The 121,591-nt window shown below is 33.2% G+C and overlaps 2 protein-coding genes across 2 annotated transcripts in view; one reads left to right on the top strand and one right to left on the bottom strand.

The window, feature by feature from the left end:
* Positions 1-474: 474 nt before the first annotated feature.
* LOC138316419 (neurogenic locus notch homolog protein 1-like) lies at positions 475-57,956 on the bottom strand. The gene is made up of 49 exons (XM_069258114.1): positions 57,845-57,956; positions 38,233-38,424; positions 36,461-36,556; positions 27,952-28,068; positions 27,438-27,554; positions 26,919-27,035; positions 26,403-26,519; positions 25,877-25,993; positions 25,358-25,474; positions 24,842-24,958; positions 24,319-24,435; positions 23,793-23,909; positions 23,273-23,389; positions 22,759-22,875; positions 22,245-22,361; positions 21,723-21,839; positions 21,206-21,322; positions 20,692-20,808; positions 20,181-20,297; positions 19,670-19,786; positions 19,153-19,269; positions 18,670-18,756; positions 18,128-18,244; positions 17,611-17,727; positions 17,103-17,219; positions 16,590-16,706; positions 16,074-16,190; positions 15,562-15,678; positions 15,049-15,165; positions 14,532-14,648; positions 14,015-14,131; positions 13,502-13,618; positions 12,977-13,093; positions 12,458-12,574; positions 11,944-12,060; positions 11,434-11,550; positions 10,921-11,037; positions 9,358-9,474; positions 8,883-8,942; positions 8,299-8,415; positions 5,946-6,062; positions 5,478-5,549; positions 4,919-5,035; positions 4,389-4,505; positions 3,920-3,991; positions 3,361-3,477; positions 2,848-2,964; positions 658-764; positions 475-501 (listed from the first exon to the last, which is right to left on the bottom strand). The coding sequence occupies exons 1-49, from the start codon at positions 57,954-57,956 to the stop codon at positions 475-477; spliced, it is 5,505 nt and encodes a 1,834-aa protein (XP_069114215.1).
* A 48,906-nt stretch (positions 57,957-106,862) lies between these two features.
* The window catches only part of LOC138314363 (corticotropin-releasing factor receptor 2-like), a 112,818-nt gene continuing 98,089 nt past the window's right edge, over positions 106,863-121,591 (top strand). Inside the window, exon 1 of the mRNA XM_069254665.1 lies at positions 106,863-107,199. The gene's annotated coding sequence lies outside the window, so the exon portion shown is untranslated. The remainder of the gene's footprint in view (positions 107,200-121,591) is intronic.

The following is a 121,591-nucleotide window of genomic DNA, read 5'->3' as shown; positions in this document are numbered from 1 at the left end:
CCGTCTTGGCATTTATCACTGCAGTCACATCTGATATTGTTTGGTGTTGAGATCTGAAATCAAACCAATACGTGCTGTATGACTGTTAATTTCCATTGAATAAGGGCGTGGATATAAAGATTAACGGAATCAATACCGTTACATGATATGTACATTCGTTGTGTTAAAACGATAGTTAGTACGAAACCTTTAAAGATCACCTATTGAATATTATTTTTAATTCTTATTTTGAGTGTGCATTTTTTTTACTATTATAAAATATCGCCATACTGAAATTCAGCAATAAACGTTGCTATAGTGAGAAACTCGACATCTAAGCACATATCAAAATGTTTCTAATGCACATTTATGAAATTCGTTGATGCGTTAAAACAATCTGATTATAATATTTATACTTTTCAAAGACAAACATATTAATAATAAGAAAATTCAAAATCAAATGTATACCTCAACTGCATCGAAGGTAAAATGGTACTACCAATCTCTTCTTTTCTTTCTCATCTGTTAGAATTAAAACAAAGGGTATCATATTTTAAGTATTGGACACAACGTGTTATAATGTACGACAATCAGGTAAATACATTACTTTTATTTCTATAGAAATTGCACTTTCAAAGTGGATGTTGCTTAATTAAACATTTCAAGATATATGCTTACCCCTACAAAACCTCCACTATCGTCGCTGCTATCGTCGCTGCTATCGTCGCCGCTATCGTCACTGCTATCATGTTCACTTGACGCCTGACTGGAGCTTGAATGATCGACTGAATCATACCCATTGAATATTTATAATTAATGAATATAGTCATACATTGCATAGTCATATGTTACATACAGCTTGGAAAAATAATATGAAAATAAGGAGATCTTGACCGCTTTACAATTAAAATGACATAAAATATTGTTTTAATTTCGTAAATGGATCTAATTGACTCCAGGTTCATTTGCTACACAAGTTAAGGAATGGTAATGGGAATAGACATGCGTATTTAGTATATCACTTCGCAAAATACTAACATCCGATTGGCTGCACATATATGCACTAGGCCACAATAATGTCCGTGTCCTCTGGCACTAATGAAGAGGTGCGATTTTGAAAATGCGAATCCACTGTAATGTCAGTATTACGAGATAACAGCATAACATTACACTGGATCACGACCGTAAAATGTCGAACAGGGTGATATACAGGGAAAATAAATAAGCTATATTTTTGGATAAGATGGATAACTAGTTATGCTGCCAATATCTATGTAATAGTGATAGTTAGCGACATTCCTTGGCAATAAATTTCAGCAACAGTGTCCTTTCATCCAGACCATAACACATGTATAGTACGTATCAGGTGAACTTGCTCTCATCCACTCTCGGAATGACGAATGTCACGAGAGTGTAGGGGATTAGTATAGCCAGTATTTAAACTCGGATGTTTAATCTGAACGCCACTCGGCAGGAGTTGACGTATGTATTTACCTGATTACCTCACCTGTACCATTAAAATTGGCCTACGGGGATGGGATACATAGATACAAAATTTTATATGAAAATATATTACAAATAATTTATCTTTATGTTAATAAATGTTATCGATAAACACCAAATTGTAAGATAGCAGAATATAATTACTTGAAGGGACGGCGTACGCAACAGGATCGATGACATTTTTTTCTAACATACTGGTGACACTAGTCTTTAATAATGCGAGAAAAGGAAAAAAAATATTATATCAAGCCGAATCAAAGACTTGTCGTGATTTTTTTTTTTTAAATATCGCCTATGAAAATATATATATTATGTTTAATATTTAGATAAGAACATTTCCAACTGATAAGATCAATCAACTTGACTGGTTGAGACATAATATATCACTTACTCGGGTAGCTGCAATATTGTAGCTCAAAAGACTTTTAGACAACATTGGTGTCGTCTTTAGAGCTTCAATTGGTGCCTATTACTGCTAATGGAGCAAAGTAATGATTATGCAAACCATTATTAAACGTTTGTGGGCATTTTATCGTATTTGTTTGACATCGCCAACCTACTAGGCAATAAAACTGAACCACATAAAATATCAAATTCTCATCGAGGCATTATTTTTTTACATAATACATATGAAAGTCTTTCTGAAGGGAATTTATACGGCAAGTCCACAAATTGTTTATTTTGGACAACAATATTATGTGCATTTGTAAATGCATGTATACGCATAAATTAATTGGAAACCTACAAAAACGTATAGAAAACTGTGTCCGAATGACAGAATTCAACTACGACAAATAGGGACCAATTCGTACCCGGCCGAAAGGGTACGTATATTCGTTCTACAAACAAACATGTGAACTCAGAAGAAGTCTTTGAAATGTTCGTCCTTTTAACCCAGGGGGTCAGCGATTGTAAAGAAATAATACCATCTATTGTTGTTGAATAGATGGAGTTATTGAAGAAATACTTATTTTGTTGACATGATACATATGGACATCTTTCTGAATGGTAATTATACGGCAAGTCCACAAATTGTGAATTTGACGTCTTGTGAGCGGTGCGGTAGATATTAAGAATGGTAGTAATGTTTGTTTTGGACAAAAATAATATGTAAATGCATGTATACGCATAAAATAATCGGACACCTATAAAAAAAATATAGAAAACTGTGTCCGAGTGATTTTCGGAGGCACATAGGGACCAATTCGTACCCGGCCGAAAGGTATAGTAGGCCGGGTATGTACATTCGTTCTATTGCTCGGGTTGATAACTCACCGTATAAACCTGAAAATAGGTCGGAAATTGTATTATATCTAAATATCATTGATGGATTATTTTAAATTACATCAAATACAGATGACTAACCAAAAGTGCCACACAAGATTCCGGTATAACCTGATGCACAGTTACAAGAATCAATTCCATTAGTAGTTTCGCACGTGCCACCATTTGAACAGAGGTCAGTACCACCCACATTGCAATCTGCAATTGAAAAGTATACACGATATTAAAGAATAGTGGTTAAACGAGTTTTAAAAACGACAAAATTGTGAATTCAAAGTATGCAACAATTAGCGACTTACCAACAACAATTCTAAAAATTCTCTGACAGGCATAACAATTCCATATTTGATTGATTTGTTCTCTTTTTACATCATTCTATAAAGCATTCATATTGGCATAGTAATGCTATGCTTATGTTTCATTTGGGTTTTTTTTTTGTGTAAACCTCAACTGAAAAAAAGTTATGTAATATTTTTACAGTTTGATATTTTACCCGCCAATAAGATCCGTTTATGAAACCGAAAAATATGAACCTTGAGAATTGAGAGTTCTATACAATCATAACTAAATACGTAAATGAGACAAATGCTTTACCAAAAGTGCTACACAAGATTCCGGTATAACCTGATGCACAGTTACAAGAATCAATTCCATTAGTAGTTTCGCACGTGCCACCATTTGAACAGAGGTCAGTACCACCCACATTGCAATCTGCAATTGAAAAGTATACACAATATTAAAGAATAGTGGTTAAACGAGTTTTAAAAAACGACAAAATTGTGAAATCAAAGTATGCGACAATTAGCGACTTACCAGAACAACAATTCTAAAAATGCTCTGACAGGCATAACAATATCACATTTAATTGATTTGTTCTCTTTTTACATCATTCTATAGAGCTTTCATATTGGCATAGTAATGCTATGTTCATGTTTTGTTTATTTTGTTTTTGTGCAAACCTCAACTGAAAAAAAGTTATGTAATATTTTTACGGTTTGATATTTTACCCGCCAATGAGATCCGTTTATGAAACCGAGGAATTTGAACCTCGAGAATTGAGAGTTCTATACAATCATAACCAAATACGTAAATGAGACAAATGCTTTACCAAAAGTGCCACACAAGATTCCGGTATAACCTTATGCACAGTTACAAGAATCAATTCCATTAGTAGTTTCGCACGTGCCACCATTTGAACAGAGGTCAGTACCACCTACATTGCAATCTGCAATTAATAAGTATACACAATATTAAAGAATAGTGGTTAAATGAGTTTTAAAATCGACAAAATTGTGAAATCAAAGTATGCAACAATTAGCGACTTACCAGAACAACAATTCTAAAAATTCTCTGACAGGCATAACAATTCTACATTTGATTGATTTGTTCACTTTTTACATCATTCTATAAAGCTTTCATATTGACATAGTAATGTTATGTTGATGTTTTGTTTTGGGTTTTTTTTTGTGCAAACCTCAAGTGAAAAAAGTTATGTAATATTTTTATGAATTGATATTTTACCCGCCAATAAGATCCGTTTATGAAACAGAGAAATATGAACCTCGAAAATTGAGAGTTTTATACAATCATAACTAAATACGTAAATGAGACAAATGCTTTACCAAAAGTGCCACACAAGATTCCGGTATAACCTGATGCACAGTTACAAGAATCAATACCATTAGTAGTTTCGCACGTGCCACCATTTGAACAGAGATCAGTACCACCCACATTGCAATCTGCAATTGAAAAGTACACACGATATTAAAGAATAGTGGTTAAACGAGTTTTAAAAACGACAAAATTGTGAAATCAAAGTATGCAACAATTAGCGACTTACCAGAACAACAATTCTAAAAATGCTCTGACAGGCATAACAATTCCACATTTGATTGATTTGTTCTCTTTTTACATCATTCTATAAAACATTCATATTGGCATAGTACTGCTATGTTGATGTTTTTTTTTTTTTTTTTTTTTTTTTTTTTTTTTTTGTGCAAACCTCAACTGAAAAAAAGTTATGTAATATTTTTACGGTTTGATATTTCAACCTGCCAATAAGATCCGTTGATGAAACCGAAAAATATGAACCTCGAGAATTGAGAGTTCTATACCGTCATAACTAAATACGTAAATGAGACAAATGCTTTACCAAAAGTGCCACACAAGATTCCGGTATAACCTGATGCACAGTTACAAGAATCAATTCCATTAGTAGTTTCGCACGTGCCACCATTTGAACAGAGGTCAGTACCACCCACATTGCAATCTGCAATTGAAAAGTATACACAATATTAAAGAATAGTGGTTAAGCGAGTTTTAAAAACGACAAAATTGTGAAATCAAAGTATGCGACAATTAGCGACTTACCAGAACAACAATTCTAAAAATGCTCTGACAGGCATAACAATTCCACATTTAATTGATTTGTTCTCTTTTTACATCATTCTATAGAGCTTTCATATTGGCATAGTAATGCTATGTTCATGTTTTGTTTGTTTTGTTTTTGTGCAAACCTCAACTGAAAAAAAGTTATGTAATATTTTTACGGTTTGATATTTTACCCGCCAATGAGATCCGTTTATGAAACCGAGAAATCTGAACCTCGAGAATTGAGAGTTCTATACAATCATAACTAAATACGTAAATGAGACAAATGCTTTACCAAAAGTGCCACACAAGATTCCGGTATAAACCTAATGCACAGTTACAAGAATCAATTCCATTAGTAGTTTCGCACGTGCCACCATTTGAACAGAGGTCAGTACCACCTACATTGCAATCTGCAATTAATAAGTACACACAATATTAAAGAATAGTGGTTAAACGAGTTTTAAAAACGACAAAATTGTGGACTCAAAGTATGCAACAATTAGCGACTTACCAGAACAACAACAATTCTAAAAATTCTCTGACAGGCATAACAATTCCACATTTGATTGATTTGTTCACTTTTTACATCATTCTATAAAGCTTTCATATTGCAAGGTAATGCTATGTTGGTGTTTTGTTTGGGTTTTTTGTGCAAATCTCAACTGAAAAAAAGTTATGTAATATTTTTATGAATTGATATTTTACCCGCCAATAAGATCCGTTTATGAAACAGAGAAATGTGATCCTCGAAAATTGAGAGTTCTATACCGTCATAACTAAATACGTAAATGAGACAAATGCTTTACCAAAAGTGCCACACAAGATTCCGGTATAACCTGATGCACAGTTACAAGAATCAATTCCATTAGTAGTTTCGCACGTGCCACCATTTGAACAGAGGTCAGTACCACCCACATTGCAATCTGCAATTGAAAAGTATACACGATATTAAAGAATAGTGGTTAAACGAGTTTTAAAAACGACAAAATTGTGAAATCAAAGTATGCGACAATTAGCGACTTACCAGAACAACAATTCTAAAAATGCTCTGACAGGCATAACAATTCCACATTTAATTGATTTGTTCTCTTTTTACATCATTCTATAAAGTTTGGCTAATGCTTTTTACATCATTCTTTATAAAGCCTCGATTCATGCCATTGGCACAGTTAGTAATGAGGTCTATGTCTGCAATGAAAAGTACAACACGATATTAAAGAATAGTGGTAAAACGAGTTTTAAAAACGACAAAATTGTGAAATCAAAGTATGCGACAATTAGCGACTTACCAGAACAACAATTCTAAAAATGCTCTGACAGGCATAACAATTCCACATTTGATTGATTTGTTCACTTTTACATCATTCTATAAAACTTTCATATTGGCATAGTAATGCTATGTTCATGTTTTGTTTTTTTTTTTTTTTTTTTTTTTTTTTGTGCAAACCTCAACTGAAAAAAAGTTATGTAATATTTTTACTGGTTTGATATTTTAACCGCAATGAGATCCGTTTATGAAACCGAGAAAAATTGAACCTCGAGAATTGAGAGTTCTATACAATCATAACTAAATACGTAAATGAGACAAATGCTTTACCAAAAGTGCACACAAGATTCCGGTATAACCTTAATGCACAGTTACAAGAATCAATTCCATTAGTAGTTTCGCACGTGCCACCATTTGAACAGAGGTCAGTACCACCTACATTGCAATCTGCAATTGAAAAGTATACACAATATTAAAGAATAGTGGTTAAACGAGTTTTAAAAACGACAAAATTGTGAAATCAAAGTATGCAACAATTAGCGACTTACCAGAACAACAATTCTAAAAATGCTCTGACAGGCATAAACAATATCACATTTGATTGATTTGTTCACTTTTTACATCATTCTATAGAGCTTTCATATTGGCATAGTAATGCTATGTTGGTGTGTTTTGTTTATTTTTTTTTTGTGCAAACCTCAACTGAAAAAAAGTTATGTAATATTTTTATGAATTGATATTTTACCCGCCAATGAGATCCGTTTATGAAACCGAGGAATTTGAACCTCGAGAATTGAGAGTTCTATATACAATCATAACCAAATACGTAAATGAGACAAATGCTTTACCAAAAGTGCCACACAAGATTCCGGTATAACCTGATGCACAGTTACAAGAATCAATTCCATTAGTAGTTTTCGCACGTGCCACCATTTGAAACAGAGGTCAGTACCACCCACATTGCAATCTGCAATTAAAAGTATACACGATATTAAAGAATAGTGGTTAAACGAGTTTTAAAAACGACAAAATTGTGAAATCAAAGTATGCAACAATTAGCGACTTACCAGAACAACAATTCTAAAAATGCTCTGACAGGCATAACAATTCCACATTTGATTGATTTGTTCTCTTTTTACATCATTCTATAAAGCTTTCATATTGGCATAGTAATGCTATTGTATGAATGTTTTTTTGGGTTTTTTGTGCAAACCTCAACTGAAAAAAAAGTTATGTAATATTTTTATGAACTTTGATATTTTACCCCGCCCAATAAGATCCGTTTATGAAACAGCGAAATATGAACCTCGAGAATTGAGAGTTCTATACAATCATAACTAAATACGTAAATGAGACAAATGCTTTACCAAAAGTGCCACACAAGATTCCGGTATAAACCTGATGCACAGTTACAAGAATCAATTCCATTAGTAGTTTCGCACGTGCCACCATTTGAACAGAGGTCAGTACCACCCCACATTGCAATCTGCAATTGAAAAGTATACACAATATTAAAGAATAGTGGTTAAAACGAGTTTTAAAAAACGACAAAATTGTGAAATCAAAGTATGCGACAATTAGCGACTTACCAGAACAACAATTCTAAAAATGCTCTGACAGGCATAACAATTCCACATTTGATTGATTTGTTCTCTTTTTACATCATTCTATAAAGCTTTCATATTGGCATAGTAATGCTATGTTGATGTTTTGTTTTATTTTTTTTTTTTGTTTTTTTCAAACCTCAATGAAAAAAAAGTTATGTAATATTTTACGGTTTGATATTTTACCCGCCAATAAGATCCGTTTATGAATACGGAAAAATATGAACTTCGAGAATTGAGAGTTCTATACAATCATAACTAAATACGTAAATGAGACAAATGCTTTACCAAAAGTGTCACACAAGATTCCGGTATAACCTGATGCACAGTTACAAGAATCAATTCCATTAGTAGTTTCGCACGTGCCACCATTTGAACAGAGGTCAGTACCACCCACATTGCAATCTGCAATTGAAAAGTATACACGATATTAAAGAATAGTGGTTAAACGAGTTTTAAAAAACGACAAAATTGTGAAATCAAAGTATGCAACAATTAGCGACTTACCAGAACAACAATTCTAAAAATGCTCTGACAGGCATAACAATTCTACATTTGATTGATTTGTTCTCACTTTTACATCATTCTATAAAGCTTTCATATTGGCATAGTAATGCTATGTTGATGTTTTGTTTTTTTTGGGGTTTTTTTTTTTGTGCAAACCTCAACTGAAAAAAAAGTTATGTAATATTTTTATGGTTTTGATATTTTACCCGCCAATAAGATCCGTTTATGAAACAGCGAAATATGAACCTCGAGAATTGAGAGTTCTATACAATCATAACTAAATACGTAAATGAGACAAATGCTTTACCAAAAGTGCCACACAAGATTCCGGTATAACCTGATGCCACAGTTACAAGAATCAATACCATTAGTAGTTTCGCACGTGCCACCATTTGAACAGAGATCAGTACCACCCACATTGCAATCTGCAATTGAAAAGTACACAACGATATTAAAGAATAGTGGTTAAACGAGTTTTAAAAAACGACAAAATTGTGAAATCAAAGTATGCAACAATTAGCGACTTACCAGAACAACAATTCTAAAAATGCTCTGACAGGCATAACAATTCACATTTGATTGATTTGTTCTCTTTTTACATCATTCTATAAAACATTCATATTGCAATAGTAATGCTATGTTGATGTTTTTTTTTTTTTTTTTTTGTTTTTTTTTTTTTGTGCAAACCTCAACTGAAAAAAAGTTATGTAATATTTTTACGGTTTGATATTTCAACCTGCCAATAAGATCCGTTTATAGAAACCGAAAAATCTATGAACCTCGAGAATTGAGAGTTCTATACCGTCATAACTAAATAACGTAATGAGACAAATGCTTTACCAAAAGTGCTACACAAGATTCCGGTATAACCTGATGCACAGTTACAAGAATCAATTCCATTAGTAGTTTTCGCACGTGCCACATTTGAACAGAGGTCAGTACCACCCACATTGCAATCTGCAATGAAAAGTATACACAATATTTTAAGAATAGTGGTTAAAACGAGTTTTTAAAAAATCGACAAAATTGTGAAATCAAAGTATGCGACAATTAGCGACTTACCCCGAACAACAATTCTAAAAAATGCTCTGACAGGCATAACATATCACATTTCATTGATTTGTTCTATCTTTTTACATCATTCTATCGAGCTTTCATATTGGCATAGTAATGCTATGTTCATGTTTTGTTTATTTTGTTTTTGTGCAAACCTCAACTGAAAAAAAAGTTATGGTAATATTTTTTTACGGCTTTGATATTTTACCCGCCTGAGATCCGTTTATGAAACCGAGGAATTTGAACCTCGAGAATTGAGAGTTCTATACAATCATAACCAAATACGTAAATGAGACAAATGCTTTACCAAAAGTGCCACACAAGATTCCGGTATAACCTTAATGCACAGTTACAAGAATCAATTCCATTAGTAGTTTCGCACGTGCCACCATTTGACAGAGGTCAGTACCACCTACATTGCAATCTGCAATTAATAAGTATACACAATATTAAAAGAATAGTGGTTAAATGAGTTTTAAAATCGACAAAATTGTGAAATCAAAGTATGCAACAATTAGCGACTTACCAGAACAACAATTCTAAAAATTCTCTGACAGGCATAAAAATTCTACATTTGATTGATTTGTTCACTTTTTACATCATTCTATAAAGCTTTCATATTGCAAGGTAATGCTATGTTGGTGTTTTGTTTGGGTTTTTTTGTGCAAACCTCAACTGAAAAAAAGTTATGTAATATTTCTATGAATTGATATTTTACCCGCCAATAAGATCCGTTTATGAAACAGAGAAATATGAACCTCGAAAATTGAGAGTTTTATACAATCATAACTAAATACGTAAATGAGACAAATGCTTTACCAAAAGTGCCACACAAGATTCCGGTATAAACCTGATGCACAGTTACAAGAATCAATTCCATTAGTAGTTTCGCACGTGCCACCATTTGAACAGAGGTCAGTACCACCCACATTGCAATCTGCAATTGAAAAGTATACACGATATTAAAGAATAGTGGTTAAAAACGAGTTTTAAAAAACGACAAAATTGTGAAATCAAAGTATGCAACAATTAGCGACTTACCAGAACAACAATTCTAAAAATGCTCTGACAGGCATAACAATTCCACATTTGATTGATTTGTTCTCTTTTTACATCATTCTATAAAACATTTATATTGGCACAGTAATGCTATGTTGATTTTTTGTTTTTTTTTTGTTTGTTTTTTTTGTGCAAACCTCAACTGAAAAAAAAGTTATGTAATATTTTTACGGTTTGATATTTCAACCTGCCAATAAGATCCGTTGATGAAACCGAAAAATATGAACCTCGAGAATTGAGAGTTCTATACCGTCATAACTAAATACGTAAATGAGACAAATGCTTTACCAAAAGTGCCACACAAGATTCCGGTATAACCTGATGCACAGTTACAAGAATCAATTCCATTAGTAGTTTCGCACGTGCCACCATTTGAACAGAGGTCAGTACCACCCACATTGCAATCTGCAATTGAAAAGTATACACAATATTAAAGAATAGTGGTTAAGCGAGTTTTAAAAACGACAAAATTGTGAAATCAAAGTATGCGACAATTAGCGACTTACCAGAACAACAATTCTAAAAATGCTCTGACAGGCATAACAATTCCACATTTAATTGATTTGTTCTCTTTTTACATCATTCTATAGAGCTTTCATATTGGCATAGTAATGCTATGTTCATGTTTTGTTTATTTTGTTTTTGTGCAAACCTCAACTGAAAAAAAGTTATGTAATATTTTTACGGTTTGATATTTTACCCGCCAATGAGATCCGTTTATGAAACCGAGAAATTTGAACCTCGAGAATTGAGAGTTCTATACAATCATAACTAAATACGTAAATGAGACAAATGCTTTACCAAAAGTGCCACACAAGATTCCGGTATAACCTAATGCACAGTTACAAGAATCAATTCCATTAGTAGTTTCGCACGTGCCACCATTTGAACAGAGGTCAGTACCACCTACATTGCAATCTGCAATTAATAAGTACACACAATATTAAAGAATAGTGGTTAAACGAGTTTTAAAAACGACAAAATTGTGGACTCAAAGTATGCAACAATTAGCGACTTACCAGAACAACAATTCTAAAAATTCTCTGACAGGCATAACAATTCCACATTTGATTGATTTGTTCACTTTTTACATCATTCTATAAAGCTTTCATATTGCAAGGTAATGCTATGTTGGTGTTTTGTTTGGGTTTTTTGTGCAAATCTCAACTGAAAAAAAGTTATGTAATATTTTTATGAATTGATATTTTACCCGCCAATAAGATCCGTTTATGAAACAGAGAAATGTGATCCTCGAAAATTGAGAGTTCTATACAATCATAACTAAATACGTAAATGAGACAAATGCTTTACCAAAAGTGCCACACAAGATTCCGGTATAACCTGATGCACAGTTACAAGAATCAATTCCATTAGTAGTTTCGCACGTGCCACCATTTGAACAGAGGTCAGTACCACCCACATTGCAATCTGCAATTGAAAAGTATACACGATATTAAAGAATAGTGGTTAAACGAGTTTTAAAAACGACAAAATTGTGAAATCAAAGTATGCGACAATTAGCGACTTACCAGAACAACAATTCTAAAAATGCTCTGACAGGCATAACAATATCACATTTAATTGATTTGTTCTCTTTTTACATCATTCTATAGAGCTTTCATATTGGCATAGTAATGCTATGTTGATGTTTTATTTGGTTTTTTTTTGTGCAAACTTCAACTGAAAAAAAAGTTATGTAATGTTTTTACTGTTTGACATTTTACCCGTCAATAAGATCCGTTTATAATACGGAAAAATATGAACTTCGAGAATTGAGAGTTCTATACAATCATAACTAAATACGTAAATGAGACAAATGCTTTACCAAAAGTGTCACACAAGATTCCGGTATAACCTGATGCACAGTTACAAGAATCAATTCCATTAGTAGTTTCGCACGTGCCACCATTTGAACAGAGGTCAGTACCACCCACATTGCAATCTGCAATTGAAAAGTATACACGATATTAAAGAATAGTGGTTAAACGAGTTTTAAAAAACGACAAAATTGTGAAATCAAAGTATGCAACAATTAGCGACTTACCAGAACAACAATTCTAAAAATGCTCTGACAGGCATAACAATTCTACATTTGATTGATTTGTTCATCTTTTTACATCATTCTATAAAGCTTTCATATTGGCATAGTAATGTTATGTTGATGTTTTGTTTTGGGTTTTTTTTTTGTGCAAACCTCAAGTGAAAAAAAAGTTATGTAATATTTTTATGAACTGATATTTTACCCGCCAATAAGATCCGTTTATGAAACAGAGAAATATGAACCTCGAGAATTGAGAGTTCTATACAATCATAACTAAATACGTAAATGAGACAAATGCTTTACCAAAAGTGCCACACAAGATTCCGGTATAACCTGATGCACAGTTACAAGAATCAATTCCATTAGTAGTTTCGCACGTGCCACCATTTGAACAGAGATCAGTACCACCCACATTGCAATCTGCAATTGAAAAGTACACACGATATTAAAGAATAGTGGTTAAACGAGTTTTAAAAACGACAAAATTGTGAAATCAAAGTATGCAATAATTAGCGACTTACCAGAACAACAATTCTAAAAATGCTCTGACAGGCATAACAATTCCACATTTGATTGATTTGTTCTCTTTTTACATCATTCTATAGAGCTTTCATATTGGCATAGTAATGCTATGTTGATGTTTTTTTTTTTTTTTTTTTTTTTTTTTTTGTGCAAACCTCAACTGAAAAAAAAGTTATGTAATATTTTTACGGTTTGATATTTCAACCTGCCAATAAGATCCGTTGATGAAACCGAAAAATATGAACCTCGAGAATTGAGAGTTCTATACCGTCATAACTAAATACGTAAATGAGACAAATGCTTTACCAAAAGTGCCACACAAGATTCCGGTATAACCTGATGCACAGTTACAAGAATCAATTCCATTAGTAGTTTCGCACGTGCCACCATTTGAACAGAGGTCAGTACCACCCACATTGCAATCTGCAATTGAAAAGTATACACAATATTAAAGAATAGTGGTTAAGCGAGTTTTAAAAACGACAAAATTGTGAAATCAAAGTATGCGACAATTAGCGACTTACCAGAACAACAATTCTAAAAATGCTCTGACAGGCATAACAATTCCACATTTAATTGATTTGTTCTCTTTTTACATCATTCTATAGAGCTTTCATATTGGCATAGTAATGCTATGTTCATGTTTTGTTTATTTTGTTTTTGTGCAAACCTCAACTGAAAAAAAGTTATGTAATATTTTTACGGTTTGATATTTTACCCGCCAATGAGATCCGTTTATGAAACCGAGAAATTTGAACCTCGAGAATTGAGAGTTCTATACAATCATAACTAAATACGTAAATGAGACAAATGCTTTACCAAAAGTGCCACACAAGATTCCGGTATAACCTAATGCACAGTTACAAGAATCAATTCCATTAGTAGTTTCGCACGTGCCACCATTTGAACAGAGGTCAGTACCACCCACATTGCAATCTGCAATTGAAAAGTATACACGATATTAAAGAATAGTGGTTAAACGAGTTTTAAAAAACGACAAAATTGTGAAATCAAAGTATGCAACAATTAGCGACTTACCAGAACAACAATTCTAAAAATTCTCTGACAGGCATAACAATTCCACATTTGATTGATTTGTTCTCTTTTTACATCATTCTATAAAGCATTTCATATTGGCATAGTAATGCTATGTTGATGTTTTGTTTGTTTTTTTTTTGTGCAAACCTCAACTGAAAAAAAAGTTATGTAATATTTTTTACTGTTTGATATTTTACCCGCCAATAAGATCCGTTTATGAAAACGAAAAATATGAACCTCGAGAATTGAGAGTTCTATACAATCATAACTAAATACGTAAATGAGACAAATGCTTTACCAAAAGTGCCACACAAGATTCCGGTATAACCTGATGCACAGTTACAAGAATCAATTCCATTAGTAGTTTCGCACGTGCCACCATTTGAACAGAGGTCAGTACCACCCACATTGCAATCTGCAATTGAAAAGTATACACGATATTAAAGAATAGTGGTTAAACGAGTTTTAAAAACGACAAAATTGTGAAATCAAAGTATGCAACAATTAGCGACTTACCAGAACAACAATTCTAAAAATGCTCTGACAGGCATAACAATTCTACATTTGATTGATTTGTTCACTTTTTACATCATTCTATAAAGCTTTCATATTGGCATAGTAATGTTATGTTGATGTTTTGTTTTGTTTTTTTTTTTGTGCAAACCTCAACTGAAAAAAAAGTTATGTAATATTTTTACGGTTTGATATTTCAACCTGCCAATAAGATCCGTTGATGAAACCGAAAAATATGAACCTCGAGAATTGAGAGTTCTATACCGTCATAACTAAATACGTAAATGAGACAAATGCTTTACCAAAAGTGCCACACAAGATTCCGGTATAACCTGATGCACAGTTACAAGAATCAATTCCATTAGTAGTTTCGCACGTGCCACCATTTGAACAGAGGTCAGTACCACCCACATTGCAATCTGCAATTGAAAAGTACACACGATATTAAAGAATAGTGGTTAAACGAGTTTTAAAAACGACAAAATTGTGAAATCAAAGTATGCAACAATTAGCGACTTACCAGAACAACAATTCTAAAAATGCTCTGACAGGCATAACAATTCCACATTTGATTGATTTGTTCTCTTTTTACATCATTCTATAGAGCTTTCATATTGGCATAGTAATGCTATGTTCATGTTTTGTTTATTTTTTTTTTGTGCAAACCTCAACTGAAAAAAAATTATGTAATATTTTTACGGTTTGATATTTTACCCGCCAATGAGATCCGTTTATGAAACCGAGAAATTTGAACCTCGAGAATTGAGAGTTCTATACAATCATAACTAAATACGTAAATGAGACAAATGCTTTACCAAAAGTGCCACACAAGATTCCGGTATAACCTAATGCACAGTTACAAGAATCAATTCCATTAGTAGTTTCGCACGTGCCACCATTTGAACAGAGGTCAGTACCACCCACATTGCAATCTGCAATTGAAAAGTATACACGATATTAAAGAATAGTGGTTAAACGAGTTTTAAAAACGACAAAATTGTGAAATCAAAGTATGCAACAATTAGCGACTTACCAGAACAACAATTCTAAAAATTCTCTGACAGGCATAACAATTCCACATTTGATTGATTTGTTCTCTTTTTACATCATTCTATAAAGCTTTCATATTGCATAGTAATGCTATGTTGGTGTTTTGTTTGGGTTTTTTTGTGCAAACCTCAACTGAAAAAAAAGTTATGTAATATTTTTATGAATTGATATTTTACCCGCCAATAAGATCCGTTTATGAAACAGAGAAATATGAACCTCGAGAATTGAGAGTTCTATACAATCATAACTAAATACGTAAATGAGACAAATGCTTTACCAAAAGTGCCACACAAGATTCCGGTATAACCTGATGCACAGTTACAAGAATCAATTCCATTAGTAGTTTCGCACGTGCCACCATTTGAACAGAGGTCAGTACCACCCACATTGCAATCTGCAATTGAAAAGTATACACGATATTAAAGAATAGTGGTTAAACGAGTTTTAAAAACGACAAAATTGTGAAATCAAAGTATGCGACAATTAGCGACTTACCAGAACAACAATTCTAAAAATGCTCTGACAGGCATAACAATTCCACATTTGATTGATTTGTTCTCTTTTTACATCATTCTATAAAGCATTCATATTGGCATAGTAATGCTATGTTGATGTTTTTGTTTGGGTTTTTTTGTGCAAACCTCAACTGAAAAAAAAGTTATGTAATATTTTTATGAATTTGATATTTTACCCGCCAATAAGATCCGTTTATGAAACGGAGAAAATATGAACTTCGAGAATTGAGAGTTCTATACAATCATAACTAAATACGTAAATGAGACAAATGCTTTACCAAAAGTGCCACACAATATTCCGGTATAACCTGATGCACAGTTACAAGAATCAATTCCATTAGTAGTTTCGCACGTGCCACCATTTGAACAGAGGTCAGTACCACCCACATTGCAATCTGCAATTGAAAAGTATACACGATATTAAAGAATAGTGGTTAAACGAGTTTTAAAAACGACAAAATTGTGAAATCAAAGTATGCAACAATTAGCGACTTACCAGAACAACAATTCTAAAAATGCTCTGACAGGCATAACAATTCCACATTTGATTGATTTGTTCTCTTTTTACATCATTCTATAAAGCATTCATATTGGCATAGTAATGCTATGTTGATGTTTTTTTTTGTTTTTTTTTGTGCAAACCTCAATGAAAAAAAAGTTATGTAATATTTTTACAGTTTGATATTTTACCCGCCAATAAGATCCGTTTATGAAACCGAGAAATATGAACCTCGAGAATTGAGAGTTCTATACAATCATAACTAAATACGTAAATGAGACAAATGCTTTACCAAAAGTGCCACACAAGATTCCGGTATAACCTGATGCACAGTTACAAGAATCAATTCCATTAGTAGTTTCGCACGTGCCACCATTTGAACAGAGGTCAGTACCACCCACATTGCAATCTGCAATTGAAAAGTATACACGATATTAAAGAATAGTGGTTAAACGAGTTTTAAAAACGACAAAATTGTGAAATCAAAGTATGCAATAATTAGCGACTTACCAGAACAACAATTCTAAAAATGCTCTGACAGGCATAACAATTCCACATTTGATTGATTTGTTCTCTTTTTACATCATTCTATAAAACATTCATATTGGCATAGTAATGCTATGTTGATGTTTTGTTTTTTTGTGCAAACCTCAACTGAAAAAAAAGTTATGTAATATTTTTACGGTTTGATATTTCCACCTGCCAATAAGATCCGTTTATGAAACCGAAAAATATGAACCTCGAGAATTGAGAGTTCTATACCGTCATAACTAAATACGTAAATGAGACAAATGCTTTACCAAAAGTGCCACACAAGATTCCGGTATAACCTGATGCACAGTTACAAGAATCAATTCCATTAGTAGTTTCGCACGTGCCACCATTTGAACAGAGGTCAGTACCACCCACATTGCAATCTGCAATTGAAAAGTATACACGATATTAAAGAATAGTGGTTAAACGAGTTTTAAAAAACGACAAAATTGTGAAATCAAAGTATGCAACAATTAGCGACTTACCAGAACAACAATTCTAAAAATGCTCTGACAGGCATAACAATTCTACATTTGATTGATTTGTTCACTTTTTACATCATTCTATAAAGCTTTCATATTGGCATAGTAATGTTATGTTGATGTTTTGTTTTGGGTTTTTTTTTGTGCAAACCTCAAGTGAAAAAAAAGTTATGTAATATTTTTATGAACTGATATTTTACCCGCCAATAAGATCCGTTTATGAAACAGAGAAATATGAACCTCGAGAATTGAGAGTTCTATACAATCATAACTAAATACGTAAATGAGACAAATGCTTTACCAAAAGTGCCACACAAGATTCCGGTATAACCTGATGCACAGTTACAAGAATCAATTCCATTAGTAGTTTCGCACGTGCCACCATTTGAACAGAGGTCAGTACCACCCACATTGCAATCTGCAATTGAAAAGTATACACGATATTAAAGAATAGTGGTTAAACGAGTTTTAAAAACGACAAAATTGTGAAATCAAAGTATGCAACAATTAGCGACTTATCAGAACAACAATTCTAAAAATGCTCTGACAGGCATAACAATTCCACATTTGATTGATTTGTTCTCTTTTTACATCATTCTATAAAGCATTCATATTGGCATAGTAATGCTATGTTGATGTTTTTTTTTTTTTTTTTTTTGTGCAAACCTCAATAGAAAAAAGTTATGTAATATTTTTACAGTTTGATATTTTACCCGCCAATAAGATCCGTTTATAAAACCGAGAAATATGAACCTCGAGAATTGAGAGTTCTATACAATCATAACTAAATACGTAAATGAGACAAATGATTTACCAAAGTGCCACACAAGATTCCGGTATAACCTGATGCACAGTTACAAGAATCAATTCCATTAGTAGTTTCGCACGTGCCACCATTTGAACAGAGGTCAGTACCACCCACATTGCAATCTGCAATTGAAAAGTATACACGATATTAAAGAATAGTGGTTAAACGAGTTTTAAAAACGACAAAATTGTGAAATCAAAGTATGCAATAATTAGCGACTTACCAGAACAACAATTCTAAAAATGCCCTGACAGGCATAACAATTCCACATTTGATTGATTTGTTCTCTTTTTACATCATTCTATAAAACATTCATATTGGCATAGTAATGCTATGTTGATGTTTTGTTTTTTTTTTTTGTGCAAACCTCAACTGAAAAAAAAGTTATGTAATATTTTTACGGTTTGATATTTCCACCTGCCAATAAGATCCGTTTATGAAACCGAAAAATATGAACCTCGAGAATTGAGAGTTCTACACCGTCATAACTAAATACGTAAATGAGACAAATGCTTTACCAAAAGTGCCACACAAGATTCCGGTATAACCTGATGCACAGTTACAAGAATCAATTCCATTAGTAGTTTCGCACGTGCCACCATTTGAACAGAGGTCAGTACCACCCACATTGCAATCTGCAATTGAAAAGTATACACGATATTAAAGAATAGTGGTTAAACGAGTTTTAAAAAACGACAAAATTGTGAAATCAAAGTATGCAACAATTAGCGACTTACCAGAACAACAATTCTAAAAATGCTCTGACAGGCATAACAATTCTACATTTGATTGATTTGTTCACTTTTTACATCATTCTATAAAGCTTTCATATTGGCATAGTAATGTTATGTTGATGTTTTGTTTTGGGTTTTTTTTTGTGCAAACCTCAAGTGAAAAAAAAGTTATGTAATATTTTTATGAACTGATATTTTACCCGCCAATAAGATCCGTTTATGAAACAGAGAAATATGAACCTCGAGAATTGAGAGTTCTATACAATCATAACTAAATACGTAAATGAGACAAATGCTTTACCAAAAGTGCCACACAAGATTCCGGTATAACCTGATGCACAGTTACAAGAATCAATTCCATTAGTAGTTTCGCACGTGCCACCATTTGAACAGAGGTCAGTACCACCCACATTGCAATCTGCAATTGAAAAGTATACACGATATTAAAGAATAGTGGTTAAACGAGTTTTAAAAACGACAAAATTGTGAAATCAAAGTATGCAACAATTAGCGACTTACCAGAACAACAATTCTAAAAATTCTCTGACAGGCATAACAATTCCACATTTGATTGATTTGTTCACTTTTTACATCATTCTATAAAGCTTTCATATTGCAAGGTAATGCTATGTTGGTGTTTTGTTTGGGTTTTTTTGTGCAAACCTCAACTGAAAAAAAGTTATGTAATATTTTTATGAATTGATATTTTACCCGCCAATAAGATCCGTTTATGAAACAGAGAAATATGATCCTCGAAAATTGAGAGTTCTATACAATCATAACTAAATACGTAAATGAGACAAATGCTTTACCAAAAGTGCCACACAAGATTCCGGTATAACCTGATGCACAGTTACAAGAATCAATTCCATTAGTAGTTTCGCACGTGCCACCATTTGAACAGAGGTCAGTACCACCCACATTGCAATCTGCAATTGAAAAGTATACACGATATTAAAGAATAGTGGTTAAACGAGTTTTAAAAACGACAAAATTGTGAAATCAAAGTATGCAACAATTAGCGACTTACCAGAACAACAATTCTAAAAATGCTCTGACAGGCATAACAATTCCACATTTGATTGATTTGTTCTCTTTTTACATCATTCTATAAAGCATTCATATTGGCATAGTAATGCTATGTTGATGTTTTGTTTGGGTTTTTTAGTGCAAACCTCAATAGAAAAAAGTTATGTAATATTTTTACAGTTTGATATTTTACCCGCCAATAAGATCCGTTTATAAAACCGAGAAATATGAACCTCGAGAATTGAGAGTTCTATACAATCATAACTAAATACGTAAATGAGACAAATGCTTTACCAAAAGTGCCACACAAGATTCCGGTATAACCTGATGCACAGTTACAAGAATCAATTCCATTAGTAGTTTCGCACGTGCCACCATTTGAACAGAGGTCAGTACCACCCACATTGCAATCTGCAATTGAAAAGTATACACGATATTAAAGAATAGTGGTTAAACGAGTTTTAAAAACGACAAAATTGTGAAATCAAAGTATGCAACAATTAGCGACTTACCAGAACAACAATTCTAAAAATTCTCTGACAGGCATAACAATTCCACATTTGATTGATTTGTTCTCTTTTTACATCATTCTATAAAGCATTCATATTGGCATAGTAATGCTATGTTTATGTTTTTTTTGGGTTTTTTTTTGTGCAAACCTCAACTGAAAAAAAGTTATGTAATATTTTTACAGTTTGATATTTTACCCGCCAATAAGATCCGTTTATGAAACCGAAAAATATGAACCTCGAGAATTGAGAGTTCTATACAATCATAACTAAATACGTAAATGAGACAAATGCTTTACCAAAAGTGCCACACAAGATTCCGGTATAACCTGATGCACAGTTACAAGAATCAATTCCATTAGTAGTTTCGCACGTGCCACCATTTGAACAGAGGTCAGTACCACCCACATTGCAATCTGCAATTGAAAAGTATACACGATATTAAAGAATAGTGGTTAAACGAGTTTTAAAAACGACAAAATTGTGAAATCAAAGTATGCAACAATTAGCGACTTACCAGAACAACAATTCTAAAAATGCTCTGACAGGCATAACAATTCTACATTTGATTGATTTGTTCACTTTTTACATCATTCTATAAAGCTTTCATATTGGCATAGTAATGTTATGTTGATGTTTTGTTTTGGGTTTTTTTTTGTGCAAACCTCAAGTGAAAAAAAAAGTTATGTAATATTTTTATGAATTGATATTTTACAAGCAAATAAGATCCGTTTATGAAACAGAGAAATATGAACCTCGAGAATTGAGAGTTCTATACAATCATAACTAAATACGTAAATGAGACAAATGCTTTACCAAAAGTGCCACACAAGATTCCGGTATAACCTGATGCACAGTTACAAGAATCAATTCCATTAGTAGTTTCGCACGTGCCACCATTTGAACAGAGGTCAGTACCACCCACATTGCAATCTGCAATTGAAAAGTATACACGATATTAAAGAATAGTGGTTAAACGAGTTTTAAAAACGACAAAATTGTGAAATCAAAGTATGCAACAATTAGCGACTTACCAGAACAACAATTCTAAAAATGCTCTGACAGGCATAACAATTCCACATTTGATTGATTTGTTCTCTTTTTACATCATTCTATAAAACATTTATATTGGCACAGTAATGCTATGTTGATGTTTTGTTTTTTTTTTGTTTGTTTTTTTTGTGCAAACCTCAACTGAAAAAAAGTTATGTAATATTTTTACGGTTTGATATTTTACCCGCCAATAAGATCCGTTTATGAAACGGAAAAATATGAACCTCGAGAATTGAGAGTTCTATACAATCATAACTAAATACGTAAATGAGACAAATGCTTTACCAAAAGTGCCACACAAGATTCCGGTATAACCTGATGCACAGTTACAAGAATCAATTCCATTAGTAGTTTCGCACGTGCCACCATTTGAACAGAGGTCAGTACCACCCACATTGCAATCTGCAATTGAAAAGTATACACGATATTAAAGAATAGTGGTTAAACGAGTTTTAAAAACGACAAAATTGTGAAATCAAAGTATGCAACAATTAGCGACTTACCAGAACAACAATTCTAAAAATGCTCTGACAGGCATAACAATTCCACATTTGATTGATTTGTTCTCTTTTTACATCATTCTATAAAGCATTCATATTGGCATAGTAATGCTATGTTGATGTTTTATTTGTTTTTTTTTTTGTGCAAACCTCAACTGAAAAAAAGTTATGTAATATTTTTACGGTTTGATATTTTACCCGCCAATAAGATCCGTTTATGAAACCGAGAAATATGAACCTCGAGAATTGAGAGTTCTATACAATCATAACTAAATACGTAAATGAGACAAATGCTTTACCAAAAGTGCCACACAAGATTCCGGTATAACCTGATGCACAGTTACAAGAATCAATTCCATTAGTAGTTTCGCACGTGCCACCATTTGAACAGAGGTCAGTACCACCCACATTGCAATCTGCAATTGAAAAGTATACACAATATTAAAGAATAGTGGTTAAACGAGTTTTAAAAACGACAAAATTGTGAAATCAAAGTATGCAACAATTAGCGACTTACCAGAACAACAATTCTAAAAATTCTCTGACAGGCATAACAATTCCACATTTGATTGATTTGTTCTCTTTTTACATCATTCTATAAAGCATTCATATTGGCATAGTAATGCTATGTTGATGTTTTATTTGTTGTTTTTTTGTGCAAACCTCAACTGAAAAAAAAGTTATGTAATATTTTTACGGTTTGATATTTTACCCGCCAATGAGATCCGTATATGAAACCGAGAAATATGAACCTCGAGAATTGAGAGTTCTATACAATCATAACTAAATACGTAAATGAGACAAATGCTTTACCAAAAGTGCCACACAAGATTCCGGTATAACCTGATGCACAGTTACAAGAATCAATTCCATTAGTAGTTTCGCACGTGCCACCATTTGAACAGAGATCAGTTCCACCTACATTGCAATCTGCAATTAATAAGTATACACAATATTAAAGAATAGTGGTGATACGAGTTTGAAAAACGACAAAATTGTGAAATCAAAGTATGCAACAATTAGCGACTTACCAGAACAACAATTCTAAAAATTCTCTGACAGGCATAACAATTCCACATTTGATTGATTTGTTCTCTTTTTACAACATTCTATAAAGCATTCAAATTGCCATAGTAATCCTATGTTGATGTTTTATTTGGGGATTTTTTTTGTGCAAAGACTTTAACTGAAAAAATAAAGTTATATAATATTTTCATGATTTGATAATTTACCGGCCAATTAGTTCCGTTTATGAAACGGAGAAATATGAACCTCGAGAATTGAGAGTTCTTTACAATCATAACTAAATACGTAAATGAAACAAATGCTTTACCAAAAGTGCCACACAAGATTCCGGTATAACCTGATGCACAGTTACAAGAATCAATTCCATTAGTAGTTTCGCACGTGCCACCATTTGAACAGAGGTCAGTACCACCCACATTGCAATCTGCAATTGAAAAGTATACACGATATTAAAGAATAGTGGTTAAAAGATTTTTAAAAACGACAAAATTGTGAATTCAAAGTATGCAACAATTAGCGACTTACCAGAACAACAATTCTAAAAATGCTCTGACAGGCATAACAATTCCACATTTGATTGATTTGTTCTCTTTTTACATCATTCTATAAAACATTCATATTGGCATAGTACTGCTATGTTGATTTTTTTTTTTTTTTTTTTTTTTTTTTTCTTTTGTGCAAACCTCAACTGAAAAAAAAGTTATGTAATATTTTTACGGTTTGATATTTTACCCGCCAATAAGATCCGTTTATGAAACGGATAAATATGAACCTCGAGAATTGAGAGTTCTATACAATCATAACTAAATACGTAAATGAGACAAATGATTTACCAAAAGTGCCACACAAGATTCCGGTATAACCTGATGCACAGTTACAAGAATCAATTCCATTAGTAGTTTCGCACGTGCCACCATTTGAACAGAGGTCAGTACCACCCACATTGCAATCTGCAATTGAAAAGTATACACGATATTAAAGAATAGTGGTTAAACGAGTTTTAAAAACGGCAAAATTTTGAAATCAAAGTATGCAACAATTAGTGACTTACCAGAACAACAATTCTAAAAATGCTCTTACAGGCATAACAATTCCACATTTGATTGATTTGTTCTCTTTTTACATCATTCTATAAAACATTCATATTGGCATAGTAATGCTATGTTGATGTTTTGTTTTTTTTTTGTTTGTTTTTTTTGTGCAAACCTCAACTGAAAAAAAGTTATGTAATATTTTTTACGGTTTGTTATTTTACCCACCAATAAGATCCGTTTATGAAACGGAGAAATATGAACCTCGAGAATTGAGAGTATTATACAATCATAACTAAATACGTAAATGAGACAAATGCTTTACCAAAAGTGCCACACAGGATTCCGGTATAACCTGATGCACAGTTACAAGAATCAATGCCATTAGTAGTTTCGCACGTGCCACCATTTGAACAGAGGTCAGTACCACCCACATTGCAATCTGCAATTGAAAAGTATAGACAATATTAAAGAATAGTGGTTAAACGAGTTTTAAAAACGACAAAATTGTGAATTCAAAGTATGCAATAATTAGCGACTTACCAGAACAACCATTCTAAAAATTCTTTGACAGGCATAACAATTCCACATTTGATTGATTTGTTCTCTTTTTACATCATTCTATAAAGCATTCATATTGGCATAGTAATGCTATGTTGATGTTTTATTTTTTGTTGTTTTTTTGTGCAAACCTCAACTGAAAAAAAGTTATGTAATATTTTTACGGTTTGTTATTTTACCCGCCAATAAGATCCGTTTATGAAACCGAGAACTATGAACCTCGAGAATTGAGAGTTTTATACAATCATAACTAAATACGTAAATGAAACAAATGCTTTACCAAAAGTGCCACACAAGATTCCGGTATAACCTGATGCACAGTTACAAGAATCAATTCCATTAGTAGTTTCGCACGTGCCACCATTTGAACAGAGGTCAGTACCACCCACATTGCAATCTGCAATTGAAAAGTATACACAATATTAAAGAATAGTGGTTAAAACGAGTTTTAAAAACGACAAAATTGTGAAATCAAAGTATGCAACAATTAGCGACTTACCAGAACAACAATTCTAAAAATTCTCTGACAGGCATAACAATTCCACATTTGATTGATTTGTTCTCTTTTTACAACATTCTATAAAGCATTCAAATTGCCATAGTAATCCTATGTTGATGTTTTATTTTGGGATTTTTTTTGTGCAAAGACTTTAACTGAAAAAAAAAAGTTATATAATATTTTCATGATTTGATAATTTACCGGCCAATAGTTCCGTTTATGAAACGGAGAAATATGAACCTCGAGAATTGAGAGTTTTTACAATCATAACTAAATACGTAAATGAAACAAATGCTTTACCAAAAGTGCCACACAAGATTCCGGTATAACCTGATGCACAGTTACAAGAATCAATTCCATTAGTAGTTTCGCACGTGCCACCATTTGAACAGAGGTCAGTACCACCCACATTGCAATCTGCAATTGAAAAGTATACACGATATTAAAGAATAGTGGTTAAAAGATTTTTAAAAACGACAAAATTGTGAATTCAAAGTATGCAACAATTAGCGACTTACCAGAACAACAATTCTAAAAATGCTCTGACAGGCATAACAATTCCACATTTGATTGATTTGTTCTCTTTTTACATCATTCTATAAAGCATTCAAATTGGCATAGTAATCTATGTTGATGTTTTTTTTTTTTTTTTGTTTTTTTTTTTTTGCAAAGACTTTAACTGAAAAAAAAAAGTTATATAATATTTTTATGATTTGATAATTTTACCGCCAATTAGTTCCGTTTATGAAACGGATAAATATGAACCTCGAGAATTGAGAGTTCTTTACAATCATAACTAAATACGTAAATGAAACAAATGCTTTACCAAAAGTGCCACACAAGATTCCGGTATAACCTGATGCACAGTTACAAGAATCAATTCCATTAGTAGTTTCGCACGTGCCACCATTTGAACAGAGGTCAGCACCACCCACATTGCAATCTGCAATTGAAAAGTATACACGATATTAAAGAATAGTGGTTAAACGAGTTTTAAAAACGGCAAAATTTTGAAATCAAAGTATGCAACAATTAGCGACTTACCAGAACAACAATTCTAAAAATGCTCTGACAGGCATAACAATTCCACATTTGATTGATTTGTTCTCTTTTTACATCATTCTATAAAGCATTCATATTGGCATAGTAATGCTATGTTGATGTTTTATTTTTTGTTTTTTTTTTGTGCAAACCTCAACTGAAAAAAAGTTATGTAATATTTTTACGGTTTGTTATTTTACCCACCAATAAGATCCGTTTATGAAACGGAGAAATATGAACCTCGAGAATTGAGAGTATTATACAATCATAACTAAATACGTAAATGAGACAAATGCTTTACCAAAAGTGCCACACAAGATTCCGGTATAACCTGATGCACAGTTACAAGAATCAATTCCATTAGTAGTTTCGCACGTGCCACCATTTGAACAGAGGTCAGTACCACCCACATTGCAATCTGCAATTGAAAAGTATACACGATATTAAAGAATAGTGGTTAAACGATTTTTAAAAACGACAAAATTGTGATTTTAAAGTATGCAACAATTAGCGACTTACCAGAACAACAATTCTAAAAATTCTCTGACAGGCATAACAATTCCACATTTGATTGATTTGTTCTCTTTTTACATCATTCTATAAAACATTCATATTGGCATAGTAATGCTATGTTGATGGTTTTTTTTTTTCTTTTTTTTTTGTGCAAACCTCAACTGAAAAAAAAGTTATGTAATATTTTTTACGGTTTGATATTTTACCCGCCAATAAGATCCGTTTATGAAACGGAGAAATATGAACTTCGAGAATTGAGAGTTCTATACAATCATAACTAAATACGTAAATGAGACAAATGCTTTACCAAAAGTGCCACACAAGATTCCGGTATAACCTGATGCACAGTTACAAGAATCAATTCCATTAGTAGTTTCGCACGTGCCACCATTTGAACAGAGATCAATACCACCCACATTGCAATCTGCAATTGAAAAGTGTATACGATATTAAAGAATAGTGGTTAAACGAGTTTTAAAAACGACAAAATTGTGAAATCAAAGTATGCAACAATTAGCGACTTACCAGAACAACAATTCTAAAAATGCTCTGACAGGCATAACAATTCCACATTTGATTGATTTGTTCTCTTTTTACATCATTCTATAAAACTTTCATATTGGCATAGTAATGCTATGTTGATGTTTTGTTTGGGTTTTTTTTGTGCAAACCTCAACTGGAAAAAAGTTATGTAATGTTTTTATGTTTTGATATTTTACCCGCCGATAAGATCCGTTTACGAAACTGATGATAAATGAACCTCGAGAATTGAAAATTCTATAAAATCATAACTAGATATGTAAATGAGACAAATGATTTACCAAATGTGCTGCAGAATATTCCAGTGTAACCTGATGCACAGCTACAAGAATCAATTCCATTAGTAGTTTCGCACGTGCCACCATTTGAACAGAGGTCAGTACCACCCACATTGCAATCTGCAATTGAAAAGTATACACGATATTAAAGAATAGTGGTTAAACGAGTTTTAAAAACGACAAAATAGTGAAATCAAAGTATGCAACAATTAGCGACTTACCAGAACAACAATTCTAAAAATGCTCTGACAGGCATACCAATTCCACATTTGATTGATTTGTTCTCTTTTTACATCATTCTATAAAACTTTCATATTGGCATAGTAATGCTATGTTGACGTTTTGCTTGTTTTTTATTTTATGCAAAGACTGCAACTGGAAAAAAAGTCATGTAATATCTTTATTGTTTGATATTTTACCCGCCAATTAGTTCCGTTTATGTAACCGAGGTTCAAACGAGTGTTTGATGGATATGGAATTTGTTCCACAGGAGTGAGTTATTATTTGAAATTTACAAAAGACACTTGCTTTACCAAGTGACTTTTGTAACTTTAAATCCATTTCTTACGAGTGTGGAATAAATTCCATATTGTTATGTATGACACTAAATACGTGTAGTTATGAGATGAGGGAGATAACTCCTATAGCTTTATTATTGATACATCCTATAAAGTTCATATGATTGATTTAGGTTATAGAACTTTCTAGAATATTATCATGTATAAACAAATATGTTTGTAAACATGTTGATTATAAGTAGAGATCTAGAATGATCTATTTCCAGAAAGTTTTGTGTGTTTATTTGTTTACTGTTCTTAGTTAGATATTTCTAGAAGTAGAAGGTTCTCCAATATTCTTGAACAAGGGTTTAGCTATATATATACTCGAGCTGTCCAAGGCGATTCAGAACTGTAATAAGAACTGTAATGAGACCTGTAATGAGACATATCAAGAATTGTGCAGTGCCATGTTAGATTCTGTTGGGAGAGCTATTGTGACTTTATCTGTGGATTATTACAACACTTTGTGTGGATTTATTCATATTGCCTGGAACTTTACAAATCATCTGTGGACATTCATTTTCCTCCTGGATTTGTGATTATTGTTAATTTGAAACCTGGAAGGATCAAGGATTGTGCCGGGACGTTTGCATACGGATAGGTGACACTTTGGATCATCGTATTACCCTTGTACCACCACCAATTACTTTAGATGTTGTAAACCATTTCTGTATAATATTGTATATATAATTAAATTGTGTTTTGAATTTAGCTGCTGGTTTCTCATTTCTGTTATTCGTTCATGTAACAGAAATTGGGGGTTCGTGTCCGAGATCAATATTTTAATTTGTGAAATCTAACTTTGAAAAAATTAATAAAGAAATTTTCAAAATTTGTGTAAAAACTTGGAGTTTACATTTGAAACCAACAGCTAGATAAACATGACTTCTATGCAGGTAGAACAGTTTGTTAAAGCGCCATCCCTGGATGTTCTTTTGCAAGTTAGTAAGAAGGATTTACTGTTATTGTGTAAACATTTAGGCCTAAATATCAAAACTAATTTGAGGAAAGCTGAAATTAGGAATGTGATTATAAGATATTTTGTTGACAATGGCAAATTTGACTCTAGTGCATTAGATAGTATAAAGGAAACAGTCAGTTCAGAAATTCAAATTAAACAAATGGAACTTGAACATGAAATGAAACTAAGACAAATGGAAATTGACAAAGAGAAAGAAATGAGAGAAAAAGAAATTGAAAGAGAATTAAAAGAAAAAGAAATTGAAAGAGAATTAAAAGAAAAAGAGATCGAGAGAGATCAGATGTTAGAGCTAGAGAAGCAAAAAATTCAAGCTGAAACAGAACTTAGAATGAAAGAATTAGAGCTAGCTTCTCAAGACAGTTCAAGTAATCTAACTTTTAGGGGTTTACAAGGAAACAGAGGTTTTGATGTCAGTAGAAACATTAGGTTAGTTCCTCCTTTTCAAGAGAAAGAAGTTGACAAGTATTTTCTGCATTTTGAGAAAAAAGCTGATAGTATGAAATGGCCTGAAGATAAGCTTACAATGCTTCTTCAGAGTGTCTTGATTGGTAAAGCTAGAGACATTTATTCTTCTTTATCTGTAGATGAGATTTCAAATTACCAAGTAGTCAAGAAAGCTATTTTGAAAGCTTATGAGTTAGTTCCTGAGGCTTACCGCCAGAAATTTCGAAACTCGAGAAAGAGAGATGAACAAACTCATGTAAAATTTGCCAGAGAAAAAGAACAATTATTTGATAGGTGGTGTGATTCTAAAGAAATTGATGAGGATTTCGGTAAATTGAGGCAATTATTGTTGATAGAGGAGTTTAAACGTTGTGTCCACACAAACATAAAAACTCATTTAGATGAGAGAAAAGTTGAAACACTTAGCGAAGCAGCTACAATGGCTGATGATTACGCTCTCACCCACAAAGGCTCATTTGGTAAAAACAGTTCTCAAGACAAAAACAGTACCACAGGTACTAGTAAATTTGGTCAGCCTAGGAACCCAACCTTTAGTGGCCCTTCTAATGACAAACCAAAATTAGGTAATAAGACTAAGTCTGATTCTAAAACAGATCATAGGGCAGGTGTGGGGTCTCCTTCTGGTCCTGTTTGTAATTACTGCAAGAAAGTAGGGCATGTTATGTCTGAATGTTATTCTCTCCAGCGTAAGGAGCAAAGGCGTAAACAGTCAGTTCCTTCTGTGTTAGCTATGTCAAAGCCTAGTCAGAAACTTAGTGATATTGTGGAAGATTCTAAAGTGTCTGTTGAGATTAAGAGCTCAGAGTCTGATAGTGTCTTGGAGAAGTACTCTCCCTTCATTTCTGAAGGTTTTGTTTCACTTACTAGTGATATTACCAACTTGAAACCTGTGAAGATTTTGCGAGATACTGGGGCTTCTCATTCTTTGATATTAGATGGCGTAGTGCCTTTGTCTGAGGAGACCTCATGTGGTAGTAGTGTTTTGCTTCAAGGTTAGTGGGCCTGTCACCATTGGTGTTAGACCGGAACTTCCCATAGAGGGCGTGTCGCTCATTTTAGGCAATGACTTGGCTGGAGAGAAAGTTAGGGTAGATCCCTTAGTGTCCAGTATCCCTGATAAAACAGATGATGCTGAGACTATTCAACAGGAATTTCCTGGTATTTTCCCTTCTTGTGCTGTAACTCGTTCAATGAGTAAGAAGGTTTCTGATGTTGCAGTAGTTGAGGATCATTATAGTCCAGGGTTAGGTGACACTTTCTTGGCTCATGATATAGAGGATGTCGGGAGCAAGTGTGATCTTTTGAGCAATCCTGTAGACTTTGATAGTGATAGAGTTGTTCCTAACAAGGATACTTCTTTGGCTGACATGATGAGTAAATCATCTTTGTCTAGAGAGGAGCTTATTGTAGAACAGGAAAAAGATCCTGAAATCTCCTTATTGTGTAATCGGGCTTTGAGTGAGGAAGAGGCTGAGAAAGTCCCAGTTTGTTACTTCCGTAAGTCAGGTATGTTAATGCGCAAGTGGCGTCCCCCTGATGTGTCTCCCGAGGAAGACTGGAAGGTTGTCAATCAAATAGTTGTCCCACCGAGGTATAGGAAAGATATTCTGAGTTTGTCTCATGACGTACCTATGGCAGGGCATCTAGGTGTGACCAAGGCCTATAACAGGATCTTAGATCACTTCTTTTGGCCCAAGTTGAAACGGGATGTGGCTGATTTTTGTAGGTCTTGTCATACTTGTCAGGTGGTAGGGAAACCTAATCAGAAAATCCCTGTTGCACCTTTGCACCCCATTCCAGCATTTGAGGAACCATTTAGTAGAGTCATTATAGACTGTGTAGGTCCTCTACCCAAAACTAAGTCTGGGAATGAGTATCTTTTAGCTATTATGTGTGCTTCCACACGCTTTCCTGAAGCCATTCCACTCAGGAATATTAAAGCCCCTAACATAGTCAAGGCTTTGGTTAAATTCTTTACATTGGTTGGTCTTCCAAAAGCTGTCCAATCGGACCAAGGTTCGAATTTCATGTCTGGTATTTTTCAACAAGTCATGTACCAGCTCCAGATCAAGCAGTAGAAGTCTAGTGCTTATCATCCAGAGTCTCAGGGTGCTTTAGAACGTTTTCATCAGACATTGAAGAATATGAAAACAAAAGAGATTGGGACGAAGGTATACACATGATGTTGTTTGGCGTTAGAGAATCTGTACAAGAATCTCTTGGCTTCAGTCCCTTTGAACTTGTGTTTGGACATACTGTACGTGGTCCTTTGAAAATTTTGAAAGACAAAATTTTGAACGAAGATTCTAAAGTGAATCTCTTAGATTATGTGTGTAACTTTAAGCAAAGGTTGACAAGAGCATGTGAATTGGCAAAAGAAAATTTGGCCCTTACTCAAAAAAATGAAAACATGGTATGATAAAGATGCCCGTGCAAGAAGTTTTGATCCAGGTGACAAAAGTTTGGCTTTATTACCAATACCGAGTCAGCCTTTGCAAGCTAGATATTTTGGACCTTATGTTGTTGAGAAAAAGGTCGATGATGTTAACTACATTGTACAAACTCCAGGGAGGCGCAAGAAAACTCAATTATGTCATGTTAATATGCTAAAGAAATATGTAGATAGAGAAGAGAGCAAGACCTCTCAACCTATTGCTACTTTGGCCTCTGTACCATCACAAAGTGAAAGTACAGCTGATATTTGTAAATTAGACTTAGATGGTGGTGTACAAGATGTAGGTTTAGACTGTGGTCTTAAGTTACGGAACTCAGATGTGCTCGCGAACTTGGACAAGAAACTATGTCATCTATCAGAAAGGGAACGCAATGAACTGAAAGATTTGATACTTGAGTTTAAACATTTGTTTCCGGATACACCAGGCAAAACAGATGCTATCTATCATGACGTGGATGTAGGCGATGCGCCACCTGTCAAGCAACATCCTTACCGTGTCAATCCTTTGAAAGAAGAACACTTAAAGAAAGAAATTCAATACATGTTGGACAATGATATTATTGAACCAAGCAAAAGTGAATGGAGCTCTCCATGTGTTCTGGTGCCAAAGCCAGATAAGACATACCGGTTCTGTACTGACTTCAGAAAAGTAAAACAGACTCTTATCCAATTCCAAGGATTGACTCTTGCATTGACAAACTTGGCAAAGCCAAGTATGTTAGCAAGTTTGACCTGTTGAAAGGATATTGGCAGGTGCCATTAACAGAAAGAGCCAAAGAAGTGTCGGCATTTGTGACCTCGCAAGGTTTGTACCAGTACAAAGTTATGCCGTTTGGAATGAAAAATGCCCCGGCAACATTTCAACGTCTTCTTAACAGCGTGATATCAGACCTGGAAGGCTGCGATGGATACATTGATGACGTCATAAACTACCACAACACGTGGGAAGACCATCTACGCGGGATTCGCGAATTCTTCGAAAGACTCACTACCATGAAATTGACTGTAAACTTATTGAAATGTGAATTTTGTCATGCAACTGTTGAATTTTTAGGCCATGTTGTAGGACAGGGGCAGGTTAAACCTGTTCAGGCCAAAGTAGAATCAATTATAGATTTTCCAACTCCTGGAGGCAAGAGAGAGCTGATGAGATTTCTTGGTATGGCTGGATACTACAGAAAATTTTGTCAAAATTTCTCTGTTTATAGCAGCTCCACTTACTGCTTTGTTAAAGGAAAATGTCAAATTTGTCTGGTCAGACGAATGTAAGTCTGCCTTTGAAAAACTGAAAGCCATACTATCAAACTCACCAGTTCTGACTGCTCCAGATTTTAATAAACAGTTTAAACTGTTTGTTGACGCCAGCGATGTAGGTGTTGGTGCTGTTTTGATGCAAGAAGGTACTGAACAAATTGACCATCCAATTTGTTATTTCTCGAAAAAGTTTGACAAACACCACAGAAATTATTCCACCATTGAGAAAGAATGTTTAGCGTTGATTTTGGCCTTGAACCAATTTGATGTGTATCTCTGCACTACAGTAGTGCCTGTGTTGGTCTTCACCGACCACAACCCTTTGACATTCATTGGGAAAATGAAAAACAAAAATCAAAGAATTCTCAGGTGGAGTTTGACTTTGCAAGAGTACAATCTTGACATCAAACATATCAAAGGGAAAGACAATATTCTGGCTGATGCTTTATCAAGGATTTAAACGTTACTTGATATTTCAAGAAAGTTTCCTTTTCAAGAAAACTTTCTTTTCTTTAAGGAGGGGTGTGTTATGTATGACACTAAATACGTGTAGTTATGAGATAAGGGAGATAACTCCTATAGCTTTATTATTGATACATCCTATAAAGTTCATAGGATGTATCAATAATATATGAAGCCAAATAATTATGAAGCCATTGCAATCAAGTTCAAGTCCGTTTTAGAATCGTTGAATCTTGGCGTCAATGCAGGCCGCGATCACAACATAGCATGACGTCACACGATTATTGATGACGTTGACAAAAGATAACGTGACACTGGGAAATAAGTTGGTCGGTTAAAATTCACCGTGTCAGCCAATCAGAATTCGTACAATGTCTATACCACGTGTGGTATAAACATATTGTTAAAGCTGACAATGCAAGTTAAAATTATTAAAATGATTTTTTTTAGATAAGTATACTCGAATTTCAAGAATCGTTTATGAGACATTCCCCGGTTGAGGACAGCCATTTTTGTTTTACATTCCGACGACTTACCGACCCCTACATAAAGCGCGTGAATCGACACACGTGCGATCATTCAGGTACATATACACATAGAAGTCTCATGTATATAACCTACAACTAGGTAAACAAAACCCTCACCTGTAAAACTATATGGGACTTTTTTAGCAAGAAAACATGTCAACTCCTCTAAGTTGTCATTTAGATGATTCTCAAAATAAAATTTTAACGCAAGTGAATAGAAATCCAAACAATAATCCGTCCACATATCTCCACGTATATCATCGTACTCGATGCACTCAACTGACCATGTACACGTGACTACGTAACTGACCCAAACGAGCGACAACTATCAAGGACACACACGTGTCGGTGTACGTGTAAAACCTTGTGTATATTGAAGTATTTTATTAGTTCGTATTGGACATATGTTGGGATATAGCTGACAACATATTCATCTATTACTTCAATGAAATATTGTCAGGTGAGTGCAGTATGTGTATCTGACACAAGACACGTTTAGAATAACGCACGTATGGCAAGTCCGTGCTGGTATATAGGGGGTTGGCCAGTGAAGGTTACTAAGCAGAGCAAAAGAAAAATGGCTGCCACTTCCTTGGATACCACACTGTCATAACTAGGGGATGTCTCAGAAACAATTTCGAAAAAAAAAAAATTCGTTATATTTTTTTTTTTTCAATTTCAAATGCATGTTTTTAACTTGCATTGTCAGCTTTAATCAACAACTGTTGTGTTTATTTGATACCCTGAGAGGTTAATATTACTGTCTATTATGGTAGAAACAAGTTTAAAAATACATATACACATTCAACAGTTGTCTTATAAATTATTCTTGAAACGCTGTGAAATAAACACAATAGAATGCAATATTATTTTATTTAAGTGTCAGACATCTAAAAATCACGGTACAATAACAATTCCGGATTTGGTTGATTTGCTTTCTTTTGATGTCTTTCTATATAGCTTTGGATCTCGTTTCATCTGGTAAATCCTGTTGATATTACTTCTTTGACCCTTACATATCTTTCATATTGACACAATAATTGCTATTTTGGCATATTAAGTATTCCAAAGATTTTAATTGGCATAGAAGTGTCATGTAAAGTCTTGTTTATTACTCGATATATTGCTTGTTAATAGGTTCTGTTAACGAAACTATGAAATGTAAACTTCGAGAATTTGGAGTTATATACAATCATTACCAAATAGGTAAATGAGATACAATTCATTATATTAATAAAATAACTTCATGAAGATATCATCAATGGTTTATTTGAAAATATATCAAATACAGATGACTTGCTAAACGTGTCAGAGAAGATTCTGGTGTAACTTGATGCACAGATGCAAGAATCAAATCCATCAATAGTTATGCACGTGCCACCAGATGAACAGGGGTCAGTACCACCCACATTGCAATGTGCAATTTAATATTTTAAACTATATTCAAACATATAAGGGCTTTGAGAAATTGAAAATAAAACATTGAATATCAAAAATAAATGTAAAATTAAAGAAACAAATTTCGGGCTTATCAGATCAAGTATTCTAGAAACGCTGTGGCATCCATAACAATTCGGTATTTTATGTAGTTGCTATCTGTTTATATCATTCGATATAGATTTCATATTCAGATAAGAATTGGCATTTTGTAAATATATTAATAATCCAGGAATGGTTACATATTGTGTAGCTTTCCCATGTAGTAGTGGGTCATCAATATTGTTTCTACGATTCAGTAATTATATATTGGGAAACCGATCTACATTGAATAGTTTTACACCTTTTATTAAGTTAACAAATAACTCACCTAAGTCTTCACAGTCTTCCCCCATATAGCCATCTGGACAATCACATAGTGGTCCGACGCAGAAGCCTCCATTACTGCATGGGGTGACATTACAATCTTAAAACGCAAAAAATAAATAGAAACTCAAACATTTTAACATTCGATGTTGCCGTTACCGTCTTGGGCAGATTTAGTAACTCATATGAAAGTATTCTGTTGGAAGAATACAATTGACAAGACTGAGATGTTCTTACATTATACGATAGGTAGATATACTACCCTTTGTCTTAATATCCCTATATTAAAAGAGCTTTAGTTACCTGTTTTTGTTGTGAGGGATAATAGTTTGCTAAATCAAAGTCAGTTTTAGATATAAACTAATTTACAAAGAAATAGCGTTAGTAGCATATGTGATATATAACAGTTATACATTGACGTTGCGCGCGTTTCATTTTGGTGCTCGGCAAGGACTCGTCACAGCTCAACTTTCCGAAGTCTTGCACCAAAACCAAACTTGTATTATAACATATTAATCGCGTATTCTTTATATCATTATACCTAAAGTTAGAATGCTGCATTCAGATATGTTGGGATACATTTGGCATTTCACATTATCACACGGCGATTAGCATTTTAGAACAATATGAGACAATAGACACGTTCGTAGCAACCCCCTTGGAACGGTGAATGGTGTATATTTGACAGTGCTATATCTAAAAAGATGCGCACTCGTTTCTTTTTTCGACACCAAATTTGTTTGTTTGAAGCGACGCTTCAAATATTATTTGAAGTTATTTATTAATAGTTTTGTCAAATAAATCTGTTTAACAATGTCTTTTTTCACATTAAGTACCGAGCTTTCCGTGTGCACCTTTTCGCTTTCATTCGATTACAAGCATTTTCGAGACGTTGTTAATGTTGTAAACAGACGACGGGACGAAACCAAAATTCACTGAGACTTGCAAAAACATTAAGATTTTAACCAACGCAGGAGCCAAGACAACAAGAGTATTTCACTGAATGCTTACTGTGAGTATTCTTTTAGAATGCAAAAATGATAAGCGCTACTGAGTACAGTATGAAAGCTAATATGTTATTTTTACTGCCGACGGTGAGTTTTCGAATTTTGCTTTAAAAAGTAAAATGTTTCAATAGATTGCAAATACTTGATCACTTGTTTTATTTCTAGACTTTTGGTGTAATAAAATAAATAATGCCTGCATTAGAGGGTGACAGTGATTCCTCGGGGTGACACTAGGAATTGTCACCCTCTAATGCAGGTAGTAGTTACATATTCCTATTAATAACAAACGCAGATAGAATAAAGCATAACGCATATACATTTATGATAACACATATTAACAGTTTACAACAACAACAACAACAATACTCGATATGTATATAAGTATGGAGTACATATATATCAATACTTACATATATAAAAGCCAGAAACAAAACAGGAACATTACACTATCTTGTATCACAAAGTTCAGCTTCAATATTTACAAATCTAGTATTTTGAAGAAAGTATTTCCATACGGAATTTCAAAGACATATTTTTTTAATAAAACAAATAGTTTATTCGTATGTTTCAACACTCTGTGTCATTCCTAACTTCATGTAAACTATGTTTTCATTTGTGTATTTTTAAATATATATATATATATTTCACAATTATTCAAAACTAAACCTCATATTGTTTCAAAGTTTAATTAAGTATCTAACCTATATTTGTCATGTGTATATGAAGAATTTCATTTGAAGAGAGAAAATAGGAACTATTGTATAATTACCGAAACAATCAGGCATGACACAAGGCTGTTGGGAAGACGGTGTGCCACCGCCACAATACGGTCCTCTTACGTCTGGTGATGGTGGAGGATTGTCACATAGGCGAGACCGGTATTGCCAACCGGTGCCACAGGTAACACTACATTTGGACCACTCATACCAGTCGCTCCAACCTCCGATATTTGCGTTAACCACTGAGAATAATGTTTTTATTTAATAATGATTAAAATAAAATATACAACTTCACATACATGTTCAAAAAGGAACATTCTTTACAATCTATCCATAATATTAACCGGCTCTTGCTCCATTTTTTTACATTTATCTTCCAAAAGTGTTCCAATTTTGATAGGTCATGTTACCTTATGAAGAGAGTTGCAGAGATTCAATCATTTAGAATAATGAAATATTGCATATATTCATTTATACAGATAGATTCAGTATCAGTAAAAGTTCTACTCTTAATCTCAAATCAAAGATTGACGCATACAATGTACATGTACTATTTGCACTGCAAACATTAAATTAAGGTTTTCTTATCATACAAATAGGGCCACTGAATCTTATACATCATTTTTCTTATGCTGCATATATATTAACATGCTATCCAAATACATGTAATAGTTTTGTGATAAGAAGTGACTTTTTCAGACAGGATAACTGGAGCAGAAATGTTAACATATACGTCATTTTGCCTGTAATATAAAATAGGTCATGCTTCAATTGACACAAGTGCCAAATGAAATGCTCTGTGATAGAATAGATATTTTGTATACTAATTTGATATTTGTCCAGAAAAGATAAGAGAAAAAAATATAATTGTATGCCAACACACATTTTCGTTATGCCTTTCTGCTTTCTTTATTAGAATAATCATATGATTTTAAAGTTTTTTATTCTTGAAATAACATATTATTTTATCTTTAGCAAATAATTATTTTGGGATTAGAATACTCATCAGAAAATCAATGTTCATAGACCTGTTCATCGATGTGTTCATAGCTATATCGATAGTGCACATGTACTAAAAGTGAAATAAATTCTTTGGAATTTTGTTATCACACAGGTATGACTTCACAAATATGACAATACATATAAACATACATGTATATGCATATAGATACAGCAATATGGTCAAGACAACTAACACATATACAGTCGAGACTGTCTGAGCGACACCCTGTATGTAGCAACTCCCTGTCTTATGTGACCTTACTTGAGACCCCCAACGTGTTTTGCCATATGATGGGTCTGTTTCAGTGACTCTCTGTCCTACTTGACAAGCGACCGTGTTTTTACAACCCTTATATCATAAAAAGTCTGTCTTGAGCGACTTTTCTTCCGCCTGAGGCCATAATTATGATCGATAAAGAGGTGTTAACATGGAACTAAACATTGACTGTTGACTACGATAAGAGTACATTACTGTGTAACCAGTTTTGACGGATCATGAAAGATCGTTTTATTCCACAAAATTTTGCTTTAAACTATTAAAGAGGCTGGATATTATTCAGATATTTCTCAATACTAAACAATGGTAAACATTGACAATTAACAACGGAACACATTAAATAAATAGGCATGTTTTATTTTGCCTACCGTATCATCCTATGGCTTGGCGTGGTTGACTCTCTTCTTGTTTTGTACATGGCATTTACGACCAAACATAATTTCGTTCTTTGATATTTGTAAGTCAGAAACCCTGTATTTTCTTCAAAAGTTTCTCATAACACCAAAAAGTCTTGTAAAAACAAATACACACGACTTAGCCTTCTTTAATGGCCGCCATTTGGTAGCAGTGTACAGTAGATTTGTAAAATTCAGCAAAATAAAGCCCAGGTTTTAAAATGTTACCTTTACTGTACAGTAGTAATGGTTTTTAATTTACACAACATCTGCAATTGTTTTGTAATGGTTGTTCGCGGACAAGTGTGATTTTTTCAAGCCTGAAATCATGACACACAAAATTTTTTTTAGTTGCCAAAAAATGGGATTTTTAACCCTAAATTAGACCCCCTCCAGATAGAATTTTTTTCTTGAACAAAGTTTAAAACCAAACATCAATGTATGTCTGCTTGTAATTTACAACTAGTTCTAAATGATCTTTTAATTAAAATTTTTCATTTTTGTTTTATCTTTTTATTATTACTATTATTTTTGATTTTTTTTTAGATCAGGTAATTGATATATTCATAATGAAGAATAAATCTAAAGACAATTAAAGACATATTTTTGTACAGTAATGCCGCGGATGAACTTGGACTGCCTTAAGTGACTCCCTGTCTTATGTGACTTTTTTGTGATGGTCCCTTGAAATGTCATATAAGACAGTGTCGACTGTACACGTACATATATACTAGGTATATTTGTCTTCTGCAGTATATCTATAATATGGTCAACACATAAAACATATACATGTTTATGGTCAATACATAAAACATATACATGTTTGTAGACTCTGCATTGTGTTTACAACATGGTCAAAACATAAAACATAAACATGTTTGTAGACACTGCAGTGTATCTACAATATGGACAATACATGATATATACATGTATAGACACTGCAGCTATATAATGTATATGTATAGACACTGCAGTGTATCTTCAATATGGCCAATACATAATATATACATGTATAGACACTGCAGCTATAAAATGTATATGTATAGACACTGCAGTGTATCTACAATATGACCAATACATAATATATACATGTATAGACACTGCAGCTATATAATGTATATGTATAGACACTGCAGTGTATCTTCAATATGGCCAATACATAATATATATATGTATAAACACTGCAGCTACAAAATATATATGTATAGACACTGCAGTGTATCTACAATATGGTAAATACATAACAAATGCATGTATACACGCTGCACTGTATCTACAATATGGTAAATAATAAAACATTCATGCTTGTAGACGCTGCAGTGTATCTACAATTTGGTTAAGACATAAAACATACATGTACATGTATCTGTAATACGACAAAGCAATAATACATAAGTATGTGCATTACATGACATCTACAACATGGACAAGGTATATCACACATATATACACATATATGCATTCTGCTATTTGTTTGCAAATGTATGCATGCATATCATGGGGAAAGTGGGGGGTTCCTCTATTTCTTTAAAAAAAGTTGTTATATTCAAATTATCACGAGTACATGTGCAAGTAAAATACACACATAGTTTTTTGTCCAGAAAAGCACAAGGTGTCGTCTAGTCTTTTACTCTGAATTCATTTATTTTGTTGGGTATTGGTACTTTTATAAATGGATGAATAGTTGCCCTGGTAACTTACAAATTATTGCAGTATACTATGAGAGTACTTTATTGCATTTTTTTTACTTGGCACATATATATATTTAGACATATTATCTAAACATCTTGATTTGGGAGAACACACATATGGATAGCTGTTAGCCAGCTTGCTACACTGACACGAAATGATTGACATTTACTTAATGTTATATAAAAAAAAAATTCCGAAAAATTGAACTGATTTGAGTGTGACCATTATGTCAAGCAAGTAACTTTACAACACAATAATTTTTTTCCAATGTTTTACTCGACTGGAACACATAGAAATGGTTCTATCAGCACAAAATTGCATTTTTCCGTAGTTTATATTTTGGTTGCCATGGTAACATTTTTTACAAAAAAAAATGATTTAATACCAATTCTGGCCACATCCCCTTTTGAAATTAATATGAAAGCTAAACGATTACAAAGCCTGTTATATGAATTAAACTTTCTGTAGTTGAAGCAAGACAGGTGAAACACGTATTTAAGCATTTTCAAAAATCATCGGTTTTAATGTTGTTGGTTACCATGGTAACATTCAAAATCAAATTGAAATTATGACATTCAATACAATTTTCTACCCCTTTGCAATAACATACTTGATGATCAGGTTGATAAATGGGCATCTAAATAACTTTCGTTGTCTTAAGATTGATAAATGTAAGAAACTTTAACATTTTTGTCAGATTCCAAAATTTCGGTTGCCATGATAGCATAATTAATGTGAAAACATTATTTTTCTTACAAATTTGGATATGGTGGTGATCTAAAGTTTCTAAATATATATGGGTTGATTACCAAGATTGTTAATGCAAAAGGGTGAAAAATCACCTTGAAAAAAATGTCGGATTTTCGGGAACTCTGCTATAAAAATTCTTGGGAGTTAAAGGATAGAATATTTGTGCAATGTTTGCGAGAAATGTTTCAGACTAAAATCCGGCGGAGGACAGAGATGAATTAAAATCTCAAAGTGCTTTGGGGATTTAATTAGAGTGAATTGGTGATGTAAGTCGGACTAGTATTACGATAGAAACATAGACTTGTCTTACCTCCAATCACGTCAATGAAGAACAGCACAGATGTTTGTGTTACCGTAAACTTCATTTCATTTCAATATGGCTGACTGAAAATAAAAGTAATAACATAACAAACAACGCGTTTAATAAATAATCATAAACTTATAATTAATACAACTATTTTATATGCTCACATATTAGATTGCTCAGGTTGCAAATACAGATGCGACAATGACCAAATCATACACTAATGGAATGTGTATAATAACATATTAAGACGTAAATCGTTAGGATTTACAAGCAAATTATTTTATATGTATTTATATGTTTATAGCGTTCTATAAAAGCACTAGAGCAATTATTGATCAGCAAATAATTTCATTTTATATTTCATTCTTCTGTATACGTTATTACTAAAAAAAATAAGTGTGATTCCAAAATATGTCTCCCACGTTTTCGTTTAAAAGGTTACATAATAGATATGACAATTATGAAAATTTGAACATTTAACATACCGTATTATTTATTAAAATTCCTTGATGAATCATTTGTGTGTTCTAAACGAGAGAAAAGAACAATTTTAATTATATATTATAAATGGAGTAAATTGGTTTAGTAAAATGTTAAGAATGAATTGATAGAAATAAGATCGCTTACCCTTTGTACTCCTGACATGTATAGCAGGCTCCAGCTTTCACTGAGTCGTTGCAAAATACATGTAAATCGCTAGTTTATATATCTATGTTGACTCAGGTAGGTGGCCATTCTATTTCTAATTAATTCGTCAATTAAGCTAATATAGAACAACTGCGTGTTTTTTTGCATCAGATAAACAGTCTTAATTTATGTTCATTACTGGAAACATGTATATGATACTAGAAGGTCTAACTAGGAAGATTTAATCTTAATAATGTGTCTAATGGCTAGACTACTTGAATCCCGATTCAATATTTTTTACAAAAATAAGATAAATCTAATTAGTTTTTAAATTGCATTTGTACGTGTGGTTAACATTTTTACAAGTCACCATTCAGCCATTTCGGCTAGTGATTAAATATTAGCATAATGACTCAAATCGAGAAAAAAATAATACAATATGAGAAAAGTGTAATTCATATTACAGTATAACTTGTCAAAACCGGCCCTAGTCTAATCCGAATGTGTATCTACTCCGGTACCAACAAAAACATAAAAAATCCTTAAACGGAACTATGAAACCAACTTCAGCCTCTCGACATGGTTAGCAGGTTATAATTAGGTTAGGTGTCTTTGCTATCGAAAATTGTCATAAAGTTCACCTTAAGTTTAGACTTTTCATCTTTCCTTTTCGGTTGAATTTAATTTGTCGAAGTTCAAGTTATGTGGTCGGTATTACTCTAACAGGAGCTTACAAATCAGCTGCTCTATGCTCTATTTCATGTATGTGTTTTAAGAAATTCCCTCAATTTTCATTAGCAGGTTGTCTATATATAAGTATAGATATCTTTCATCATTACGTAGATAACTTCCTCATTTCGGCTGGGAAATGTGCGGTTGGATTAACTAATTCACTCAGTTTCTGACGTCATGCTATTCACATGTTTGTTTTGAGACTTACCTGTAGGTCGCCGAAAAAATATTTTCAGCGGCATTTATCATCTAGAAGAGTCACAATGCTACATCATAAGTCTTTTTCACATGTGGATATGAAGAATAGGGGCTTTCTACCCGAGGACCACAAAATGTTGTAAAATTTCCACATATGAAAGAGTATGTTTCTCCCATTACTTCGCAGACGTTTTTAATTGCGCTTATAATATACAGCCATTTTGGAAAAGTATCAAATAAAACCGCAACTGCAAGTCAATTCTCCATTTATGACAATTGCGTGATATTTTTAACGTACATTCCGTTGATTGTGTCTTTGTAATAAAATCCAACCTATTTCAAAAATAAATTTTATTTCACGGCATTTAATAGTAGTAATTAATACAGACTAATTTTACTATAAAGAACGCAGACAATTTTTTGTTGAAATAAAACTCAGTTTTCAGGTATGAAGATTTGATTCACAGTAAGGGTTTTCTTATCTTATATCAAAATGATGGGACATCATAATTGTAAAAAAAATGTGAAATGAAACTAAACTTCGAGATGAAAGGAAATAGTCTTTCGGATGTGGATATAGATATTCTACCCCCATTTGATAAAACATAGTGTGACCCTCACGAAGCCTGGGATTTTTCAATATTTTGGAATCCCGAGGTTAGAATATCCCTATCTTTCAGACCCACATATAAAAGATTCTTACAACTTTACACCAGAAACATTTTCCTTTATGCGAATGCGCTATATTTTACTCTTACTCTTAACAACTCTTTACTCTTGCAAAAAAGGTATCGATATATCATATGAAATACTAGATTTGTCAATATTTCTTGCTTTCCGATTTACACTCAAATTCAAATTTAGTTTTTGGACGTCCTGCGTCAGATTGACATAACCCGAATTGAACGAATATATAGACTTAATGTATCTCATCATCTCAAAGTAGGCAATACACCTTAAAATTCTAATGCATTTTACACACTATACCAATTAAATATATTATGCTAAAAAGGATACTTATGGGATATTATCGCAGTAACTTAGTAGTCCCGCAATATTTGATATAGTGATGTTGGTGCGTCGACATTGCATTGTGGGATTCGGAATTCCTGGGAATCCTTTTAGTTTATAGAGCTTTAATTGAGCAATCCTACCACATTTAAAGCTACATTAACTAATTGAGTTTTAATTAATTTTTTGAAAATTTTACGAATGTACACACTATGTTTCTTATCATTTCATATTAGGCGATGGAACTTAAATGCATTTTTGCTCACTATGTTATTTCAAAGAAGCTCTACTAAATGGAATACTTATTATATTATCTCCCTTTTCTATCCAAAACAAAATCAAGTACTTTGCCTAATATGTCTAAACTTTAAAATATGTCTTCTTCTACGTGATTAGCGTAGGGATGGCCATTACGTCAAGTCGGCCACTAGGATGTTTTAAAATATTATATCACATAGAGGAAATATGACTTTATTCTGAGAGACAATGGAAACCTCTCCTCAATTTCATTCCGACTAGTATATATTTGAACGACATTTAAGGACGTGCCGGGTTTGTTGGTGGAGGAAAGCCGGAGTACCCGGAGAAAAAACACACCGACCAGTGGTCAGTAACTGGCAACTGCTTCTCATGTGATTTAACATGGAGGGTTTGTGGCAATGTGTCGAGACATCTGAACCATTCGGCCAAATACATTTTTTACCGATTTTTTAACTACACACCTAAAACGTCTAAAACAGTCTGTGGGCATTCTGTTGGGTCCAAATTGATATAAACTAAAATACTCTCAGAAAACTCAGTGTAAAATGCATTGATACACGACAAACGTGTGAACAGTAGATGAGTAGCGAGCTAAATTAGAAATCGTCATGGGATATTTAGGACAGCATATAAAAAAACAATGTACATACTATATTCATGTGTATGTATGCATGATCACGTGTATAGTTTCATATGTTAGGAAAATGTTCAAGAGAAAATAGCATTGTTAGTGAATATACTTGCTTTTTAGTTCATCATAGCTGAGGTAATTGAAAAAAAATGACACATAAACATTTCGTTTAATTCATTGACTTAATCTTAAAATGACGCAGGAATATAGTAATGCCGAAATATTTGATACAGTGATATTGGTGCGCTGACATTGTATTGTGGGACTGGGAATTCCTGGGAATCCTTTTAGTTTACAGAGCTTGAATTAAGAATTCCTACCACATTTAAAGCTAATTAAATAATTGAGTTTTAATTAACTTCTTGATCGACGCATTTTAAAATTTTACGAATGTACACATTATGTTTCTTATCTTTTTATGTTAGGCGATAAAATTTAAATGTATGTTTGCTCACTACGTTATTTCAAAGAAAGACTACTAAATGGAATAGTTATGGGTTATTATCTCGCTGTTATATCCACATCAAAATCAATTACTTTGCGTAATGTCTACACTTTAAATACATTTCTGAGTATCACCTACAAAATGTATATTATATACGTATCACTTTCGACTGTCAGCAATAATTGAGAAATGATATCTTTGAATTTTTTTTCCAGTTCCTTTTAAATTTTTGGTTATGTTCTCTGATTTTCTTTATAATATATCGTTATTTTTTAGTAGGCCTCGCTCTATTAACGTTGGACTCCTACAAGTACGTGATTAGCGCACAAATGGTCGTTCCGTCACGTCACGTCGGTATTTTATAAGATGAAATCACATAAATAATATGACTTTATATCGATAGACCAGGGGATACTCTTCACCATTTCAGTCCGAGAAGCAAAGATTCGAACGGCATTTAAGGTGCACCTAGACGCCCTAGAATACTCATATGAGTTTAGCATACATGTATAAGTTAACCTTTATTAAAGCAGCATATTCCGTGTTTTTTTCCGGGTCCGTAAAATAAAACGCTGACAAAATATGAATGTAATTACCACTAACAAGTTATGAACTTTAACCAATGTTTTGTAATATATGTACCCTAATTTTTATTTTGTGAATTAACGAACCTTCAAGATGCGAATTATACGGCTTTAATTATCATAAATGCTTGGAATATACAAATGTATATAGTTCTTGTATAATACAAATTTTACGGATTTTTTGTTTAATGACACACCTAAAACGTCTAAAAGTAGTCTATATGCACTCCTTTGAGTATCAATTGATATAAACTGTAACTGAAATAACACAGTATGTGAATATACTAGCAGTTTTAGCTCCTCATAGTTATTGAGATATTAATACATAATATACATCACATTAAATGGATGAATCGGAAATTTCGCTGCAATGTCCAAATATACAGTGATGTGGATGAGTCGGTGTTGAATTGTGGGATTGGAAATTTCTTGGAATCCTCTTAGGTTATAGAGCTTTAATTGAGGATTAAGTTAGGACGCAAAATATTGTATTTACAAAAATAAAGTACATGTAAGTTACGATGTATGTGTTTAGATTGGAAATATGCAATCGGCATTAAATGATAACAACAGCGAGAGAAGTATCCAAATCGTAAATAATATGTTGTAAATTATGAATTGAGAAAATTGATAAAGTTCAGTATTACCGAAAATGTCATGGAAATAAGTTTTACGTCAAATCCCTACACGAATACTGGCAACTATACGATAGTATACTAATTGTACATGTAATTCAACCGACCCGACAATGTGTCTGTAAAAAAAAACCTCTTTCGTTGTAACGATTGTGGACACGATTTTTTTTATTTGGGATGCTTAATCAATGTTATCGTGATAAGGCAAGAATAAGCTATCTAGTTGCAGTAATTATCTGGAGACTGTAATAAAAACAAAATGTTGCGATCAAGGCCAATTGGGTGTATAAGGAGAAGCGTTCGGATTAAAATTGACTACAAATGCACATTCCTACTCGGTTTCCAAAATAATCTGACAGAGCTAATGCGATTTCGTCCACAACTTTGTGGTCACTTTTCCAGTCGATAAATTGTAAGAATATTTTTGTTAAATGAATGTTGTAAGCGTCACAATGACAAAACTATAATCAGTGACGTTAGTTTTTTAAAACAATTGTTTAAACACAAAAATAATGCACTCATTTTTAGCGATTTTAAAAAAAAAAATCAATCTTTGATATATATGATGAACTCTATAAATGTAGGTCAGAGTATGTTACTCTTACACGTCATTTTGATGAATAACAATGATTTGTCCTGTGTATAAAATAAAAGTAAATTGTTGAAAATTGTAAATTTGTTTTCCCTATGGTGAAATACATCCATCATGAGTGTGACATCTGTTTTACCTCTCATTTATATATTGTGATACTTATGAATTATCTACATGGGAAAAGGACTACGGTTGAAAGGGAAACAATGAAGGTGGGTTTGCTTATTTTAATTGTATAAATACCAAGTGGATCCTTTCAAGCAGTGTCTTCTTAGTGTCAAAATATATATTTGTGATAAACTGTGCTATTTGATGCGAAGACTCACTGAAAAAAAGAATGTTGGAATGTTGGAATGTTCCTCAGAATAAACGAATAGCTTCTCTCTTTATCGGAATACCTGACAGTGGCATGTTGGAAGACCAACGAATGTGATACAATTGATAGTTAAAAACATGGAAATGAATGATATTATGTTATAATATTCCTATAAAAGACACATTTTTTATTTCTTGACAAGTGACATCTTCCTACCAATATATTAAGCCAATTTAACAATGGTGTATCATTATGGCTATGAATTGTTATTTTAATCAATCCAATGTAAATATGCTTCTACAATATGTATTTACAGTTTGTATTTTACAATTACACGTATAAATTGAAATACATACATTTTTTTTCGTTTAAAGAGGGCATATTATGCTTTGTCTGTATTTATCTCGATCAAAGTTTTATCTTATTTCATGTAATGAAATATTTTGAATTGGGAAATGTATCAGGATAAAATAAATTATAATTTCTCCGTTTGAGAGATGAATATAATTTTGTTTAAAGGTAGGTTTCGCCCAACCAAATAAATATTTTTTGTGAAATGCGATAAACGGAAGAAAAAATAAAAAAACATATTAAAATACCTCAATTTAATGTTGTCTTAGTTTCGCACATGCGCATTGCCACGCACTAAAAGTAAACAAAATGGCTGAACGAAAGTGTGTGAGATAAAAAAAAATATGAATCGGCAACAAAGTGGAGGAAATTAAAATGGATTCAGTAGCACCTTAGGATATCTATAGGGAATTAAATTCAGAAATGGCATGTAGCAATAGAAGAAACAGAAGCCATATCTCAAGCGGAACTTGCCCGGATCTGTTGGGACTCGTGTAACGGCGTTGCACGTGGTGAGTTATATTTCAATACATATGCCAGCGCACAAACAGCCGCAGACTAACTGCATGTATATTTGTTTGTTTGTTTGTTTGCTTGATTTATTAACGTCCTATTAACAGCTATGGTCATGTTAGGACGGCCTCCCATGTATGCGTAGTGTTGAGTGTATGTTGTGCGAGGTGCGTGTTTTGGGAGACTGTGGTATATTCGTGTTGTGTCTTCTTGTATAGTGGAACTGTTGCCCTTTTTATAGTGCTATATCACTTAAGCATGCCGCCGAAGACACCAAGCAACACACCCCACCCGGTCACATTATACTGACAACGGGCGAACCAGTCGTCCCACTCCCTGTATGCTGAGCGCTAAGCAGGAGCAGAAACTACCACTTTATAGACTTTGGTGTGTCTCGGCCAGGGGACAGAACCCAGAGCCTTCCTCACAGGGGCGAACGCTCAACTCAAGGCCAAAAGTGAGGCGATGCCAAGGGAGGCATTAGGAAAGATAAAGTCAGTTAGGAAGAAGAGAAAAGATAAGATCCTAAATTTAGTCGCGTTTTACGATCATGCAATAGGGGCAGCAGGTACAATTCTAACGCCCTACCTGCAGGGGCGATGTGGTGTACAAAGCTAGCGAGCGTATGTAAGTAACATGAAGTGTTTTAGATTATATGATATGTATAAACAGTCCATCGCACTTCGATTTGTTGTTGTTATTTATTTAACTAAACATGCCGTGTCAAGACTGTCACTTCTATCTGACATTTTGTTGCACGCTTCCGTTTGTTGCTGCAGCCTCGTTTTGGAAAAAAATGCGTCATGTTCTATGTAAAGCTTGACTTCACGCTAGTTTTAGAGGAGTATTTTCCTGGTCAAGCTAGGCAACTGACCACCCATATTGTTCGCTGTATGCATTGAAAATGATCTGAAGATTATATCTATGTACAGGATAAATTTCAATTTCGTAGTCTTTATATTTCATTCGGCGAAACCTACCTTTAATTTAAAGTGCTACTCATAGCGTCGGCTATATTATGTTATGTTGGATATGCGATGATAACGAGTAGGCTAATTATCTCAATCTCATTCATATAAGCTGAACCAAAAATATGGGTTTATTTTCATGTTAATATATTGGATGTAATACCTATTGTTGACAGATTGATGTTGATATTTATGTTTAGGTTAAGTGTTCATCATACTTTACTTCATAAGAGTTGTGCGACAGAACATAAAATACACTTTCTGACTTTCTGATTTTTCTTATTTAATCAAAGGCCTTCTTCCAAATTTTGGTATTCAGAAAAAAAACTTAATTTGCATTTATTCAGGCTAGTATTTAATTTAGTTCCTGTTTAACTGTCCACTTTAAAAACGTCAAGGTTATACATACATATTGTTTTAAATGTATATCGTAGTAATGGTAGTTTATATTTCACATGTTATTTATATTATGTATATCTACAAAATGTGCGAAATGTTTTGGATATACATGTATACTAGATTACGGAAGGATTTATGAACTAATTCAAATAAAAGAACTTAATATTTGTTAAAAGTAAACCTCTAAAAATGATAATCTTTAGAGATCATTCTGTTGGTGATGTTATGTTTTAAATATGAAATAAAATAATATGTAATACATTAGTAATAATATTATAAATCAGTATTAATAAATTATGGATCAGACTCAAATAATGAAACTCCCAATTATCTTTATAGAATCAATATAACCATATTAATGCCATCACTATGAATCTATCACACGTTTCCAGGTACAGCTGTTGGTGCTGTGTTTGATGGCGTTGATAGTGCTGACCGTACAGCGAGGTCCTACCTGTGATAGGAACAGATACATCAATGGCTGCAGTGTCCCCAAGGGTATCAAAATATCCTTCAAACAACGCTTTAAGCCGGCCTGTAACAAACACGATTTGTGTTACAGATGCGTACGTAGCACATTTGATGTCATTTGAAGATGTAAAGACAAAGCGAAATTGCATCATCCGCATTTTTGGTCTTAATTAATCTTATTCTATCATATTAAGATTTGATGCTCATTGTCTATTCTAGAAACTCCATGTTAGGAGCACACAAGGTCTACGGAGTAGATAATGAACATCATTTTTTAATTAGATTGGATCTTATTTAATGTTCGTTTTGCTTTTTAACATATATTTCATTATTTTTCTGATTATTTTTCACCTTTTTGTCCATTTGCCGTTATTTAGCGAATATTTGCGTTATTGTTTTCTCTAATTCATCCATAGGCCGCTTTACCTTTTATCATGTATAAATTCTTCATGTGAAAGGACACCGCAAATGTATTTTCGCGTATATACACATATAATAATTATCTATCTTTACAAGGCTTATATGGGCATATTTCTAACATGTTATTTATATGCAGATATTACTTCTTTTCTACGGTGTACATATATATATGTCAAAGTGATCTAAACATAACTAACGACTGAACTATAATATCCTTCTTTAAGACTAAAACAACTCAAGAGAGGTAACTCCTACATATTAATGTGTCTTAGTACAAAATATTACCAAATGCAATTTTTTTTTAAACCGATCTCTTATTTCCTTTATAAATAGAAAATAAAGCATTACTTATTTCATTACCAGCATCTCTACAAGGCAATGCAACATTTACAATACCCTTTTGATTTTAATCAGTGTAGTGCCATATAACAACTTTGATTAATATACTGTGTGGGACAAACAAAAGATTTCTCTATATAAAGAAGGGGATCCATCCTCTATTGAAAATGTAAATGTATACTCCTAAGTTTTGTTTTATATTTTCTGTTTGCGTCTGTATCGCAAATGGATAATAGGATCATATGGCTATATGGGATTTGCTACCAGAAATATGACTCTACTCAAAAAAAAAAAATGATTTTAAAATATCAATAAAATGTCGGGAACCGATTCTTCCTAACATTTCAAAAATAGATACCTGCATTATATATCTGCATGTCAGAAGAGCACGTTTTTTTTTTTTTTTTTTTTTTTTTTAATATAGATCTTTGAAACATGTCTCGTCCAGTAATGTGTTTCGACAGGCCCGATAACATCAAGTAGATTACCTTCTAAAATGTAGTTTGTATAAAAAAAGTACAAAAATGTCTAGACATAATAACGAATATTAAAATATTCCACAAATATTCCAATCAGTTAAACGAACGTTCTGCCATTCTGTATGAATTTTAGTCACATAAAAAATATAAAAGATATCCAATTCATGAATAATTTTACTTTTTTAAACATAATGCATGACGTAATTTCCCGATTTTTGTTATCATATTTAATATTCAAAAAGACATACTAAGAACTAAAGGGTACACTGACCCATAAAAACATTACCAAAGTTATTACGTATTTACGGCCTTTTTTGTTCGAGACAGTTAATATTAGTTTTTATTACAAACAAAACAATCTGTATTCCATTTTGGGCAGTGTTTATTTCGGGTAGCATGATGTTAAATATCTAAAGAAATCATAATGGTTCTTGAGAATAGTCTTTAATTATAGATAATTAACAGAAAAATTGGTTAAAGTACTTTTTATCGTCGTTTAGTGCCACTGTTCATTGATTGTTAAGTTATAAAATCACGTGAATATATGACTTCTCATTAACTGTAATATGACACATATCGACGGCCAATCGTACTTTACTCACGTCGTTTTTTGTATCTCCAACTCGCTGTATTTGAAACTTACAAAATCGATGAGTTATTGACTGATTTCCGTTTTATTTCATTACATTTAAAAAAAAAACAATAAATTCTGAAATTGTATTTGAGTTGAAGATTAAATGACACATGCTTTTCCGTTAAATTCAATATCCTATGTTAATATGCATTACATTACCTGTCAACATATTCGTGATATCATAATACAGGCATTTGTTCGTGACATATTTTTAGGGGAATGGGTTTTTTTTCTGAATTTATATTATTGTTCAATTCTGGTATCAACCTGTTATCTCCCGTCATTGTTTATGTCTCAAATCTTGTTTATGCAGATGACGGTTTACGGAATGTCAAGACTCCAATGTGACAAAAGATTCAGGGCTAATATGAAGCGAATCTGTAAACGGCTTGGCGGGAAGAACTTCATTGACAAATTTCTGAAGAGAGAATCATGCAAAAAACATGCTGATATCTATTTCGGCGCAGTGAGAGTTGGAGGTGGAAAAGCGATTAAAAATAAGGGAAAGAAGCCATCATGGTGCAGTCAAAAATGGGTCAAGCCATGTATGAAATAGATAACAAGATTTAACGTAGTTGATTCCATTTGTTTGGTTAGCATTTGGTTATCTGTAATGAAATAAAAAGCTTTAAGAAAATATTTTTTTCTCTTTCTTATTTTGTGTTTTTTTCATGCTAGTAGATTGGTAGGTGAGAAAAAGAATGCTGAAAGTAAATATATTTATCAATACATTTTAGCGCAGAAACTGTGAGTTTGGTTAAAAATCTCGGTGAATAGGTTGCGCAAATTGTTATCGCTTTAGAGGTAAAGATCTACATATATATCTATTACCATAATTTGATAATGTGAATTTGTCTGTATGACTTGTATTCCAACCACACCAATAAAAGCAAAACCATTGAGATATCTGGGATCCCTTTATACATAAGGCATATATATATATGTTACGTGTAACGTAATATATCAACTAACGATATATATCAGATTGTATCGATGTATGTGAGATAAATCGGATAATATGTTATTCTCTTAAATGTCATCATCCATACTATATACTAAACGTATGACGACGATATAGACTCTAATAAGTTCAAAGTCTCCCTTTTGAATGATCTGTATTGCTTTCTCAAGTACTTTAGGCCATTGCAGTGGTGATGTTTATGTTGGTGTAAATGCAGATATCGATTTCAGAACTTCTTTATATATCCAGTGTCGCGTGAAAATATCTACGATGCTGTCTTTCTGGAATATTATGAACATCATGGCAGCTCGAACAAATTACTGCTTTTATATTGTGTTAAAATGAACTTAGGATTTATTTCATTTAAAAGATGAGACTTTGACAGAACAGGAAATATTTCTCATCTCTTTGCTGTTAGTTTTAAAATATAATCAATGAAGGTGTACATAGCATTCAAGGGAGAAATGGTGCGAAGGGAGGCAACACGAATAATAAAATCTTCAAGTATACAATCCACTTCATTGAAAAATATCCAATATAAAGCAAAACCTTACCAAAAATTTTAAATTGAAAATAACTATTAAACAATATACAGATTGTTTGTCTAATAATAATAAATCATTCCTACAGTCTTAGTGTCGAAAATTCAGTGCCATGTTTTGATTTCATGATTTGTTTCCATCTTCGACTGGTTGTACTTTCTATACGATGACACACACAATGCTGAATTGTGGATCGTGATAATGCCACAATATTAACACATTCTATACAATTTCAAATACCATTCTTCTCCATGGAAAGTTTCGAACAAAACATAGATGAACATAGAAAGAACAAAATCAAAGCGATAGCACACCGTGCAACATTTACAGATTATGGTCCCTGTTGGCTTCAGGCTATACCTCTGATTGTTCTCCGCAAATAAGTTCGACTGCAGAAGGACAAAACGCTACTTTTAGTACCGTAATCACTACCACATTTGCGAACACCAATAGATAGAACGATTTGAAACAAGCATATGGACGAAAATAAACTCTGAAACATTTGTTTTCAATTAGCACGGACGTGTTGTGTACTAAAACGCCAACAGGAAAAGGCGTTTTGATTGTGTAATTAACGTCGTCTACAGAACGTCATACTGATAAGAATTTGCTTCAGCATATCCAAAAATGTGTCGTAGGAAAAAGAGGTTTATTAGTACATAATTCGATATGTCATGCATGTCAGAATTGTACAAGAATAATCAATTAATTCATGACTGTTATTTTCAAATCTGATGCAAAGAGATTAACAAAATTGTATTCAGATGACAGGGAGCTAGTTAGATCGAAGTTGGTGTATCAACAGGTCACCGTGAACCTTAACAGTTACTTGAAATACAGTATGTTATGTTTCTGTATATTAAGTCACAAGTACCCATTTAATGCATCCTTAAATTATTACAGCAACTGAAAGGATCAATATTAGTTTGCTTTCTTTTTTTTCTTTTTTTTTTTTTTGATAGAGGAAAAATCTTGCATATGGAAATCCACGAAAAATATAATATAGACTAAGTAATTCAGAATTTTTAGAGTTTTTAGTTTCGTTCATGACAATCGGTATTTGAATAATCTACATGGATAATGAGGTTGTTTGAGCGTTAAAGTCATATATGGAATACATTAATTATTCCAAATAGGCAAGTGTCAACGTATTCATTCCAGGCACGCCATATAGATGTAATCCGTAAACATTAGATTTTTCATCACTAATGTGTTCTTAGATACACTACAAAGTGATAGCATTATTCTGTAAGGCTTGCAGCCTGCCTTTACATGACATTGTATAGCATTAGTTATCAGCGCTATAATACCTGTATTTACCTAGCTGTAGTAAAATCAAGTCTTTATACTAAGATTGCATTACTTCGTACACGAGGAAAAAGTGTGCCAACTGCATTTAAAAAGAAGTCCATACTCCCATTGAAGGTAAAATGTACCTTTAGCATGTTATTTTTAATGGATATTTGAAAAGAAAGAAAGACCGCATGAAAGGTTAATGGATTTTTTTTCTTTCATTTTACAATGTTTTAAAATAGCACGTCATGATAAGACCCTTCAAATTTTAAAAGAGACAAAATGTCAGAATAGTTCACATATTTCCAACGGTAGTATTTGTTCTGGCTTATTAATCTTTCACCAAAAACGCACAAAAAATCACCATGCTTACGCTTCTTTTCTCTGTATTCACACCAACACCTGATGTGCTATTATTGCTTCTGGTGTAAATCTGTTACATATGATGTCACTTACCTTTGAGGACTTATTACATTGAGGGACAAAAAACTAATCAGAAAATCCTTTCCAATCCGTGGTTTAATTAGTCTCCACGAACCTATCAGTGTACACATTAATTTTTATCCCCAGCGTCACTACAAAGCTATAATTGAACCATATAGATATTCAAGACAAAGTATCCCTCGGGGATTATCTCCTGGGTATGTTATTTTTGTCGCTATTCAATTTGCTTTTACGAGTTAATTAAAACTTGACCTCTCATGCAATACATTGATTTTGAGAGATTCTATCTTGAAAATACAACGATTATGATATAGAGAATTAGAGAACGAACCAACTTCCTGCTTTGGCAACTAAATTGCATAACCTCTGCTCGTGGAGTTCTAAATGAACTGAAGTACTCAAGCAACCATGTGTTTCCATGTGGATAGTAACTGCTAAGACTGAACTTAAATAAAGTAATAAACGAAATTAAACTAAACGTGTAAGGAACTATGTGACTTCCTTATCCAAGTTGAATGGGAGGTTCCTATCCCAGATAAAAGTTTAATGCTATAGTGTCTTTATTGGATTCATATTTCTTTCTCAAAATAAATCCTAGACATTGCATAAATCCTCCTCCAAAACACATCTTCGGATATATCGGTATGTTCATTGAAATTCAATCGCTGCATGCTTTTAATTAAGGCAAAATAGGGGCTTCAACAAGTGTCTATAGCAATATATACCAATTAATAAATCTAAAAACACCAGAAAGATGCAGTCTTGCGACTGTAAGCGTGCCTAGAATACTAAAATAAGTTTATGATACAGTCGAATGAATTTCTGTCCATTATTATCGCCAGGCGCTTGTGTGTAGTTGCATATGTTAAGATAATTGTTCTTTGTCTGCAGCCTTGGGCAATGTTATTTTGAGAGATATTCAATGTCAGCTACATACAGGAGGTCTAACCATTGCCAACGTGAAGAAAACGACAAAGTGTTTTAGAGTTGTATCAGACAACACAACAAGATGCTCCATAGTATAAAACAATGTAACCTCATGTGCGCAGATTATGTACTCAATTGGAATGTAATATTTACCATAATGAACTGTCGTTTTTTGTTTTTTTTTTTTTTTTTTTTGTTCTTAAACTAAATACAGTACTTTTCATATAATTTTGTATATATAAGGCTCGTTCTAAAGAAAACGTTTTTTGTTCTAAGTAGGGCTTCCTTTATCCTCCTCCGAACGTCACCCTGGTAGTATGACACCTTGTTGATGACCTGGGTGGACATCATTGTATTTTTTCTTTGACCCTGTCACTATATGACTAATGTAATTGTTCATGCTCTCCTTATTTACGTTACCTAGAGTGCCAATGGTATCCGTCCTCATGTGACATTTTCGACACACTTGTCCGCCGTTGGTCTTGTTCGTATATGGCCCCGGTGATACGTTCCACAATACCCGTCATCATGTTGCTGGCTGTGCGTGGATCCTGGACACCAGTCGTAACTACAATCATGTTGTGTTTTTCTCATTGATACCCTTCCGTTCATATATTGTATATGCCCTCCTCGATATCCTTCCTGGCTGCAAAATCATGAAACATATCTTGACTTAATTTATGACATACTCTAACTGTAACGCCGTTTTTGATCAGCTAATAGCTATTGCGTTTTAACGCAATATGCTATCTCACCAGTAATGGCTATTTTCACTATACACACGACAGGCCAACATATTGCTTTTCAAATTATGTACGAACAACTGTTTTATTTAAGAAAATTATAGAAACCGACAATCAATCTATTATTTTGGCTCGGAATAGCAGCATTATGTTACCCCATTTCTACAGTTTTGCCAATGAAAATTTTCACAACTTATGACAGTTTTAACACCTCACAGAAACATTTTGAAGACTCTTTCAAACATATATTAACAGATAAAATATGCTGCTTATAAAACAGCCATAAATTGGGGTTTAGTGTGCTTGGTTTTGTCTTGTTACAATATTTGATGTGTTTCAGTATTTCTTGCTTAGAATTGAAATAACTTGTTTAATTATTGTAATGACGCAAGCACAGTTTTCACACTTAAATGTTGATTATTATCATCACGATGAAACTTGAACATATTTACAGTTAATATGAAGTTGATATACCAGTAGCTAAAAATGTCGTCACACAGTCGATTTAAAGATGCTCCACCGCCGACAGAGCATACATGATATTCATAATTTGAACAATAATTAGTGCTTTATCTTGTATACATAAGTCTAATTAACACAAAAAAATTATATAAAACAATTTGTTTTGCCTTTGGGTCATGCACAATCAGTACTACATTCCATATAGGATATAGTGCCACGGATTTTTTTCGGGATGCAATTAATTATTATTTTATATTTTTAACTTGAAGTAAAATTAGAAGCTCAAACTTTTCAACGGCGGTAATGGTGTAAAGTAAGTAACTTTTGTAACTGAAGAAAAATACTAAATCGTCTGCTGCTGTTTTTGATAGTGAAAAAAATACCATTTGTCAGCGGTGGAACATCTTTAAGTAAAAAAACAACAAGTTTGAATTAAAACTTGTTCAAATGACCGCCGAATAGGCAATCCCTTAAAATTAGAGTTTTAGATCTACTAAGTATTGAAGTCTCATATTTGCCACATCTGTACTAAGCCATATCGCTATAGATTATTCAATTTTAGATAATTTTAATAACAAAACCTTTTTGACCAATTTGGAAACGAGACTTCAAGGCAACTGAAATCTCAACAGAGTGAGCATCGCGTTGACTCCCTTCACATTTGACATTTGATGTCCATACTCATCCATTCCCATATGACTCAGGTTGTACATGGATGTATGTCCACTACATTTAGATTCTCACCCTTAGGCAATCGAAGTTAATGCAATTCAAAACGAGACAACCTTTCATTCATTAACATACAATTGAACAGCAATTTACTTTAAATATGAATGGCCATTCTATTGATGTCAATCTATAGACGTCATAATACTTTCATTGTTAAATTTGTAAATTAAAGTAAATGCATGTTACCTTCTATCAATAGACGGGACTTAGTAATGTGTACTAAAGATTGTTTCCATGTACATGAAAAAAGTGTCCAAATGGCTATTTCTACTACATTGTACCATACATATATATATAGTCAATAATCTAGTAAATGGTTACCAACTCTGTTTCTTAACATCAAAACAGTATATAAGTGTTAGCCTTATGAAGAGATACTCATGTCGTGGCTCGCATACCGGCTGCATGAACTTCACAAGATGGACACCATATTTTTTTTCTAAATACATGTATATGTCAAGCAAAAGGTTATTAACAGCGACAAAATCAACTGTTTGCAATTACAAGTAATCTTATCATACTAGGTAGTTTGACAAATTACTATTTTGTGTTCTGTTTGCTGTATTGCGATAAAAAATATATGTAGTATGGTTTTCCTATGATTCTAAAGACGCAATAACATCAGACATCTATGAAATCTTCATATTTTTTACCTATGTATTCGAAATATTAGGTATTTGTAAAATGTATTGTATCGCTGAATAGGACGGTGGTATTTTATTCGTAATATCGTTTACTGTGATTCCAAAAACTGAAAAAAAAAATTTGACACTCTGCCAATCTAATTCCATATACTTGTACTGTGATACCGTATACCATAATTATTGATGTTTTACCTTTTAGACATAGAGATGTACAAATTTGGTATACATCACCGACATTTCAACAACGGTATGATTGAGTTACGATTGAACAGTTAATGGGAAACCAACCCATATTCTGTTTATGCTAGTAAGTCCTGTACTAGTACAATCGCCACACGCCAGCCGCTTAACACATCCACGCGCGCACGTGGCGACAGGATCAGTATGACCAACCGCTATTCGATCAATACCATTGGCTAGGGACATTATAAGTCGCACGTGCTGAACATGAGCATACCTATTTAGCTAAACTTTCTGACAGTTTACTTGGCTTTTATCAAAGGCAGTGAAGAACAGATATTTATATTTTGAAAACAACTTGTAGGGAAATTCTTCGCATTTTGATGATCAGCGTTTAGACTATAGACTGGACATATAACAGTTCCATGCAAATGTTCTAGACTTATACTATACAAAACAAGTGTAAAACACTAAAAGATACACCGCACGTTAAGCTTGATCTAGAATTATTATATAATTGGCGGAGTGAAAAGGTGACAGGAGTGTATTTGTGAACTTTTTCAAACCATGTATCTCGAAGTGGATTTAAATTTCATCAAGAAAAGACTGTACCGGACAAATAACCGTGACTAGTGACCGGCTTATCGACTATACAAATATGAGGTAAGTTTTTGAGTAAGCATGATATAATCGCCTTACATCATTTATATTATATATTTTTTATGTATATGCAAACAGATTTGCTTGAAGTCTGTCAATAGGAAGAATGCAAGGATTATATACATCGACGGAACATAAAAAATCAATTAAGATAGTGTGAATTTGTACTTTTCATAACAAATACAACACGTGATTATATTAGTTTTATTAATTGCTAAACATTACCAAAAGAGGATAAAATCAATTTTCATTGGGTGTTATATTCAAGAAAGCATCGTGGGAGCTAGACTTCCGGTTTTTGTGTAAGGTATTTTTGATAAAAGGTGTAGAAACCATTCACACGTAAAAGCAACCAATTGAAAGTACATTTTGAATTTCTTCACAGGTACATCATGTTCGTTGAAGGTCTTTACGTCTTTGAAGCAATCAATGACAATTGAATTATATGTTTGATCAACATTATGTATTGCGAAGGCGTTGCAACTGATGTCCTTGATATTATATACAATGAAATGTTTGTTGTATAGAAATGCTTATTTATCTCATGATAGCCAACGGTGATGAGAATACATAGAGTACGTTGACTACCATAATAGCACCTTTGATAAAAGGTGCTGACAGGCAAACTACTGTCTTGAAAATGGCCCGATAGAAATAATGGACAAATATTTAGTTTCTACATTATCACGAGAACCTTTACGTCATTTATGTGTTCGGTAAATGATAAAATTCATTTAAGCATGAAAACATAAGGTTTCGGGCTATAGAGGAAATTTATTATATCAACAGGTCTTGTTGTCGAAGTAGTTGTAATGATTCCTCCAAATGTCACAGTTATTCTGGTTTACAGCACTAGTAATTAAAAGAATATTATTAAATACATTAACTAGAGTTTCCATAACCTAACATGCGATCATATGACTTATTTCAGGACATTATTTTGCTTGGAAGAACTATTATACTCGTAACAAGATACATATATATATATGTATATATGGTATAATTAGACTACAATTTTCATATATATAACATAATGAACAACATAGGTGAATACTGTTATACAGTTATAGTCATGTAGATAGGTTAATATGAAAGTTTATCTACCTTCAGGTGTTATATATCGCTATGACTTCACAAAGCATTGCCCTTGATCAGACATATGTCAATTGACCATTCGACTCTCGTGTTAAAAAACCTTTCTGTCAAGCTAAGACTGATTCATATAGAGGATTGTGATAGGATAATAAGATAGATCACATGGAAAAATGAATATTATTCTTGTTGATATATTACATTTTACATAGCAAACATAATTCCAAGTGAGGTTTTCGACTATCCGAAAAAGGTTTCCACCTTGAGGTTTATGGCATCCAGTGATATTGCCAATGTCAACAATATCTGTACTGCTTTGCAAAAGAAATACAGCATTATTCTAATTTTAACACCACCAAAGTGGTGCATGTAAGATAAAACAATTGACATATACAGCAAAATACGTTTATAACCAACACGCTAACAGCAAATTCATGATTAATAAGTAGTGATTTTCATTCTCCGTCAAGGTTCCTATTAGATGTCTGTTATATGTGTATAACGAACTATGTTTATATCGAAATAATTCTTCTGATCCCAGAGGTTCGTCATATCCGTGTTTTACTGCAGTGTGTTATGTACCATGTAGGTATATTCATTTTATTGTTTTCTCTTCCTTTTTTGTCGTTTCTCTTTATTTTCTTCCGACTTTGACCCACAAACACAACATGCCGATATAATGTATACATATTTTGCTGGGATCTAGATATTAAGGGAAGGGGTTCCATTCGTAATAGATTCAATATGAGTTATTCATTAAGTGACCAGAAGTCAACAAGCAAGGAAGCATTATATTGATTCTGATAACAACAGAAAAAAAGGAAAAAAGACGCGGGCGAGGGAATTACAATATGGCCAAAGCATTAGACGTGATTAGATTGTTCAAGGAAACTTGTTCTCGCCGAGGATATAATAAAAGATCCACATTATTTTTTTCTATTTTTCTCTCTCATCTTTTATAACGGGCAAACACGTACTCGTTTTATCAGTTTTTAGTCTAGTTGTATTACATGATTTTGGTGTACTCGACTAAGGTTTAGACATAGAGTCCCGTAGAACACTTCATGAAACACAACATTTTATGCGAACTCAATAAAAAAACTTCCGAAACTTTTGAAAATTAATTTTTAAAACAGAAATTAACGTCATGACCTATGAACATGAGATAACTGGAATAAACAAAAATAATGAGTGCTTTTATCTATACGAGATTTCTATTAATACTTTAATTTACATTTTTTTCAACAATTTTAAATGTCAAATATTGTTTTGTTTTCAATGGGGCCTGCTTGTAAAAGGAAAGGGAAGAAGGCCCCCGAACAAGGCGATGGTAAGATACACTGTAGTCTGAAGGGGAGGATTTTTTTCTACAATAATAAAAAGAAACGTGCGCAGATCTTATCCCCTCATTTTGATACTGCAATATGGGCATCGTGTGTATTTTCTATTTTACATGAGGCTGAAATAATCTGATACATGGGTAAGTCTAATATAAAACCACTATACAATTAAAAGGAGACACCTATCACACTTAATCACATAAAGGGAGACTACTCTCGATGTAATTTGGATGCAAACCACATACAGAAAATGTCATTTGTAAAGCCAGATTAGTACATTTACTGCCTTATGCATACGAAAATGTGATACACACAAGCAAATTTCACCTAGATTTAGAAATGAATTTGAATATGTTTATTTCAAATACATGCTGAGATTGAAGTGTCAGGTCGGTGAATGAGTTGATGTAGCGATAGAAAGCGACATATAAAAATGAACAATGATTCTAAACGAACCACTTGTCACTATTATTCAATTCGTTACGGGGCTCTCAGACGTGTGACGAGACAGTCTGAAGCAGGCAGCAATTCTTTCTTCCAGAAATAAATGATGGACTATTCATGGATTTCTATTTACTGAGTTCATATTAAAATGTACAAAAGTGCACTACGTTCTTTCGGAAATAACCTGTTATATATGTGAAAAAAACGGTGCTACAATAGTTCGATAAAAACGATATAAAGGTCGATGACTTAGATACTGTAATCTAACTTGCTTTCGCGTACGATTTACTTTCGCGAATTTCGCAATTACAGTATTTGCGATGGTTTATCTCCGCGAATGCATATATATTTTTGATAAGTTGATAATTTTTTTTTATTTATAATTTGTTTATTTTTTCAAAAGCGCTAACGCGAATATGCGCGAACTTGTTATCAAAATGAAATCGCGAAATTTAGCAGCCGCCAAAAAGATGAGTTTACAATAAACAATTACGAATCATTTTTTCTATGTTTTTTCTTCCAATCTTTTCCACATTAGCCTTTGTATCATATGCATAAACACTCGTGGATATCTTAAAAATCATAGACGAGCACTAGAAAGAGAAATCATCTATTTGATTAAGATGTGGTCACAATACATTTTTCAAGAGCGGGGACTGTTTTGGTTTCGTTCGTCGGCTCCCAGAGAACACTGTGAAACAAGTGGCTATGTCCGCACCTGCATCTACCTACCACAATGATGGTAATCATCGCCGGTATCTCTCCACGCCAGAAAATAGTATTTCCGTCCATCACTGTAAAGCAAGATTAGTTACCCCGAGTCCACCAAAATTACCCCCATCGGTCAAAAAAGTATAATGCAATATGTTTTTCCGTTTATAGAAACAAGAAATTGTCGTCTATTGCAATATGTAGGAAGAATAATCAATAGAGATCAAGTGTGATATCAATCACAAAATCCAGGATCAAAAATACAAGAAATAAACAGTACATTTGATTCTACACCCGATACATCTGTTTATGCGCACGATTTATTAACTTTAGAGGAAAAGTGGGCCGCTGATTCGCGTCAAATGTAGGAAACATCAGAAGCCAGTTGTTCAAAAGCTAATCTGGCTTATCATAGTTTAACGATAACTTTCAAATCAAAATAAAGCCATGTGTTATAAAACTATATTTGTAACACATTTTTATGGAACACGGAAATATTTAATTCACTACCTACTCTCCCATTGAAAATATTATCACGGGTTTTGCAGCAAATTAGACATGCTAATTTTACTAATCAAGTAAGTAAGCTTATCGCCTTTTGAAGACCTAGACCTAGTTACTGTTTAATTTCGTGGGAAATGCATTCATTAGCATTAAACTGTTTGCCCTCTTTGATAACAGTCGATGAAGAAAAGAAAACTTTAAAGAATGACATCATACTCGTTTTGTTATCAAAATCCTGGCTATTACTATTTTTAATTATTTGGTTGTATAACAAGTATCTGTAACTAATCGAAATGTTTCAGTAAGTTCCATATTTTGATGTCGCATTCGTACGGTGCTCATTCGTATTTGACGAGACCGAAATGGACAAACCAGCTGTACATCGCAGTCTAATTGTCAGACCCCATTGTATATATTGGTGTTAAAACATGAGCTTATCCTCCAAGTGTTCTTTATGACGGTGACCAATCATATTTGCTAGAACTTGGTCAGTTTCCGGTCAGCCACATCAATATGGCTTCGGCCAGTAGTTGTACATGGTCAATGTGGTGAGTGACCAATTTTTGTCAGAAAATCTAGTTATTTCTGCATTACCCCGAGAAGACTTATAAGGCGGATACCTAAAACCAAAGAATAATGGAACACACATGGCCACATGGCGTGGAAAATGGAATTCGGAATATATGTATCAATTCAATATCTGAAATAGTCTTACCATCAGCTTTCTGTCAAAAATATTAATTAGGACAAGGACATTGGTTTTTTCAGAGCATCGGTTGAGTTGATTGAGATTGCCGGCAATTTAACTATGTGAAGTTTGTTTCTGTATGATATTAAATTGATGTTAATAACAATGTAGTATAGACAAGGCCCGTTTGATGAAATATGACTAAAAGGTAATATTTGATGTTATAAATGTGTATAATAGATTATGTTGCTTTGATACAATACAGTTTAACGACATATTATACTGGTATAACGTGTCGAAGCTGTCATAAAGAAGTCTAACTCAACACTATTGTCAATCTAGATAGTATGTAATGTTCACTATTTATTAAGGGCCGCGGTGGCCGAGTGGTTAAGATGTCCCGACATATTACCACAAGCCCTCCACCTCTGGGATGCGGGTTCGAATCCCATGTGGGGCAGTTGCCAGGTACTGACCGCTGGCCGGTGGTTTTTCTCCGGGTACTCCGGCTTTCCTCCACCAACAAACCTGGCACGTCCTTACATGACCCTGGCTGTTAATAGGACGTAAAACTAAACAAACCAAACCAAACTATTTATTAACATATATTTAACCTTGGTGTAGACCCAGGATCAAAACTCGGTTGAGATAGCATAAAAAAATGACAATATCAAATCTTATATGAGTTTGAAGACGCATGGAAGTTGAAACAGAAATAAATGTTCATGAGGAGAAAATATAATTATTTCATTGACGCCATTGAACAGTTGTTTTAATTCAAAATATCAACATGTACCTTCATAACATACCTATTTGTAAAGTTCTTAAAGATGGTGAAATTTAGATAATGTATGGTTTTAATTACAATGATTTACAATCATCCATTAAAGTTTACATATTCAGTTTATATTTGTTTTTAAATAGCATAGAACACAGAATATAACTTTCGCTTCCTAAACACATTAAACAAGAAACGTCATTAACAATTCATTCCTTTTTTTTTCTTTTCCTCCCACTTTAGAATATTAAAAAAAAAACTTTAAAGAAAATCAATAGGGTTCAGGAAGCCAGCAATTGAACTTTTCGTGCAGCATCACAATTGAATTTCCAAACTTCACTCAGACAAACGATGCAGCGTTTCAACAATATTTCTATTTGCATCGATGCGAACAGACGCAACATTAGCCTCTCTGGCTAAGCTCCGTTTCAAAAAAAATCTGGATTTCTGCATTAAACATGTCTAGAGCAAACTTAAAATGATGGTCAATGTATAACATTACAGACAAGCCATTGCAGTAATGAATTGACGTAACAATGAATAGAAGCACTAGGCCTATTGTCTTGTACTCAAATGCTGAGCTGGTAAATTGTTAGTTATGGTCGGAAATTTAATTATTTATTATAATTGTCATATATGAGGGAAATATTTTATAGATATGACATCAAAACATCCCGAAAAAGATATAAGTATCTGTTTTGCACTCAAGTAATTAAGAAAGCACAAGTATTGTCATCCTTGATACCCCAGGGGTTCCGATCACTTACGATCTCTACACCACTGGACTATCTCATAGTAAAATTAGAGGCAACAGAACATAAAAGGTAATTTAGTCCTTTGAAGTACATCAAAAGAGCCATATAACGGAACACTGTGGTCGACTATGTGGCTTTGAAGTTGGGCGTCGCTTTCTCTGTAGTCTTCAAAGGATATCTTTGCTGGCCTGTGATTGGTCAAGTGTTTTTCACTGAACTGCCTCCAATTTTACTATGAGATAGTCCAGGGATGTAGAGATCGAATGAGATCGGAACCCCTGGAGTAGTGATTAGTATGGTGGACGCTAGAAAATGTAAATTCTAATATGAATTGCTCCTAGCCCATCATGACAATAGATTACGATTTCTTTAGCACTACAAGGGAAACTCATGGCAGGAACAAAAAGGTCAATTTCAAAAGAATTTGCCAGGAGTGGCGATTCAAAGAGCTAGCCAACAGACGACAGTCCTGTCTTGAAGGTTAAAGGGTCATCCTGCCATAAGTTATAATAAAAATGCAAAAAGCGTCTGGTAATAGAAATGAAGAACGTCTCTTGGTCAATTAGTTCAGGAAAATCAGCTAAGATTGGATAGGGGAAAGCGGTCAACATGTCTAGCAGTATTGATGAATTCATATTGCTTTTGTTTCAGGGCCATGTGACAGAATATCGAGGGCTGGTGGCTATTCTCCCTTAATAAGTTTTTCATAAATATAGTTAGTGGTTAGAATCGCTTGCATTTGTGCTTTTTCCGGTTTTGATCTACACTTTTGCCGTATATTGTAACTTTGTTGGACATCAGACTTGATTAGACCGACAGAATTTGCGGAATAGAAACCTTATTAATAAAAAAGAGTCTTGTGTTTCAATCATAACTACGTACGGATACAAGACAAGGTATACTGAATTCAATCAAGTTACGATTTAGAACTCCTGATTAACTCCTTCTTCTTCCCACGTCTACTCATTTGAGAAGTCAATGAGAAAAAGAAAACATTTCCTTCATATTAATCAAACTAATTTGTTCAGCATATATATGTTTCTTCTTATTGCTGTCGATGGTTTCTTCGTATCCAAATACAGCATAAATTTTACTAAGAGTTTTGTTGTGATCTCATTACGAACCGTTCTCATACGTCCTTGAAGGTAAACTTATAGTTTACTTAACGTATAGTGTCTCTTCGCAGCATGTACTAATGCGTCCTTTGTTATCATAATAACATTTTACGTCCCTTGTTACTATAATAATATTTTACGTCCCTTGTTATTATAATAACATTTTACGTCCCTTGTTATTATAATAACATTTTACGTCCCTTGTTATTATAATAACATTTTACATCCCTTGTTATATATAACATTTTACATCCCTTGTTATTATAATAACATTTTACGTCCCTTGTTATTATACTATTTTATCCTGTATATACATAATACTATTTACGTCCCCTTGTTATTATAATAACATTTTACGTCCCTTGTTATTATAATAACATTTTACGTCCCTTGTTATTATAATAACATTTTACGTCCCTTGTTATTATAATAACATTTTACGTCCCTTGTTATTATAATAACATTTTACGTCCCTTGTTATTATAATAACATTTTACGTCCCTTGTTATTATAATAACATTTTACGTCCCTTGTTATTATAATAACATTTTACGTCCCTTGTTATTATAATAACATTTTACGTCCCTTGTTATTATAATAACATTTTACGTCCCTTGTTATTATAATAACATTTTACGTCCCTTGTTATTATACTAACATTTTACGTCCCTTGTTATAACATTTACGTCCCTTGTTACTATAATAACTTTTAATCCTTGTATATATTTTACGTCCTTGTTATCAGTAATACATTTTACGTCCTTGTTATTATAATAACATTTTACGTCCCTTGTGTATATATTACATTTTATTTTTATAATAACATTTTACTCCCTTGTAATTATACAGTAATACTATTCTACGTCCCTTGTTATTATAATAACTTTCTATGCACCTTGTTATTATAATAACATTTTACGTCCCTTGTTATTTTATAGCATTTTACGTGCCTTGTAATTATACAGTAATACTTTTTTACGTCCCTTGTTATTATAATAACATTTTATGCACGTTGTTATTATAATAACATGTTACGTCCCTTGTTATTATAATTACGTTTTACTAAACATTTCATCGAATAGGGGAAAATACGATTCTTAGCTACATTTAGAATCCAAACCAATATGTCAATCCACAGTCTCCCCAGTAAATGATACAGCATGTAGAGAAATTCAAATACATACCATAAGTATTAATAAATAAGATATGCTTCCCAAATAACATACGCTGGCACTTTATGAATTTGAAAGGAACTTTGAACAATTTAGACACATTGTCAGGTAAAAATCGAAAGTTATTTCTGGGGCTTCGAACATCTGAGGTCTGTAGTTTGGAATGCGTCATGAATCAATTTAAATTACACATTATCGATTTTAAAAGTAAGCTCGCTTAAGCTACTTACACGATTCGCTGACCTGTTATTTTTTTAAACTTAACTATTTGTCTTCCGAGAGAACATGGTAGTTGTTCTAGACCTATTTGTATGCTGCAGCCAAGAGAAAGAAAGTGTTTTGGGGAAAATGCTAAGGTTTGAATTATAATCATCATTTATCAGTTGGAAAAGATAACATAGGCCACGATTGCATGTATCTGGCTAAATGAAAAGTTCAGAAAAGGTGAGGTTAAATCGAAGCGAAAACAAATCCAAATTAATCAACAGAAGTGTTTAAATTCCTTTAGAATCATTAACTTCACGGGGGTATTGTGTAGGCGTGCTCTGGCACATGCATTAAGAGATTTCTCGACAAAGTACATCAACTAACATACTTTTTTTATAAAGTAAACACTGGCTCTTTTCCGTACCAACTGACAATTCGAGGAAAATTATACAGTCTACAGATAAGATAATGAAATACGCGTAGACCAAATCAAAACTTCTAAGAACGATAATAACCAAAAATTAGTTTGACGTGGTATTTATAAATAAGGTAATTATGTTGGTTCCAAACCCATTCAAAAAGATATGAGCAAATGGATAACTACTCAAACAAAGGGGAAAAGTTGTGTTTTGTATACTATTATTATAATAGGTATCGCATTCAGGAAAGCAATTTCCACGGTAGTTATTTTAATTTCTAGGAGTCGTTGTCGTATAAAACGAGTAGTTTAATAATATACACTTTCAAACAATCGCCCTCATATGGGAGAAAATATATAATTTAAACAATACAAATGTCACATCTGTTTGAATCAATAACTTTCAATTAAAAAAATGAATCATATGCAATATCCTACATTAAAGGCGTCAATCTACGACGAAATATATTGAAATACTTATTATCAACAGTAAATCAGACGGTCTACATATATACTTAAGGCCGAAGAAGTTGCGAATGATGGTTTGTTTGTTTAATCGATTGATTTCATCCGTACATCTCGACCAGAAGTCTTTCTCCTCTTTGAAATGTTTGCTGCACTTTTGGTTTAAGGGTATTGCCTAGTCGACAATCTGATATCACAAAGACACTGGCGTACTCTAAAGAAATAGGCAATTTCGTGAATTCGATTCGTTCTTTTGATGTTCTGGTTTCTGTTTTGACCTTACGTTTGTGCTGTCTCCTTAGAAAAACAAGGGTTAACCTTTCAGGAAGAACTGTCCTCTTACAAATAATTGACCACATATTGACCAATGACACGGGCGCTTATACACAATAGCGACGCTTGATGTCACTGAAGAGTTCGATTCCAGTGATAAATGCACTTATAGTGAATCAAGATGTACTTTAATGCTTAGTGTTGTATAATTTTAAGCTCCTCGTTTTTAAAGAGGCTTCACTGTGTTTATTTACACTAGAAACAAAACGTTCACAAGATATCTTCACTCTTTGCTGTGAAACCATATTGTATGATAGTAGCCAAGATCGTTCAAAGTTTATAGAAAGCATTTTACATTTATATGACATCTTTATGACATAAATATCAAGGCTCCTGTCCTACTTTTATCAGTATCTCACGTTCCCCACTCATGCTTTTCTTTATTTTACAAAGTGTCTCCTTTATTAGATATACATAATGGTATGCCTTAGTCAGCATGACATTTTATTTGTATGTCTATGATATTTTTTCATGTTATATTGATGTCACCATCCGATGGCCATTTCACACAAATCTATTTTGTTGTTTATGTGACAGATGGAGTATGCATAAAGTATATTGCATAGACATATTTATATGAATCTGAGATTAAATGTGGCCAAACGCTGATATGACCAGAAACGCGCCATATGTAGTAAGTACCTAACTTAACCACACGGTACGGTAGCATTCCAGCATCGATCTCGAAACCATATGGTAGACTGTTGACACATACTATTCGCTCAAAATGACAGACTGAAATAAATACGACTATACAAATAAATACATATTAAACAATTGATACGCCCAGACAGCACAATTACAAGCCACTGTGATACTGGCGATGCGACCAAGGTAGCATCAAGTCTATACTCATATTAGTACATCACATGATAATTACTAGGAATGCGATTGGATAACAGCCATGGTCTATTTTGCGACAGTTCCCTGTCCTTCTTGACTACGGGAGACTATACCTGACTACGGGAACTATACCAAAGTATAGTCCCCCGGGAATGAGCACGCGACCAAATATATGACGTCATAATGAATGTCATGTGACGTACTAAATCTAGTATGGCCCTTTCCCTCGGGAACAGTTCTCCTATAGTGTTGACTGGCAAGGTATAGTCCCCTAGTCTTCGGTTCGGGAGAACAGTTCCCTCTTGAAAGGGCGATAATAGAATAGTAACGACAGAAAATCGGGTATATTCTACCTGAACCAACGTTAACTAAAATATTTTTGATAGAAAAATAACATAAAACAGAGATTATTTCTCTTCGCTATCACATTTGTACTGTCAGTTGACATGCCAGTATACCTAAGATCAGTGCACGATTTATCAGTGTAATACCATAAATAAGTCACAGTTGTTATATCAGGAATTTACATACCAATCAGATAAGACAGTCTTGGAAATTCGACTACTGGAACTGCTCTTCACTAGTGAGAAAGGCCTATAAACAGATGCGCTATGCTTAATTCTGGATGTACCAGTATATGAAACACGGCTTATCCAGACGATTTCGTTTGTTTGCACCACACATACCTATCGCGTAATAGCAACAACTGCGACCAAGTCATACAGTGCTGACTATACTTCAACGAATGCCATCAACATAACAAAAATGTACTACAAACATGAGCCTCAAAACCTGCCAATGTTTGTAATCGGTATTATTATACCACAATTCATCAAATAAATCCATTGAATCAAAAATATAATTGGCTCATAAAATAATGTGTTCGATGTGATCAATGTGTCATGTCTTTCTCTAAAATCGTCATATTTCAAATTCTACAGATACCTAGCGATAATTACCGCCAAATTTCATTGCATTCTGGAGAGTAGAATATTAATTCTTGGTCGAAAACATCTTCAGATATGACTTATCAGAATGCAATAAATGTATATTAGTTACTAACTACTGTCATATTGGTAACGATATGAGGAACTTGTCTTATCTATATTATCAGAACTGGGCCAATATCGACAAACTGGACCTATACGAGATGGCCTAAGCCAATATTGAAAACGCGTCAATCAAACGCAAACAGTGACATTCCGAACAATTCTAGATTCAAGTATTAGACAACGTGTCCCGATTAATATAATTGAGAGACGCACCATTGCCAACAGACAGAGGTATTGACATACCATGGTTGGAATATAGTACGATTTATGTTAGATGTATGCTGATTGTGATATTGAATTAGATATAAATGTTAACGTACTTCAACTCGTTGAAGAACAAGATAAGTTATACTCAATTCATATGAATGTCTTTGTTGTGCATCAATACGTGGATTGAATCCATGCCGTATCCTAAAATATGTCTATTGACATGCGAACAAAAACATTAATACAGGTATATCCGGTATTACGCAACGTCCTGGCTTATATAACTGTGTTGTCTTCACATGAAAAATGACAACCATTTGTCTGAATATTTAATGTACGGGGAGATTTCACTGAACTTCAGGTTGATTTAACTGATGGACCTACCAGTTTGGTCTTGTTGTTTCATCACTTTAGAGTTGTTGTACATAATTAAAGTAACATTTAAATACACCTATGGCGTAATAATTTGTTCGATGTTTTGTTTTGAAAATGGAGAATTTTAATGAACAAAGACACAAGAAAACAAACGTATTTATCAGTGTATGTTGACTTTACATCAACAGTCAAAGTTGTTTTATGTAGGTGTACTATCACCTCAATGTGTCCATCTTTTGTCTTTTTTTTGCAATTTGGTTATCATTAAAATGGAAATCAGTAAGCGTTTTGTGTGCGGCAATTATACTCTTATAAACTGTGCTGTAAAATTTCCATAATATCACTGGGGCATATATGCAATCCGTGTTTCTTGAAAGATAAATGTGTTATCAAAATGATATTTCTATAAATGTGTCATATCAGAAGTAAACACGTATTAGGGAAGATTTTACGAAATACACACATATAAAAACAGATTATATGATACAGGCCAAAACTGAATAATACGTATCAAGTAAGGTAGATAAACAATGAATGGATATGGATGTTGTTGAAGTATTGATATTTTGTTTTAAAGCATGATGACTTTTGTCGTGGTTTGACAACAGACAAATGTAAAATTTTGCATTATTTTGATTAATGCACATCTAATAGTCAATATGATTAATTTGTTATTGAGCCGAAGATGAAATAAGATCAGCAACATAATACTGTCGGATTCCTGTTGTTGTTACTGTTATTGCCCATGTATCGACATATTATGTAAATAAAAAGTAACTTTATAGTGCATATTGTAGAGAGAAATAATGTGTTGTTTTTTTTTACCTTATACATATTCATAATCATCGAAATGGGTTTCCAGGGGTCAGATTTCGTTTAACGCTACATAATGGATTGAATCTCGCACTTATCCAACGCAAGCGATTAGCAATTTTGTACATGTACATGAAGCAAGTGTGGTCATTAGATTACGGATACATATACGATTAAAAATTTTGTAAAATTGCACATCGAAAGATAGATGATGCGATTTGTATCCTAGAGATCGGGAAAATGTAATTGCTGTAAAATATGGCTTTATTCTTTAGAGATCAGCAAAATAGTACACAGATGGAAGCAATGCTCATCCCCATGGACTTAACTAGATTTACAATACATACATGGAACTTTTAGATATCTCTATGACTTAAGTTTATCAGTATGAGCAACCCATAGTCCATGTAGGTTTCATTATCAAGTGAAATTCCATTCTCAGACTTAAACATACACCGTACTCCAAGCGTTGTGCCGTGATGATCTACAACGCGACTTTCGATTTTTGTGTATTCATGTATCCCTTTGGGGACAGTACTATTCAAATTACATCTCTCAAACGAGAAACACCATATTTAGATTTTTACCATTTTCCATTTTGTGTATATACATGTATATATAGACAAACTCTATACTGAGAGAGTACATTTGCATATGATGTATTTATACGGATAAGTATAGTGGAAAGAAGTGCAAACGCTTCCAGTTCAATGGGAATTGGTGAGTCAATTTGTCTAACCCAACGCTTCTACAGCACAAATATCGACGTCATATGTTATACACACTTGTAAGACAGATTCGGTTATATTATCACTTCCAAAGACGTAAGAGATGTTATTTCATTTTCTTTGATCGCTTTATATATAATACCACTATATTTACATTCATTTAAAGACGTGTAAGATTTTGTAATTGGGAACTTTGTAAATGGACTTTTGATATCGATATAGACGTATGTTTCCATGTTTCGAATTAGGTAAGCTTGGTTGACTTACTTTATAATGCCAATGGCCGATGGTGATTGGTTTGAAGTTTTTGTATAATTTTAATCAAACAGTTTTATCTTATACATCTACATCACTCGAACTAAATGACACAACCTAAGCTTATTTTTGGATATATTATTTAAATACCAACAGAAAATGAAAATGTCCGGTTAATGCCATTTTTATTAAATGTCGAGTAACATGGCAGATATGGTAATACAATGTCGGCCATGCAGCATAAACATATATACATTATAAGTAATATCTTGATATAACCAAAAAGTTGGAGCATCAAAACATGCCAAAACATCAACATAAAGTCACATAATACAACATAATATAATTTCTTGTTAAAATATCCATTGTAAAAATAATCATAGCAACATTAATATCAGAAAGAAAGAAATGATATTGTATGAAAGCTAGGAGAACGAAACATGTGAAAATGGGTGGGATGGTGGGAAATTAGAATTCTGATCACCAATCTTCCGAAGCAAAATGTTTTCTTTTTTTTTGTCACGTGACAAAATGACCTGTTCTGATTGACTAATCACCTAAATATATATGTAATTCGATTTACTTTATCTTTCAAGGTATATAGCCATATGTCTAAATCAATTCAGGGTGAACTCGATTTACATAAAATTTCGAAATGTAGCATAAAATATTTTGTAAAATATTTCATTTGTACATCTTCAATTGACGTAACTGCAAAAAAATGTTAAGATATTATTTAATATCACTTTGTGACATTAAATAATATACGTTGTTGTTGAAAAGCAATAAAAACAAATACTATCACATTCCATTCCTCAGATACACTATCAATCAATATTTACAATGTTAGCATATCCTTGAATGTAGAAAATCTATCGTTCTCGAGATTATTTTTGTAGGATATCTTTGAGGCCTGACAAATGAATATCTCTATGATAAATCTTCCGTTAGAATCTCATTGGCACTCCCAGCCATAATTTGACGGCATGTTCTGGTGTTATTAGTAACACTATCGCTGTAATGTAAACACATATCCAATAAAAGTACAAAATGTGCTAAAAGAAATGTAAGATTACCATTAGTTACAAACCAAAGCAAAACATGATCACACAGGCAGACACGACAGTAACCGACTTAAATGTCGAACATTTTTTCCATGCGTGCTGCCTACGTGACATTTGAAAGAATCAATAGGGAATCAATATGTAGGTCATTTACAACTTCTTTTTACATGTATGACCTTATTTTAAATTTATCAATTGTAGCATCTTATTAAAAAGTGTATCATTTCCTCTTGTCTTTTTCAATATCTTTTAAACACCAACAAAAATCAGCAAGACAAAAAACTATGTAATATAAAATTGAAAAATGAAAGGAAAAATGAAAAATTATACTTTATTAGCTAAAGTTCTATTATCTATCTTTGTCAGTTTAAGGTGTTAGTCCAGTGTATTAACCCAGTTACAAATATTTAAAGAAGCTCAACCGTCGACAGAGCATAAATGATATCCATCATATGAAGAATAATTGGCGTTTAATCAGTATCTTTGTATGTATTAATAACACACACAAAAAACCGGATGCAGTTATTTTTTTCTAATATTTTGATATTGAAGTAAAATTAGAACCTCAAACATTTAGTAATTAACTTTTGTAACTGAAAAACAAATACTTATTCATCAGGTTTTGTTTTTGTTTTGCAAAAATACTATTTTTCAGCGGTGGAGCATCTATAAACATATAATTGACCTGATATATATTATGTCAACGTTGTTGTACCAAAACGTTTACCAAAAACCGGACTACATTTCTTGGGAAAAAATGTCTTAAACATTTAGTTAATTTTTTAAAAGGTGGTTATTCAATAATGTCGATACCTATTACATATGATAGAACTTTTTCTTTTTGGTAAATGTAAGATGTATATAAAGTCATACCGGTCTATAAGGACCACCAAAACGAAAGAGAGAAAGTGGTCTGTATAGCCAAGTGACCTTTATACACAGGTTCAATTGTGATGAAACTGGTCATCTTGAAAACTAGAAAAGTGGTCTTATTAACCATTTGGTCTGTATACGGATGTGTTCGCTAAGACAGGTTTCAGTGTATGTAATTTTTATGAGCATTCTATGAAATAATTGAATTCTTAAAAATAAAAGTGCATTTGTATCATAATTGTAAATGTATTAAGAAATATCCTAGATATTGGGGTATTGTGGTTAGATGTCGATAAAGTATCTTCGTAATTATCTCTGGATGTCGATTTGTTTAGAATAAGTTTGATCTACACACGGACTTCATGCCCGAGGGAAATAAATTGATACCATCCCGTCATAGCACAACCCAGTTTTCGAAACACGGTTCTCTGACATAGTATGTACAACGACAATATATGAATGTACATTGTATATGTACGTGGAAATAATGCTACTACTCTACCGAACATAATTGGTACTTTAGCCTCCAGACTGTGTTATCCACTTTCATAAATGAGTTTCATAGAACTCAGTTTCTGGAGAAATGAACCTGCTGTCTATAATTTCATCATGTTATTGTTCTTTTGCCAAAGAAACCTTGTCTTGGCGTCATGATTAGAGGCCAAGGTCTATACAATAGCCTTTCTCGTAGCAAATAAGTCCAAGTGTTGTGTCGTTATGCATTGGCGACTTATTCTAAAGTTCCTAATTTCCGTTAACACAGTATGACAAACCTATCAATATGCAAATTTCTCCCTGAATGTTTGATTTGCAATTCAACTAAAACATTGGATAAATTATATCGGTCAGACAAGCAATACAATGATAGGTTTGGTTTCTTTGTATGCCTACGTGCTGTGTCACATCATTTTCAGACTCGGCAATAAATAAATAAAAATAAAGTAATTTTTTGTTATCGTTTTTATAAACAAGAATTCGAACTTATCAGAGTAATTTTTGCTACATATCAGCTTATTCTACTGGTGTATATATGTAACAGTTGTAACTTTACTGTTACTGTTGTGAAAAACGTCATTCAACTATAATCAATAAATAGTTCTGGAGATATACGTTGCATTCAAACTGCATATTTGATATTTTTATGCATTTTTGTGCAGAGAATATAAAAAGCAAATTGTTACATTTTCTGTCATCTGGCCTTGCATATTTTCGTTTTATCATCATACGGTATCAAACTTACTAGGTTAAGACATTTTGCGTAAAAAGATACATCACACGAAAATAAAAAAATGGGTTAGGTATGCAAATAAAAACCGACTCAAGGATTCAGACTTATGCAACACAATGTAACGTCTTTTTTGTTTGGTAAGTCTGTATTTAAGATAGTTTTAGACTTTAGTTCGTTTCGTGATCTTGGGGCTTTTTTCTTGTTCCACCTTTTACATAAAACTTACAGAGACTAAGCCTATAGCTAGTTAAACGGAAACGGGTGACCCCCTACATCGGTATCAATTACCGCCTGTCACTCAAATGCTCACTACATATCAAGCCGTTTCCTTCTCGGCAGTTAAAGAGATAAGAAGTTTTAGATACAGATATACACAATAGCAAAGTTGCGAAGGACAATCGTGGAACGTTTTTCTATAACACACTTTGGAAAATTAAATGAATAGATATATTATTTACTTCTTTTTACATGTCATGAATCAAACTTCATGAGGGGAAAAAGAGGACAACGGGAAATCAAAATCCCGATTCGTGAATGTGAGAATGACAAATACATGTAATGATGTCAAAATAAATAATAATATCCGTCAATGTTTTCAAAAATATGGTAACATAATTTCAGAGGAAGGATTCCAATCAGAACCGTAATGACCAGCACTGGTTAAGGATGCCTTGGTGTCGATATATGGGGTAATATATCAAGATCTGACCTTGTGCGGTCTGATAGTAGTCTCATAAATCGCATCAATGTTAGTAACACGTTTACGTCTTATTGGAGAAGGTTCTTCCCAATATAACTTTATGTTTTGATGGACTAACACTTTATCACCTTGACCATCTTCACAATGCTATGCATCACTGACAATTATCAAGGGTTATTCTCCAATGTCGTGAAGAGTGCCCGTATCTCATATAGGCCATACGGTGGTCATTTGTTGACCATCGCCTTGACCTTAAAATTACCATAAATCATTGTGATTGTAAAGCGATTTTTTGACACCGTTCTTCGAAACAGTACTAGAAAGCAAAAAAGAGCATTAGATTGCTTCACATATTGCTTGTATGCAACCTGCTTAGTATACCTGAAATTCTTCAGTGACTCTATCTGTGCCATTCATGAACAAATACAATACTTTATAAGCATGGTAAAACTATGGCAAAAACACATACTCGAACCATTCTTCATTGATATCTCTTCGATTTGATTTTTCACCACGTAATCTTCGTATGACTAATTGCCATTACATTTGTTAAATAAATGAGATCTTTACTAAGTTCTTTGTCTCGAGAGGAACGTTATAAAATATCAACAATTGATGAACCAAACAGTTTACAATGTATTTAATTATTGTCCTGAATGCGCTTTGACACATGTAGTACCTGTTATAGCCTATTTTAAATAATAATATGGTTATTTGGTTATTGAAATATGTTCCGAATTTTTCCTACATTATTCCTTAAACGCTCATTTGTTTGCTCATTTTGTCCCAATTTACAATATACTCAATACTACTTCACTCCACAATAATACTTGGGGTTAGCCTTGATGTATACACATATTTGATCACCTTAGTTCTGTCCGAAGGGAAATAATACATAAATGTTCTTTTCTTTCAAAGCCTAGGATTCACCTTATATGTTAAAATTGTCTTAAAGCACGCACGGTGATTCTCTAGTCAATTATATCTACGCATTCATATGGAAACAAACAAGAGCATTTCGTGAAGAATTAAACAAGAAAAAAGAACCCACATATAATGTACACAGTAAGCAGAGTTCTCATTGACCTTCACGTCTCCGTGTACATTGGTTAAACGAAACACATGGAGTCGAACGAACGTGGAATATTAGTAGTTTGTCTGTTTTCTATACTTTCATAATAACATTATTTTACATTAGGTCGTAGAAGTTCCAAAATATACGAAGTTAATAAATCATCCTAGCATTCCAAATCCAACTTGAGGCATCATCACTAGAGAGCCAAATGTGCACGGTGGAGTACTTTCCGTGTGCTAATTAGGTCGCCGGAGTCTGTGAAACAGAGATAAACAACACATTAGGTGCCAAACTGACCAGCTCTGTTGTTTGTCATGTGATTATTGATTGAACTGACCAGTGACAGAAGATTGATGTCCAATAATGACCACACAGGCATATATATTGGTCAGGCTGCTGACAGGACATAACGCGATAGTGAGCCGTGACCGAGAAATTTGAAAGTGACGGTTAATTGTTTAAACGGTTGTTTGAAAGCAACGAATTCGTTATTTATCAACGGATATACAGTTAATTTGGATGTATTTCTTCCAAAAATTTTGGCATGGAGTTTAACTGAAATGATATCCTTTGCAACTTTCTGTATTGAGAATGTTGCTTTTACTGGTCGTCTCATTTTGTATCGCCGGATAGTGAGATGTTTTGGGTATATTGAAATGATGCGAGCTTATAATACATGAAGCTTGTAATAAGACGAGTGGTGGTAGATTTTAAACATTGCATTCTCCTGTTGTATAATTGTTTAAGATTAATGCAGATATGTGGGAATATATTCAGAGCGAATCAACACTTCTAATAAGATATTGATAAAAATGCATCAGTAACGAAGTGAAAAGGACAAGCTTTACAAATGCAAGGTGCTGTTTGAATATAATTACAATATGTTAATTAAACACGCAATTTGAATATAAGTTCAAAACATTACATTATATAATTGTTATTCATATCTTCAAACACAAACCAACAGGTACATATATACCAACCGGTTTGTTCACAATTAGCATTGATATCCTAGTAGTTGGCTTTCCTCGTGTTTGCACACGGTAATTGCATTTTCGTAGCATTGGCTGAAATTCTGGTCTATTACACGTACGGTACCATCTGGACGTTTACACCTTTTACAGAGAGCATAATTAGATTTTGGGCCAACAACCTTTTTGCCCGCCTACATAAAGCAAATCATTGCTTTTAAGTGACTTTTATTACAACGGATAGTTACAGAATATACAAACTACTGCAAAGCTGATGTTACAATGATAGGCGATATTGCTCTATAGCATCCTGAAATCTTCGACTTATCGTAAAACCGTATTTTGTTCGTGTATTTGGTATAATGTTGTCATGAATGTAGTCAAAAATATCGTAAAACGTATTTTGTTCGTTTTTTTGGTATGATGTTGTTATGAATGTAGTCCCATATATTCTTCAATAACATTATATATAAGTAGCAGATAAATTGGGTAAAACATATAGCACTTGACACTTACTTAAATGATTCTAACGGTTGATAAGACATTAAACTGATCAAGCCAAATAAAACCGAATTGTTTTACCAAATCACTCTCATACTACTGCAGATACGATTGCATACCATTAAACTATTATTTAGGGGAACTTAATCATTTCATATCGTAATCTTAATTTTTCTGAAATATTCGAATATATTATGTTTGTTTTGATGATGCAGATACCAGTACAAGCCATACAATACATATTGCCCTCGGACTATTTTCATTACAAAATTGCATGTGGAACAGCGTAGAAATACATGTAAATAGGTGGTCGTGTCGTTTGCATGTTTACCACACGTCTGAAGAACTACCGCAATTACTGATGCACCAAGCCACTGTTGTCAACAGAAATGACGGATGGTATTATTAGCGGTATGCTCTTACGGAATGTGTCGGAAAAAGAACATTTCACTTCGTTAGATCTTAGTGCATTGATCAATAGAAGGAAATATATACATCAAAGTATAAAAAATGAAAGACTTTTTAGAATGACGTGCTTCTATTGACAAATCTAGGACAAAGCAATAATGTATTTTATCAATCTGAACCCTGTGTTTGCATTACATAGCATCAGGGGAAATATACGCTCCAATCATTTTTATTATCACGCTAACGTAATGTATGATATATGAGTAAAATACCTCGCTATAGTATGAGGATCTTTCAAAATATTTATTTAAAAAAACACATATCTATAAATTCCACAGACATATAGATATATGCATAATTTGTTGTCGGTTTATGAAGACGACTGATCGCATGCCATGTTTTGAATGTGCATGACATTACATCATCATATTTTTATTAAGAAAAGCAGCGAAAATTTTAAGAGTAGTTGTATCGCTGACCTGGCGATGTACTCTTGTTGAGCTTGGATTTAAATAAAAGGAGTCGAATAAGTGTGTTTCGACATTCCCATTACATCCTGATATTATCTCTAGGATAATTGGAAAGGAAATCGTCTACAAAAATGAAGAGACTGTTAACCTTCTGCAGACATCATTACTCCAATGCATAGCTATTCTAAAAGATAACTTGCTTATATGAATATACCCTTGAAATGCGAACGCTGAATACAATAGTGAATCGTTTTACTGAATAGTCGGGAATTACTATATCCAATCATTTCATAAGGGGTGAACTGCACGATGGATGGTTTTCTGAGTGGATTCAGATTTTGTATCGAAACTTTCATGATACACATGGGAAATACAAAAATGTATCAAACGCATAAATCATGGTCAGTCGGGAATATGTCGGATTTGTCTGTCATATTTTAATAATCAATGACAAATGGTGGCGTGACATTTGCTCAAACTTTGACATATTCCCAAATGGTTTTCCGGTGAATTAGGTTGTCTCTGCAAACTGTCAATTATCGAAAAAGCGATTTGGCAAATATGGCAAGTAGAGTCCATTAATTAGAACGGTTATTCTTGACCATGTTTTCCTCTGTGCTGACGATAAAAAAAATGGACGGCTAAAGTTGAGATATGAATTGTAGATTTTATATTGCAAAGGTTCCAATGTGATATAAATATTCTGTTGAAATGCACGTGTATGTAAGAAATTACTTTTCCTTGTCTTAACTCAGTTTTATCCCACCAGTTTGTCCTTGCATTGGGAGTAGCTATTTGAAATAGTTTAGGGGAAGCAAAATATGTCCGAAAATAAAATCAAATTGCATCACGTCAATGTTCCCCTTCGTAACCTTTAATGGAAGTCAAAGGCATGATGTAGATGTACTAAACTGCAAACCATATGCATGTAAACCTATTTGTGTTTTCACTTCGGGAGTACTAGCCGATTTTGTTTACCATAACTGCATGGTAACATTGAACTTTGAACTTGCGTATGAAAATGTTCTATGCAACGTAAAGGGGCTACTTTTTTTTTAAAGAAACACATGGCTTTGTTTACATTTTGACGTAACATTACGTGTATATTGCTGTTTTTCATAGAATTTGGGGAAAATGTAAACAATACATATATGTTTTATATTTATATATGATACAAACATTTTTAAAATTAACAATTGTATAAAGAAACGGGAAAAAATATCCCGACCGGGGCGACGTGCAGCGCTTTCATTTTTGTTAAAAATGATGGATGTCAAATGTAAACATTACCTCTGTGTCTGTGTCCTACGAACGAGTCTTTTGGGTTGACGGGCGTGACACCCACTGACAGAGATAGGTCAGTTATAAATATATTCTCTTGTCTTTGTTCTTTGAGAAATTAACCATGTGCATTATAAAACATGCACCGCTAGTAATCCACGTATTTTCAGTCACACGTCACCACAAATACATTGTATCCAGGATTCCATCGAACACAAGTGAAGTTGTTCCATCTATAGATGGCGATGGATCTAAGCGTAGATTATATAATCACATGGATCCGAAGGATGTAATATCGTCAAGTCAGACGACAATCTCAAACAAATTTAGCTACTTGAATATCGGTGTTTTGACAACTTCGGAAAACTCCAGTGTGTAAGCGTGCGTCAGCCTCGCCTCGCTTCACAATAAACGGTCACCCAGTTCACACATGTGGCCGAGTACAAATACTTTATGATATTACGCTATATATTAACTTTTAGCAAAATTGAATACCTATTTAAAGTTCTGATCTAATTAAATAAAATTATCACTGAGATTTACTCTGTTTGTCATGTTTATTTTACATTAAAATATTGAACTGTTTTTCGTCGTGGATGAATAATTCTATCTTACGTGAAGAGTCATCATTCGCTGTTCAATTGAGTAAGCTCCTCCCACTTTTGACCGACTTTTATTGAATAATTACGTCACTTTCAAATGACGATTTTATTGCATAAAATATAAATGAAAAGTCGTGTGAGTGTAAATATAGGGATTGGATTTCGTTTTTATGTTAACCATGCTTGTATGGAGCAATTCCTCTAAGAATATATTCAATATGGGGCGCTAACGCGCCCCATAGAATATATTCTTAGAGGAATTGCTCCATACAAGCATGGTTAACATAAAAACGAAATCCAATCCCTATGGTTAGCGCCCCATATTGAATATATTCTTAGAGGAATTGCTCCATACAAGCATGGTTAACATAAAAACGAAATCCAATCCCTATGTAAACCTATTTGTATTTTCACTTCGGGAGTTGCTAAAAGCTATAAAATCGTTCTTTGATAATGATATCACTTCAGCGGCGGATTTCGAGAAGAGGGATGCTTGGAGGTATACCTTTATCTACGTGATATTTTAATGTTTAGAATAAGCACAAATTAAGTAAACACATATGACACATGTTGACAGTAGATACTCGAGGCTCTGTACATTAAATATAAGGAGCTGTTTTTAAATCAGTTAGGTCGTCGTACTGTGAGTATTACTTAAATATAATGATGTTGATAAAAAAAAATCAGCATTTTACCAGAAACCTGTTAGTATACTTAAGAGCAAGCGATTTTTTGTATATGAGGGAATAATTATTTAAACAAGAAATGTTACGTCGACGCAAAAACAAGTACAATTATTATTATAGTTCATTACTTATATGGAAATATTAATTCATGACTTTTCAAAGATATCAAGTCACATACGTCGTGAAATATACATTGACCAATCGCCAGTCGGTAGTTACATTTGTAGGCAGGCCTCGTGCTCACACGCACGTGCAGCTATTCTATTCCGGAGAAAATGCAACAAAATGCAAAGTCACGGGCTGATGAATTAGATATATCATGATATCTTATAGTAGTATAAGTATCAGAGGTGGGGATACAAAATCTGCCCACGCTCCTAATTTTTTTTTCATTTTAGGTCCCTAATGCCTTTTTATAATCAATGGCAAGATAGATCAAAAACTCATATAAAGTAGCAATGTACATATAGTTATAACACTTTATACCTATATAAACATTGCTACTTTGTATGTGCTTTTTATCTATTTTGCCATTTATCAAAAGGCATAAAGTGCCTAAAATGATGTTTTCTTGCAATACTCTGGGTATGTGTCAAGGGTTCCCCTTGCGGTCAACTTTTGAACATATTTTTTATTTGTTTTTCTTATTTCCGTTAATGAAAGTTACTTTATTCTTATTGTATACCCATTTACTAATTATTTTGACTACAATTTTTTTAAACAAAATACGTCAAATGTTTGACAAATTAGAAAAAAAGGCTATTGGGTTTGCACCAAATATTTGACATGATTTCGATTTTGACCACACTTTTAAATCATTTTAAAAACTTGTCATATGTGTAATCTTTTAGCAGATACTTAAAGAAATTAAATCTGGTAAAATATTATTTCAAAGGCTGAAATTTAGCCAGAGAGGATTTTCTAAAAAAAAATCAAATTTGTCCTTGGTGACTGTAAATTCTAAATTGAACATAGTTACCGTAAATAAAAAGCAATTGGTGATAAAATTTTGTAAACTAACATATATTCTGAAAAACAGTACACGAGTCCTAGCAACCATATATATATACGCTCTTGGATAATGTTTAACAAAGGATAGACTTATTTGACATTTTTGTGAAAGTAGTTTTATTGACAATGAACTCGAAGATTTTAGGCCATTTTGGCCTTTTTTAAAATGACAAAATAAAAAAAGAGGTCTTATTTTAAAGGGGCAAGTAGTACTTTCGATATGTAAAGTTTAAAGAAAATTGGGCAGTTTCTATGCGATATTTTAACATTAGCTTGAACACTACCTTTATAAAGATATAAGGATCACAACGGTTCAAGTAAACGAAAATAAATCTGAAATATGAAAGGGTTAATGATCCCATAAAATAAAGCACGTGCTCGATGTTTTCTAGAAATTGCTATTTGATGTATCTATATACAAACTGCTACAAGACAGAAGTTGGTATCAATACTTAAAGATGTTTGCATTGAGCAAATAGAGTGACAATTGGTTGTCTCACTGTCTGCATTGGTTATGATTGTACTATTGTTATAATTTCCCTTTCGTAGCCAAAAAAATGTTCTTAAATAATGTTGTCTCATAATGCAAATAAACGGCATTTGAATCACTTATTTTCCGTAAACATACCCAATATGGTAAACAGATAAGCTCTTTAAATATACTAAATTTTTAGACTTTACCATTTATATCAACATCTTTTGTATTTTGCGCAATATATATTTAAAGCGGTTGCTTATGGATCATATATCGCTGTTAATGTTTTAAGTTTCTAAAATAAAAAAAATGATTGTATGCAAATATATTGATTTAACAATTCATTTCATAGTAACTGCCACTCATTTCACTCCATCAGTACCGATGTAGTTTAACAGAGGGAAGTTAGACCATACTGGTTAATAACACACGTACTTGAAAGCAAGTATTATGCTTTATTATGACACACTGTGACAAACAGAAAAAGTGTATAAGGCTAGATAATATGCGTCAGATTCATTATAACTAAAGCGTGAGAAAGTGACAGACTGCAGACAAACTGAACATGACAGTCAAGCTTTTTAGTAGATAAGACCCCATGTATGGTAATGAAATTATATATAAAAGCATGTTCATGTAAACCTATTACGAAATAGATTTGGTTTGTGATGTCTAAGGGATTACTAAAGCAACAACATTTCAATCAATAGCGACTTGATTTTGATTGCATTAGAATCGAATCGCAAAGATGAAATGAAATATTTCCAAAGGAAATTAGTTTATATGATACAACATAGTTTTTAATTGGACTTGTAATGACTCTATTTTTCACTGTATACATGTAGTTAACTTGTTTGATCAACTTTCACCTTATACAAGAAGGTATGTTATTCAAAATGTACCCCGTATTTCATCTCACAGTTAAAACGTTTGACATATTTGACTCGTTTGTATTAACCACAAAGGTGTTTCTACACAATACGTAAATGATAAAATTACACCAAAATGTTTTATCTTGGATAATCCAGGGTTACTTTCATTGTCGTTATAATCACCCCTGGACTATATCATAGCAAAACAGAAGTGTGTCTGCAACGGTGGATGGTTAGTTAATTAAGATCTTTAATGATAATATAATGAATCGAATAACAAAACCTTGAGACTTGTCGGGTTATTTTCCTAAACTACTTTCAGTTTTACTACGGGGTGGATATTGCGACCCTGATAGTAACTGTTGAAATGTTGAGGATGAAATTTGCAAATAATGCCGTATACATCCAATACCTCTATGAAAAGCAAGCCTTCAGGACAAAGTGCTCAAAATTCTGTGATTCATCAAGTCGTGTACTTCGTAAAATGTTAGATGATATGTTGTATATATTTAGATTGTTAATATATCATAGCATGGAGATACATATCAAATGTATGCAATTATATCTAACGGAAAATGACGCCTTCAAGTAAAGCAAAGTGGCAATAGAACTGAGAATAAATCGTCCTTTCAACAACAAAATCACGTCACAAAATAAATGAAAGTAAACACATTACGTTAGGCTCGGTTTTAAAGTTAAAATTAAATCATAAAATAATTTTCTTTTATTATTTGGTTTCGATATCAACAATGTCTTTTCGCTCGAGAAAATATCCACTATTTTGTCGATTTAAGATACTGCTGCAAACCATCAATCAATACTGTATTTTGCTTCAATAGAAGATATTGCGTCAAAGTATCTTCCGTCACAGGCTTGGTTATTCCCACGATTTACATTTAGGAAATGTTTATACATCAGTCTTAAATTTTGATTAATTGGCAAAAATTTCTTTCACGACCACGTGTAAAATAAAATTTACCTTGAAATGGAGCAATTAGATGTATGCAGAAAATTTTATTTTTGTCGTTCATATTATGGTAAATCATTTGGTTTTATGCGTAGGTTGAAGATATCAATGCAAAACAATTCAAAAGAAAACGTATTCACGTTCATTGTATGTTACGCTGAGTGATTGTTAATGTTTTTATGAAGTAAATATATTTTCGTTCTTTAAATGTTTAAATATTAAATTTAGAATGAATGGATATAGCGATACTGCAAGAATATTGCCCTGTGTACTTTATGATGAATAAGATGCAAGCTTTATAATAACAAACATGACAGAAACAGAATTGGTTTTAACACTAGAAAACACTTTAAGTTTACGTGTAAGGGATCTGTCAGTGAATCACTAGCGCCAGACAATGTATATCTATGATACAATCAAACATGACAGCACAGATTTTAAAAACGTATGGCTTCACACATCTTAATGGAATTACATATAAGCCATGCAAAGACTAATATTAACGTGTGATATATATTGTTTTTTTTTTTTGGAAAATGAGGACATTCATTTAATAAAGAATTATATGTCAATGTACATGTATGTTAGCAATCAATAGCGAGGGCTGAATTTCACGTCTGTCATTTTGTTGGTGTAAAGAGTTGAAAAGACATCATAAGAACAGTAAGACAACAGACTAACCAGGCTCTATACCAGAACCTGCATACTCGGGTTACTTTACAAATAGTATCTCTAAATATATTGAGATATTTGGTTTTGAATATAACCCTTTTTAACGGCTATCTAATGTTAAAGTGGTCTCCTTTTAACAGCATCATTAAATTTCACATAATTGCACCAGCACTTTATTTGGTGTTTTGAATTAAGTGAATGTTCTAACATCATAATTGTAATTTAATTACTTTTTGTGTGCTTTTTTTCGAAAACGTAACGGACCTATACGATTTTGTTCTTTTCCTTTTAATTCAGAAAAAAACCCTTTAGTTTTAAAATATATCTCTTTATTTGCTTGATTCGTATAGTTAAACATGTAATGATAATTGACGTGTCAGCACTCCTCAAAGTTCATGCTGATTTTTCACATTTCACAAAATGTCTTAAATTGCCCTACCTTTGGGACACGTTCATGTCAATCCGGTCAACAACACTGTTCTAATTAACGACTATAAGCAAATTAATCTCGGTAAATCATCGTTCAATCATTTCTGTCACAAATGCTGCTCTCGAATGAATTTGAATTACATGGGAGAGGATATTGTTGGATGCATCATCTCCTTCGACGCTAAATCAAAACAGACATCAAAAGGTCCCCAGAAGTGTCATCAAATATGTTTTACGATTAATTTTAATGTCATCTCAATTGAAACAGATTCCCGTTGATTATTTATGATCGAATCAACCGTATTTATTTGATGATTATACCTATAAACATTATTAAATAAACAGTCTTATTCCGCAGTTGCCAAAAGTGTAGTTTGCCTACAAAATGCGAAACATTATAAGAATATCGTAGAGTTTAGAACGACAATTGTAATAAACATTGGTAAGAACCTTTTAGCATGAAAACTCTCAAACCTTTGTTTGTTAATGTTTAGGTCGCCGCTTTGGTAATCTATACGCGTCCTAACAGAACAATCAGTAGTCTCTTTATTAATAGTATACACCAATGGTTCAACCGTTTTATTAGAAGATCGGATTACTCAGAATTTACAATTCTGACAAGAGATATCTACCAATGCACAATCTTCTCACATGGGCTGCATATCTCAATCAGTTTTGTAGATTAGATATAAATTGACTAATATGTAAGTTGCTATATGAAACTTAAACGGTTAATAAAACTTGAACCTTGGGTGTCGTTGTCCATCACTTGGCGTTATCCATAACGATGATAAACGAGACACTTTGGTGGCATCAATGCCGTGATAAGCTTTTTACGTACAAAAACATCTTATTTGGGTATAGTTATAAATCGTTCTTACGTTCTTTCTAGGTTAAATTTACCATTCTGTCAACCGATTAAGATGTAGACTTGTCGATTTGGTGGTTTCCTAATCCTACTAAATGTATTGTGTTACGAAATCGTCCTCTTTACTGAGTAAATAATCGGGATAGATCTCGCTCCAAATGGACGATTTTGGTTGTTCGACACGAGGCTTGCAGAATGTTGACAACCAGTATCTAATATTTCTGTCCACCTGACCAACACAATGTTATTATATTTCTCATATATTAAACGTAAAATTTTCATTGCTTTATCATTGGAAGGAATGTTGTGATGCATTAAAATTGATGACGTCACCGAAAAAATCGCGTGTATTGATGATGTCACGCCATTGTAAGGCGTCTGTAAGCTATCCCTACCTATCGCCAGCGGCATTACCCTGCCATATACAAATGTATGCAATATATTAATGATGTTGTGTGAGGTTATCAGAAGTCTTGGTGATATTTAATCTTTAATCACACGGAGTTTAATTTCACGTTTCATTATTACATTTACAGCTCTAAAAACTTAAATTAATATGTCATTTTCATTCATTATTAGTGAGAACTAATTTATTATTGCATTTTGTTTCAGTCGTTTTGTATGCACTTTTGTTATAAATATCGTTTATTAGAGACGTATGATTTAGGACAGAGCTGGGCCCGGCACCGTAAAACTTACTCAGACATTTTTTACTCAAGTCTATGGAAAATCATGTACTTGAGTAAAAAATTTGTCTGAGAATAGTTTTATGGTGCCGGGCCCTGACCTCTTAAGCGAAGCAGAAAGTATTGTGAAATGTCATAAATAGCACAGCTCTGAAGGATTACTCAAGTTCAACAACCGATGAAAATAACAACAAAAGTGCATATGCACTTTGGAATATATTTATGGTTACATATGAACTTTTAACTTAGTACAGCTATGCTCGACTACTTATGTATATGAATGGAATATGGCCAAAAGGCATTCAAGTGTGAATTGATTCCGTTTGAACGACTTAACCGCACATATATACAAAGAGTATGAGCGGTCTGTGTATTTCACTTTAGACTTTTTGAATGAGTGATAATTAGAAAAATGTCATTTGTTTGATAAGTGTGAAACTCCAAACTAATTTGTGGTATATATTAGCCATGGGACTTTCTCCGGCAGTCCTTAGAATATGACAAATTGCTCGATCTAACCTTTTGAATTGTACGAACGGACAGAACGATTACATAACATGATAAATTCATGGGAGGCAACGATTGCATATGTTGTCGATTCTGACGTGAAGGCGACGGACGTAGTCACAATAACTTGAGGCTAATATTTAATTATTTCCTTTTGTAGGCGGGAGAAAATAATATTTCGATGTGAAACCCTCACTAAAGGGATTTCATCTAAGGAAATTACGGGTTTGACGTCATTTGAGTTGTGATGTAGTTGTCAAACTATATGAAAATTAATGTTATTTACTTTACCGACAGATTTGATGCAATTATACAACACTGTAACAACACTTTTTTTATCTTTATTTGATATTTGTTGAAAACTAGTGTATCAGTAATGTACTACACGTGTACTGCATGCGGTTAACCTAGGCTATGAAAAACAACCTTTATGAATATGGTAAGAAAAATGGCGTAATAGGAGTATTGCTTCTTTTGGAGACAAGTATAGAAAATTCCATTACATCGGATCTGATGAGATTTTTTTAAAGTGTGGTCGTTTCATGTGTCGGAGGATATTAACTTACAATGTAAATGTAAAACAAACTGATTAATAGGGATGTTTACAAAAATAGTAAATACAACAATTATTATCGATATGTTATTCGGGAGAAGATGTTTTTATATTGTCATGTTTAACTTCAGTTCGTTGTTATTGACATTGTGCTTTTGTTTTTTATTATTATTATTAGCGAATGCCGACAGTATAACAAGTTACCCGAATGCAATATATTTATATTACCAATTCATTGTGCCAATTTGAATCTTCTGAGCTCAATATATGTAAATTCTATATAAAAAAACTCTTAAATCACTTTGATGCCAATAGGCTATGACGTTATAGGAGTACATGTAATTACACCATTCAATTGTCAGCTGATGGCTGTTTTTTTCTGGCTTTACACTGACGTCCAACATTATAAAATATAATATTATAACAGTATATTAACATATAAACGAACACCTTTTCCAAACATTGATTGGTATGCATCATACATTGTGCTACCTCAATATTTCATATTGTGCGCTAGCGTGCATTATTCATTATGCAGGTGACCGAATGCATGTTAAACACCACTGCTTGTCAGATATGACAATAATTACTTGATTAGATTGTTAAATGGAGGTTATCCTGAAGCATAGCTGGTTTCATTGATGGTAGTGGTCATACTGATTTCAGATTTAATTCGACCATGGCATATATCAAATATAATGTTTCGATAACACTGAACTGTAACAAGTAAATATTGTAAAGTGACACGATATACGATAAAGATAGGCCGTTTGGAAGCAAACTGTTCAAATCATAATGCTTAAAGATATGTATCACAATATCTACAAAGGCGAAGATTTCTGCTGTTTGATTTTGAAATGTAGCGGACTTACCCTTGGGTGTAATATTACTTGATTTAAAATGGTCGATGAATGTTTTGCTCTCGTTCGTCTATCATGTTATAAGAGACGCACATTCAGAAAAAAGCACCCCAGTTGCATTTGGATACCTTATCAAGAGAATCAAAGTTTAGGAAGCAATATTATATTTGTTATAGAACAAACATTGATTTTATACGCCCAACGCAATTATGAAGCGTAAATATTTCATCATCGGGTTTAACTTAAAAGTATCGTAATAATAAAACACAATACATGCATGCGTGTCCCCCGCATTGCTAGATTATCATCATTCATTTATATATATACACTTTTTACTCATGTTATTTTCATGTAAGAAGCCATTCCTAATCGTCCATTACAATCATAAGAAAAAAAATCATTCAATCATTCTAGGTTTTTATACTGTGTATAGTGATAGACCGCCTACGCAGAATTTACATGTACGAAGCATATCCACAGCCATTAATTCGTATTTTAAATCACATTAAATAGCGTTTTATTTTCTGCGTAAAAAATGGCGCAATTGGAATATAAAAACACTTGGTTAAAAGAGACGGTGCTCCAGTTGAATATACCGTTGTTTAATGGGAGTTCACAATGACATAATGTATGAAAGAAAATAAAATAAAAAATAGATTTGGAATTGTTGTTGATATAAAAAATAAAGCCACGTTTCATTTAATCTTTCCATTGTTCATTGCAGATACTTTTAACACATATTTGTGATAAAATTTAGAATAATGCTGGATGTGCTCTCATCAATGTCGTTTTGGGAGGGGATGCACTGTTAAGATTGTTAGTTAATCTCAAGGGCTAAGTATGTTGTGATCGATCAACACAATTAACATATTTAACATATTACAAAGGTCATGCTGAATGTACTCATTCATATCATTCAATGTCGAATTGTATAATATTTGGTTTGCACAAAGCTTATTTTGCCTATTGTTGATATGAAATAAAAAATAACAAAACCAGATGTTGCTCTAGTATTACTTGACATGATTGCACTTTTTAATTTAAAGATTAATCACTACTGTATGTCTACAAGAGGCCGATTCATTCCATTTAACAATACCTCGATAGTCTCATATAACTGAACGTTGTTATAACACACATTATGACTGTCCTAAAATTCGGCACGTAAAACAAACAAAAAATGACCGAGGACGAGTTTATGACAATAACTCATATCATTATAAATGTAATATAAAGAGTGAACTTGGTGTTCATTAAGTTTTGTTTGCCACAATTATTATTGTATAGATTATTCAGAATCGATAACGCTGTGAAATAAAAAGGTACGATATTTCATTGAAAGTTCATATTGACGCATCTTCAAGTCAAAACCCTTCAATAATCGCATACGCACAATATCAGAACGAATAATGCTGCAATTCCGACTGAATTTAGAAATCTTCCCTCTGGAAGAAATGAAACAAAACAGTCCCTGACAATGCAATTTAACTGAAACAGTCAAAACAAGTGTCAAGAACCTCGAACTTTGATTTCCACAATAGCCCGTATTACTAAACGCAGATTGTCGGTTCTCGCAGGAATTACACTAAGGGCCCTTACAAAAAATCTGGAAATCGATACAAATACATATGCATCTGACTCCAAATTAGATTTGAGACTTTGACAGGTGTCTATCGAAATGAACGATTTCTTTGATTCTGTTGTTTTGCTGTCCACTGATATTAACAGTGACATGGGAAATTATGCTTCTAAATACCACAACAGGACTGCAACATAAGAAATTATACTAGTAGCATATATGATAACAAACATAATTGTTAAAGTGTTCCGATATATTTTCCATGTGTACCTCCTTGACTTCGAATCATATATGGGATAGTTGCAAGGAACTGATGGTCGATCGGTTTTTTTTCTCCTGGTACTATGGTTTATTTCCACCTCCCTACCATGGCACGTCCTTGGTTGTTAATAAGATGAAACAGCAGCTTGAGGAGTAAAGTTTTTAATTCAAATACTCAATTAATTGAAAACCAATATTTGAAATACATCAAAATGTATGTAAACTAATGAATTGTGTCAGTTATTGCTTAGAGCACAGATGTACTTTTTAAGGAAGTTTCGAAAGGTTGACTGCCATATATAAGCGAACGAATCCTTCGAGCATACATTGTTAATGTATAACGTGTATTATTCCTTGAAACCTCACTATATTAAAAGCCCATGCCGATGGCTGTTGTCTGCCATAGAAAGTAACTTAAGTCATTCCTTCCAGGGATTGGAAGCTACTCGTCACCTCTCAATATTTAATTGATCCCTTTGTGGTCTTGGCTTAGCATGCTCCCTTCATATAAACTGTCGCTGTCTACAATTGCATCGAACCTTTCCAGTTCATGACTACTTCCCTGTTGTATATTTTCGATCAGCGAATCCTTGAGGGACTATTGTTTGAACTTTCAGTATATTTTTTGCAGTCTAGCATAACTTTATAGCTGTTTGGAACTATCGAATGTGTAACATTTAAAGAGCATTGGGAATTGTTCAAGTTTATTGACTGTATATCAGATAAAACCAGACATTCGAACAATCGGCATACGGTCATCTCTTCTGCGAACGTATCGTCTGCATCTTTTTTTTCTCTCTCTCTTTGATGTTTGATATTTCTGGTCGCTATATGTTATTTAGTTATTGCGCGAGTCATTATACTTCCTTGATTATTATTTTTTTACTTTAAATTTCGCATTTAAAAGTATAAATTTAACAGTAATTTTGCTGCAAATATTTTCAATGGCAAAAAGGAATCCAGAGTTTCAATCGGTCACGACATTTATTCGCACACATACATAAATCAGTTTATCATTTATGTTTGGCCTTTCTGAGCCTACCCGAAATTTATTAAGCTGTAGACTACATGTATAATAAAAACAAAATCTACAACCTTCATATGCTATCCATAGTTCATACCAACGTTTGTCAATGGTATTGAAAAGATTATCAGACTGATAAAAGTATCTGCACGATTGTACTGCTTCTTGTCCAAAACTTGTTGGTTCTCCTGAAAGTTGCACGGATGGTAAATATAAACATAATTATACAATGTATATATCTGACTCAACATTATTTGGGAACCTGACAGGTGTCAATTGGATGAACAATTTCCATGATTATTTTGTCAGTAATATATCAGATTATACAGTTCGAATATACATAATGTAAGTCTTAAACAAGTTTGGTTATCTTAATTTGCCAACATGAAGGAATAACAAGATAGGATTTCACAAGTAACACATTCAATACAAATGATTTTTCTTATAGTCAACTGTCACATGCGAACTAAAGTACTACTGACAATCCATGTTTAAGAATATGCACACCCATATGTCACTTACTTATTCCTAGCGAGCAAACCATTGACGATTGCATCGATATTTAATTTTAAATAATCAATTAAAATTTGAAAAATGAATGCAAACCTGACACATCGGTCTGTACACTGTAATTGTTTTGATAATCACAGTTTCTCTTTTATATCAACTTCACATTTTAACACCATTATGGGAAAGAATTGTGAACAATATAAAAACTTCATATTGCATTTATAGTCCACATTACTCAATATGTAGATGAAGAAAAAAATAAAACGTTTAAAGTTTCAGAACAATTTCATTTCGCTCTTTCTTGTAAAGTTAGGAGTTTCGCTGATAGACGAAAAATTAATTTAAAATTTTTTTTAAATGTACCTGTTCTTGGAATTTTATTTAAAAAAAAAACATAACAAGTGTCAAGTATGAATTTCGATTTAGACAAAAGCTCTTATAAGTAACGCAGATTGTCGGTTCTCATAAGAACTGCACTTAGGGTTCCTGGTACGTAAACTCTTGAAATGAATGCATATGTATCTGACTCCAAATTATCTTGGGAATTAGACAGATGTCCATTGGGATGGACGGTTTCTACGATTTTGATGTTGCTGGTCACTAAGTGCATATTTTTGAGACGTATAAGAGTATACAGTTAAAAACAGTTTGTTTATCGAAACATGCAATCACAAATATGAGATTTTACATGTAACCTATTCAAAACAGTTTATCTTATCTTACATTTACCCGCCGCTCGACCACTAAAATGCTGCTAACAATTGACGTTTAAAATCTTACACACACAGGTATCATTTGCGGCATTTCTAACGAGCAAAGTGAAATTTCACCTTTGATTATCAATTCAGAAAAACCTATATTTTCAATACACAAAAGTAAATTTGAAGGTAATGGATTGTGCCAGTTAGTGCGTAAAGCTCATTGAAGGGTTTCGCGACGTTGACGACCATTTATTAGCGAATTAACTCTTCGAGCATTTGTCGGTGATAGAGACTGTGGATGACGATGACCGTTTTCTCCTTGTGAGAATACCTTAAATCATTCCTTCCAGGGACTTGAAGCTACATGTACGCGTCACCACTCAAAGTTTAATTGATCCCTTTGCGACCTTGGCGTTCCGTGCTCTGTTCTCATAAACTCTTGCTTGCTACATAGATGTCGTATTTTTATAGTTCTTAATAACTTTAAGCCTATTGTATAGTTTCGATAAGCGACTTCTTGAGGGACAATCGTTTGTATTTTCATTACATTTTTGTGCCTTCTATCATGGATTTGTGTCGGTTGTGAACTATGTGATATGTAGTATTGAAAGAGCATTGGGATTTGTTCCTGTTTATCGACTGACTAAATCCGATACAATCAGACTCCCAACAATCGTGATACGATCACATTTCTCATGGATTTTATCGTCGATATTGTTTGCATCGTCTATCTTTCAGTGATGTATCATCTGGTTGCTATAGATAACTTTGATTGTTAAATTTTGGTGTGTTATTATCCCATCACTACAAATCATCTTTTTCCTCGATTAAAACTCGTTTTCAAAATACTCTTGATTTAAATCGAACGCAAAATAGATATTTGTCCTTGTGCTGACAAATGGAAAAAATACTAATTGAAAATATAAACCTGATCCAAAATCAATGTATCGTTTCATTATCAGGAACGTTTAATGTCATACACGCTAAACTTAGTAACAGCTGTGACAGGTTATTTTAAAAAACTCACATTCACATCAAGTTCATGTTCTGTAAACCAACATATATTCTAGCCCGAGATACTCTGACCCTAACACCAGACTAGACATTATGACAGATAGATGTCTGGTGTAGGACCATGTATCTATCTGCCATAATGTATAAGTCTGGTATCAGGGCCAGAGTAATCCGGGCTACATATATTCGTGTTCGAATAAAGTTTGCGTAATTTGCGGTCTTGCAAAAATCAAGAAAATTGATCGCCGCAAAAATAATTCAATCAAGGATATAGTAAAACCATATGACTATAAATCGCGGGATTCAATCGCCGCAAAAAATTGAATGGCATGAATATGTAAAACTAAGTCACATTGAAAAATAATGATTTACAATAAGTTAACTATTATCTATGCGTATGCTTTACAAGTAAGAGAGCAATTATCTGAGTGCTTGATTTCTTTATTTTTTTTCAAAATGAGATTTTACATTAAATAGGAAAAGAGGACATCGTGCTATAAATGTTTATTAAGTTATATATATTATCTTATATTTCTGTCCTTTTTTCTTTTCCTTTTCTCTCTTTCCTCTTATAATAATTGTTTATTTCTAGTACTTATTTTCATATAGAACTCACTTGAATATTTTTGTGTGTACCATCTCTCTTCATTACCTTATCCCCCTTAACCTCCTTCCCCTTTCTCATTTTTCTTTTTTTCTTTTCTTACCCCCGCCTCCTTCTCAGTAATGATAATAACAAAACAATGTAGTTTTTAGTGTATAAGAGAGGAAAATACCAGAATGGAAGAAAATTGGAGTAATTTACATGTATATGTGGTAAATGTAGTTTTAGTTGAAACATTGATTGGAAAGTAAAAAAAAATGGAAATAAAATTTTTAAAAAGATACATATTATCTTATTATTATGCAGTTTGTTTAACTTATCGTTGAGTAAGCTTTTGAATGCACTGCACTTACGCTTATCATGTAATATATATATACATGCAGCGATATTGCATAAGTGTTTGCTGGTTATTTGACATTACGATTTATGCAGTTTCCGTAAGCTGCATAGGCTATGAGACAAACTGTCCTATATTTGTAGGTTCAATGGGGAGAGTTGCGTTATCCTATGATTGTGTCATCCGTTGTTCCTTCCTCCTCATTAAGATTTATCAATACATTTGTTTACCCACAATCCGACTTTATGTGCCTAATATCTGATTTCCCATGATGAACAACAATGCGTCCAATACTTATTACAAGTGACTGTACTAAGCTGTAACAAACCGCCGTCTGCCCCGTGCCAATCAAGATGGTATTAGTACCGTCTGCTTTGCCTTGTTATCTCGACGACATTACGTGATCTGGGACACAACAGACAAGATGAAATGACAGCTAATTAAACAAAATACTTATTGACTGCGTATTGATGAGATGCATTGCTTATAATTGCATAAAGCGTCATGTAATCATCCTGGCTTTATCCTACGGATCGAGAAATAAACTGGTCTATAATGTCGTAGATAGACTTATCCGGTTTGTTTTACAGCACTCATTTTCCAGTATTTTACATATGTTCGTTCTTTAATATTCCATATCTTGACTCGGAATTTTTAACAATTTCTAAACAAAGGATATGAATCACAAAGACTGTCATTCATTTTATTACAGGAAAGAAGGTATTTCTAATAAACAAGTATTATATGTTTGCGTATCTGTGGCCACTTTCGTATCAGACATCATTACTATAGAAGTGATAGTGGATATGTCATGTTTCCTCTGACACCAGTAATTAGGATTACCTCATACAGGCTCCTTGTTCTTGGTAAAACCGAGTCATTGACTTTTGGGTTATTGCGCAAACTGTTATTATGGAACTACCCCTCCATATCCGGTCATTTGTATGAAATTCCATGAACTATTATAGATTTCACTCACCAACTCGCCACATCCTTTATATTGTTGGAAAATGAAATATCAGCATATATCTAGCATTAGGAATATGTTTATTAATTTCATTTACCGACGGTGAAATAAAACTCAAAACTATTCAATAACGCCGTTTGATCCGGTGGTATCACTTCAGGAAGTCATTTAAAAAATACTTTTGTAGTAACTTATGCTTTCAAATAGTAGGTTTGATACCATGAAAGTATTTGAGATTTACTCACGATTTAGAAAATAATTTGAAATATTATACGACAACCCATGTATTAACCGACGTATCCTGAGTATATCAAACATTCAATTTAGAATAGTGATATGGGTAAAAATTAAATGTAAGGATTGCACTGCAGCGTCAAAATATCGATAATATGTGCACCGCTTTACTTGTGTCAGATATATAGCGTTCTTTATGCATCTTCCGTTCTGTCACAAAAAAAAATATAAGAAGGATTTGAATGAACATGGCCACCGTATTGAAATATGTATTGATGTTTTATTCTAATATATTAAACAACAAATCTTTAGACATAAACATTATATTACGATAGCATAGCAAACCCCTTAAAACACATAAAAAATCCAAAGCACCAATATGACAATTACACAAAATAAAGTCAAAAGCCTATGTTATGTGAAGGTTGCAATACTCCGCCACAAAACCCGCAGGGGAAACCTGCTATATGTATATATTATATATCAAAATGTTTATGTTAACGTGCTAATACCGATTCCATATTCATGCATGAAATCTTATTTCATAGTTTGTCAGACACCTTTCCTAATTTTACTCTAAACGAAGCGCGATTTATTTTCGCATCTTGGCGGACGGTTGGACATCGCGAAAATTGTATCGCAGTTAAAGAACACAAAGTATAAGGTCATTGAATGATTTTTGCGAAAACCTCGAAATTCAATTGTCGCAAAACTGTTGATGTACATGTACGCATTAAAATGCGAATTCAAGTTTCTGTGAAAATATATGATATACAGTATACTGACAATACTGTTACCAGGAATATGATAAATGAAAGAGTTCGCACAGTTTATATAAAGACACATTCATATCTGGTTTGATATATGTACTTGCATTGAAATGTTAACCAGATAGATTTTTAGATGAATTCGTATGTTTAACCATTGTTCTCTTTTTCATATTTTACGTTGAAATCTTAACACATTCATATTTTGAAAATAAAAACAAAGGGACAGATAAATCGCATTTAGAAACAGCGAAACATGTAAGTTTCCTGTAAGGATTCGCTTGTCTATTCAATATCAGTTATTTCACGTAAGCAAACTGCAAGCTATGATTTCTTATTTAGCAAACCTGATATGGTGATTTAAAAAAACTTATGCGAAGAACTTAAAATCGATGTGAATTTCAGATATGTATATTACATTATTTGATATTAACAAATAGGTACACACAGTCGGCGTTATCGATAATGTAATAAATCACAAAGATACGGTTCTTCCTGGTTATTATTCACTGTCACACCTTTTTTATAATACTGTTATATATTATCAAAATCGTCAGATGATCCGCCTTAAGTACAGTGTATCGGCTAAGGCAAACCATATAAGTGTCACTGATGTTTTATACAAACATCAGTAGCTAGAACATGGTTGTTGTGCAAGCAAAACATATTTTGAGATGTTAAATAAAAACGACCTTGCTCCAAGGTTTTACAACACAACTATTTCGTCCCTACAGAATTGAAATCCCATCACGGCTTGGGAAATGTCGAAATGTCAAACCTGAAATTCGTGAAACGAAATCCCCAATCGCGTGGACGAGAATACGCGGTCGTCAAACCAAACTGAAAAGTATAAATTTAAAAACATTGAATGATTGCGTATATTCGGATTCCGATTTGTAATACTCAAAATGTTTGAGAATTTAACATAAAACAAGAATATTGCGTTTGAGATGTTTTAGAATTTAGCGATCCGGCTTTACAACCTGTGTTTTGATATAATTCAGCAATTTTCCAAAATTGCAAGGATCATTTTTTCGTGACCATTGTAATGTCACGCGAAAACGCTAAAATATCGTGTACACGAAAATAGCCGTCTATACGGCAATACATTGATTGCTACATGTTGCGAAAAATTAATTTTATTATAATTGTTTTTTCTTGTTAAATATTTCTTGTCTCATTGGTATTGATCTAATAAATGCAACGTTCTTTGTAGACCTACTTATATGTAGCTATACCACTGATGTAATATCCCTCATCAGTCCCAACTGAAAATTTGTTTTTCTCCACTGAATACGAACTGAATTACCCTCACATCAAGGAACTCGGTGAGCAGTACATTTTTATGAATTATGTATAACTGTAATCAGCTAGATAAGCTGTCGTTCATGGTACTTGTTCACCTGTGTATATACTATAGAGAGGCATTGTCGGCTGTTTCGTAACAGTGAAGTTGTTGATTCAATGCAAAGGGTCTACTTCAAACGGTAAAAAAAATATACAGAAGTACTTACTTGGCTGAGTTATATCGCGCCATCGCCCTATATATACTACAATGGTAAAGAATCGCGCTAGTGATGTGTGTAGCTCTATCTATCCGGATTCCATATTTTTGATTACAAATACATTTTAATCCTTTGTTTTTGGTATAATTCTAGCGTAAGATCATTCAGTTATTGATATTTTTTGTTTTCAAGAGACAAGGAAAATCACTAGTTATTGTTTCGCATTATCAAATGCAAACTTAAATATCGATATTGTTTACATTTAGGCTCTTGATTAGTATTGGCAAAGAAGTATTCTTAATTATGCGGCATATAATGGGAAGTTTAGAATTACATTTTCTATGTACCAATATGGCAAAAATAAAAAATACTTCCGTTAAATTACCATTATATATGCTCTTATTTGTACAGTATTTCTACCTTGTGTATTGTACCATCTTGTTTTCTCACTCTCTCGGCTATATACATGTATATTCATATCATATGAACAACTAAAGACATAGAAATGAAAGTTAGTATAATTATTTTAATCGATTTAATGGTTGTTATAATTATGTCGCCATTCGTCCAGGAATAAACGTCCATTAAATCAAAATGTCATCTAAATTGACGCGTCGTTAAAATTTTAAGGTGTTAAACATTAAGCTTTACATTTGTAATTACCTTAAAATGTCGGAATTGGTTTTCAAAGTATCAAAATGTCTATGTTAATTAGAGAAACTTACACATGACAGTACAGTAAAACACTGAGGAATTATATATTGGTTGTTAAATTATAGACTCTTAAGGTTTATGTTCAAGCCCTGGTGACAAGGACGGTGACGAACGAAATGCGATAGACACCTAGAGAAAAGGTAATTAGAGAGATTGCATTGTCACCTATTGTTTCCCCGCTCGTGCTTAAAAATAACGCCTCAGGTTTATTGTTGTTGAAAGTCCTTTTGTTGTCACGGGGTTTAGCTTTAATATCATTGTCTGTGTAATAAAGGTCTACCCACTAGTGAGAGGTTGGCATCAAGCGTTCCAGAGATGCTGACTGGTGAAGACTAAACGCTTTAATGGTTGTAATCATGATCTCACTATTCCTCTTAACATATAAGAACTGACTTTTTCACTTCTCTGTACTTTGTCACTTTGATTCCTTGACGTCAGCGATTTCCATTTGAGACCCTGGCGTTTTACAAAGATCGGTGTTGTGATTGTCATCGATAACGCTTGCAATCCATCACCACATGATTCGGATTTTCATATGACGTCTATATAACCTACATATTCAATTGATACTTTTGCCCCTTATTGATCAACGCTGCGTCTTAGTTATTCTATGTTATATTTAGTTGGTGTCCATCATTCTTTGCAGGCCTTTACAGTACCTAGTTATCGCAAATACCTGGTATTTTCACAAAACTTAATAAGGAGCTTTGACATCACATGCCCTAGACAGATTATTTTTATCCTCGGAAAAGAGTGATAGGAACAACGTGTTAAACTATCAATATTTTTTTCTGCTCCTCACTCCTGCTCAAGGACAGGTTTTTTTTTGTGAAATTAACGAACCATTATCTTTTGTTTTCCAAACGTTTGAAAAAACCGACAAAAGCACGCGAAATATTGCCTGTGGCTGTTAAACAATGATTGATTGACTAGACGATCTAATTTTAGGCTTTTGTCTTCGTTGGTCACGGTGAAAAAGTTCACATCTATTTCTCCTATCATAGAGTATAGTATCAGACAGATATATTACCTGTCACGAAGCCAATGTTTACCAGAAATGTATCAAATGTATATTTCTCTGTTTTACGTGGATATGTTGGCTACTAATGCACAGTTCGTACACAAGAATATATACAATCTGTATGTTTACTTATGTGGAAAAATGTAAACTGTCATGTTTGATTTATTGGCATCGCATGATGTTAATATGTAATATTTTGTCCTTAATGTGTTCGGACGCATGTAAGCCCAAGCAGGACAATACAAAAGTGTCGATGATAGCTCATTGTTGTTATGTGATGGTTGTTGTTGTGGTATACACTCAATCGTGGTCTAGGAAAATTCAAATGTAGTAAATCTCAAAATATACATATTAATGTATGTGTTCCCGCTAATGATATTGTTACAGCTAGTGGAATCATAGAGGTTTGATAGTTTGTTTAAGAATCTATTGATTAAGTTTCATGCCTTGAATTACAGATCCATTAATGTTTCTTTTGCACTGTATGATCTTGTTTTTGCATTGATTTAATTCAAGTAACACGATGTTCAATGGAATTATCGTGTGATATGGGATTGCGCTGATACCCATTAGACTGACCTTTTAAAATTAAACTAGGAACGCTCGTTCTTCCGAAACACCTGATTAAGCTCTCATTAAGTTGACTTTGCAATGAGTGCCTCGTCTAATCAATATCTTAAATATGTTTACCCTGGTTTATTGGCCTATTACAATTTATGGGCATTTACGTGGTAAGTGTAGCGAGGAGTATTACGATCAAGAGTGGATCCCGGTGATACTCCTGTGTAAGACCCAACAAGAACAATGGGTATCTTAATAGTCATAGTTGCAGGTTTATGATTACGATACGTAGCAACATACTCAGGTGTGATATAATACTAAGTAATTTGATTTGCAAATTCATCACTTTAAAACATATGGCTTATTCTTCCAATAGGCTTCTGAAGTCCCTACATTTCTATTATGAAAAATAAGTTAAGACCTGAAAGATTAATTATGCTCTAGAGTATCATGATATACATGCATTGCTATTATTAATGATTTTTTTTTTCATTCTGATAACAAGCATTTTCATTGGCTTTGATTATGTGTTATCATCGCATAAACTAAAATATGACGTCGTCATGGTAACGTCGCCTCTGACTGGCTGAACCGAAGACGGCGTAATGATTCCATAGACAAACGTGTCAATCAAGGAATAAGGAATTCCTGGAGTTAGATAGAATGATATGGATTGATGTAAATATATTTCTTGATTGATTGAGCTATATGTCTCATACCGGAATGTACGCTCATCATAGACCGTTTCGCGCTTTTAATAGAGTTTACTCTACTTTCTGTGTATTGCAGTTCATCATGTTGAAAACCATCTTCGCATATTACAGAATTATGGTTCGTGACAGAAGCTGAAGTGCTGTAATGTGCAATATAAAATTCAATTTTATGTATTGAAATGTTATGCTTTACAAAGTATGGACTCAAATGAGAAATATTTTCATGGCCGAAATATTAATCTGAACACAACAAAGAAAAAAAATCAATATTTTAAAATACAATTTGTCGAAAGTAATCATACAGCCATACGATTGATCAAATGTGTACATGGGCAGATGAAGTGCTGATGCAGCGAAATCATTCCCTACATGCAATAAACGAGATATAGCTACAGGAATAATTAAAAATATTAATTAGATACTTCTTGAATTTCAAGATACCAGCTGTTTTGATACTGCATCAGAAAAAAAGTCAGGACCTTAAGTACAACACACTTTTAGTGTCACAATTCTGTGAACAGTCTGGTTTCTTTTTTAATTTGTTTACCCGCCTAGCTACACTATAACATTTATCGTGTATACTTCTCCGTATCAATTGAAGTCTATGGGAGTCGTGGTAGTCGATTGGTTAATATGAGCCCATTCCCTCTGGATTGAGTTCGAATTTAATATTGCACAGTCACCAGGAACTGGGAACACACCGCTGGTCGGTGTTTTTTTCTCTGGGTTTTCCGGTTTTCCTTCACTAAAAAACCTGATACGTCCTTGAATTACCACGGTTGTTAATAGGACGTTTACCGACAAACCCCAGACCACATGAATACCATCGCCCTAAGCTGGTGAGGTTAAAACAGATAAAAGACGTATTGCCCAGCCCATGTATTTGACTAGTTCTATTGAGGCTAACAAATTTACTGTTAGTTCATCATATCTCTATCGCGGAACTTCTGAGGATTCTATCATCCCCCAATACTTGCAAAAATGACCAGTTATGGTAACAACAAACTTCATAATTTCATTTACTCTGTTCATATCCTTTAAACACTTTTATTCCTGGGAATGTGATTTCGTAATAGCCACGAGTATGTAAAGTTCATCGAACTTTGAAAACCTCAAAGAATAGTTAAACGAACGAAAAAAGAAAACAAGAAAAATATAGTATGGCTTAAAACATTAATGTTTCAAATTAAAGATCCTCGAGCAATAATCTCAGTGAATTTGCACCGAAGAGAAACAGCTCCCTTGCCTTTCGTCTTGTATCGACCTCTTTGTGTTATAAAACCACTGGGACTTATAACTGTATATCTAAAGTTTATCCCCATCTTCAATCTTTCAAATTTGCTAATCGCTGTTGACAGAGAAGTATAAAACGGGTTAGGTTTTTAAATGCTTAGGTCTTAAACATGGACACATTAGGACCCCTTTAGTTTGAGCTTAAGCTGGCGTAGTCTATATACACATGTTGGGCATAAGCGGTAACAGGTGGAATGTATACAGGACTATAAGTCCAAAACTAGTAGATCACATATATATCTTTCTTAAACAAGCTGACAGTCAGTTCATAAAATATCAAAATGGCCATTTATGGTCTTTCAGTGAAAAAGTGATTGCAATTTGTGTTCGAGAGGATGCTTATATATAAACTGCTCTGCGTACCAAACATAGGAAAAGCAGTGCATTTTGAATTAAAATGACAACATAAAGAGAATTTTAAAACAGTGGTTAAGTTTACATTGCAATATTGTGAAATAGTAACGTCGACAGAAGTGATAAACATGATTCGTTTTAACATCATTTGAAATGGAAATATACAACGCGGAGATAAAACTAAGGATGGGTGAGTAATTTTATTATACTTCTCTTTTGTGTGTTGAATGTATAATCATATTTCAACCGCAATACACCGACAGAAACTCCTCCCACACATGTAGTTAGAATTTGTTAAGTTTACATAACAAATAAAGCAAAATGTATTATATTCATTACAAATCAAAGTCGAGGAAAAGATGAAATAAAGAAAGTCTTTATGATTTGTACGAATTACTCTTTCTATAATACATGTACCATCGTGGGATAAACTTGTATTGATCTGAAACAAAGCTGTATATGTTTGAAAGATATTATAATTATATTTTATTCGTAATTTTAAAATGTATTTTATCGACCAGTGGCGTAGCTACCATTGACGCAAAAACGCAACTGCAAACACATCAATCAATTCTCAAAAACAAAAATTATTCGACTTGGGACCCCCAAAACACATAAATTCTCGCGCCTTCGGCGACATTTACAATAATGATTTCTTAATACAGGTAATTTTCTATCTGCAATATGAATTAGTCCGTTTCAGTGTTATTTTTTCTTCTCAAAATAACTAGCCTACGTTAAGAACGTTTTAAAATCATAAAAATACATCGTAAAACTCATCTCTGTCATTCTAAATCGGGGGTTTTTCTAGGGGGGACACTCCCCCCTGACCCCCCAAACAACGATTTTCTCGCCCCTTCGGCGCTCGGACTCCACTTTGCGTGCACATTAAATTGCTGCTAGCGACGCCACTGTCGACTCTAATATTATATTAGAAAATAACTAGATAAAGTTAGGATTAAAAAATATAATCATTATATATATATGCAACCGCGCTAAATAGTCACAGAATCCACATCGTCGTTAAAATAATCTACTACCTAGATAACATCAGACCATGGTGTAAATCTAAAATGTGAAACCTCAACAAAAGGTAATGAAATGAGTAGTATAGGATCAATTTCTAAATCAATAATCCATCATCTGAGGAAATATTCATTAAGACAATTAAGAGTAAATACAATGTTTGTCGATCAGATAAAGAGCAAATTCCCTAAATATCAAAACATCTAATCGTAATGCCTACTAACTCAACATGCAAAAGTGTCCGCCTGCAAACTTCCATATGTGTACCAGTTCGATAAATGAAGAACTTACATACATGTAAATGTACTAATAGTACAGTGATAAAATCTTTTCAAACTACTTCAAAAATCTTTTTTTAATCCATTGTGTTAAAAAAATTCATCCGGAAGACACATCATATGATGAGTATCTAGTATGTATCCGTTGATAACTTTTATATACAACATGAATAATGGTTGTTGTATATTTCAGCCAGCCACTTGATTCCCTAAGTGAACTTAACATAATGCCACATTAAATTCTGCGATCATTGTTATCTTAATGGATTAAGGTACAAAATAAATGACGATTGCTACAATAGGATATTCATATTCAATTCACGAAATTCAAAATGTAAACAGATAAGATATTCAATATCAAAATCAAACAGTATAACAGTTGATTCTTTTGAAAACAAAATGTTTTAGTTCAACCATAAATACACTACACAAAGTTTTATATGGTAATCTTTTGTACTATTGTTGTGAAATGAGATATTTTATTAAACTCTGTCTGTTATTTAGATAAATCGCTAGGATAATTGTAAGTACCGTTTTGACTGTTGTCAGTATAATGTGATCGGGTGGTGTACAATGCATGCTGTTTGGTGTCATAACGGTATGCTCCAGGGAGATAGCTTTATACAAAGGACAATTGGAAACCGTTCTTAAATTATCTTTACTGTTACAATTAAATGGGGCGTCACTATTGAAATATTTTCCAAGGCGTTCTAGATAAAATTCCGATATTTGGTAAGTACTCTTTCTTTGGTCGCTAGGCGTATAATTATGTTTGAAATATAAAGTGACAAGAAACTTTTAATACGATCATGAATTGCATAGCGATGTACAATATACTGTAATATATTAGTCATGAAAAAAGTACGTGTCAATGTAGAACTGAATGATACATAAAATAATAAATAAAATTATTCTCTAATATATTATACAGCCAGGTACTATTTAGGTATTTGCCAAGCAGCAATTGAATAAATTACATTTGATATCATGGTGGGTGTAGCACTCGAAGTGTAATCATTGCATCCACAGCTTGCGTGTCAATGAAATAATCTTAATACCCACGCAGGTACTTAACCTTATTGGGATTAAGTCTAATATATCAAAAGTACAACCGATTAACAGATTATCCTGTTTACATTTAACCATTAAAGTACTTAATTACCCATTGAAATTAATAAATGATACGTGATTGATCCATTTGTTCACATCATAACTGGTTATGCCGTAGTCGACATACTCTGACAAGTGGGGCTAGCTTTAGTCTGATATTACATGAAAAGTCATGTAAAGGAAAGGAAATGAAGTGTACACCTTTTTTTTTACTTAATTGGAAAATAAATTGCCGATAAAAGCGTTTAGCATCATTGACCAGTTTTAAATGCTTTCCATTTTCAAATTTATACAATTGGATACCATTTAGATATCCATGCTGACCATATTATATCGAAATCCTTAAGTATCTCATTTGCGTCTGAACTCTTACCTTTCATATGTTCTGCTATATATTTTTGAGACATTTCGACGAGTTGTCATTTGTTGTTATCGTATGCGTTCATCAGGTCTAAATCCGTATATGACTTCGCCAAATCGTGATCGTTTCTACGTTTCTCTTGAAGATACTGCGCCTATTGTTCTCCTGAACACCTATACAAATACGTAAAGCCCCTTGCGGTAAATACAGGTGTATCTAAAAAAAAATATCAAAAATGTATAAATCTGATTTGAAGCTTAAGTTTTGTTATGCATGTAACAACATTAGCGGCGGGAGCAAAAACGAGAAGATATTATATCGGTTATTGTAGCATGTAAACATTTAAAAATGTTGATTTAAACAAAACTGACTGCATCACGCCGTGTCAATAGAACAATTTGACATATTATTGAGCCCATACTTATTCTTAATGAGATTCAATACATGTTACTTGGAATACAAATAAGAAGTAAGTGTCTTGCACATAGCAAATAAAACAAATGGTTCATGCAACCAAATTCCCTCGATGTCCATAGAAGACATTTGGTACCCCTGGCTACGTCCTATTGTATTCTACTTCCTGGTCGCAAGGATTATAAACGAATTCACCAAATGAAACTATACACTAAGTACATATTGAGACACAGAAATGTGAATACAATTTAAGAAAATGTCTTTATAATGATACCAGCATATAATACACACTATCTTCGGTTGATGCTTGGATTGGTATTTTTTATGAAAACTTCCGTACAATAACCACAATTCTAAAACATAACTTATATATTTTGTTTTATAAGTAACTAAATAAATTTGTTTCATGATTTTTTTTTCTTCCCGATTAGCTGTTTTATAAGGGATCAACAGCAATATATTTGATTTATTTAGATGTTTGTGCTTATACCCCGAATATCGCGTACCTTGAAATATAAACAGCTAATTGAAGTCTAACATCCATGATCTCATTTTCAACGCATTTGCACTTTGTAGTTAATGAAAATGCTTTAAACTTATATTTCAGTTTTTATTTTTCTTCTACAACGCCACGGTTACTTTGCCTAGACAGGTTTTACTGTAGTTGTGTATTGAAAAAAGAACATTTTTTTACTGTTCCTAGATGGTTTTTGATTGCACAGGATGTATACGACGAAATGCCTTATTGCTCTTTAAGAGTTCATTCATCAGTTTATGTAACAATACATTAACAAATGTAAGATTCAAGTCTTGTTGACAATACATGTATATATTGCACTTTATTGTCAAATGTTACATTTTCTGCCATCGATAAAATCAGGAAAAACAAACCCAGATAACGTTGCAAATATCTGGAGAGAGCAAAGAATTTTACATTTGAAGAACTGTAAAAAAATACGTTGTCTCGATATACCACCATTGTACAAATGCAAAACGACTTTGATCGCTTCGGTTTTTCATTACCCTAATGAAATAAAAATAAAAGTGACAAAGTAAGCAGCGGAACAAGGTCATGGCTTCAAAATTAAGATTCATCGTTTGCTTAGTCACCGACTAATATTATTGCACCGCTTTCACTTCACTATATCACTGTATCTATTGTACATAAGTAGTCCCGAAAAGAGAGAAGCCAATTAAAAACAGAAATAAACATTATTAGAAAACGCATAGAACAAAACTTAATTCGTTTCAAGGACTTAGTCGCGGAATAGCTTCGAATAGCTTCGTCACAATTTGTTTCAAATAAAAAGATTGACAACACAATTTCTGAAAATACGTCATCTAACAAAGATTAATATCGAAGGGACTCCAGCGTTTTACATAAAGAAAATGTCTATATCTTAACTCATGATATTTTATCATTAAATCAAGACGACTCAATCCACACGTAAGCTTATATATCATCGCAATGAAAGCGAACACACAAAAGAAAATGTAATTATATTTTATAGGAATAAATCCGTCTTAATAAACCTAGTGAGGTGTTAAGTTATGAAGTAACTTTTATTTGTTAGACATACGTGATATCAGTTAGACTCTCTGTTCGACAAGGGAATGGCGTTAAGACTGCAATTATGAGCTTTCTGAATTCTGTTTTTCTTTGTCGTTTCCCTCTGCTTCAGAATTAGATATGAACAAACATGCAATAGTTCCGTCTGTAGGTCAACTTTCATAGATACTCCTGACAATTTTTTTTTTATTTATACTTTGTTTCCATGTCTTTTATACCAATCAACCAATGCGCGTCTTCTCGTTATTAACTACTCGTTTATATTTATACATAATTGTAGGCATCCTTGATACCACAGGGGTTCCGATCACTTACGATCTGTACACCCCTGGACTATCTCATATTAAAACTGAAGGCAGCTCAGTGGAACAAATCTGAACCAATCACGGGTCTGCATGAAATATTTTTGAAGACTACAGAGAGAACCAGAGACAGCGACCCCCTACTTCGAAGCCACACAGTCGACCACAGTGTACCGTTATACGGCTCCTTTGATATTCATCAAAGGACTAAATTACCTATTCTCTTACCTCCAGTTTTACTATGAGAAAGTCCAGGGATGTAAAGATCGAAGGCGATCGGAACCCTTTGGAGTCACGAGGATGAATTGTACATATGTAGGTTATAAAGTAATATAGTGAGTTGTGCTATTGCTCGTGTTAATAGTAAGTTCGCCTTGGTGGAATTCCATAAAAGTTAAACGCACAAATACATAAAGAGATGGCCATTGATCTCCAAAATGGAAAATACGTGATAATCTTTAAATCGGATAAACAAGGAAAGACAATCATTTAAATGGCCATAGGAAATAAAATAACACTTCTACCATAAAAACATGTAAGAAAGTCACTGGCAAAATACGACGAATATGTACAGAACAAATGATTACCCATGAAAAGTCAAATGCCGTTTCGATCGTTATCGGAGAACGCTTAGTGCTTAACCATGTAATCAAGTGCTAAGAAGAGTCTAGCATAGAAGAGGAAACACTAGTACTCAGGATTGATACAAATGTCTGTCTGCCCAGACGTTCCGTTACAAATCTGTGACGTTAAGGATAGGTTTGATCGTCTCCATCATAACTTGACCCATGGATACAATACGCGTAGTGATATGATAGCCACTACTAGTGCCATTATATGTAGCATGACACTGGGATATCCGGCGATTTTTACCGCCGCCACCAATTGACTGAAGCAGTTATAAGATCGGAAGTCTGGAAGGCAATTGCAAGTCAAAAACAAAACATCTTAGGATCACTGCATCGCAGCGTGAAGAAAACAATGCTATTGTTATTGATCTTATCTACAATGCTTGCTAGTTGATTCCCTGCTGAAGTAAACATCTTCAAGCATCTCGTTATTCTTTGTCATTTGGGGGTTCAAGTATACGGTTCCTCGTTTTCTTAAAAGTCAATAAATAAGTCACAAAACTAATGACTACTTCTTACATCAATTTTGCATTCAAGGTAACCCCTTTCGTATTTGAATCAATTAAGATGTTGCGTTACACGATTATAGCATGCCAACCACTTGTAACATGGAACCAGATGAAGCCAAATTCAATATTCCGTACATAAAATACAATTAACGAAAGCATAAACAACGCAAACTTCCACTTGATATAAGATTTAATTACTTTTCTTTAGGTGATTTTCTGTTTCACAGTAAAACTGTTTACTAAAATATCTCGATGTTTATTATCTAAAATTTCTAAACAAAAATAATAATAAGGAAACAAAGTATTGCGAAAAGAACACGTTATACACTAGTTTAGCTCCTTATCGCTTGTCCTAAATAGATTATTAGCAATTCTTTGAATAGATACAAATAATTACAAACCAACAAGGTGTAGATTATGTGTTATTACGACCAAAAGAAACCATAAACATTCTGGACACCAGACAATTGCTTCCTAGTTTAGATGGTGGCTAGAGGTTCGTCATTCCGTCCCTAGGCCCTATAAAGCCAATATATTATCGTACATTTGGGTCTCAGTTTTTCTTCGAGATCGTCATTACACCAAAGCTTCACTATATCTCCTGAGAGGATCAAACATAATCTTATTTAAGCTTTTTATATACACTTCGGCTGGTATTAGTCTCGCCGGTCCTCATTGAATACATCAAGGATTAAATGGTATCAACAACGGCTGATTGACAATGCAGGACAGTCTACTGAGACCGGTATGTTTTAATAACTCTGACCTCTAAATTACACTAATTGTACACCTATGTCTAAATATAAGTTGATAATAGCCTGCATACAATGGGTGATTATTTCCTTTGCGATCTTACAATACTAGCCCCAAACGTTGGTTTCGTCACAATTTGGTTCTTGTTTTGCTTATTGTAATTATTATCACCAAGTTAGCGAGGGTTGAGTTCGTGTTAAGAGACTGGTTTATGTTGCCTTTCCATGCAATGTGGAAATTTTGCCTAACTCACAGAACTATCTAAGTGAAATTTGCTGCCAGCGACACCGCGCAACACGCCACAGCTCACTCACACTATACTAACAACGGCTAACAAATGGCCAAGCTCCCTTTCGAGTTTTGATTAGGATAATACAATATGTATTAGCCATAGGGTCCTTATCCTTAAGGAATGCTCAACATTCATTCACCTTTTGTCATATTTTGTCATAGAAAACGTTCGAAAGAACAAAGCTACTAGTAAAGGGAAAAAAACGATAAGACCCACAGTTTCTTTTTACGATCTTCCAATGACAATAAATTCAAGTTTAAATGAAAAAAATACGTTCAGCTTAATCATATAATCATGATGGCGTATATAATGACCTGTTTCACCTAATGCGATAACCGTTCAAGTGCTCATATGCATTCCACACGCAATGTAAATATACCTTATATCTTCTTTCGTTTGTTGTAAGCCGTGATATTTAAATGTGTATTTATAATTCATATTCCTACATTTAAAAGAGCATAGTGAATCATAATAAGTTGTGTATAACGTATTATCACTCATGTAGTCAGCGTGGGTCAGAAGACCAATATGTTGCAACTATGCAACTAAGTCTACGCCTTCAGAATCGCCAATTAGGCATCTACAGATCAGCATCACCATCTTTAATATCAAGGTCATACATTGATGGGTACTTCAGGTCATTGAATTCATCAATTACAATTACGTAATGTAACTATGATGATTAACAGGCGAGCTGGAAGCAGAGGAAAAACAATCAACTATTCAACGTAAATCAATACTTTTATAGGTTTTCATTAAGTGCAAAAAAGGCAAATTCTTACCTTGGCCTAAACAGACACCCTGACTTACGACCATTATGTTTCTAGACATTTTATTTTGTTGTGGCTTCTTATTTTGTTTGTTCTTTATACATTGTCAGCCCACTTTCCACAAAATTTATTTCTAATATTGGCTTGACTTTTGGAGTGAATTCAAGCCGGTGCATCATTGATGCTTATTTGACTCCTGACATGATTCTTGTATTATATCCACATTATTTCGTTATTCGTGTGTCAGGTATATCTCTAAATTAGAATACTCATGAAAAAACACAAATAAACACCTTTGGACTGACAGACTTAAACGAGTATTTAGAGCCCATATTCCTCTAAACAGTTCTTTAATCTAACCTTTATTCTGTGCGAAGAAAAGAAACCATTGGGTTGCAATTGTATCCCTTTGGGCCACTCATCATTTGATATATACAATTATATATCAAAACCAATAGCAAAGACTGTTTCCTTAATGTAAAATTCATCTTAATATGTTGTTATACTAGAAGTAATAACAATCCAAACCTGACTCCTCAGACAATTACAATACTTGTAAAATGAAGTGAATACTTCCAACAAAATTAAGAAAGTGCGTCGTCAACAATATAATTCAATACGTTGTATGTAAGGGTTCGCTCTCAGTTGGGCGAGTAAAACATTTTAATTACAGCATGGTCTCTTAGAGTGACGAATGTCGTTTTAAATACCGACACTTCGATTTGTTTAGGATGCATGGGTGTGGAGTGCTGTGCTGCGTGACGTGCTCCGCACATCACTTTTCTCCTATAAATATAATATTCATCTGAATTAATCAAAACTTTAATTCACATTCTCGTACCAGTTCAGAACAGTATATGCGTTGATATTGTGTTTAATTTTTTTTTATATTTTGCTGTACACTTGTGATGCTTGAGCAGGAAGATATTCGGGATGTGTAATATATCCTTGATCCTATTAGTTAAAATAATTCCTGATGACATAACCGAAAGACATCGTAATCGAAATCGTACATGTGCATTAGATATGTACGTAATAGAATAGACATCGTAATCGAAATCGTACATGTGCATTAGATATGTAGTGTACTAAAATAATGTAAGATACTATGTCATTTTATGCAAAAAAAAAATGTCAACCGTAACTTTAGATACTTGGGTTTATATATAACATATGCGTTCAACAACAAAAGCAAAAGGCATAACAATAGGCCATGATGGACATGTAAAACACTATAAATAAACATAGAAGCAACAATACAATGATGATGAACAACTGATATAGCCGAAGAGGAAAGAATACTAATGCATCTCCAACAAAATAACACATTAATGTAATAATAAAATCATAATGCATCATTGGACTGAAGATAGAGAAAAAATATCGTTTGTTCAAGATTTTTCCTTTTTCTGTTTGTATTTCAAAAGATTTAAATGTCAACACCTTTCGAACTTCCCTACTTCCGAAACTTTCAAAATGTCTATACAGAATTAAAATACATGCACTATACTGTAAATTAGTAAAATTAAGTCAAGTAAATACATTAGCAATCGTTGTGTTCTTAAGTGATTATGTTTGTGTATAACAGGCCAGATACACGATTATTTAATTGCTTAGGCCAGGCCATTGGCCTTTCGTAATGAGGCGCAGTTAAACACTATAGGTCTAACTACCTATTTTCTAAGCCAAAACAAATCCGCCCGAAAAAAAAATAGTACACTGAGGCTATATATGGAAAATTACAAACTGAGATCAAAAATGTTCTATTACAGAATCTTAACGAAAGTAAAGATAGTTGCTCAATTCCTTACATTTGAAAAAATTCTTCCGAAACCTCACATCCTTAAACGAGAAGCGGTTTAAACATTACACTGTTTTAAAAGTGATATAAAAAAAGTCCACTAATTATAAATCCTTTGATCGACGGCGAAAATGGATGGTCCGGGTGATATAGTATTTGAACGATTTACATCACGGAAGATTTACTCTCAGTGTTGTCGATTCTCCTTTACAAAACACTAAATTCTCAAATTTATCATTCAAATGAAGCAATTATGTAAAAGTGGTTTTAGAATTCTGGAGAAAATGCTAACATTTTGTTCGGGAAATGCAATGAAATAAATAATGCCAGTGCGATTAATTTCCGACGTTTAAACTTGAAATCTCACTTGCTTCTTTCAAGAAATGGAAAGCTAACACCAATCGCAGCGCTCCTCTCTGGGAAGACTGCACATCATTGACGTGCTAAATTTAGCAGATTTAATTAACGCCAAGTTCGATTGTGTAATGAATCGATGTCGATGTCAGCATTTTCATAAAAAATTTAGACATTCGGTCTCGATAAAGAACCAATGGCATATTCAATACGATGGGTACCTATTCTATTGCTTAAAAGTTATTATTTATAGATCAAATTAAAATGTATACAACCATAGTTATACAAAACAATATTTTCAACACTAAAACTATAGGAAAAAATGTGTAAAAACAAATAAAAACAAATAGGTCATATGAACACACTTGATTAATTTCCAGATAAAACTTCTCTCATCCGGAAGTATAAGCGCTCATAGTATCTTGACAACAGTCATTTTGGCGCATCACTGTTTCCATGGTACCTTGCATGGTCAATTACCCATATCTTTAAAATTCAGCTGATGTGTTACGTTTCTGTGGTCTTTTGTAGGTCATACCAATAGAATTAGTTTTGTTTTCTTTATTTCTATTAAAATGGGGGAGGGGGATGGGGAGTTCGAAAACACCTGTTTCCATGGGAATAGGTTTAAATATATTCTCACCATTCTTTTGAAGCGTATAAAATCGATGATCTCTAAGTGAGATTAATTTTACATGATTGTGATAATTTAACGAAAACCTTCTTTTTACAATATTCCAAAGACAAAGTGAGGACGCACTAGAGTGCTGCTGATATGATATTCACAACTCATTTATAAACATGTTTGTGTCAATCATTCTTTCACCTGAATGGCAAATAGCGGTTGTTTATTTTAGTGATATCAATACACCATACTCCATCTTCAAAACATGTATTAACTACATTGAAGCTGTAAACCATATTTATTTTTTGCGTATAAAATATTTTGCTTCTCGCATTTTTTGCGAACATAAAATTCGCGATCAAGTGTTTTAATGATAATATTGTCTTCACCAATATGGTACAGTACTATTAACTAGGTGAGACAGCACTTTAAAACAATAGGAAAAGAGAATGAAAGCAACATGATTATTTAGTCTTGATGTACCAATGTCCAGTCACTGCAAAACATGTAGTGAAGTCGATTTGGACCTTGGTGCGACGACACCAACCCTACCATGTGTAAACGTCCTACGACGTGAGAAGTAAATGATCTTATTACATGTCCATTCTACTTTGAATCAGCCCTGAACTATTCAATTATTTCGCCTACATTCCAAGTTAATGTGTATTTTCATACCTAATCGAATCATGGCGAAAACACATTCAATAGGGAATAAATGGATATTTCCCGTAAAAGTTCTTACTTCCCCTACTTCTACACATCGAATTCATGGAACACACGATACATACATTTACATACGTGTAAATTCAATGAAGAAGGAGAACAAGAAAAAATGCATTCTTATTCCTGTCATTTGATCATTTCAAGCTCCTGGAACTCTATGAAATATAGCCCTTCCGTGGATGCCAATTAGTCCTGCCTTCAGAAGCATTGGGGTCGATCTGCCGTACCGATGCCGGGTAAAGAAAATGAATAAAAACGATGTCTCGCGATCAAATTCCGCTCTGATTGCCATTCAAAACTAATCAGCTGAAAATCCTTGACCTTTCAGAGCAAGATCCTTGAAGATATTTTATTGTGTTGCTGTCTATCATATTGGAAAACTAGGACTGATTGAAAATTTTCATGAAATAACGGATGTTTCCTTGACAGCGCCTTACATATATCAAATTACCGATGTTTTGAATCTGCGTTTCACTCCAAAAATTGACAGATATTTGTTGTCGATGTGCTTTGGAGCAATTCGTGTTTCGATGCTAATTTTATAAACTGGTTTGTATTCAATTGCCGAATATACTTTGTTTGGTTTAGTTGATACCATGTGTTTTATCACAATATTTAATCAATCATCAATATATGAATCGTATGTTAGCCTCAATCTGTATAGATTTGTGCGTAGTAAATAGATATACATGTACATAGTAGTTTATTTGGTACATATAATAACATATGCGTGGCCGTCTGTCTTTGTTAGATCGATAATGATCAAAACTCATTTTTTTATTTTGACGCTATCTATAGTTATAAGTCAACTGCAAGACAATAAATGAAAAACAACATCTACCTTTTTTCCAAAGTATCTAATGATTTCGAAAATACCGCTATTTTATAGGATCGGTATCTTGATTTGAAAATTAAAAAGTGTTATCATTTAAAATTAAAACAGTGCATTAAATGCTCATATGTATACAGCAACAAATTCAAAGCAGTTAAATTATGAAATGTAAATATGTATGGAAGGTTTTCTCCAGGAAGCGTCATTTTAACGTATATCCTGCAGTGACATTAGAAAGACCCATGTTCGTTCCTTTAGAGACATTTAATTTTGCCTTCACCCACGTGAAGATGAAGTGATTTTGTATAATAACATTAAACTTCTTTTATTTCTTTTTTTCCCTTTGTTTTCGTGAAAGTAAGCGTAACCAATTGGTAGCGACGAAAAAAGCATTCGTATGTGGCATGCATCTGAAGGCTTTGTTACTGAGAAGGATTTCGAGCTAACAAGTTATCACTTTCCGACGACACGGAGTTGTTCCCGTGGATTTAGCTTAGCGTGATGATACTGGGATTATAAAATAAATTTAAAAAAAATACAAATATCTAATTTTCAATGCAGAATATGGCGTATTTTATACAATGTAGCCCAGGACCTGAATTTGGCATTACTGTTATCAATGTGTTTGAACGTCTATCACATCTTGTTGCTATCGGCGACTATTCATCGACCAAACCACATAAAATAAAATAGAAAATCGTATATCTTCAAAAATTGACTTAGTACTAGTTTCATTATAATATTAAAAGACTGCTATTTGAATCAAATCTAGTCACAAACATGATATGCAATTATAAGGTCTGGGATAAATCCAGTAATCCCTTTAATGTCATATCAATCAAATGCCATGTCAGATGACGTCGTTCTGAAATCTTTTTGATTTCTCTTGGGCCATCTTGAATGATAAGATTGACTCAGCCGATAGCAGCAACTCCACAAATCTGATATTAAAAGCGCAGCCAACATCGCCCTCGCTTGTTAACCCCTTTCAGGATATGTTCAAGCTGACGCGACGCATCCATGATCAGCCTTGAGATTCGTCTCTCTCCTTGACCCTACATTAACCTAAAACCAAACACGAGACGTGTAAGACGAAATGCATCATGGATAACTGTCATGTTCGTCAATACTACTTATGGACGTAATGGGCGAAGTTGTTTTTTTCTATGTACTATATATACGTCTGATAAATATCAGTGTTGTGTGTGTATCAGTTATTTCGTACTCTACTGGTATGTCATCCGATTGTGCGCTGTTTGTTAAGTCACCAATACTGAATATGTAATTGTTTCTAGGGTTTTTCATGTTTTACATTTGCATTATATACTCTATTGTAGAACATTTATGATAAAACGGGCGGATTCACAAATGTTTAAATGATTAGATATGTGAAAGCTAGTAATGTGTCCTTACACTGAACCAACGACTTATCTTCAATTGCCACTTTATACCGTAAACTAACGATACTTGGATTCAAATACATTTGCTAAGAAAATTATTATACAATTTAGCTTTTATCAAGTATTTTTGTTGACTTCAAACTTAAATCATCTCTTACCGTAGTAGAGATGGCATAGTTGGTAGTATCGTCTCAGATCGGTTTATGCATGCAACTGTGAAACGATATCTTAGTGGGAAAAAACTTCCTTAAGATTTGAGATCTTCACGAAATTAATGTTAACAAACTTAACTTGACGGTTTTTTTCCTAAAAAATCAATATGATTTAATTGTGTCATTTGCAGTTAATACATTTATAATTGAAACGTTTTTGCGGCGCGAATGTAATTGGCTGTGTTTAAGAATTAATGTGTAAAAATTGAAAGAAATAATATGTATAATATGCTTAAAATACTACTATACCAGTAAACTTAAAATCTGGATATGCCCGCACTGCACTTAGATGTTTGCGTTTTATCTATATATAACATGAAAAACATGTGCAGGCGTTTGTTATAAAAATGATAAAATCCGATGTAGAAAAGGTGTCAACCTTATATATAATTCAAAGCGTTTGACGGTTATATTTCTATCAACCGTGATTCGAAGTACTGTTTGTAAATTAAATCTGCCAGCTAAGAAAAAAAAGACATATCTCAAAATAATATATATACCATAGTGTTTGAAAACGATACCACGTGGTTTCTCTAGCTCAAAATAGTGGTTTGTGTCGTATAAATATACCTTTTCGCCGGTCTTTTTCGTGAGCCAATTATTTCGCAATTCGGACATTAT

The sequence above is a fragment of the Argopecten irradians genome, chromosome 2 (assembly GCF_041381155.1).
Source record: "Argopecten irradians isolate NY chromosome 2, Ai_NY, whole genome shotgun sequence".
Taxonomy (NCBI): Eukaryota; Metazoa; Mollusca; class Bivalvia; order Pectinida; family Pectinidae; genus Argopecten; species Argopecten irradians.
Note: the sequence above shows the minus strand (reverse complement) of the source record. Positions and strands in the feature narration are given on the sequence as shown.

What these genes read in the sequence shown, in the direction of transcription:
- LOC138316419 (XM_069258114.1), bottom strand. Translation starts at nt 57,956, where the DNA reads ATGATTGTAGTTACGACTGGTGTCCAGGATCCACGCACAGCCAGCAAC. An exon ending in TTCTTGTAACTGTGCATCAG is followed by an intron (nt 18,245 to 18,669) that starts GTTATACCGGAA and finishes TTTCAATTGCAG; the next exon opens with ATTGCAATGTGGGTGGTACT. An exon ending in AATCTTGTGTGGCACTTTTG is followed by an intron (nt 765 to 2,847) that starts GTTAGTCATCTG and finishes GGTATGATTCAG; the next exon opens with TCGATCATTCAAGCTCCAGT.